The sequence below is a fragment of the Moschus berezovskii genome, chromosome 11, assembly GCF_049115385.1.
Source record: "Moschus berezovskii isolate FMDL1 chromosome 11, NW_MosBer_1.0, whole genome shotgun sequence".
Classification (NCBI taxonomy): Eukaryota; Metazoa; Chordata; class Mammalia; order Artiodactyla; family Moschidae; genus Moschus; species Moschus berezovskii.
In genome coordinates this window covers 71,975,023-72,119,201 of record NC_142470.1, presented here as the reverse complement: position 1 = coordinate 72,119,201, position 144,179 = coordinate 71,975,023, and positions in this window count along the sequence as shown.

Here is a 144,179-nt window from a genome sequence, read left to right as displayed (position 1 = left end):
TTTATGCACCTAACATAGGAGCACCGCAATATGTAAGACAGTTACTAACAAGTATGAAAGGGGAAATTAACAACAATGCAATAGTAGTGGGATATTTTAATACCCCACTTACATCTATGGATAGATCAACTAAACAGAAAATTAACAAGGAAACACAAACTTTAAATGATACAATAGACCAGTTAGACCTAATAGATACCTATAGGACATTTCACCCCAAAACAATGAATTTCACCTTTTTCTCAAGCACACACGGAACCTTTTCCAGGATAGATCACATCCTGGGCCATAAATCTAGCCTTGGTAAATTCAAAAAAATTGAAATCATTCCAAGCATCTTTTCTGACCACAATGCAGTAAGATAGATCTCAATTACAGGAGAAAAACCACTAAAAATGCCAACATATGGAGGTGGAGGCTGAACAACACTCTGCTGAATAATGAACAAATCATAGAAGAAATCAAAAGAGAAAACAAAATATGCATAGAAATGAAAGAAAATGAAAACACAACAACCCAAAACCTCTGGGACACTGTAAAAGCAGTGCTAAGGGGGAAGTTCATAGCAATACAGGCACACCTCAAGCAACAAAAAAAAAGTCAACTAAATAACCTAACTCTACATCTAAAGCAACTAGAAAAGGAAGAAATGAAGAACCCCAGGGTCAGTAGAAGGAAAGAAATCGTAAAAATTAGGGCAGAGATAAATGCAAAAGAAACAAAAGAGACCATAGCAAAAATCAACAAAGCCAAAAGCTGGTTCTTTGAGAAGGTAAATAAAATTGACAAACCACTAGCCAGAACATCAAGAAACAAAGGGAGAAGAATCAAATCAATAAAATTAGAAATGAAAATGGAGAGATCACAACCGACAACATGGAAATACAAAGGAGAATACTATAAGCAATTATATGGCAATAAAATGAATAACTTGGAAGAAATGGACAAATTTTTAGCAAAGTACAACGTTCCAAAACTGAACCAGGAGGAAATAGAAAATCTTAACAGACCCATCACAAGCACAGAATTAGAGGCTGTAATTAGATATCTTCCAGCAAACAAAAGCCCAGGTCCAGATGGCTTCACAGCTGAATTCTACCAAAAATTTACAGAAGAGCTAACACCTATTCTACTCAAACTCTTCCAGAAAATTGCTGAGGAAGGGAAACTTCCAAACTCATTCTATGAGGCCACCATCACTCTAATCCCAAAACCTGGTAAAGACCCCACAAAAAAAGAAAACTACAGGCCAATATCACTGATGAACATAGATGCAAAAATCCTTAACAAAACTCTAGCAATCAGCATCCAAGAACACATTAAGAAGATCATACATCATGACCAAGTGGGCTTTATCCCAGGAATGCAAGGATTCTTCAATATCCACAAATCAATCAACATATTACACCACATTAACAAACTGAAAAATAAAAATCATATGATTATCTCAATAGATGCAGAGAAAGCCTTCAACAAAATTCAACATCCATTTATGATAAAAACCCTCCAGAAAGTGGGAATAGAAGGGATATACCTCAACATAATAAAAGCTATATATGACAAAAACACAGCAAACATTATACTCAACGGTGAAAAACTGAAAGCATTTCCCCTAAAGTCAGGAACAAGACAAGGGTGTCCACTCTCACCACTATTATTCAACATAGTTCTGGAAGTTTTGGCCACAGCAATCAGAGCATAAAAAGACATAAAAAGAATACAAATTGGAAAAGAAGTAAAACTTTCACTGTTCGCTGATGACATGATCCTCTACACAGAAAACCCTAAAGACTCTACCAGAAAACTACTAGAGCTAATCAATGAATACAGTAAAGTTGCAGGATATAAAATTAACACACAGAAACCCCTTGCATTCCTATACACTAATAATGAGAAAATAGAAAGAAAAATTAAGGAAACTATTCCATTCACTGTTGCAACGAAAAGAATTAAATACTTAGGAATATATCTACCTAAGGAAACAAAAGATTTGTACACAGAAAACTATAAAACACTAGTGAAAGTAATCAAAGAGGACACTCATAGATGGAGAAATATACCGTGTTCGTGGATTGGAAGAATAAATATTGTGAAAATGAGTATACTACCCAAAGTAATTTATACATTCAATGCAATCCCTATCAAGCTACCAATGATATTTTTCACAGAACTAGAACAAATAATCTCACAATTTGTATGTTAATACAATAAACCTCGAATAGCCAAAGCAATCTTGAGGAAGAAAAATGAAACTGGGGGAATTAACCTGCCGGACTTCAGGCTCTACTACAAAGCCACAGTCATCAAGACAGTATGGTACTGGCATAAAGACAGAAATATAGATCAATGGAACAAAATAGAAAGCTCAGAGATAAACCCATGCACCTATGGACACCTCATCTTTGACAAAGGAGGCAAGAATATAAAATGGAGAAAAGACAGTCTCTTTAAAAAGTGGTGCTGGGAAAACTGGTCAGCCACTTGTAAAAGAATGAAACTAGAACACTTCCTAATACCATACACAAAAATTAACTCAAAATGGATTAGAGAACTAAATGTAAGACAAGAAACTATAAAACTCCTAGAGGAGAACGTAGGCAAAACACTCTCTGACATAAATCACAGCAGGATCCTCCAAGACCCACCTCCCAGAATATTGGAAATAAAAGCAAAAATAAACAAATGGGACCTAATTAAAATCAAAAGCTTCTGCACAGCAAAGGAAACTATAAGCAAGGTGAAAAGACAGCCTTCAGAATGGGAGAAAATAATAGCAAATGAAGCAACTGATAAAGGATTAATCTCCAAAATATACAAGCAGCTCCTGCAGCTCAATTCCAGAAAAATAAATGACCCAATCAAAAAATGGGCCAAAGAACTAAACAAACGTTTCTCCAAAGAAGACATAAAGATGGCTAACAAACACATGAAAAAATGCTCAACATCCCTCATAATCAGAGAAATGCAAATCAAAACCACAATGAGATACCATTTCACACCAGTCAGAATGGCTGCTATCCAAAAGTCTACATGCAATAAATGCTGGAGAGGGTGTGGAGAGAAGGGAACCCTCTTACACTGTTAGTGGGAATGCAAACTAGTACAGCCACTATGGAGAACAGTATGGAGATTCCTCAAAAAACTGGAAATAGAACTGCCATATGATCCAGCAATCACACTGCTGGGCATACACACCAAGGAAACCAGAATTGAAAGAGACACATGTACTCCAATGTTCACTGCAGCACTGTTTATAATAGCCAGGACATGGAAGCAACCTAGATGTCCATCTGCAGATGAGTGGATAAGAAAGCTTTGGTACATATACACAATGGAGTATTACTCAGCCATTAAAAAGAATGCATTTGAACCAGTTATAATGAGGTGGATGAAACTAGAGCCTAGTATACAGAGTGAATTAAGCCAGAAAGAAAAATACCAATACAATATACTAACGCATATATATGGAATTTAGAAAGATGGAAATGATAACCCTATATATGAGGCAGCAAAAGAGACACAGATGTATAGAACAGTCTTTGGGACTCTGTGGGAGAGGGTGAGGGTGGGATGACTTGGGAGAATGGCATTGAAACATGTATGTTGTCATATATGAAATGAATCACCAGTTCAGGGTCGATGCATATTACAGGATGCTCGGGGCTGGTGCACGGGGATGACCCAGAGGGAGGATAAGGGGAAGAGGGAGGTGGGAGGGGGGTTCGGGAGGGGGAACTCATGTACACCCAAGGCGGATTCATGTCAGTGTATGACAAAACCAACCAATATAATATTGTAAAATAATTAGCCTCCAATAAAAACAAAAATTTTTTTTTTAAAAAAGCTCTCTCTCTAGTGGTAGTGGAGAATTTGGATCCAAGAGGTACTAGGCTGCATGCAGGAAGATCAGCAATACAATACTGAATAATGCAGGTGAGAAAAGATACAGGACTTGAAATGAAGCACTAGGTGAAGGAATGTGAAGGGTAAACAGATAAGAGAAAGCTAAAGAAAGGACATCTAGGAAAAAACTGGGGTTCAGAGATTAGCAGTTTGAGTGGAGGCTTAGGACACTCACAGAAACTGAGAAAAATAAAACAGAACTATCAGTGTGAAAGATAATCTTCAGGTTTTGACTTCTTGAATTCAGGTGCCCCTAGAATATCCAGACAGACGTATTTGCCTATAGACAATTAGATACATAAAAGTAACACCAAATTTTCATGCATCTGAATATTTTAAATTACTTCTGTGATGATATATCTCTGGGAAGTAGAGATAGGTAACTGTTAGGAAGGTTCTTCAAGTTCATACTTAAACAGTACAAAGTCAAATATAAAAGGAACCTGCTGAGAGAGAGAGAAATTACAAAGTCTAGAAAGCAACTTATCTTGTCCACCAGAAAGAAAACAGAGGCCCTGGAAAGAGTGAGATTTTAGAGTCAGTTTGTAGTCCAGTTGAGTCAAATCTCAGCTCAACTTTTACCAGCTATATGAGCATGTGCGTGCTAAGTCAAAGAGTCATGTCTGACTCTTTGTTACCCCATGGATTGTAGCTCAGCAGGCTCCTCTGTCCATGTGACTGCTATATGAGCTTGGGCAATTTATACAGCCTCAATTTGTAGAGTAAGGGTGGTATAATATCAAACTTAGGTTTGTTGAAATAAATATTTCAAATCACTTGCATACAAGCACAGAGCCTTCCCCTTTCTAAAAATACTATCTAACTTTAATCATTGTTGACAAGTTCACTATTTCAGTTCAGTAGTTTGCGTCCTGATGATGGTTGCTTGTGAGACACACACAACTTTCAAACAGTCTCTGGAATGCTTACAACCCTGGAAGGCAAAGGTTAAGATGAGTGATAAGAACAGGAAGCTGACAGATGGCTTTGATCTCACTGTTTCTACTTCTGTGCTTTTTGTAGGACTCCAATTTTTTATTTAAAGTGGAAATGATTTGCTCCTTGACACCACCCAAAAACTTTATGAATTTGCACTGTCATCTTCATTTTTCTCCCTTACGCAAATGAAAGCATTATTTCAGAGGTTATGTGTTTTTCTTAAATTTATCTAATTAGGGATTTTATCATTCCTCCTCTGTTACATGCAAGGTGGGAACCATTTCAGTCAAGACTGTACACAGAGCTAGCCCAAACATCTCTTTCTTCCCCCAGAAAAAAAGTTTTAAAAGGGGATTATTTGTTGGGGAAAGAAAAATGAGACTCAGAAGCCCAACTTGAATAAGCCCATTATTTAAGTGCCACACTGTCCCTCTGAGACCACAAAAAGCACAGACTCTGTCTCTTAGAGCAATCCTGCTGCTCAGCCTTGGCATCCTCTCCTCTAGCTGAATGTGTCCTTCTTGGAAAACAAATATAGAAAACAGAAGGATCTTTATTTGCCTTTCATGCTTGCTCCTAAAGAGGTGCAGAAGTGTCTGACATAGTGTCATACACTCTCATACACATATGTTTTAATCATTTAAAATTTATTGCTGAGTAGTAATTCACTGATGGATGAATCACAATTTGTTTTATCAATTCACTCATTGAAGGACATTAAATCACTTCCAGCTTTTGGCTATTACAAATTAAGATGCTATGAACATTTGCATATATATGGACAGTGCTGAGTTTCTTTTTTTTTCTTTTGAGTAAATATCTAAGAATGGAATGGCTAGATTATACATTAAGTGCATATTTAAATATTTAAGAAATTGTCAAATAGTTTTCTAGAGTGTTTGTACAGTTTAATTCCCACCAGCAGTGCATGAGAGTTCTATTTTCTCCATACCCTTGCCAAAACTTACTTTGGTCTAATTTAATTTTTGCCAATTTCAGAGCATATTTGTACTCCATTGTGATTTTGTATAACCCTAATGAGTAAAGATGTTGAGTATTTCTTTGTGTTATTTACCACCAGTATATATTCTTTGGTGAAATGTATGTTTAAATCTTTTACCCTTTAAAAAATAAACATAGAATGCCAGATGGAGTTCAAAGATGCCACTTACATGGTTTTCTGTCAATCTTTAATGCCTTAGTTCCAGCAAATCTATGTTGTACATGATCACACCACTGCTTTACCTAGCCCCTTGAATTTCTTTATAACAAAATGATTTGCAATAACTGTCTAGGAGGAATTATGTGAATCAGACATTAATGTAAGACTGAAAAATGAGGATAATTTCTACTCTACAAATCCCCACTTAATATAATCATGATGCAAAAGTAAACAATAAACCCAGTTTTCTGTTTCTGTGGGACGATTTTATGGCTCTGGATTCTAGAACCCACTCCCTGGAGTTCTGAGAAACCAGTTCAGCCCTCATCACTCTCACTTGCAGGAACACTTGAGGAAAAACACTTCTGAAGCTTAGAGACCTTTTCTAAATGATGATCTGTCATCCACTTTTGAGGACACCAAAAGAAACATCACTTTTGAGGACACCAAAGAAGTTCCAGAGAAAGCATATGGACATCAGGAAATTATTTTGCCTTTTGATCATGAACAAGTCATCTGCAAGTGTCTTCTGAGACCCAAGATTGGCCCAGGACTTCATTTTCAAAGAGAATTGATGGGGCATTAAAGCCAAAAGCATCTGGAGCCAACCAGACAACCCAATCAGCTTATCTTTGCATGAACTATGACAGAGACCAAATGTAACTCCAAAAAGCATCAAAGCAATTGCCTGTGGATTCTGCCAATAGAAGAAAATTCTGCCAGTGAAAAAGAGCATTCCTGGCTTAGCAGCTGGAGTTTCAAACTGCTTTTTAAAAATGAGCAAAAATAGAAGTACAAAGAACTGGTGGTCAGCAACAATTTGGGAAGCTTAAAATGAAAATATTCAGTAAACTGTGTTTGTAAGTCACACCACAAATCTTCCATTGCCTGATTGGCTATTTCTCACCCAACAGGAATGCTTCTGTGTTAGACAGCACATCCTATTCAGCTGCTCAATTTTCTTCTGATATGTTTTCTTTAAGAGTCAAAGGAAGACAGTGATTAGGAAAAAGGGGTACATGCTAGATGCTTTAGAGACATTACCTCCTTTACTTCTGCTTTTACCTCAAGAAGAAAATTCAGTGATCTGAATTTTCAGATTCAGGGAAAATTTTGAAACAGGAAAATCTTGAAACTCGTGGTTGAAGGATTCAAAGCCTCTCAGAATCGCAGTCTCAGAAAAGACCTTTGAGATCCCCCAACAACATTTCCAATTCAAGGCAAAGTTCACCAGCCTCTTCTTGCACATGTGTAGAAATGGGTAACCCCCTGGTTATAAGGGTGTTCATACCATCACTGCATAGCCCTTATTATTAGAATGCTTTCCTCAAATATCTCCCACAAAACTCCAGGTACCCATTTAAACTCTGCCATCTGATAAGCTCAAGGCCAAGAGAACTATTCATTTCACATTACGCCCCTCATTTCAATTATTAGGTGACAAGAACTATGGCTTCCCAATTATTCTTCTTGACAAATTCCCAACTTACACAATTAAGCCTGGGGTAACTCTTAATCTTTAATATCTTCTTCAATTCCCTTTCTATATTTGAGGATTGTTTGAGCTTCTCTGGTAGCTCAGATGGTAAAGAAGCTGCCTACAATGCAGGAGACCAGGGTGGGAATGGCAACCCACTCCAGTATTCTTGAATAGAGAATTCCATCGACAGAGGAGCCTGGTGGGTTACAGTCCATGGGGTCGCAAAGAATCAGACATGACTGAGCAACTAACACACACACACACAAGCATACGAGTATAAGGGCTTTCCTGCTCAGATGGTAACAAATCTGCCTGCAATTCAGGAGACCTGGGTTTGATCCCTTGGTCAGGAAAATCCCCCTTGAGAAAGGAATGGCTACCCACTCCAGTATTCTTGCCTGGAGAATTCCATGGACAGAGGAGCTTGGTGGGCTACAGTCTACCTGTCCATGGGATGGCAAAGAGTCGAACATGACTGAGCAACTAACACTTGCACATACTTTCAGGCATAAGAACTGGTGGCTCAGCACTAATGAATCTACCTGCAATGCAGGAGACGTAGGTTCAATCCCTCGATTGGGAAGATCCCCTGGAGGAGAAGACGTCAACCCATTCCAGTATTCTTGCCTGGGAAATCCCATGGACAGAGGAGCTTTGCAGACTTCAGTCCATGGAGTTGCAAAGAGTCAGACACGATTTAGTGACTAAATAGCAGCAGCTGCAGCAGACATAAGAGATGCTCAGATGACTGAATATAATAAAGATGGTGAAAAAGTTCAGAAGCAGTCTGCTAAGTTTGATTTTATCCATTGTTAGGTTGACTCTGTCTAGAGGTATTGTGTTGGTAAGCCTGACATGTGCCGTAAATCCACTAGAATGTATCAATCTGCTATGCAAGCTTGAAAGTGTTCCTTGGTCCTCTTTAGACTCATGGGCTTCTTCCCATCCCCCCAACACTAAATTTGCCTAAAGCTCAACTTGTACCCAATATCACCCTAGGCACATGCTATGCTCACTCCCAGCCCATTTTTCACCTCATTCTAACCCTGATCCAATCTTAACTCAACTTCACTCTTACCCCACATCAGAAAGGCTGTTCCAGGAGCCATCAGTTCCTGCAATATCCTTAAATTTAAGCAAACAATATGCCTTTTTATATCAATACATGTATACATTTGATCTTTTATTTGTAACCCAACTGGAATGGTCCAATACACAATCATAAGGCATCTGGAACTGAATTCAGTATTCCAGATGTAGCAGGATCAGCACAGAGAACAAAGGGAATATTACTGCCCTTGATCAAGACACAATACATTATGAATGTAACCAAAGTTTTCATTAGTTTTCTGAGCAGTGATAACATATGCATGCTGAATCTTTAGTCAACTGAAATGAGGAAGTCTTTTTCAAAATAGCATATTAAAACACAACCTACCAGTGAGTCTGTGATAAATAATATTAGCTGGTGGTAATGTAAATACTTTAGAGTAATGTTATAGACCAAAGATAAATTTACATAAAAATAAACCATATTTTTTTTAAACCATGTTTATCATTTCAGGGTTAACCAATTCAGTCTACTGCTTCCTAAACACCCCTCACTTATCCAATAATCATTACTTCATTTCTGCACATAAGATTTTGATTCTTATTAAATTGTTTGAGAAGAATAGCACATTAAGTTGTCAGGCATAGCTAGGAGAGGAAGCTTTGATAGAGAATGAAAGAGAAACATAATGGAGAAAAATGAATATCTAGAGTAAAATGAGCAGAAGGGCTATGGAACAGGAGACTGAGAGCACTAAGAAAAGCTTCACTAGACCACCAGTGCTTATGAAGGTTAACACTTCTGATGACCAGGGTAATACCTCCATCTAACATTCCTGAGTTCCCAGGGAAGCGTATGTCAACTTCCACTTTCTTGAAAGAACAACCTACTTCTCCACTGGTGAAAGCTTCAGAAACATGCCTGTCTCTCTCTATTGTAGATTCTCGGGTTTTTTGGAACACAACAAATACGGACAATACAGATGCATCAACTTATTATTCATTAATTACTTCATTCATTAATTTTCAAGAATCTTGTTTCATTCAGATTAGTTTTCATTAGCTTCTAATGTGGAAAAGACTTAAGGATGGAGGATTAAAGGCAAAGAAGTTTTGAGGACTAATATTCAGTGCCTTAGTGTTCTTAATCAAGGCAAAATTTAAAATTGGAAGTATTCAGTGTTACTGTTTAATATATTCATACTACTGATTTATCAAGCAACAGAAGCCTAATGTATCAGGTTGGATTGATTTTATAGTGGAAACATTTTACAGAAATAATCTCTCAATGGCCTAGTCTAACGTTTTTTTGAATAGCCTTAGTTTGATTGTCACATTGCAAATCCCTAATAACTATCATGTAGCTCATTCTGTCAATAGAATCCTTTAGATTAATACCTGGTTCCAGGAATTAGATCTTACCATTGCAATAATAAACCCAGGAGGGGCACTGCCTCATCATTATGAGAAGAATTCAGAAAGAAAATGCCAACCTTGTACAGATAATTTTGTTTTATTAATGAGATGTGAATACATATATATATATATGCACAACTTCTAACAGGGTTCATTATAACTGCAGTGGTAAAAATGGAGAGGTCAATCTGCTCTATTTCCTGTTATCTGAAAGCACTGCTCAGACTGCTGTGAAGGCTCACTTCCTGATTACATGTGGATACTTAGAATTGAGCCGTGTGTCTACATCAAGCATGATGTGATGTGACATGATGAGAGAGGCTGACCCCGTGATTTGACATGATGCTGAGACCATCTCTCAGAGATGCACTCAGTGATACATACATGCTTTCTGCATTCCATGACCCAGTCAGCAACAGAGCAAAGTCCAATGTCACTGAGCTTTATAGGCTCTGTGATAAATAAACAAGGAAGGGGAGGAGAGTGGCGTAAGAATGAATTACTCAAAGCTTAACACATAGAAAACTACCCAATGAATAACCATGCAAATTAGCAGGAAAGAAAATGACGGGTGACATAAAGTCTGCAGAATGGATAGTATGAATGACAATAGTATGTGTCACTGCAACTCTATGCCTTCCTTCCTGCTATTCTTTAATGGCATAGTACTTGTAAAAAGCATGCTTTTGTACAAAGAGAATATTTATAGAAACTTGGAGTGCTATACCTGGGACTTTCCTAGTCCATGGATTCCTAGGAGATTTAAGGTGCCTTAAATAACAGATTTCAAGAGTTTTCATTTCAGATCTGCTTGCAGGTTGCTTCCGTTAAGGGCCAAATCTTGATTATTATAATTTACCCTCAGTGCTATACTTTGATGAAAGAAAGCCCTGATTTCATTGGGTGGTACATCTTACTGCCGTAGTGACACAGATGTCTTCTCCCAAGCCAAGAAATTTTCATGGGAATCAGAATTATAGCCCAGCTCAGCAAAGATGAGTAATGAAGAGTTCTATGTTTTGAGAGTGAATGAATTGATTCAATTTTCCCAGTGTGATCTACCTCCCGAGAACTTTAGAAAGCACCGGTCAAAACAATCACAGAGAGAAGAGATGAGTTTTTTTCTTTTTTTTGTGAAGTCCACTCAGAAATGTAGCAAGACCAATCCACAAATAACGGTTTAATAAGAACACTCCTTTGTTTCCCCCACAGAAATTTTTGTTCACATCACATTACTATATTGTTTATTCTTCTTGTCCTTTGAAGTTTCTAAAATGTCCCTTCTATACTTAATTTTTCATGCTTCTTACTTCCCAGGAGTTTGAAAGTGAATTTCCCTCCTTTGGGCCATGTTTTCATGGGATTCTGGCAAATGGGGACAGGTATGCCACTGCTAAGTCACTTCAGTTGTGTCCGACTCTGTGCGACCCCATAGACAGCAGCCCACCAGGCTCCGCCATCCCTGGGATTCTCCAGGCAAGAACACTGGAGTGGGTACAGGTATATCAGTCCCTTATTAAGCAGAATTTTTTTACCTTGAGGATTTCATATATAATCAATTGGCCTATTGATAGCAGTTTTCAGTCATTTAGAACAAGCTGATAAAAAAATTCATCTGCACTTTCATTTTATATAAATACTTACAATAGTCTATTTAGGGTGTCTTGAAGTGGCTCAGATGGTAAAGAGTCCGCCTGCAATGCAGGAGACCTGGGTTCGATCCCTGGATTGGGAAGATCCCCTGAAGAAGGGAACGGCTACCCACTCCAGTATTCTGGCCTGGAGAATTCCACGGGCTGTATAGTCCATGGGGTCACAAAGAGTCAGACACAACTGAGTGACTTTCACTTTCAAAACTTTATAAAGTTCAGAAATCAACCAAAGGATAATATTCCAGGACCATGCATCCGAGGATCATATCATCGTTCTCTGGTTGAAAAGTCCTACTCCGACTTCCTTGAAGGGTACCCAAGGGGCATGATAGTTACAGCAGCTACCAAAGACACAGCTAATCATACTTCAAACACAGCTGAGTGATTCTGCCATGTGAAGTAATAACACTGAAACTTCTTGTTCTTACTTCTAAGGTTAAATATATTCTTGTAATAAGGAGAGGAGAATAAATAGATCCAATTGATTTCTTTATATTAATTACGTGTGACTATTTCTTTTGGAAAAGTACTTTAAGCTTGCTTCACTGATCAAGTCTCTCAGAAAAAAATACACAAAGTAGCCTTTTCTGTGTGCTGCCTACAATAATGAAATACAAAAGTGCACAGCAGATAAACAATCAAATCTTTAAAATACTTTGAAATCAAAATACAAATGTCTCCTATCTTCCTCTTGGATCACAAATTTTAAGACAAGCCATTCTTCCATAGGAATCAGAAGCCGCCTGATAAGTGCAGTTGGTAAATGTTTCCAAAGTAGGAAAACAAATGAAAGATGACAACAAATGTAAAATTAGAGGCATCCTCTTGAATCATGAAAGCGTTTGTTTTAGCTTAAGAATTACTGACATCCCAAACTACTGCAGTGACAATCCGTTGCAGTCTACCTTGATCATCCTCTTCACATGAATAGTATTTTCATTTTAAAAGTTATGTGTGCACAGCAAGCCCATGGAAAACTCAGTAATGTGCATGGCCTTAAAGGGAAAATGACAAGTTTCCATTTTCTTTTCAGTGGTTCTATTGAAAATAAAGTGTGTTGAATGATTCATTGGACTTTTGATACCAGCTGGAGAGTGACTTGTGCCAAAACTGGTGAAATATGCTGGTGCTGCTGCTAAGTCACTTCAGTCGTGTCTGATTCTGTGTGACCCCATAAACGGCAGCCCACCAGGCTCCTTTGTCTCTGGGATTCTCCAGGCAAGAATACTGGAGTGGGTTGCCATTTCCTGCTCTAATGCATGAAAGTGAAAAGCGAAAGTGAAGTTGCTCAGTCATGTCCGACTCTTTGCGACCCTGTGGACTGTAGCCTACCAGGGCCCTCCATCCATGGGATTTTCCAGGCAAGAGTACTGGAGTGGGTTGCCATGTCCTTCTCCACTGGTGAAATATATATCTTCCATTAACTCCCACAGTGCTTTGTAAGACAGAAATTTGATTTAAAAATCATGCTTATATACCACCTAGTAGTAAGGGTAAGATGACTCTGTATTCCCTTGGATTTCCAGATGTCTGTGAAATGTTTTGCTTCTAGGAAGAAGGTAACTGTGATAATGTAATACCCATAAATGGGACCAAAGGGTTGAGTGAAAGTAGTTAATACTTTATTTATTAATAGCAATAGCATTTACATGTGCCAGGCATTGTGTTGAGCACGTAATACATGATCATTTACATCTCTCAACGATATGAAGTGGGTAGTATAATGCCTACTATGAAAAAAAGTGTGACAGTGTTAGTCGCTAAGTCATATCCAACTCTTTGTGACTCCATGGACTGTAGCCCACCAGGTTCCTCTGTCCATGGACTTCTCCAGGCAAGAATAGTGGAGTGGGTTGCCATTCCCTTGTCCAGGGGATCTTCCGAACCCAGGGACTGAACCCATGTCTCCTGCACTGTAGGTAAATTCTTTACCATATGAGGCACCAGTGAAGCCTGATACATATATAGATATAGATATAAACACACACACATATATATACACTTAAGTTAAAACTATGGTTCTTAGAATATAAGAAATATAATCAGGCAGTAATTAGGAGAGCTGATCAGGATTTTCAGCAAAACCATTTCTTCAGACTAGAACATTTGGTCCCCAGGGAAAAAAACATTAAATATTTCTTAAGTGGTAATTATGAGACTGCGGTTTGAATCCAGTTTTACTGATAGTTGGGAGACACTGGGCAACTGTGCCTGAAACTTCATTCCTCATCCATCAAGTATAAAGCATAATAATACTTACATCATAGAAGTACAGATCAAATAATACACTTAAAAATCCTGGATGAACAACCAAGACATGCAAGTATTTCCAGCTACTATTTTTACGGACCCTCATTTTGTCACTTACAAACTGAGACAATTAAGACTGTTTTGGCAATGATTCTATGACATTCTACCTTGTGACTTGGCAGTTTCTTTATTTCTGCCCTGCTCTGAGTGGCTTGCGGCCCCCATGCCTAACCCAGAGGTGATCCAAAGAAGACACTGACTCTTTCACAAATTACTAACACCAGGTCAGGTTCAACAAACAGAAATGGCATGAAGCAAATCAAAATCATTGTACCAGCACTGAACACCTGCCCCCAGAAATAGCTATAGCATTACTCCCTTTATTAATTTATTCAGTAAATCTTATTTTGTACCTATGTGTTCCAGCATTACTCATGGGGTGGGAAAAAAAACTCTCCAGTTTCATCTAGTTTACATTATGGCAGAAAAAAAAACACTAAGTAAAAAAATAAAGACTATGATCTCAGATAATAAAAAGTGCTACAAATAAATTTTAAAAGAAACAGAGTAAAGAGAACAATTAGGCCTATATTCAAATACTAAAATAAACAAGGCCTATCAAAGAAGGTAAAATTTGAATCAAAAATTAAATGAAGGGAGCGATAGAGCCTTTTAAAAATCAAAGGCAAACATTTGGAGCAGAGGAAATAGCAAGCCCAAAAGCCCAGATATGAGAATAAGATCAGCAAGCTCAAGAAACTGCAGGAAAACAGCGTTGCTGGAGTGGAAGAGGTGGAAAGGAGGTCAGAAGACAATTGCTTTGATAGACAAGGACCAGTTCTTAGAGCGCCTTATAGACCAAACTTCATGCTTAAACTGGGCATTTTATTTTTACTGTTATTTTGCCATGAAACAGAGGTTTGAGCACAGAAGTATCATCAAATGGTTTCTATTTTTAAAAGTTAAGTGGCTGTTGTGTGGGAGACTACTGCAAAAGTCCAGATGACAAATGGTGGTTTGAACCAGAGTGGTCGTATTCAATGGTTGGTTTGGGGATATGATTCAGGAAGTAGTGTTCACAGGACCTGATAAAGTGTTGGCCATAGAGTGAGAATAAATGAGAAGAATCAAAGAACGATTCCAGGATTACCACTTATTAAGATGGTACAGAGAAGGACAAGGAGCTGAAGAAGATACTGTTCACATACCTGTACCACTTCATTTGTGCTCCATTTCTCATGATGTTAGCTCAAATTTGCCTCAGGTCTTTTTTTCTTACATATTTATCTGATATGAAGTGAAGTTGTTCAGTCATATCCGACTCTGCAACTCCATGGACTGTAGCCTACCAGGCTCCTTCATACATGGAATTTTCCAGGCAAGAGTACTAGAATGGGTTGTCATTTCCTTCTCCAGGGCATCTTCCCAACCCAGGATGGGCTTTCTCAAATTTCCCACTTCTCAAGGCAGGTCTGATTTGACATTTTTCCCATATAAAGTTATGATCAAAGTTCAGGTTGAGAGGGAAAAGACAGCACAGAAAAAATTCAGCCTGTGGGTACAGAAACAGTCATTGTTTCTCAATATATAAAAAGCATTCTCAAACTTGACTAAAGAGGACAGTCCAAAAAAATGAACTGAGTACTACATGCTTTCCTCTGTTTTAGGTATGGTAGGACATTTAATAAAAGTAATAAACACTAATTGCTGTTAAGAAATTAAAATTCAGTTTTACTGTACAAACTGCATGTACAGTACAATTGCAAACAAAATAAAAACTTACAATCACATGATTATGACTTAAAAAGTACAAGAATTTAGTGTAGAAAAGTTTGCTGGTTCTTTTCTGATAGTATATAGTACAATGACTGGCATACAGTATTTCCAATAATTTTTAATTAGTTGATTCATTAATAGAACCGAACTAGTTGGGACTGACACTATTTAAGAGGAGGACTTTTAAAAATTAAATTTATACAGTGTCATTCTGTGCAAAATAACGTGAAAATGTATAAAATAGGCCAATTACTAGAATAATAAGGAGGTCCAAAGAAAAACATCATGCTATTTAATTCAAGAAACAATACATAAGAATCAGTCTTTTGCTCTCTCTATTCCTATACCACTTCATTTACATGTAAAGGTCTATATATCTTTTCTACTCTATTCATCTCCTCTTGTAAGATAGATTTTCCATGAAAGGAGAAAAGATCCCCCCACCCAGGCTTTCCATAAAAAGAAAACTCAAAGAACAATGTACACTGGTCTCTATCCACCCCACTGAACATTGCTGCCACCTAGGTGAGAGAAGTCTGTGTACTGCTGCCAAGAATCTCGGGCAGGTAGGGAGGTCAGTCCTCCCCGAGTCTCCCTGTGTATCTGTAGCTCAGCCTATCTGGTGGGCAATTTTGAATATTCAAGACCATCTGACAGCAGCAGAAAACTTATTTCCTAAGGAAATATTATTCACTGCTTTGATCCTTGGTTATCTCACCTATTGCCTAAAAGAGAAAAGCCACAGCTATTTACCAGATTGTCAACTTCCTCTCCAAGCTGATTTTATCATTGCCCTCAACTTTAAGTCAAATTACAGAGGAAACAGTCCACAAGTGAACTGATTTAACAACGAACCTGAGATACAAAAGGGTCCAGCTGACAGGAAGAATTCACTCTCATAATCTCTGCCGCACTGCACATTCTAAAATACAATACACTCGTCACTTATGCAAACAGCACTTTGGACACTCTCCACCAAAAAGGCAGGTATAAGCCACTTTTTTCCTTTGTACTCATCATACCATAGGCAGCCTGTTCATATTAATTTGATTAAGAAAAGGGCTGTCTTCCTTGTCTGTCTACTTTCATTCTTTGAAATGGAGCAACTTATCTCTAAGTTTTCTATAAAGGAAAGACCTAAAACATAGTGTCCTTCCCTAGAGGGCCCATCAGCCAGCTTCACATTCTACCCCATTTACAAGGTTAGAATCGATATTTAGTCCCCATAGTACAGTTGAACAGCTTAGGGAAATTCACTGGTTTATCACAGGGGAGGCAAAAAACTAAAGAAAATACGTTTCACACATCAAATGGACAATTTTTACTTTCTCTGAATGACCACCAGCAAATAACTTGTCCAAATGGTCAAATAAGAACTTGCTCTCACACTAATTTGCCAGGAAAGCCATTTAATTCAGGTAGTTCTCCTCCTCTCTGTGCCTCCACCAAATATTGTGAGAAAGCCTTTGACTAAGCCAGCTTTCTCTTTATCTACTATGACAGACAGGCCCAGGATGAAGATCTATGCCTCCTTGGGATGGTTAAGCGGCTATTAACAGGTGCTCTAGTTGGACACAGTTTGATTAAAAATAACTACTAAAAACTTAAGTGCCAGACTTCCAGAATTCATCATAGACTTAGAAATGATTAAATGTATCAAATTTGACAAGACTGCCAGGGAATAGACTCCTAGAAAAATATATTGTGGGGAAACCATTTCTCCTTAGGCTCTGTTTGATGGAAAAAGACTCTCAGTAAATCATTTAGTAGGATTGTTCTTCATCTCTTTAAAAGCCAACAGAAGGTGCAGGAAAAATATCACTTAATTGGGTATCAGTATGTTTTGAATTCAGTTCAATGTTTTTGAACATCTACCAGGAGAGAGGCATTGTAAACACAAAAGGGGAAAAAAACCACAAACCTTCGTGCATAAGCCGTAACACAGAGGATAAAAGCAGGATTCGAATAGCTACAGTTGAAGTCAGGAAAACCTATTAAAAGACATGAAAGTGACAATCAGGTGTCATGGGGCTCAGAAAATTATGAGATCTTGGGAGTAAGAAAAGCTTTCTGAAAAACATGGCATTTGAGTTATCCTCCAAAGAAAATTTCTGGGGTTGAGCCCACAGGTGTCATGCCTGGAATCTCCCCCAGGGTATTAGAAGTGTCCCTAAAGGCATGTCAAGACACCACCTGGAATATTTAGTCCAAACACAATTATCCTGGGCCTATGGAGACATCGCGCAGGTTAATTGGTGAGGCTTCCATGAATTAGCCAGCTGTCACAAGCTGTTAGGGTTAACAGGATTGCTGTGAAGCCAGCAATGACAGTAAGAGAACTTGATACTGAAGGAACACTCCTCTGGCTCCTTACTGATCATACTTCATCTTTGCAGCTCTTCTTAAATAATTTCCACAAGGAAAATTCACTCTTTAAAAATTGCATAGAGTACAGTAGGCAGAATGCACTGAAAGTTCTGTGCAATAACCATTAAGAGCTGAAGTTCAAGAGATCTCGATCAGTAGCCACACACCATGGTCTGCAGCATTTTGGTGTTTGTCCAGCAAACTAAAAATGATTTGAATGTTGTTAGGGTTGTTAAAACTAAAAGAAAAATATTAAGGAATATATGTCAATGAAGGCTGTGTGTGGCCAATGTCTTACCCTAACTTTTAAAAGAAAATATTTGCTGTCCCCTGTGTAGATGGCCAGCATCTGAGGTTTGATACCAGAAGAATCATCAACAATGTAATGTTTACGTATTAGTATTAAAATATTTTTTAAAAAATGTAAAACATCCTCAAATGCATTTTTATGTAGCCATAACTGAAAATATTCTAAATGGTATATATGGAAACACTGGGGCAGAGAGCTAGGATAACAATGCACAAGAAAAACTAGATTTCCAAATAGAAATTCTTTCATTGTAACTCCTAGATGAGGCATGCTGATGATAGTTTACTTGTTTAGCAAGCATGTAGTAAGTATCCTTTGTGTGTATGGGGAGATAGAAAGATAGATATTTGGCACTGCTTTAACAGGTATGATGTAGAAAAAAGTAGTACTTTGGAATTTATCTAAATAAGCGTATCATAGAAAGCTACAACACACATAAGCACATAAAAAGCAACAGATCACATAGGAAAGGTCTATGGACACGAAAGTCAGAGATGGTGACTGCAAAATGGAACAACCAGGGCAGAATCATTGAAGGACACCAGTCTTGAAATGCCTTAACAAAATCATTTAGTGCATTAGGAGAAGAAAAGAAGCTTTCCTTATAGAAGAAACAGGACAAGAGGTAGAAAGATAAGGAAGAAAAGAAGCCAAGGGCTAATTTTAGAAGTAGCAAGAAAGAGATAGAGATTATAAAATCAGGTGACCAATATAGAGGACCAATTGAAGGCTTCGGGTAACTTTTTAAACAGTCTATACAAATTTTTTTTAAATTAGATATTGCTTTCTCTTTCTAATACTACAATAGAAATCTCAATAATGTTAAGCAAGTCTGGTGCTGAGTATGTATATTAACTCATGTCATGCTCATCATAATCCTGTAAGATATGAAATTTGGAATATTAACACCCTTTTATTGCTGAGACCCTGATGTTTGGGAAGGGGAAGAAAAGGCAAGAGTCAGGGCAGGTCTCTTGGCCCCGAAGGTGAATGCTCTTAGCTGGAATAAAAAGCTCCTTGTTCAAAGGGAACTTGGCAGTTTACGACAAAAACAGCAGAAATGGCAAGCCCTATAAGGAAAAAAATTATTGCCAACAACAGTTCCTGGACCTTTTATTCAAACTCATCGTGCATGCCTGGAAAGAGGATTCATGACAGGCCTGTCTTTTGAGAATTTGGTCTAGAAACAAATGAAGAAATAAGATTGAAATCATAACCGAGTAATAAAGGGAAAAAATTAATAACACATCAGAAAATGAGATACTTGTAAGGACCTCAGAGTTTTCATTTACCCACATTTTTTAAGAGACAGGAAGCAAAGCATGTATAGAAATCATGTGTTCCATGTGTCAGTCAACTTTCTCTTTCCCTGACGCTGATGGCATGCATTCCTTTGCCTTTCTTTTCTGACACTTAAGGAATAGGTATCTCTGATAAAATGCAACTGATCAGCCAAGCCCTTAGGTAAATATTTCAGTCCCAGAATGTTTATAGCATGTGTTTGCTGTTTCTAAATTACCATATGTTTTTATTGTAAACAGGGACTGCTTCATTTGTTGAATAGCGATGATACATTATGTTGACTATTTCTTACATTATATTGAGTTTGAAACTAGAAGGAGAAAAAGAAACCTCTGAATATTCCTAACCTTGCTATTCCTGTTTCAGAGACAGAAACCATTTGCATTTTACCACCTACTGTCTCTATACTATCTTTTTCAAATTATTTCTATTGGGCAAAATGAAAGAAAATAATTTGTTCCAACCTGTAAGTGTTGATTAATAAACATTTTAAAAATTCTCCACTCCATGTTGTTAAGTGGCTAAGAATAGTATTGCTAGAACCATAAATTCATAGCGTTCTTAGTTTTTATCTCAGAGTACAAACCATCTTACTTTAAAAGCTTGAAAACAATCTTTCAAGTGACTAAATCCTGGGTGGAGTTGTGTGGGACGAGGCAGCAAAGGCTGTAATGAACGACTGCAACATCCCAGAATTCTGCCTGACAGAGCAATGTATACAAACCCGTTCCTGGCTTTTATTGGGCTGCACCAAGTATACAATTCTTCAGTGAGCCCAGGAGTCAGGAACTGTCAATTACAAAGAAATGGTTGGCAGCATGAATGAATATTTTTGTGTAATTATCACAGTATTCACCAGCAGCAAAGACTCCAGAATGGTGCACACAAATGTCGGTGTCTTTCCCTGCATAAAACACCCATGTTTACACTGTGTGATATCAATGTCTAACAGAGGTGATGAGGCAGGATGCAGGCAATTTATTTTGCCAGCCACATGTGGCCCAAGATGCTACTCACCACTGAACAGCAACTGCTTTTGCCAAAAGCATTATTTTCAAATATTTAAGAAAGTCTCAGCCTTTCTTTGGCCATCCAAGAGCCCCTCTTTCCCCTAGATTTATGTGTAGTCCTAAAGGACAAAGCTCAGGACATACTTTTAAACAGCTACAAGCTCCTCAAGGAAGCTCCTTTCTAGAGTCCCTCCTATATATAAAAATGAAGTTGATAGATACCCTAGCTCAGATGCTTTGTGATTGGAACACCCATAGTTCCTTTCAGTAAAAGTTTTGCAGGGGTAGTTCCAAACTTAATGGCTCAATTAATGCCTTGCAAGTGGTACCAGCAAATGTACTAGCGTCAGTTCTCTCCAGAGGAGGAAAATAAGAATGACCACCTCCCTTGCAGAGTGACAAAGTTCTGTTCTGAAACACAATCCTCCTAAAACAGTATCTTCTCTTCATTTTTTGAGGACAGACATTCACTTGAAAGTATGAAAACAAGTCTTCATCTTCTTGCTAGGAAATACTATTGGATGTTCATGAGTGCACACACACCCCTACACATGCTGACTTCATACACAGGTGACCTGTGCAGTCACAAAAGGTCCCTTGTTCAGAAGGTTCTCATGCTTGTTTTAATACTCTGATGTCACTTTCTTGAATTCTTAATGATTTTACCTTTGAACGTATGCTTTGTAAGAGAAGTTCAGTGGGATGATGGAACATAAGCAGAGGAGAGTGGAAAATACACACGTCCCCTGTCCTTGCCACTCTAACTGTATATAGAATTTGCAACACCCATGAGCACAGAATTCAGTGAACCCCCAATATGTGGGCGTTCACTAAGACTCGAAACAAGGACAAGGCAAACATGAGCATCTACTAACAAGTAAGCAAGGCACTAACTGCCCCAGGAGGCCACTCTTTCAAATCAAATCAAAACTTTTGCTTCAAATTTAGAAAGAAAACTAATGACCAAGGAGCCCTATTGTATCCTTTCTTGTTTCTGTCCCTTCCCTCCATAGCCAACCCCCTATGCTGAAAACGATGACACAGAAGGAAAAGACAAGGCAATCCATAGTTTGTTTAAGTCCTTCTTTACATATGGGAAAGCCATCAGTATTGAGTGTTGATAGACTGTATGTATACCAAGAAATGGTAAAAACAGTTGAGTTATCTGCAGTGTTTCTACTGTTCTGGTAAGAACAAAATATATATATACAAACTACAAAATAAAAACTGTACAAATTTGGTGATTCTGTGTACAAGTTAAATGCTTTTTAGTAAAATTATTTGCCTTTCAAACTTGCAGTACACAATAAATACAAATGGTAAAATGCAGACTAATACTTTTAAATATTTTCATTTTTCTTTATTGCGAAATTAAGAATGGCAAGTTGAAAGACACACCATGGAAGAAATAAAAAAACATTGTATTTTAGTACTTTAAAGGTACTATAGGTTATAAAAAAGAAAAGTACTTTCTTGCTGTTTTTGAACAAAGGGCCCATGTTTTCATTTTGCAAGAAAACCCAGAAAGTATGTAGCCAGCCCTGCTTCTAAAAATATTTTACATACAATTTCAAGAGATTACCAGGCTCTGACAAGGTGGGAAGATGTTAAGAGAATATATATCCATATGTATGTAATTGTATTAGCTTGCTTGGGCTGCTGTAACAAACACTACAGACTGGGGATATTTAAAGAGTGAGTATTGGTTCTGTCAAAATACAAAGATTGTGTTAGAGTTAACTCCTTTCTCTAATTCTCTTACTACATCTCATCTGAAGGGTCTTTTGACATATCTGTGACTTAAGGTAGCCCTTACTCTCCTTTAAAAGAAAAACTTTATAATATAGAATAATCAGTAACAAAGATAAAATTAATTTAAAGATTTGTATGCTAATAACCTGAGATTGCTCTTTAATTATCCAGAGCTTTCAAAACAATCATTGTCTATGCTTCAGTTTTCCACTTTGTTTTTTAATGAATACATATAAAGAAAGCATTATATGTATCTAGATGATTCCATGAAGTTAATTCCATTAATGTGTCAAATACTTTCTGGCCCTTATCTAAAATTAATCTCTAATAGAATTTAGAGCCTTTAAATTACTTCTGTTCTTGGAAAACTATAAATCATGTTCCCAGAAGTTGACCAATAAGAGGAATTATGGGCCGCAGTTTTGAGAAGCAGATACACAAGGCAGGAGTAGCATAATCTTTTCTTGCCTGCAATAATTTCTGAATACTGGAAGTACAATGAGGGAAGGTAGAAAAATTATTTGATGCCTGATGTTGACAAGATCCACATCCATTTAAATTCACTTTCATGCCATATAACAATAGCATTCTTTTCATATATGGATGGGATGTATTTTGCCCACCTGATTCAGTAAGAATTGAACTGTGCCCAGAAGCCTTGCATTTTAGCACAGTTTCTGACAACTAATTAAGTCCATGGCCCATGATATCTTAGCCATTCCATCTCTCTTTCTTCTTCTCTCAAAGGAGGGTAGGACTTATTCGGCACTTAGGCTTCTTTCAAGAATCACCTAGTTGATCAACAACAGCAAGAACATGGGGCCTGAACACCACCTTACCTGAGGGACTGACTGAGAAAGGAGGGGAGGTCAGAAGCAGCAACAGATCCTGCAGAGACAGGTGTGACGGGGGTCACTCAGGGCCTGGGGGCGGGGGCGGCTTCTCAGCACTGGGGGCCCTGGGCTTTCCTAGTGGCTCAGAAAGTAAAGCGTCTGCCTGCAACACAGGAGACCTGGGTTCGATCCCTGGGTTGGGAAGATCCCCTGGAGAAGGAAATAGCAACCCACTCCAGTATTCTTACCTGGAAAATCCTATGGATGGAGGAATCTGGTAGGCTACAGTCCAGGGAGTCGCAAAAAGTCAGACACGACTGAGTGACTTCACTTCACTCACTAAGAATCAAAGGACTTTCCTTGGGTCAGCTGGTTAAGAATCCACCTGCAATGAGGGAGACCTGGATTTGATCCCTGGGTTGAGAAGATGCCCTGGAGAAGGGAAAAGCTACCCACTTTAATATTCTGGCCTGGAGAATTCCATGGACTGTACAGACCATGGGGTCACAGAGTCAGACACAACTGAGCAACTTTCACTTCACTAAGAATCAAAGAATGTCTGAAAGCCTCTGAAGATACAATCATAAGTTATATAACAATGAGATTCGATTTCTTTCCCTGAGTTGGGAAGATCCCCTGGAGGAGGAAATGGAAACCCACTCCAGTATTCTTGCTTGGAGAATCCCATGGACAGAGGAGCCTGGCGGGCTACCCATTAGATCACAAAGAGTCAGACATGACTAAAGTGACTTAACATGCAAGCATTTGGGTAAGTGAAGTTTAAAGAAGTGTATCCCTAAGAAAGGCAGTGTGCCAAAGAATGCTCAAACTATTGCACAACTGCACTCATCTCACACACTAGTAAAGTAATGCTCAAAATTCTCCAAGTATTTACGTATTCTCTTCAGCAATATGTAAACCGTGAACTTCCAGATGTTCAAGCTGGATTTAGAAAAGGCAGAGACCCCAGATCAAATTGCCAACATCCACTGGATCAACAAAAAAACAAGACAGTTCCAGAAAAACATCTATTTCTGCTTTATTGACTATGCCAAAGCCTTTGACTATGTGGATCACAACAAACTGTGGAAAATTCTTCAGAGATGGGAATACCAGACCACCTGACCTGCCTCTTGAGAAATCTGTATGCATGTCAGGAAGCAACAGTTAGAACTGGACATGGAACAACAGACTGGTTCCAAATAGGAAAAGGAGTATGTCAAGGCTGCATATTGTCACCCTGCTTATTTAACTTCTATTTGCCAACAAAGGTCCGTCTAGTCAAGGCTATGGTTTTTCCCGTGGTCATGTATGGATGTGAGAGTTGGACTGTGAAGAAAGCTGATCGCCGAAGAATTGATGCTTTTGAACTGTGGTGTTGGAGAAGACTCTTGAGAGTCCCTTGGACTGCAAGGAGATCCAACCAGTCCATTCTAAAGGAGATCAATCCTGGGTGTTCATTGGAAGGATTGATGCTAAGGCTGAAACTGCAATATTTTGGCCACCTCATTGACGAGTTGACTCACTGGAAAAGACTCTGATGCTGGGAAAGGCTGGGGGTGGGAGGAGAAGGGGACGACAGAGAATGAGATGGCTGGACGGCGTCACCGACTCTGTGGACATGAGTTTGAGTGAACTCCGGGAGTTGGTGATGGACAGGGAGGCCTGGCATGCTGTGATTCATGGGGTCGCAGAGAGTAGGACACGACTGAGCGACTGAACTGAACTGAACTGAACTGAACTGATGCAGAGTACATCATGAGAAACGCTGGGCTGGAGGAAACACAAGCTGGAATCAAGATTGCTGGGAGAAATATCAATAACCTCAGATATGCAAATGACACCAGCCTTATGGCAGAAAGTGAAGAAAAATTAAAGAGCCTCTTTTTTTGTTTGTTTTTGTTTTGATTGGAAGCTAATTACTTTACAATACTGTGGTGGTTTTGCCATACATTCACATGAATCAGCCATGGGTGTACATATGTTCCCCATCCTGACCCTCCCTCCCACCTCCCTCCCCATCCTATCCCTCAGGGTCATCCCAGTGCACCAGCCCTGAGCACATTGCCTCATGCATCGAACCTGGACTGGCTCTCTATTTCACATATGATAATATACAAGTTTCAATGCTATTCTCTCAAATCATTCCATCCTCGCCTTCTCCCACAGAGTCCAACAGTCTGTTCTTTACATGTGTTTCTTTTGCTGTCTTGCATATAGGGTCATCGTTACTATCTTTCTAAATTCCATATATATGCGTTAATATACCATAGTGGTGTTTTTCTTTCTGACTTACTTCGCTCTGTATAAGAGGCTCCAGTTTAATCTACCTCATTAGGACTGATTCAAATGCCTTCTTTTTCATATCTGAGTAATATTCCATGGTTCATATGTACCACAACTTTCTTATCCATTCATCTGCTGATGGACATCTAGGTTGCTTCCATGTCCTGGCTGTTGTAAACAGCGCTGCGATGAACATTGGGGTACATGCGTCTTAAAGAGCCTCTTGATGAAAGTGAAACAGGAGAGTGAAAAACTTGGCTTAAAGCTCAACATTCAGAAAACTAAGATCATGGCATCTAGTCCCATCACTTCATAGCAAATAGATGGGGAAACTGTGGAAACAGTGACTGACTTAATTTTTGGGGGCTCCAAAATACTGCAGATGGTGATTGCAGCCATGAAATTAAAAGACGCTTACTCCTTGGAAGGAAAGTTATGACCAACCTAGATAGCATAGTAAAAAGCAGAGACATTACTTTGTCAACAAAAGTCCATCTAGTCAAGGCTATGGTTTTCCAGGAGTCATGTATGGATGTGAGAGTTGGACTGTGAAGAAAGCTGATCGCCGAAGAATTGATGCTTTTGAACTGTGGTGCTGGAGAAGACTCTTGAGAGTCCCTTGGACTGCAAGGAGATCCAACCAGTCCATCCTAAAGGAGATCAGTACTGGGTGTTCATTGGAAGGACTGATGTTGAAACTGAAGTTCCAATACTTTGGCCACCTGATGCAAAGAACTGACTCATTTGAAAAGACCTTGATGCTGGGCAAGATTGAGGGTAGGAGGAGAAGGGGACAACAGAGGATGAGATGGTTGGATGGCATCACTGACTCAATGGACATGAGTTTGGGTAAACTCTGGGAGTTGATTATGGACAGGGAGGCCTGGTGCGCTGGGGTTCATGGGGTCACAAAGAGTCAGACACGACTGAGCAACTAAACTAAACTGAAAGAAGTGTTTAAGACTCACTTCTCTCCAATTGAATAAATACTATTAAAAATATATTTTACAAAGTAGGGTTTGTGTTCAGATAAGTTTGTGATGGGTTTTGTGTTCAGATTCCATCTCAAACCTTGGGATCATAGAGAAGATGGTGATAAAAATCATAAGGCTTTGAAAATTAAAACTCATTCGGCTTCGAAAATTAAAACTCATTCAGTCAGAACAGCTAGGCTCTGTCAGAGTTTCCAGCTTTCAATTGCACATCTTAAACCAAAAAAAAAAGTGACTCTATTCCAAGTAGATACACAATCTAATACTGAACAAAAAGATGCAAAGCCTATAGTAAGTTTTGTCACCTTTTTTTAAAACTACATTTTGTGTATCAGGACTAATGAAAGTCATTATCACATAAGTCAACACTGATATTGGTACATATGAAGTTTGTTAAGTAAAGAAATTGTGAATTTTATTGGCTTTACAATCAGTTTATCATAATTCAATGGCCTGCCCCCAGTGTCTATAACCATCGCATGCTCATTTGAGAAACAGATTTCCTGATCCTGCCGTTGACTTACTGAATCAAATTCTCCTGAAATGGGGTCAGGAATTGATATAAAGTTTCCATGTGCTTCTAAAATCAATCAGGGTTCAGTTCAGTTCGGTTCAGTTCAGTCGCTCAGTCATGTCCGACTCTTTGCAACCCCATGAATCACAGCACGCCAGGCCTCCCTGTCCATCACCAACTCCCGGAGTTCACTCAAACTCATGTCCATCGAGTCGGTGATGCCATCCAGCCATCTCATTCTCTGTCGTCCCCGTCTTCTCCTGCCCCCAATCCTTCCCAGCATCAGAGTCTTTTCCAGTGAGTCAACTTGTAGCATGAGGTGGCCAAAGTATTGGAGTTTCAGCTTTAGCATCAGTCCTTCCAATGAACACCCAGGGAATCACTAAATTCACAGTTCTGAATCTGGAGCAAATACACAATAGAAGCTAAGTAAACCCATTCCCTTCCTGCTGTTTAAGGGCTGAAAGGCTGAAAGTTAGTCTCACAATCGTGTCCAACTCTTTGAGATCCCATGGACTATAGCCAGCCAAGCTCCTCTGTCCATGGAATTCTCCAGGCAAGAATACTGGAGTGGGTTGCCATTCCCTTCTCCAGAGGATCTTCCCTACATCACAAGCTTCTTTACTGAGCCACTAGGGAAGCCGCTGTTTGGGGGAAGTTACTCAATTTCACTATTTGCTTTTTATTGATTAAAAACTAGTATCTCCATGTGAACTTGAGGATGTTTTTATTTAATTCATTTCAACTAACAGAGTACATTGGCTTGAAAATTTTAATATGCATTAGAATCACCTGGGGTTTTGCTGAAATTCAAATTTCTGGGCCCTATCAGATACAATAACTCAGTAAATCCAATGTAGGAGAATGGAACTGACATTTTTAACAGCATCTCAGACTCTAAAAATCCAGTCAAAGTAATGCTGCTGTAGTATGTGCAATGTGTTCTTAGATCCTATCTTGCTTTGTATGGTGATTTGTAACTTATACAGAACTTTCATATTCATGCTTTCATTTTATCTTCACAGATGGAGAGATAGGATAGGTATCATTGATTCCATATTACAGATAAAGCCCAAAAAAGTGACAAATATTAGGTATCAGCAGATCTAGGAATCAAAACTAAAACCATGATCGGTGCTCCTTTGAACAGTAAAGACAAAAAGAAAAATATAATATGCTGACCAAATCTCTTATTTCCTTAACTAATGATTTTCAGAAATTAATTTTGAAGAAAGTTGGATATGTTTTGAGTATCCTAAAAAAAATCCAAATTCCTCTCTTGATTCAACAAATTGTAGAGCATCTATTTTGTGGGGTAGGCCATGGTAGGGACTAGTAACATTTCAAGATTCAAACTATCAGAAAAGAAATAGATATTTGCTGATTATGAAAAGTGTGAGGAGTATTGAAAAATATGGGGGTGGGTGTTATGGACTGAATGCATTCTCCCCAAATTCATGTGTTAAAGCTGTAAACCCCAATGTGACTGTATTTAGAGATGGGACCTCTAAGAAAGTAATTAAGGTTAAATGAGGTTATAAGGGTACTGCTGCTGCTGCTGCTAAGTCACTTCAGTCGTGTCCGACTCTGTGCGACCCCATAGATGGCAGCCCACCAGGTTCTACCATCCCTGGGATTCTCCAGCCCTGATCTTATCGGACCAGTGTCCTTAAAAGAAGAAACACAGTGGATACTCTCTTTTCCTGCCTCTCTCCCCCTCTCCCTTCCCCTCTCTCTCTGTCTCTCCTCCTATGTACACACACCAAGGAAAGGCCATTGAAGAAACAGAACATCAGTCATCTACAAGATAGGAAGAGTGTCCTCAGCAGACACTGAATTGGTTGCCACCTTGATCATGGACTTCTAGACTCCAGAACTGTGAAAAAATTAATTTCCATTTTTTTAAGTAACCCAGTATGTGTGTGTGTGTGTGTGTGTTTTTAATAGTATCCCAAACAGATTAACACAGAAGGAAGATCTAGACACTAAGAGCAATGGTTGAATTTAGCAGTGTCTGGTGTAAGGCCTAAAGTAAAGACCCAATATTATGGGCCTTGACATCTGGTCAAACCAACAAGACCTCAAATGCCCTAACTGCAAGTTCCAATCCCACTCCACTCCCACAGATCAGATTCACAGCCAAACAAAGTTCCTTATCAAAGCAACCAGGCACAGTTCTGGCTATCCCTGAGTAGCGAGTTTCAATTCCCTTCCAGCTCATAGAATTATCACAGCTATCACATTCTCCATGGATCCAAGGGCCATTCTATCCTTGTGAGTCTAAAAATATGGGCAATGAGTAATGGGATTAATAAACTGTTTTCAGTCTCATTTGTCTGGTGTTGAGTACTATATGTTTGGTCACCTCCTAACCATAGGGTGGGAATCTCTTTTTCACCAGTGGGGTGAAGAAAAGGAGATTAAAACACAGTGGAAGTGCTGGATCTGCCCACCACAGGTACTTGAAAGCTCTAATTTAATAGAATAAACTTTTACCACTGTCTTAACTAGAATATTTTTTTAAAATGTCACCTAAAATCAGATTATCTGGCCTGTTAGAGCAGTGGAGATAGACTTCCCTTCACACATTATGTGAAGTCCTCCAAATGAAATGAAAAATTACATTAAAATTGGGTGGGGCCTTGCTTCACTCTCACTTCTGTGTGATTTTGACTAACACATTGGCCATAAGTTTCTCTAGCAATTTTTAAGCCATGTGACTCTAAAAACAGTCCATAAACTGTAAACATGAATGAACAAATACCAGGAAATCTCTATAATAAAGAAAACTTGACTTCCCTAGTAGTCCAGTAGTTAAGAATCTGCCTGCCAGTGCAGGGGAAATGGGTTCGATCCCTTGTCCGGGAAGATAACACACAGCACAGGGCAACTAAGTCTGTGCACCACGACTGCTGAGCCTGCACTCTGGAGCCCGCTAACCACACTACTGAGCCTATGTGCTGCAACTACTGAAGCCCATGCACCTTAGAGTTCCAATTCCCTTTCAGCTCCTAGAATTATCAACACAGCTATCATATTTTCCTGCGGATCCAAGAGCCATTCTATCCTCATGATTCTAAAAACCTGGGCAATGAGCTCAGCATAAAAGAAGCACCACAATAAGTCCACACAATACAACTAGAGAAAGCCCTCCCACACTGCAAGGAAGACTCAGTATGGCCAAAAATAAATTAATTTTAAAAATATAATTATGTAACAAATAGTCTAAAGCTAAGACAACACTTATAATTCATAGACATGCCTCCCACCAAATGTTTTGGAGAGCTGTGTCTTTGTAATTTTAATTCCATCAAAGAGGAGCACATGTGTGCAGCATGTCTTCTGTTTTCCCAACTATTCACCAGAGCCCATGGCTGCTTAAAACTGACATACTCAAGTGCCGCCAGCAAGGCCTGAATGAGAGGATTTTGCATTTCAGCCTCTGTGGTCTCTCATATAAAAATTGCTTTGGGCTGGACATTGAAAAAGCCCAAGGTAGCACTATAATGCCAACCTGACAGACACTTTACAACCTCTGTCAACATAACATTATATCAGCATCTTGCTTAAGCATGAAAGAAGAATGTTCTGGAAATCATTCAAAGTGATAAAGTAGTCTCCAAAGAGATTTAGAGTAGATTTTCCAGCTATTAAGTATTTTTCCATCTTTTCCATTAACCTTACTGGGGATGAGAACACAGGGAAGAAACAATTCTACACAGAAGTTTTCTAATCCCTCTAGGATGGCATACTATTGTCTCGGGCTCTGGGTCCTTAAATCCTGCACACTGGATTAGGATTTCTGCTCTACATTTTACTAGCTGCAAAAAGAAGGATCTTCAAGTTTTGCCTGTGTCTCTATGCCTCTGCCTCCTCCTTTTTAAGTGGGAGGTCTTGAGACAGGCCTGAAACTGGAACATTTTGCTGCAAATGTTTGTACCTGGACAAATGTCTCCTCCAGCAACAAGATACAAAGGAACTGTAAGAGACTAAAAATAACTGCATGCAGGGCACAGTTGGGACAAATTATGAACAACAAGATACAAAGAGACCAAAAGAGCCCAACTGCCACTTCTGAAGAGCCAGGAGCAAAAGCAGGAGGTTGTGAGCAAAAGCTGGGTATAGCACATGCCCCCTGCATACACCACTACCAAAGGGGTGGGCAAACCACCTAAGGCACCCCTGATCACCCCCCTACCGTCACCCCATATAAGGAACCAGCTCAATTGCTTCTTGGTTTGCAAGCAAGCAAGGGACCCTGTGGTTTGTTCTTGCTCCTACTGCTACAGCAGGGACTCCAATAAAACCTTGCCTGAATTTCAAGTCTGGCTTCTGATCAATTCCTATTGATTAAGAGGACCAAGAACCCTGATCCTTAACAGTTTCAACAACCCAGTGTGTACAAGGAAAATAAGTGAATATATGCTAATCCCTTAGCACAGTAGTTGGCCCACAGTGAGTGCTTAATAAATATTAACCATTTTTTTATTACTGTCATTTTAGATTGGTTGGCTCTCCTTCAAAATGGGGTAAAGCTTATCTGTGCCATTTTCTGTTTAGAACAGGAAAAAATGATGCACTTGTTGTTGGAAAGGGTCTTGAAAATGATGTAATCCAATCATTCCTTTATTTCATTTTGTGGTTGAGGAAACAAATACAGATAGTGTAACTTTCCCAGAGTCGTGGTATAGACAAAAATAGAACTCAGAACTCTGGATTCCCAAAATTTTTAGAGCAAAAATGCCTTTGCACAAAGAACCATCAGGAGGTCTCATTGTCTAACCAAAAATAAGCTACAGGCAACCTTCATCTCAGAGGAAATCTCAGCTTCAAATCTGTTTCCTACTTCAGTGTTCCTTTATTATGATAGATTTTAATTTTTTAATGAGAAACATCTGAGTGATACATGCCATAAATAGCTTCAAATTTCCACACCGACTCCAGTGGCAAACAGATAAACAAAACTGAAGCATTTCTATGAAGCTTACAGATTGGCATTTACTGTACATTTGTGAAAAGCCCAAACTAAAGCTAATTTTCCCACAAAATCAAAGTTTACATTATTCAGACAGATTCAGAATTGTTAAAAATATGCCCAATAACCATATTCATGCAACACATTTTCTTTAAAATATTAGTAATGTTAAAGAGCAGACCTAAGTACTGAACACAACATTCTGGTTTATAACCTACAGCTAAAGATTGCTAGCTGACTGAAGTGTTTAACAACCCTAAACCTATTTTACAGTTTGGATTAAAAAGCAAAGTTACTTAAGAAATTAATCTTTGTCTGGAAAGACTGAAGTTTTGCTCCTGGATAGTCATGACAAGAAGTTTACAATCTAAAGCTTTATATGAAGAAAATCGCTGACAATATTGAACATAATTCAGATTGGTGTAAGTCCCTTAAGTCTTGTCTGACTCTATGGGACCGCATGGACCATAGTCCACCAGACTCCTCTGTCCATGGGATTCTCCAGACAAGAATACTGGAGTGGGTTGCCATTTACTTCTGCAGGGGATCTTCCCAACCAAGGGATCAAACCTGCATCTCTTAAGTCTCCTGCATTGTCAGGTGGGTTCTTTACACTAGAACCACCTGGGAAGCTTATAATTTAGATTAAGTGGAAATAATTTATAGATGACTTTTTCCCCTTCCTACATCTATAATAAAATATTGGAATTCTCCTATGCATTTGCATCTTTGAAAACTATTTCATATATGAATCAGAATCATAGCAATAGGTTTGTATTCAGGTGCTACTTTTTCAGGAAGAAACAGATTTACTGACATGCAAAGCAATGGAAATGAAAAGTATCTATGTTCTTTCATGTGCTTGTTTCAACCTTTCATGATAAAAGTTGGAGCCAAAGGCTTAAACTACAATACAATGGATGTAACACCAACATGATTCTCATTTCTTTAAACCCAATTGTAATTTTATGTTTAGAATTTTGGTTTTAAACACTGGACTGTGGAGTGGGCTGTGACATTTACTCATAAATATTTATTTACCCATTTTAAGTTCAGCTCACTTTGATTCTGTCAGTGACAGGAAGGTGGAAAAAACATGGTCTTTGTTCTCATGTATTAGTCGGCCGATGTAACGTACTGTAAGAAGTCCTAAGTACTATGAGTCTAAGAGAAGAAAGCTCTCCTGTAAAATGGAAAGGTCTGAAAAAGGGTGACCATATTTACCCTAACATTGGAAGTGAAATCCTTTTGCAACTTTATATTCAGTTCAGTTCAGTCGCTCAGTCGTGTCCGACTCTTTGCGACCCCATGAAAAACTTTATATTATAGCCAAGTAAATACTATACAGTCATGTCGGACTCTTTGAGACCCTATGGACTATACAGTCCATGGAATTTTCCAGGCCAGAAGACTAGAGTGGGTAGACTTTCCCTTCTCCAGGAGATCTTCCCAACCCAGGTATCCCACATTGCAGGCAGATTCTTTACCAGCTGAACCACAAGGGAAGCTCAAGAATACTGGAGTGGGTAGCTTATCCCTTCTCCAGCAGATCTTCCTGGCCCAGGAGTCAAACTGGGGTCTCCTGCATTGCAGGCAGATTCTTTACCAACTGAGCTATCAGGTAAGCCCCATATACTATACAGTTCAGTTCAGTTCAGTTCAGTCACTCAGTCGTGTCTGACTCTTTGCGACCCCATGAATCACAGCATGCCAGGCCTCCCTGTCCATCACCAACTCCCGGAGTTCACTCAAACTCATGTCCATCGAGTCGGTGATGCCATCCAGCCATCTCCTACCCCCAATCCCTCCCAGCATCAGACTCTTTTCCAGTGAGTCAACTCGTCACATGAGGTGGCCAAAGTATTGGAGTTTCAGCTTTAGCATCAGTCCTTCCAATGAACAACCAGGATTGATCTCCTTTAGAATGGACTGGTTGGATCTCCTTGCAGTCCAAGGGACTCTCAAGAGTCTTCTCCAACACCACAGTTCAAAAACATCAATTCTTCGGCGATCAGCTTTCTTCACAGTCCAACTCTCACATCCATACATGACCATGGGAAAAACCATAGCCTTGACTAGACAGACCTTTGTTGGCAAAGTAATGATACAAGTCAATACTAAAAGATATTAACCGTGTGCCTTAATTTAAATGACATCATAGAATCCTTATTACAAAGTTTCTAAAAGTTAACACTAATTTTCTTGAGTCATCTATGTCCACAACAAATAGATCTGAAATCTCCGAAGCTTTTATGTACTTAATGAATTTTGATAAAATGACAAATGTCAGGAATTCAAATAAGGTCATCTCTATGTTCATTAATTCCAAACTGAATGAAATATTATGCTATTTAATATTTTTTTCTCTTCTTTATGCCCTTTTCTTAGTTTTCAAACAATCCTCTCCTTTGTACCAACAGATTTTGATTAATACCTTATAGGAAAATCCAAAAGCTCACTGCATTATATATCTGAACAGTAAATATAAAGAATTGGATATAGATGATTTAGCATAAAATTTTTCACATAATGGGATGCCATCCTTTTCTTTCCCTGCTGATCTAAATTGTAGATTACTCTGTAGGTTATTTTCCAAGTAAGTAAATATATTAATTTCTGAGAATAAAATAATATGAAATCTTAAAGAAAACCCCTGGCAGCACACCTATTCTCATTTTATAAAATACTGGGGTCATCCTTAACCTCTGAAAAAAACAACAGCATTAAAATACAATTTTGAAAATATAGTTATTAGGGAGGAAACTGTTTTTAGAATTGAAAGGTATTCACTTATTCAATGCAATGTCATATATTCAACAGCTATGTAACCCTGCAAGAAGGAAATTATAACGGAAATATTAAGTAGACTCTTAATTAAAGCAGCATTGTCTGTGTCTCTTTCTCCTCCTGCTCAATAAGAGTATTACATCTTTATGTAAGAGATGTTGCCTTTAAGTTCTATATACCTGTCTTTCATAACGTATTTTGAGGTAACACCACACCAGTAATCAGTAGTAGTCCTAGGTTCTCAAACATTGACAAGATACAGAGAGAAGCCAAGTATTGTCTTTCATTGTCTCAGATGATAAAGAATCTTCCTGCAATGCGGGAAACCTGGGTTCAGTCCCTGGGTTGGGAAGATCCCCTGGAGAAGGGAATGGCTACCCGCTCCAGTGTTCTGGCCTGGAGAATTCCATGGACAGAGGAGCCTGGAGGGCTATAGCCTGTGGGGTCGCAAAGAGTCAGACATGACTGAGTGACTTTCACACACATTATCAAACATGCATCTTCACATTGATTCCCATTCAAGAAGATATTATAAAGAAAATATGGAAGATGGGATTGATAGGAAATCACAGCTGACAGAGAAAAGGAAGAAAGCCACACATGCTAGGGAAAATATTTATCATGGCTCCCTTAGTCTTCAGTCTCAGTAAAGAGAGGGAATGCGGGTAGGAAGTCTTACCAGCCTGATCCCTATTAATTCTAGTTATTAGGGACCCATGCTTCCCTAGTGGCTTAGAGACACCGTTCCCTCTTCAGCCTTGCCCATCTCTATATTTTTCTTTATATCTTCTCTTCCTATAGGACTTTCTTCCTCACTCTTTGCCAGCTAGTCACACACTTCTCAACCTTCAAGAAGATGAATGTCAAATCTCCTCAACAAATGTGCCCCATCACACCTCCTGGAAGTGATCTTTCCTTGCATGAACTTCCAGAGCCCTTATATCTAACCCCCAAATCTGTAACACGTTTACTTCCCAAGGAAAAGTTCTTTTTTCCAGCATTTACTGTCCTGTTCCTCACCTTCTTAATAACCCTATTGCCTGACCAATACTTCGTTAGGGGAGAGGGGAGGAAAATTTGAGATGGGTCCTGAGTGTTGACTGGATTCTATACATTTAATAAGGGAGATAGAAGGGAATTCCAAGTCAAGCATTAAAGCTCAACCAAGAACTTTGACCCAGAACTGGGCAGGGGTTACACAAGGTAAAATGAGTATCAAAGACTCATTGTGGGGGTGATTCATGAGAGACACAGTCCTTATTCTTGTTCAGGTGACAGATATCAAACTGACATATACCATCTCACATACATTATTTACTATGTCCTCAATGGAAGCAATTTTAAAAGAAAGTATAATGATATACAATTGTATACACCATGACAACCATAAACATATGCCTACAAAATATAAATTTGTCCAGCTAGACTCATTTTCCCCAACATTTCCTATTTGCAATTGCTCATTGATCTTGTCTGATTTCAAAAACAGAAAAGCAGATTTCAAAAGTTGTGGAGAAGGGATGGAGTATGGAAGGAAAAAAATATTTAAGGAAACTTTATCTATGAACTTAATTGTTTTCTGAGAATTTTAGGAAGATTCTTCTTTTTCCCTATTTCAGAAGCTTTATCGAGAATCACTGATTAGAGCAAGAGTGGAAAGTAATACTATATAGATGAGAAGAGGTCAGTTTAGTCTGGGTCCAGCCATTTACACTCAGGAAATTATTTGTGTGCCCCTGCCTTAAGTCTCCGCGGAATTTAATGTGCCTGAACAGTGAATTCAGATACACTGCTTTACAATATTTCCTCCATTTTTTTCCCTGAACCACTTTCTTCTTGCCTAGTCAACTGGTGTAACTATGTAAGCATTTGGCATTCTAGCTGAATGAGAACGAGATGAAATGGCAGCTCTCCCAGCCCTCTTATTTCACAACATAGAAGTAAAACTGAATGTCATAATTCAGACGTGTCAGTCCTGAGATGCTCAAAGTGGTTAGGAGCAGAAATACCACAACTCATTCTGAACCACAGCTAAGAACAGGGATGCTCCATCCTGCTGTCCAGAGTGACATCTACTGGTATCACCAAGTTCAAGGCTTCACTGTGAAACATGTCTCCTCTTTCACTTGAATATAGGCAGAGAGGTGAATGTGCAAAGACATGCAGGAAACTGAAGAGCCCGTCATTCATAGAAGAAGACTTGTGGGCCCAGAGCTCTTGTAAAATCCTTGCCCTCCAAAAAGAAAGTTTCAGAACAGGTGAAATGGAAAGAAATGGGGATAATATCACACTAGGTTTTCTTTTGTTTTTGGAGAGAGAACACGCTTTCCTGATCCAAATTATAGAGTTAGCAACTCTGTGATCTGACCAAAAGAGAGCCAATTTTACTATTTAGAGAGAGGTGACAATGTTCAAATCTGCCAAAACTAAATGGGCCAATTTGAGCATCCAACTACATACCAACCCACACAGCAAGAGGCCTGCAGCTGACCGCTGAGATATCCATGGCTCTGTTTCAACACTGAGTCTACTTTTAAAAACAAATAAGTAAGGAATTATCCAGAGAATTGCCTTCAAATATTTCCTCATACAGTGATATGGAATGGGTTTAACTCAAGCAGTAATAAAGACACCATGCGTTAATTGTCTGAGGAGGAATAGAAATATAGGGTGAGAATCCTCTCTCAGTGAATGATGGTCTTCTTGGAGGTAAATTGCACACACACACACAAGTAACCAATATTAGAGAATGAATGTTCAGTAGCAAGTGAGAGGCCATTCCTCTGCTTTCCATTCTATAGTCTGTCCTTTCTCACATCCCTTTATCCTTGACAAAAATATCAAATACAAATGCTTATTAGTCAATAAGATTCTTACCCTTTATCTTATAAATGCCACCTTTCTTTTCCTTTCACAATCCAACTTCTTCAAGACTAATATAGCTTCTGTCTCCTCTTTATCTAGCACACATCCCTCAAGTCACTGCAATATGGCTCTGGCCCCACCATCCCACTAAACCACCTACCTAATGTAGAATATGACCTGCTAACTGTCAAATCCAAAGGACACTTCTCATCTTATTTAATGTCTCCTTCTTGCTTAAATATATTTCTGTCCTTGCTTTTCAGGCCACTATTATTCCTGATATCATGTCTTCATTCCTAAAGTCTCTTTTTAGTACCATAGAATCCACCATTAAGTATTTCTGTGAAAGACTATGCTGGACACTGGGTACACACAGATGAACAAGATGCATTCCCTAACACTGACTCCTCTTCCTCCAATCATCCCTTAAACACTTGTGGTCCCTGGGATTTTCCAGTCTTCAGCCTTCTTATGCAAGTTCAGTTCAGTTGCTCAGTTGTGTCCTACTCTTTGCAACCCCATGAACCACAGCATGCCAGGCCTACCTGTCCATCACCAACTCCCAGAGTCCACCCAAACCCATGTCCATGAGTCGGTGATGCTATCCAACCATCTCATCCTCTGTCGTCCCCTTCTCCTCCTGCCCTCAATCTTTCCCAGCATCAGGGTCTTTTCAAGTGAGTCAGCTCTTTGCATCAGGTGGCCAAAGTACTGGAGTTTCAGCTTCAGCATCAGTCCTTCCAATGAACACCCAGGACTGATCTCCTTTAGGATGGACTGGTTGGATCTCCTTGCAGTCCAAAGGACTCTCAAGAGTCTTCTCCAGTTCAAAACCATCAGTTCTTTGGTGCTCAGCTTTCTTTATGGCCCAACTCTCACATCAATACATGACCAATGGAAAAACCATAGCCTTGACTAGATGGACCTTTGTTGGCAAAGTAATGTCTCTGCTTTTTAATAGACTGTCTAGGTTGGTCATAACTTTCCTTCCAAGGAGTAATCATCTTTTAATTTCATGGCTGCAGTCACCACCTGCAGTGATTTTGGAGCCCAGAAATATAAAATCAGCCACTGTTTCCCCATCTATTTCCCATGAAGTGATGGGACCGGATGCTATGATCTTAGTTTTCTGAATGTTGAGCTTTTAGCCAACTTTTTCACTCTCCTCTTTCACTTTCATTAAGAGGCTCTTTAGTTCTTCTTCACTTTCTGCCATAAGGGAGGTGTCATCTGCATGTCTGCATTCTTACGCAAAGAATCTCCCAAAAGGAGCATACCCAATTCACTGGCTACAGTCTGCACATGGATAACTCTTAGATCCATGTATCTGTATTTCCTCTCTGTTAATTTCCAACTACCAACTAAACATCTCTATCTGTATATTCCACAGGCATACAAACACCTAAATGGGATTCTTTACTTTCTCCTCTAAAACCTACTCTTATTCTCATAGTATAACACTGTCTTCAGCTCTGCTTTCAATCTGTCATATCTAACTGAATAGTACATATGATTAATTTTATCAAAAAATGTTTTGATATTAAAATTCCACTGCCAAAAATTTAAATGCAGTAGCCTCCAACTGGTTCTCTGTCCTTCCAGGCTCTCCTTGTAATCAGCTTCAAAACTTCCATCAAAGATTTGTTTTCTGAAACACAAGTCTGATCTTTGCACTTCTCTCCTAAAATGTTTTCCATCATTCCCTCCCTACAGGACAGAGCAAATTTAAAATTCCTTTCCAAATTGTTCTACACCCTTCATAATCTTTCCCACCATTACCCCTGTCTACCTATACAGCCTTATCCATATTACTCCCTCAGACACTCCCTTAACTGCAGACATGCTGAACTATTTCTCTTTCCCCTAACATAGATAATTATCCAAATGTGGATGGCTCTGAACAAGGCTTTCCTGCACAACTCCTTTCAGGACAGTAAATCACTAAGGTTATTTGGACAATTTCAAACTTCAGTCTAAGAGACCTGGCCTTAGATAAAGTACTAGAGAGGCAGTGCATAGAGAAAAGAAGGTAAAGCAATGACCTGAAGAGGGGAAAAAAAAAAAAAGCTAGTTTATTTCTCCAAGAAATTTTTCCAGAGGAACTAAACTCTTCAAAAGTCAGGATTACATACAGCTGTCCTATCTGACACATTAAATCAGAATAATAAGAAATGGAGAAAGTACCACAGAGCGGGGGAAAAAGAAAGTCAAACATTTCTACTTGCAATTGCTATGTTGAGCTGGTCTTTGAGGTCAAACAGATAATCTAATCTGGTACTTAAAAGGCCTCATGATAGACATCAAATCAAACTCAATAATCTACAAAAATGAAGCCGCTTTAGTTGCTGCTTTATTTTCAATCTGTATTTAAATGAATGTAATAAATAGGTTCCTAGTATATTAAAAAGCAGAGACATTACTTTGCCGACCAAGGTCCGTCTAGTCAAGGCAATGGTTTTTCCCGTGGTCATGTATGGATGTGAGAGTTGGACTGTGAAGAAAGCTGATCGCCGAAGAATCGATGCTTTTGAACTGTGGTGTTGGAGAAGACTCTTGAGAGTCCCTTATACTGCAAGGAGATCCAACCAGTCCATTCTAAAGGAGATCAATCCTGGATGTTCATTGGAGGGACTGATGCTAAAGCTGAAACTCCAATACTTTGGCCACCTCATACGACGAGTTGACTCACTGGAAAAGACTCTGATGCTGGGAAAGGTTGGGGGCGGAAGGAGAAGGGGACGACGGAGAATAAGATGGCTGGATGGCATCACTGACTCTGTGGACATGAGTTTGAGTGTACTCCAGGAGTTGGTGATGGACAGGGAGGCCTGGCGTGCTGTGATTCATGGGGTCGCGGAGAGTCGGACACGACTGAGCGACTGAACTGAACTGAACTGAAAGAGGTTAACAATGTGATAATGTGATATGGGGTACTTTTCTCTTTCATTAGCAGAAAAGAAATGAAAAACAATCAGAAATTCTAAGCAAAACAAAAAGTTGTACAAGAAAGTCATAGTCCAAATGTGAAGTAAACTAATACATCACAGGGTTTTGAATAATCGGTGAGATCCACAGAAGTAAACCATTTCACTTAGATTCCTAGAACATAATCCCTCGAGCAGCACAGATTTAGTGACACAGGGTCATTCATATAACATTGTGTTGTTGCTCAGTCACTCAGTCATGTCTGACTCTTTGCAACCCTGTGGATTGTAGCAAGCCAAGTTTCCCTGTCCTTCTCAATCTCCCAGAGCTTGCTCAAACTCATGTCCATTGAGCCAGTGATGCCATCCAACCATCTCATCCTTGGTCCTTCCCTTCTCCTCCTTCCTTCAATCTTTCCCAGCATCGGGGGTTTTTCTAATGAGTCAGCTCTTCACATCAGGTGGCCAAAGTATTGGAGCTTCAGCTTTAGCATCAGTCCTTCCAGTGAATATTCAGGATTGATTTCCTTTAGGATCAACTGGTTTCATCTCCTTGCAGTCCAAGGGACTTTCAAGAGTCTTCTCCAACACCACACTTTAAAAGCATCAATTCTTCCGCAGTCAAACTTCTTTATGGTCCAACTTCTTTATGGTCCAACTCTCACATCCATACATGACTACTGGAAAAACCATGCTGCTGCATAGCTTTGACTTATAAGGACCTTTGTTGGCAAAGTAATGTCTCTGCTTTTTAATTGCTGTCTAAGTTTGTCATAGCTTTTCTTCCAAGGAACATGGGACTGCTCCTAAAATGATATTACTAAACACTTACTATGTGCCAGGCATTATTCTGGGAACTTGATAAGTACTCTCTTACATAATGTTCACAACAACACTATCAGATAGGTACTATTTTATGATCATCTTACATAAAAGGAGATGAAGGCACAGAGAAGTTAAGAAATATATCCACAACTGAAAAGCCAAGATGGACAGTGGCAGAACTAGACTTTGAAGCCATGTGGTAGAGTTCCACGGCCTGTGCTTTTACCAGCTACATTAGTTCATTGGGTCCTCAATTTTTATAATTAACCTTGAAATGAAGCATAGGAAGCATAATTATAATTACAGGTCAAAGGATCAGTGTTACACACCTTGTTGATGTAAGACTGAAGGAAAACGAGGTATGTTCTTTCTTCATCTTACATAGAAAAGACCTATGGTATATTTTCCAGTCGATTCATTATAGAATGTACTTTTCAGAATATAAGTCATAGATATAAGTAAACCCGCCAAAAGACAAAACACAGTAATAATATAACTGTTAAAATGAGGAAGTATAGGGAAGAGAAAGAACGGTAGGAATTTAGTCCTGGTTTCTCAACTTCTATAGCAAGGAGTAATAGTTATTGGGATAAAATTAAGAAACAGATACTTACGTTTATTAATTAGAAAATCTGAAGCTGAAATAGCTGAAAGCAGTAATCTATGGAAAGTAAAACTTTGAAAAAGAAAGGAAAGATAAAGAAAATTTTAATTTTTTATTTTGCTCTGATTATTTTCTTTATTTTTCACACTTTTCTAAAATTTAAAATAATTTGAATGACTCTGAAATGATAATCTATTAAACAATAAAGGAAGTTATAAAATGGCATCCATGTTTGTATATATGTGTATGTATAAGCCTATATATATATGCGTATGTGTGAGTCCATACACATAAACAGATAGACACACATAATAGAAGATAGATACATACAGATACATTGAAAGATAAATGTTAATATTCACTATAGTTATTTCTAAGAATAATTTTAATTTTCTTCTTTAGGCTCTTTTTCATTTTCATTTTTCTTACAAGAAATATGTATGTTACCTTGTCATTAAAAATATTTTTAAAAACATGGTTGTGTTTATACAGTATTTGAGAGCTGGGTGGAAACGAAAAGAGATTATTTACCTGATTAAATGTTATTTCTTCTGTTAAGAAATTTAAAAAATCATTTTAAGAAATAGTCTTAACCTTCAGGAACCTCTAATTCTTCAGAAAGCTAGACATATCTTTGATGAGTTCAAAGTGCCAAGATCTATTCAAGTTAAAAGAAAGTTATGTTTTAACTGAGAGTTCTACTGCTATGTAATATTCAAATATCACTTCAACCCTACACATTTCAGATCTTAAGGAAAAATCTACTTTTAACATTTAATCCTCTTATTAAAATATAAAGTTCATCTCTCTTAAATGTAGATTTTTCAACACTACAAAGTCCTTTCCAAGATAGTCTGCTTAGGATCACATGACCCAGGTGTGCTGTGTGACAACTACCATTGTGAACATAATCAACTAATTTACTCAACAGACACTTAAGAATAGCCCTGTTAAGTGACACAGTGTAGGATTTCCAGGGAGATACAATGGATTTTATAATAGTTGAAGAGCTCAATCATTCCACGTAATAATTTCCTCTTACACAGATAAAATGCAGTTATTCAGTTCAGTTCAGTCGCTCAGTCATGTCCAACTTTGCGACCCCATGAAGCACAGCACTCCAGGCCTCCCTGTCCATCACCAACTCCCAGAGTTCACTCAAACTCATGTCCACCGAGTCGGTGATGCCATCCAGCCATCTCATTCTCTGTCGTCCCCATCTCCTCCCACCCCCAATCCCTCCCAGCATCAGAGTCTTTTCCAGTGAGTCAACTCGTCGCATAAGGTGGTCAAAGTATTGGAGTTTCAGCTTTAGCATCAATCTTTCCAATGAACACCCAGGATTGATCTCCTTACCGTATTACAAATAAATCAACTGAGAACCAGTGAGGGTTAGTGACTTCCTTCAGGTTATGCAGCTGATGTGTGAGAGGAAAGAAATGACAACTCATGCCACCTACCTGCTTTCCCCTGAAAAAGCTTCTCCTGCCATAACACACTGCCTAATTAGGTAATGGTGAAAGACACATGACAGAGGCATGAATTTGGAGATCCTCTCCTTGTTGACTTGTCTGGGAGGGTATTAACAACACAGTCCACACATAGTTCATCCCTCACCTGGATTTCTAACACACTTTCTCTCTGAGACTCCAGAATCCCCAGTTCTGGTTGCAACCTCTCCTAATGTTTTGTCCCCCAAATGGAGTTCACACTTGGGGTCATTCCTCCTTTCTGTTCAAGACCCATGGCAGTGTCTTCAACTCTGCTTCAAAGCTTTTCACCTGGAAAGCATGAACTCCCCATCCCCTCAGAATGTCTTCTTGTTCATGTTGGTTCATATTACCATTGTGAATATATTCTTTCATTTCCTCAGTTGCAAAGCCTTATCATTCCCTTTTTTTATGAATCTCAAGAGATTCTGACTTCTTGGAAAAATCCAAAGGAGACAGCTAGTCACCTTTCTTTACTCATTTTCAACACTTTTCTTTTTTCCTTTATCCTTGGATCCCACGTGAATACTTAAAAAATCAGTTCCCTTTAAAGCCATGTTCCTGTTGGGAACATAAACTTGCATCTAACAGGACAAGTACGGGGAGATCTATATGCAAAAGTACCATTTGCATTTCTGTCTCATTTAAGATTTAATAATAAATATCATTTATTATGTATCAGACCCTGAGCTAAAAGTTGGGGATTTGAGAATGTATAAGAGACCTTAACCTTAAACATCTCACAGTCTTGGGTGGGAGCAATGGGAGTGCTAAGCTGTTAGGTTCATGTACAATGAACCCTTTAACCCTGAAGAGAGTCAATACACAACAGATGTGAAAAATGCTATGGCAACAGAGCAGAAAGTGTGTTAATTCCTTACGACATGAGAGTCAGGTTTTGAAGGATTAGTCTAAAATCACCAGGATCGAGAGCAAGGACCCTCTAAAGAGAAAGAACGTTAAGTTTGGGGTAAGAGAAGCTGACTGAGAGGGATTATTATTATTATTAACATTATTACCTACTTTGTTTTGCAAAGGCAGGACGAGAACAGTACTCGAAGGCAGAAAAGAAATGCCACTGTCTGCTCTGAGCCTGAGCCTGCAATTAAACCTGAGTACACTTAGCTCCCTATGTGAACTGTCACCCTTGGATAAACCAACAGTGCCTGGCTTCCATGGCATCTTTCCTGGGCACAAAATTTCATTTTAAAAGACACTGGGAAGCCAATCATGGAGCGGCAAAAACAAAAGCTGTCTGCATTCCCCTGCTGCAAGAACTCTCCTTTAGAGGAAATGTTGAAGCAAAGAAAACAAATAAAAGTTGTTCTGAAAGGAGAGGCAATTAAATTTTTGCCAAACATGACAGGAAGCTGAGAACTAAAGCAGACAGAGTAATGTCTATCTTTGGCACACCAGACAGGGAGGAGAAGAGCGTGTCTTTGATGGCAGACTGTATTTTAAAAGTACTAACTGACATTTTGAAAGGACATAAAAACACAGAGAGGAGAGAGCACTTCAGCCTCTGCTGTCTGGGCAGCTGAAGCTCCAAAGTGCCCCCAGGGTTTTCATTTTCCTAGTCTAAGGTTAACGGCAAGATAAGGTATAGGAAAGAAAAGGAAAAAATAAAAAATAAAACAAATCCCTATCTTAAAGCAGCCATACGAATCCACATGATGCATTTAAGTTGAAAGTATAAAGAGAAAGACATTTCCTGGCTCCTGAAGGAGGCTGGCAGAAGATAACCAAAGTAACAGAAGGCAGAGTGCTGTCCATCATCTGAACAGTCAGTGAAGTGCATACATGCCTTCACAAGGAACCCTGTTCCAAGAGGACAGGCACAAAAGCTCATGTTTAAGGAACCAGTTACTCAAGACTTCAAGAAAGTCTTGGCTTTCTCATAGGCACACTTACAGCTGAACAGCTGCGTGTGGTCAGGAGCCCGGCACACCGAGGCCTCCAAATCTTCAGAGCATTTCTCTTGTCTTTTTCCTTCCCTGACCCCTATGCTCCTACTGTTCACAGAAAACACAACTTATATGTTTCTTGCCTCTTGATCCTCCTAAAACATTTTGCCCCATCAAAGAAGTTTAGATTTAAGTGTTTCTTTTTTTCACTTTCATTGAGCTGTGAACTTCTCGCAATCCAAACTTTTCCCTCTCTCCCAGAGTCATGTAAACATTGCACTTTATCTTTGAAATGAGGATGGTTATGATACCCTCCCTCCACTGTTACTCAGGTAAAGGGGATTCACACTATTCTGACAGGAGGCATGAAGGATAGAAACTGGAAAAACCAGGTAGCCAATGAGAATATGACTCAGGATGGTCTATTTCCAGTCCTGCACTGCTGCTGCTGCTAAGTCACTTCAGTCGTGTCCGACTCTGTGTGACCCCTTGGACAGAAGCCCACCAGGCTCCCCCATCCCTGGGATTCTCCAGGCAAGAACACTGGAGTGGGTTGCCATTTCCTTCTCCACTGATCAACACTTATTTCAGTTCAATGTGAATAAATACAGAAGAGGAAGAAGAGATGTGTACAAGTAAATAATTCAGTACCCACGCCATCCTTTTTGGCTTTCTCATATGAAGATACCACACAAATTCTCAGCAGCCCAGTATCGCCAACTTCTCTCTGACCAAGTCCCTGTGTGCTGCAATCAAGGCCCTCATTCAAGTCACTGTTATCAAGTTCCCACTCTGGGCAAGATGCTAAGTTAGAAGATACAGGAATGAAGAAAAGGGATGCCAGCCTGCAATGACATCAAAGCCTTAGCAAAAAGAACTTACCGGGAGCCTGAGGACAGGGTGAGCAGGAGTCTGGAGAGGGAGTTTCATTAGGGAAAACAAGACAGGGCACGTCAATCCAGGCAGATCCAAGGTCTCAGAGTTCAGTCCAGGAATCAGAAACAACAGTCCTGGCAAAAAGAGGACAGTGACACGAGCGCAAATCCCAGGACAAAGTTTATTTCCTCCCTAAGCCACTTGAGAATCCTTGTTGTCTATAAAGACCCAGAACCTGGGGAAATAAATGTATCCAGAAAGTGTTTCAAGGCCCCCAGGGAAAGCCTGATGCTGTGTGAGCACAAAAACAAATTATTAAATTGCTTCATAACCTCCATAAAATAAAATGCTTTGTTATTATAATGGCTAAAACAAAAGCAGAGTTGCCTGTACATTGAAATAACTCATTTTGCCACCCCACCCCCGACACACACAAGATTTCAAAAGGACAATTACAAAGGTAAGAATAAGAAAGATAAAGGAGAAAATTAAGTTCCTTGTTTCTTAAGTGACCAATATACACACAGATATTCAAAGAAAACAAAATTTCAGCATAAATTACAAAAGTCCTCTCAATTGTTTTCAGAAATGCAATTTAACCATGAAGAAAATCTCTCTAATTTCCTGAGATGATGAAAGGGAAGGCTAGTTTCTTAATTGTCTAGTTGCAAAACACGTTAGAGCATGGATGGAGTTTCAAGATTGAGATTCTGGCCAAATATTATCCTCTGTATTTCTACTTTGTTTCAAAAAAGGAAAATGACTCAGGAAAATATGGAGCTGTTTTTTATGAAGAAGAGTCAAAAAGAAATTACAGCTAGCAGACACAATCAGAAAAGATGACAGATAAGGAGTCATAGTTAGGAACTAAAATACCTCAAGATTTTTCTCAGAACTAAATGGAAATAAAATTAAACATACATCTTCAATTTTATTATTGGGAAATCACTGCAGGAGGCAGGTAGGAAATACTCTCTTTCCATTATTCTGCAAAGCATAGAGAGCAGTTTTCCAGACAATTTCAGCACTTTACAAAATGCCCAGAAGCAGCAGATCTCTGCAGAAGAGGTCACACACTCATAGGCTCGAGATATAAAGCAGACAGATTCAAGTCAATAGGAACATCAAATTAGTTTGCTGGTTATTGAGTGGAGAGGGCACTTGCATGCCCTGGTCCCTGAACTACTGCCTCAGTCACACAGCTGAAGTCTGATATCAATCTAGAGGAAATATCAATTTGGTCAAAAAAAGGAAAAAATCATAACGACCTAGATTGGCCATCTGTGTGTTTTAATTTTCTGAAGGTTAAAAAATTAATGAAAGACGTGCTTAGTATTTTAAAAATATATGCTAAACATTCATACGGTGCAATGATTTTTCACCTACTTAGAAGTTTGTCAATTTCTTTCTCTTTCCTCAGCTACTGATAGGATTCATAAAGTATCCATGTTATTAGTGTGGATAATTCGATTCCTGTTTAGAAAATGAGAATGGGTGTGGATTAGGGAGTGACCAAATGATTTCTTTTGGTCCGTCCAGTTCTGAAATTATATAGTTTAATGGCATTCATAACTCTTAGTTTTTATTTATTTTTATGTGTTGGGGTATAGTTGCTTTACAACATTGTGCTAATTTCTGCTGTACAGCAAATCAGAGGATCAGTTATATGTAAACACATATCCCTCTCTTCTGGATTTTCCTCACCTAGGACATCATAGAGCACCAAATAGAGTTCCCTATGCCATACAGCAGGCATTCTCTAGTTATCTATTCAATGCATAACAGTGTATACATGTCAATCTCAATCTCCCAGTTTATTCCATGCCCCTTTCCCCCCTTGGTGTCCATATATTTGTTCTCTATTCAGTTCAGTTCAGTTCAGTCGCTCAGTCGTGTCCGACTCTCCACAACCCCATGAATCACAGCACGCCAGGCCTCCCTGTCCATCACCAACTCCCGGAGTTCACTCAAACTCATGTCCACGGAGTTGGTGATGCCGTCCAGCCATCTCATTCTCTGTCGTCCCCTTCTCCTCCCACCCCCAACCTTTCCCAGCATCAGAGTCTTTTCCAGTGAGTCAACTCATCGCATGAGGTAGCCAAAGTATTGGAGTTTCAGCTTTAGCATCAGTCCTTCCAATGAACATCCAGGATTGATCTCCTTTAGAATGGACTGGTTGGATCTCCTTGCAGTACAAGGGACTCTCAAGAGTCTTCTCCAACACCACAGTTCAAAAGTATCAATTCTTCAGCAATTACTGCTTTGCAAATAAGTTCATCTGTACCATTTTCCTAGATTCCACATATAAGGATTAATACATGACATTTGTTATTCTCTTTCTGACTGATTTCACTCTGTATAACAGTCTCTAAGCTCCATCCTTATATCTACAATGACCCAATTTTGTTCCTTTCAATGGCTGAATAATATTCTATTTCATATATTTACCACAACACCTTACAAATAGCTAAGAAAAGAAGAGAAGCTCAAGGAAAAGGAGAAAAGGAAAGATATACCGATCTGAATACAGAGTTCCAAAGAATAGCAAGGAGAGATAAGAAAGACTTCAGTGATCAAGCAAAGAAATAGAGGAAAACAATAGAATGGCAAAGGCTAGAGATCTCTTCAAGAAAATTAGAGATACCAAGGGAATATTTCCTGCAAAGCTGGGCACAATAAAGGAAAGAAATGGTAAGGACATAGAGGAGCAGAAGATATTAAGAAGTGTCAAGAATACACAGAAGAACTATACAAAAAGATCTTCATGACCCAGATAACTACAATGATATGATCACTAACCTAGAGTCAGACATCATAAAATGCGAAGTCAAGAGGGCCTTAGGAAGCATCACTACAAACAAAGCTAGTGGAGGTGATGGAATTCCAGTTGAGCTACTCCAAATCCTAGAAGATGATGCTGTTAAAGTGCTACAGTCAATATGCCAGCAAATTTGGAAAACTCAACAGTGGCCACAGGACTGGAAAAGGTCAGTTTTCATTCCAATCCCAAAGAAAGGTAGTGCAAAACAATGTTCACTTTACTACACAATTGCACTCATCGCACACACTATCAAAGTAATGCTCAAAATTCTCCAAGCTAGGCTTCAACAGTACATGAACTGTGAACTTCCAGATGTTCAAACTGTATTTAGAAAAGGCAGATGAACCAGAGATCAAATTACGAACATCTGTTGGATCATCAAAAAAGAAAGAGAGTTCCAGAAAAACATATACTTCTGCTTTATTGACTAAACCAAAGGCTTTGACCGTGTGGATCACAACGAACTGGAAAATTCTTCAAGAGATGGGAATACCAGATCACCTGACCTGACTTCTGAGATATCTGTATGCAGGTCAACAGACAACAGTTAGAACTGGACATGGTACAACAGATTGGTTCCAAATCGGGAAAGAGGTATGTCAAAGCTGTATAGTATCACTCTGCTTATTTAACTTCTATGCAGACTGCATCATGTGAAATGCTGGGATAGACGAAGCACAAGCTGGAATCAACATTGCCAGGAGGAATATCAATAACTTCAGATAAGCAGATGATACCACCTTTATAGCAGAAATTGAAGAAATTAACTAACCAGCCTCTTGATGAAAGTGAAAGAGGAGAGTGAAAAAATTGGCTTAAAAGTCAACTTTCAGAAAACCAAGATCATGGCATCTGGTCCCATCACTTCATGGCAAACTGATGGGGAAACCGTGGAAGCAGTGACAGACTCTAATTTCTTGATCTCCAAAATCACTGCATATGGTGACTGCAGTCATGAAATTAAAAGACACTTACTTCTTGGAAGAACAGCTATGACCAACCTAGACAGCATATTAAAAAGCAGAGATATTACTTTGTTGACAAATGTTCATCTAGTTCATTACTACTATGGTTTTTCCAGTAGTAATATATGGATGTGAGAATTGGACTATAAACAAAGCTGAGTGCCAAGGAATTGATCCTTTTGAACCATGGTGTTGGAGAAGACTCTTGAGAGTCTTGGACTGCAAGATCAAACCAGTCAATCCTAAAGGAAATCAGTCCGAATATTCACTGGAAGGACTGATGCTGAAGCTGAAACTCTAATACTTTGGCCACCTGATGCAAAGAACTGACTCATTGGAAAGGAACCTGATGCTGGGAAAGATTGAAGGCAGGAGTAGAAGGGAACGACAGAGGATGAGATGATTGGATGGCATCACCAACTGAATGGACATGAGTCTGAGCAAGCTCTGGGAGTCGGTGATGGACAGGAAGGCCTGGCTTGCTGCAGTCCATAGGGTTGCAGGGGGTCGGGCACTACAGAATGAGTGAATTGTACTGACCACATCTCCTTTATCCATTCATCTGTCGATGGATATTTAGGTTAATTCCATGTCCTGACTATTGCAAATAATTCTGCAATGAACATTGGGGTATATGTGTCTTTTTGAATTATGGTTTTTTCAGCATATATGCCCAGGAGTAGTATTACTGGGTCTTAATGTAGTTCTATTTTTAGCTTTTCCAGAAATTTCCATACTGTTAAACATAGTGACTGTATCAATTTACATTCCCATGAACAGTGCTAAAGGGTTGCCTTTTCTCCACACCCTCTTCAAGAATTTATTGTTTGTAGATTTTTTTGATGGTGACCATTCTAGTTGGTGTGAAGTGATACCTCATTGCGATCTTGATTTGCACATGAAAAAATGATCAACATCAGTAATTTTTAGATAAATAAAAAATTATAATGCTTATTTTAAGTGACCTGACTGAAAACCTAATGCAAAAATATCAGTAGTCATCATTTTTCTTCCAGGGGCACATCAGTTCAGTTCAGTGGTTCAGTTGTGTCTGACATGACACCCTGTGGACTGCAGTAGGCCAGGCTTCCCTGTCCATCATGAGCTCCCGGAGCTTTCTCATGTCCATTGAGTCAGTGGTGCCATCCAACCATCTCACCCTCTGTCGTCAACTTCTCCTACCTTCAATCTTTCCCAGCATCAGGGTCTTTTCAAATGAGTCATTGCTTCACATCAGGTGGCCAAATATTGGAGTTTCAACTTCAGTATCAGTCCTTTCAATGAACACCCAGGACTGATCTCCTTTAGGATGGACTGGTTGGCTTTCCTTACAGTCCAAGGGACTTTCAAGAGTCTTCCCCAACACCACAGTTCAAAAGCATCAATTCTTCAGTACTCAGCTTTCTTTATGGTCCAACTCTCACATCCATACATGACTACTGGAAAAATTACAGCTTTGACTAGACAAAACTCGGTTGGCAAAGTATGTCTCTGCTTTTTAAAAACTGCTATCTAGGTTGGTCATAGCTTTTCTTCCAAGGAGCAAGCGTCTTTTAATTTCATGCCTGCAGTCACCATATGCAGTGATTTTGGAGCACAAAAAAATAAAGTCTCTCATTGTTACTATTGTGTCCTCATCTATTTGCCATGAAGTGATGGGACCAGAAGCCATAATCTTAGAGTTATCTGAATGTTGAGTTTTAAGCCAACTTTCTCACTATCCTCTTTCACTTTCATTAAGAGGCTCTTTAGCTCTTTTTCACTTTCTGCCATAAGGGTGGCGTCATCTGCATATCTGAGGTTATTGATATTTCTCCCGGCAATCTTGATTTCAGCTTGTGCTTCATCCAGCCTGGCATTTCACATGATGTACTCTGCATAGAAGTTAAATAAGCAGAGTGACAATATACAGCCTTGATGTACCCCTTTCTCAATTTGGAACCAGTCTGTTGTTCCATGTCCAGTTCTAACTGTTGTCTCTTGACCTGCATACAGATTTCCCAGGAGGCAGGTCAGGTGGTCTGGTATTCCCATCTCTTAAAGAATTTTCCACAGTTTGTTGTGATGCACACAAAGGCTTTGATGTAGTCAATAAAGCAGAAATAGATGTTTTTTCTGGAACTCTTGCTTTTTCAATGATCCAATGGATGTTGGCAATTTGACCTCTGATTCCTCTGCCTTTTCTTAATACAGCTTGAACATCTGGAAGTTCACGATTTATGTTCTGTTGAAGCCTGGCTTGGAGAATTTTGAACATTACTTTACTAGCATGTGAGATGAGTGCAGACTTTTCTTACTCAATGAAACTATGAGTTAGACAGGTCGGTAGGTACCCAATATGCTACTGGAGATCAGTGGAGAAAGGCATATACTAGGTCCTCAAATGACTGCTGAATGAATGAATGCTTTTCAACAAAAAAATATTAACAGGAAACATTTGTATGAAATAATAGGTTTTCCTGGATATATATGTGTGTGTACATATATATATATATATAACATACATAGAAATACATAGCACATATCAATATAATTTGTGCATTTTTAAATTTTTTCATTTGTTCTGTATTTATTAGGTAATATTCTTCAACAGAGAAAACATTTGCTCATGAATTAGAGTATTTAGCTTGCCACAACTATAGTTCCCACTGAAGAACTAAGATAAATGTATGATAATTAATTACCAATTTTCAGAAGGATTCAACTTAATGGTTGCCTCCAAGGGTGACAAATAATTCATTTTTTTTTAAACTGTTTCTTCTTTTATATCTTTATGGACCCATGGATACTTATGTGTTTCAATCAGCTATAGCCATATTCTTTCAGATGTACAAATTGTGCCAAATTTGGCCAAATAAGAACCTCTTAATGCTTGTCCCTCTGACCCTTTGACTCAACCCTTCAGTCTGTAAGGGTTTCCTTTCTTTCTAGCACAATGCTGCTGCTGCTGCTGCTAAGTCACTTCAATCATGTCCGACTCTGTGCGACCCCATAGACGGCAGCCCACCAGGCTCCCCCGTCCCTGGGATTCTCCAGGAAAGAACACTGGAGTGGGTTGCCATTTCCTTCTCCCACAATAAGGTGTCCTAAATTCACCATGAGTTTTCCTTCTTCCAAGTCCACAATCAGCCATTTCTCCAAAGAATTCTGATTCCTTTCTGTGAATGGTATTTAGAAAACAAAATTTGTGCATTACAATGCTGATTCCAGATAGAGTGCCATTGCTCTCATGTCCTTCCACTGAACAGAAACAGGATATATATCATATTATCATGAAATAAATTTAACATTATAGGATTTTAATTTAATTTCTTTGATTCAATACTAGTATCTGTTTTTCATACACTGGAAAAATCTCAGTTTAATTATTGGCTTATTCTGTAATATATAAGGAAACACAAAGTAACAATATCAACATCACTGTTAATAACAAAATCAATGAATGATATTTAAGATTTCCTTGGAGTTCTTTTCATTATTAGACTAAATGCCACTAATTTTGTGTCTGTATTCTTCTGGCATCAAAGAAGTTGAAATTTTATTATGTCAGTTGTCTTTTTATTAATATTTTTAGTAATAGCCCCTCTTTTCCTCTGGACTATATATATTGTTTCATGATTATATCACAATAAAATTCATTTGTAACATCTTTTCCACCCTTTCTTCTTCATCATGTACTTTTAGTCAATATTTTTATCTTTCTCAAGTGCCTAATCTTTGTACACTTAAATATATTAAAGCTTCTATTATCTGTCAGCTTTAGATAATATCCAAATAAATCATTTAATTTCCTCCCTCCAACCTTCCTCTGTGTCATTTTTACTTTGACATTACATTTACCACTAACAAACACTTCTTTAACCATTGTGTACAACTTTAAGATCTTCAGCCTAGAGTTAGATATATAAAGTATTCACCACTGATCTCTCTGTCAAAGTCCCCCATACCACTTTTAAAATTTTTTATTTGTAGTAGTTTCCTAGGGACAATATCTCCTGAATTCTTGAATGTTCCATATTTTTCCTATAACCTTCACAAATTTAAAGTACAACTTGAATGGAATAATATCCTTCATCTGTTTTCTTCAGTATCTTGAAGATATTACTCCTTTTCTTATTGTTTTGAACATTTATTAAGAAAGTCAATGTCAGCCTATTTACTTTCCTTTATAAATGACTCTGTCTTCTTTCTTTACTGTCTCAGAGATACTATCCTGGGTTCATTTTACATACACAAATGGCCCTCTTAATATGCAGATTCAGCTCTTCATTTATATCAATACATTTTCTTGAATATGGTTTTAAACATTCATTCTATCCCACTTTTGCTTTCCTTTTCCAGAGGTGGCAAATATGTGTACCCTGCATCTTAAATATTAAACCCAACCCACTCAATTCTTTAGTTGAATGCCATGAAAAATGAGAGCCACCTCTCTGAATCAAGTATTTATAGCTGCTAAGCTGTGTGTAGCCTTTGATTTCTGAACCTATTGTTCCTCTTTATTGGTCCCAGGGCCAAATACTGTAGTCTAAAACATGCTGTTACTCTTCCTCTTTGAATATACTATAATATTTCAATTGCATCACATTTTAATGTTTTTCAGTAGGTGAATTAACTACACAAGCTATTTTCATGGCCCTTCTATTCCCTTGACAGAAATTGTGACTGATATGGATGGGCTACCACATACTCTCTTATATAGTTTCATCATGAAACAATCACTTTCATTGTTCTCCACAGTAAAATTATTTATGTTGAGGATCTTTTTACTTCTGCATTTCCATAATTCTACATCTTTGGCTATAGATTAAAACAGACAAGCCTCATATCAAATTCTAAATTAGGAACACTTATTAGAATATAATAAGTGGAAGACAGTACACCAAGATATGGCACGATGAAGAAGATTATATCATTATTTTCTTTAGTAGGTTAGTCTAGCAAAGTAAGTAAGATATAGTTATAAACTCTGTGTGTATCTACACAGGTATACATATATGTAAACATAACATGGATTATGATAAGAAGTATTAGACAATCAAAATACACAAATAAAACTTACTGGGAGTTTAAGCCAGAGAAGGATGACTTATGGTAGTGGAGATCCTGGGAAACCTTGTTAAAGTAGTGGCCTTTCAGTCTCAAAATATAGAAAAGCTTTAGGTGTAAGGAGATCAGAGAAACCTATTTTAAGAAAACAGAGTATATTTAAGGAAAAGGCTTAGAAATAGAAAAGTTTGTATTGGATATGACAAATAGCAGTAGTTTCATTTGCTTGAAACACTAAGAAATAACATTTTAAAAAATGAACTGATTGTTTAGAATAAGAGGATAAAATATTTGAGCTTTGTTAAAGAAACAACATGAGGCCAAACAGAGCAGAAGAGTGATATAAGCATTTCTCAAAGATTAATTCAATAACAGAATACAAAACTGACTGAAATAGAGAGAAACCGTAGGCAGTGATATCAGTGAAAAGTCAGCTCCAGCAGTCAAAACAAGAAAGAACCAGATATATCTCTGTATATAAGCATAGACCAAAACAACAAGTCTTTTTATAAGATTATACCCCTTTTCCATAAAAGAAATATTTAGAGGCTTTATGGAGTATGTATTATTTAGGCATCTACAGGAAAGGAAATGTATTTCTGCTTTAGTCATAAAACCTGAGAGCACTCCTCTGCTCAGTCATCTACAGAATAAATGATGCAGTCTGCACCATGACAAAGCAGTCTGACATGCTGTATTCACATTTAGAAATCTGAATTTAGCATCTGCAATAAAGAATCTTAAAAAAATCTACTCAATCTACTCTAAAGCCCTCTCTCCTTTTCTCTCTCACTTTTTCTACCAAATTGTATCTCTTTCCCTTTTAAAACCAATTTCAAGAGGTTAACATTGTCTTGTAATTATATTTTATCTCATGCAAGGATGGCCACTGACAATCTCAGCTAATCCAGGATTTTGTTAAATAAAAAATCCAAATAGGGTCACTTAGGTTGAATAGAGTGATTTTATCCCTTCATCAAATCAAACATGTGGGATTCACTTCTGCTAAAATTACCTCTCTGGATCTTTGCCTACAGTGTGATGAAGGTCACTGAGTTGATTAAAGAGTTTGTGGCAATAATGGGGTCTTCGGCAGATGCAATCCGAAATGATCAAAAACTGAGAGCAAAAAGGGATTTAAATGGTTCAATGGAGATAATATACCTGAAAAATCCAGCCCGTGTGCTGAATTATTATTCTTCCAAGCAGAAAGGATTCTATGAGAATAGAGTGACTAGATATTTTCCCTTTGAAACTTTCAAGAGATTATGAGAAAGAAGTTTAAAAATCAAAGATCAAAGTAAAATAGGGAAGAATTCTAAATTCAGAAATTAAAGTCACTGGAGGCATCTGGGAACGCCCTCCACGGAGTATAGGAGAGTGACAGGCATGTGTCTGGAACACAGAGGAAAGGACCAAATGAACATCACTCATCTGTCACTGTACAAGGCCTTACACTGCTAGTTATTCGGTCATGTGCTTACATCTTGCTCTCTAATTAGTCCGTAAGTTCTCTGAGGGCAAGAGTACTTCATTAATCTTCTCTGTATTGTTGGTACCATGCATAGGGCAATGCGTTCAGGATGCTTGACATAACATATATAATTCCACAAAATGGCCTTAGAAGCTTCCTTATCATCCATTGTAAGGGATAAATGCCTTGAGGGACAAAACTCTCTCTAGTTCACTATTGTATACCCAGAATCTAAGGCATTATGGGGGTTTCCCTTATAGCTCAGTTGGGAAAGAATCTGCCTGCAATGCAGGAGACCCGGATTCAATTCCTGGGTCGGGAAGATCCCCTGGAGAAGGAAATGGCAACCCACTCCAGTAATCTTACCTGGAGAATCTCATGAACAGAGGAGCTTGGTGGGCTACAGTCCATGAGGTCACAAGAATCGGACATGACTTAGCGACTAAACCACTGCCACCAAAGCATTATGGACTCATAATAAGTATTTGCTGCACTCTGCAAGCATGCACACTTGGACAATTTTTTAAATGAATGAAAAGAATTGACAGTATCCATGGTCAACTAACCTATACCTGTTTATATAGCTTAGACTATGTGTGCAGCATCTTTTGAAGACTACCACTGCTAGAAATATTTACTTGATTTCAGTCCAGGTAAGTAACAATTTGCATTATCTGAAACAATTAAATATATTTAATGTATTAAATACATTAATGATCAAGAACATTCTTTCTCTAGGGTTGGTCATGTAAAAAATATCTTAAGTAGCTTAAGATGTCTAGCTAATAGAAGAAAATGTCTAGCTAGTAGATACCTTCTAGTTATACAACTATGATCTCACAAACATCCTTAATTTTCAGTGGGCCTAGCAAAAAAGCAGTATCTGAAGATGTCCTCTATGATTACACATTGTAGAAGTCATCTCTCTAATGCAATGGGCATATAAGAGAGAGGAAGCAGCTTTTGCATTAATGTAGGCTTACTTCATAAAAGACCTGCTCACCAACCCAAAATGCTACAAATCTCAACTTCAGTATCTAGGGAACCATAAAATTAGGTATACAAAAAACTAAAAATTCAAATTTATAATTACAAAATTTAGGGGATATTTTGCATTAAATAGAAGAGCTTCCAGAATGCATTGTGCTTTAAACGGGTCCCTGCTGAAGTACATGTGCACACCTTCATTCACCCACAAATGTCTTTTGTGGGGTGGGGCAGATTAGAGCTGAATGATGCACAGAGAACTAAACGATCACTGCAATCAAATCCTAATCAGTAGCTCAGAGAGAACCAACTGCTGTGCCCATTTAAAGAGAGAAGAGAAAGAAAAAATAAAACTTGAAAGAAAGTCTTGTGAACTGAAATGGGAAACCCAGAGTTTCCATTATAGACTTCTTGTGATGTTGTCAATGTCTCAGAAATCAGTGCCATGACAATGTTCATCACTTTTAAAGAAGAGAAATGATAGAGAAGGGAAATCATTGGGGATTATTTTCCCAAGTTTCCCAGTCACATCTTATATAAACTGAGTTTAAAATAGTTCATAATGACCATCATGGCAGTGGTGGTGCAGCAAGAAAGTAAAATATTATTACTGAATAGATCAACTGGACCAGTGCTAGCATCCATATCTGGGCCAACACCCTTTGTCTCAGTCAGGGAGGTGCTTTCTCTAGTCAGATTCATGCAGCCAGTAAGGAAATCAATGCTGAGGCTGGAACAGCGCAAGCTTTACTCAATGGCTAAAGAATGGGGAAGTGGGAACTTAATTTGCAAATCAACTTTTCAACCCAGTTCCAATGGAGGCACTATATGTATAGGAGAGTCAAGATAAAAATCAAGAGGATTGGAAAGAGTAGAAGGAATATATATGACTTATTTTAGAACACAGGTTTGGTTTGGACCCAGAACTGATGCAACTCTCCTTTTCAGTCTTGGTATGCTCTTTTCTGGTTGTTGTCATGGCAATCATCATTTGTCAAGATGCTTATGGATGTGTCATTTAGCAAGCTAAGGGATTAGAATGAGCATATAATGAGACTCAAGGTCTACTGGAAGTCAAATCTTCTACCATCTTGGGCCTAGCTGGTTCTAACCAGTTTTTAACTCTTTGCAGCTTCCTCCAATAGTTTATGTTGGATGGAGGCTCAGGGGAATGATTCTTGGGCAACAGCCTTGATAACAGTATCATGAATAAACACTCTACCAGGAAAGAGATATGTGGTTTAGTGCTGGGTCTTCAAAAATAGTATTTTGGTCAATTTAGTTTAACAAGCATTTAGGGGGCAATTCCATTTTCTCATCATACAGTGAAAGGGTTAAGCCAGATTGTTTCTGGAAGTTATTTCCAACTTTGATATTAATTTCTAGGTCCCCAGTTACCTAAGTCAAAAAACACATACAACACTCAAACTTGGACACACAGTTTGCTCCACTGGCTCAACATCTATAAAGATCTCACCCTGCTCTGATTGCCACCTCTAACTCAATAAAACACAGGGTAAAGAAAGCACCAGTCTGTGTTTACATAATCATAAAAAGTGTTGCTCCTACACTTGCCTTCACTTTAAAAGGCAAGTTATTTTCCTTCTTCATAAACCACGTTTTTACTTAAGAATCACCTCCTTAATGAGTACTTCCCTCACCAATCTACTACTTCAGTCTCCAAACCAACAACTGCACTTCCTTTCCTTCTTTATTTCTTTCTCCTAGCACTTATCACCCTGTATTTTATTTATTAATGAAGTTTATTGTAGAAGAGAATGAGTTCATTGAGGGCAAAAATTTTTATCTCATTTTTTTCACTGCTGTGTTCCCAGTGCCTGTATTATAATTCTTGGCACACAGCAGGTGGTCAATATATATTTGTGGAATTAATGAACAAATGAATCAGTACTTTGCTCCCAGGATAACTGTGAACTAAATTTCTAGTTAATACAACTAAGATTTCATCCCAGTTATACATCTTCAGTGGACCAGCTATACAGATTGTAAAAGAATCACATAAAATCCTCATTTTAAATCTTGGCATTAGGATACTTCTAATCTGCAACATCATACACATTCTTAAGTGCACTAGCAAATACAACACCTGTGTGTCCTTTATAGGCTATCTGAAAAAAGTGAATCAAAGTTAAAAAACTCAGAAATGTAAAAAGTATGTTAAAATGCTTCATAGGAAGCACTAGTTGGATATAAACAGAATCTAGATTAAATAAGTCTATTATACAGATTCTTCTTAGATTGATTCCTCAAAAGCACCAACTGCAGTTGAAGGGCCCTAATAACAGCTTGGACAAGAGTCAGTTAGAATACCTTGGCCATGTTACACCACTGTGGTTTACCTTGAAAGATAAACTGAGTTTAATGTAGGAAAAAACTGAGGCAGCCAAATGGTTTCAAAGATGCTTCAAAATCTCCCAACTTAAGTAAAGCAAGGTTACCTAAAGTATGATGGAAAGGTAAAAGCTGGATATGTATGAAAAAGGTATGGAACAACTGGAAAATTTACTAAGGAGTTAAGGAGATACGTGATAATAACTTTATGGCCATGTCCAGAGTTTTATAATGCACCAACTCAAAATGACTGTCCTCCCCAAAAACATTCAAACTTCAGAAGTCTATTTCTAATCAACTCATTTATCTCACAACCAGATAGCATAAATTAAGGAAAGTAAGTATATAATATGTTTATGTCAAGACTGAAAGTCAAAATTCTAAGGGTTCATTTATAACCTGTACAATATGGTATAATACTGAAGATATATGCCTGTTTTACCTTAATAGAAAATACAGATGAATGCATACTCTCACACCTTATTTTTGCATATAGAGAGGAAATCTACTAAATGATAAATAGGAATGTGCAAAATATCCTTACTCCCAGAAAAAGTCCCTAAAGTATTACCTCTGATTTGGGGCTTTAGGGTTCAGATATATTAGATTTTTAGAGTCCAACTGGAAAAGCTCCTTAGCTTTGAAAAATTAATGTTTGGATGATTAAAAATGTAAACTATTCTTAAGCCTTTTTGACAGGAAAGAAATGAAAGAAGAGACCCGTATCTTTGGCATTTGTGAAAATGAAGAGATTGCGATCTTAAATTTATAATGTAGACTCTGTAAAGGTTCTACCTATTCTAGAGTTTTGTGGATTGACTATATACAGCAATTATTTTCAAGAACAGCAGCAAGAAGTAAAAAGAGGAGATGGGAAGCAAGGTTCTGTATTTTGAACAGCTTTTTAAGTTAGGAGAAAATCTTACACAGGCTGTGAACATAAAAAGACTCAATAAGAGAAGCAGACCACATGATGGAAAAAGGAAAATTTTAAATGTCAGTACAAAAGACAGCAGCCACTAGGGTCCCAAGAGCATCAGTGAGGTAAACAGGACCTCACTACACCTCACCCTACCCTACTTATATTAATTACTGTTCATCCACCCTGAAGTCATCAGCAAATGCTGCCTTGCTGTTCCCAATGTCCTCCAGTGGTAATTTCAAATGAAAACCCTTAGTCCTTCCAGTAAAACTGATTTAACATTCTTAATTCAAGAAAAATGCTTTTCAATTTTCCTGCACCAATATGCCCAAATAAAAGAGGCTCATGAAATGATAAAAATATCAACTTTGACAAGCAATGGTCAGAATGGAGAGATGGGATTGTGGACTGGTTGGGATGGTCATAATTGTAAAAAAGTCATTATACATAAAAGATAATATTCTTTGGTACTTGAGTGTGATCTGTTCTGATCTTGGTCCTTCAGCTTAAGTAAAGCTGGACGAATTCTGTCACATTTGCCTTGCCATCTGAGCCAACAGGAGGCCCACATTCACTTTCAGTTCAGTTCAGTTCAGTCGCTCAGTCATGTCCGACTCTCTGCAACCCCATGAATCACAGCACGCCAGGTCTCCCTGTCCATCACCAACTCCCGGAGTTCACTCAAACTCATGTCTATGGAGTTGGTGATGCCATCCAGCCATCTCATTCTCTGCCGTCCCCGTCTCCTCCCACCCCCAATCCCTCCTAGCATCAGACTCTTTTCCAGTGAGTTTAGGGACCTATAAAAGGCCCACATATATCAACCATTTTCTGCATCACTGTTCTGTCCTTCCCATCTCTAAGTCACCTTCCAGTTATCTGACCCCGACACATTCCTATGCTCTCCTCTTCCTGGTCCTCATATATCTTACTTTTCCCAAGCACTACCTCATTTTGATGACCGAATTGTACCCATTTCTTCAGCTGATTGATTTGACTGATGACATTTAACTATCAATTTTGTATACCTTCTGGTTTTCAATGTCTCTGAAGTTCCAGATAAAGGATAGTCCCACTGGGCCAATGCAAACCAGAACTGCTCTCGTCTTCTGGTCAGGGAGGAGGGTTCAGACAGGAGCATCTCTCTCCAAATGGTAAATGTTTTATATTTATGTATTTAAATACTGTTACTGCCATCTAAAAATCCCTGGATCATGTCACTTATCCTGTGAAGAATTTAGACCTTGGTTCACTGTAACTCTCTTCAATACCACTCCTGTCATAATTTTTGTTGATTTCAATATCCACCAGATAGCTATCCAATAGTACCCTTGTTACTCATTCCTTGAATTTCTCCTTCCCAATGACCTTGTCCTTGACCTAAAACTTAGCACCTATTCCCACAGCCAGATCATGGCACTACTAATAACCGTACCTCTCCAATAATATCAGGGTTTTTTAAATTAATTATTTTAATTGAAGGCTAATTATTTTACAATATTGTAGTGATTTTTGCCATACATCAACATGAATCAGCCACAGGCACACATGTGTTCCCCATCCAGAACTCCCTTCCCACCTCCCTCCCCATCCCATCATCATACTTATCCAGGCTTCAATCTACATCTAAGGCACCACTCTTATACTGGACCCCATACTCCATCCTTAGTCAGTAACTCACCTCATGATATTTCCCTCTATCCCCTCCCTTTCAGATCATTCCTATGAATATCCACCTGCTGTAAAATCTCCCATTCAAAAAGGAACTCGTGTCCCAACTGCTACCAGCTTTATAAAACAGCAATAAAACCTCTCTCTACCTGTCACTCCTTATTCTATCTATCCTACTTCATTTTTTTCCACAGTGCTTATTATACTATGGAGAAAGAAATTATATATTTATTTGTTTGTCACTGTGTATCCTCACTAGAATGTAAATTTCCCAGTGAGAGACAATTTTGTTCTATTAAATATTTCTAGTTGCCTAGACATTGGCCGAGAACATAAGGCAGTCAATTAAAATCTGATTAAATAAGTAATCTTTCATGTAAGGGATCCAGGCATCTTCATGAGTTATCCTCATTTACAACCACTAGGGAGTAAGGCTGTTCCCTTCTGGGTCTCTACTTCTGCAGTATCTCTAGACGTCTTGACCAAGGTAATTTATTATATTTCTTCTGCCTCTGTAGCATGTTAGACTCAATAAACCTGTTCCCTGAACCACTAGTTCTCCTAAGCATCATCAATAACATACATACATCTTTTTCTCTACAGTTCATATAGTTGGTCTTTTCCTGTTTGGTTCACATCCAAAATCAACTTCATTATAACTGTATATGCTTTAATTATATTCACTTGATCACATATCCATAGACAATATTAGAAATCATCCCCAACCATACTACTCAATAATGAAAAATCTAACATCTCCACATATGAGAGGCAGTGATACAAAACTTCTTGAGTATTACAGTGCTTCCATTGATAAGCTTCAAGACCATTTGACTACCCATTAACTGCAACACCTAGATGCATCTTCTGATTACCATGTCTTGTATGACAAGCCAGTATATTCCAGATTTCCAGGCTGCTAGTTGGGTGGATGAGTGGAATAGAGAGCATTCACAATGTTAATGAGGACTTTAGAGAAGTCTAACTAGTATAGGTTAAAACTTCATGTAATCTACCTAATCTGTGTGGACTTTTCTCCTGCACCTAGTCTATTATTCAATTACAAATAAGAGTGGTTAATTAGTTAATATGAAACCTTAGGCATTGTTCTTTGGTAACTTGTCTCCATTGTTGAGTAAGCATACAAAGTTAGTTTGTTACTCCACAGTAATGTAACAAATTACTATGATAACTCATACTACTCTTCATTTATCTTACTTGTCCTGAGAAGTATAATGGAAATAATATTCTCTTTACTAGAGATGTTAATTCAAGCACTGCTGCTAGGATTCTAATTACATTTTCACTGATAAGATCCTTGCTTTGAAAAGGGAAAGTGACACTTAAATATTTACAGTGTGATTATTTACACACAATTCCAATTATCCTTAGAAATATTTCTGTGAAAGCAAACAAGAAAAGACATGCTGGTAGCTTCAGATGGAAATATTCAATACTCTGTTCTATTGAATTTAATACCAAATATGAATCATTTGGAAACTTGATTAAAACTATAAATAGAAAGCAACTATCTAGTATCTTATCAAAATAATCCCTTTAATACTATCTTATAGCCTTTGAAATAAAAAGGCAGCTAATAAGAAGACTGCAACCTTGTGAGGATGATGTATTAAAACCAAAACAAACTTGGCATCATTTCTGCACAAAAGCTGTTAACCCCCTAAAACAGTGCTGCTAAATTTGCTTAAATTAGAACTACGTCAATCTGAGAATACTGGAGTGTCACTCTCCATTTCCCACAGAATCTGAGAAAATTTACAAGTTTTTGTTCATTTGTCATGTTGGTGTGACACTGAATATTGTGTAACAGGTACACTGCTTCTAAATGTACATGCTCCAAAAATTCACGATATGGACCCACATTCACCATTATCACATGTTCTCACGGGACTAGACAAGGAGGGTGGTGATGTCTTAACAGACTACAGGTCTCTAGGATAGGAAATCAAAGATATAGCCCCATTTCCTTTAATGTTAAAATTATAGGAACATAGAATTTTTTGCTAAAGTTTGAAGAATGATATTGACAAAAAGCCACAATAAAAAACTTTAAAGATTCAAGTGAGCCACGGTTAAGAAAGGATAAATTGAAATCAACACCTTTCACTATGAGCCTAGATCCATTTATATGTCCCCTTCATCCACCATGTAGTACTGATTAGTTTCAATTCCAAATATCTGTCTTCTGACATTTCATTTATAATATTTAGGACAAACCACTACATATCCCTAAACAGGAAACTTACACTGTCTTGTCCCACACTTTGGCTCATGTGTTTCCATCTCCTGAAAAGTCCTGTGCCTTCATTCTCATAACAAAATCGTAAATTCCTCAAGTTTGATTTAATTCTTAATTTTAGGGAGATGCTGAAACCATTAAGGCTAGAACGGAATTCTGAAAATCATTTGTGACCAAACTCCTTTTTTTTTTTTAACTGAAAAGAACTCAGGTGTTCCAGCAAGTTTGTGTGACTTACTCCAGTATAAGAGGCAGTTATGTACTGACTCCATGCCCACATCCCTCTAATTCCTAATCCAAAGCATTCTATGATTTCTCCAGCTCAGCTGTGACTTTCTCTCTCCCTGGTCTCCCGTGGTCTTGAACGTCCATTGCATTTATTTGGCAATCACTGTGCTGTGTGCTCAGTTGCTTCAGTCATGTCCAGCTCTCTGTAACACTGTGGACTGTAGCCCAACAGGCTCCTCTGTCCATGGGATTCTCCAGGCAAGAATACTGAAGTGGGTTGCCATGCCCTTCTCTAGGGGATCCTCCTGATGCAGGGACCAAACCTGCATCTCTTATATCTTCTACATCGAAAGGCAGATTCTTTACTACTAGTACCACCAATGACCTCTACCCACTATGTGTGTCTAATAACTCCACCTGGATCATAAGATTCTCCTCACAGCATCTGACACAAAGCAACCATCGATAATATTTGTTCCACCTTACCACAATATTTGCAACAGCCAGTGTTCTCACTGTCTTATAGATATGTTGAATTCTTGAACTCAACTGGAATTATATGTCAGAAACCTGCAAGAGCAAACTTGATTAGTTTCCCTTAGTCCAAAAGCCAAAATCCTTATTCCATTTGTTCAATTCAATGGCAGCAGCCACAAAACACTCCCAAGACTTCCAAGATCCTCATTATACTGTTCTGTGCACAGAACCAAGATTCTGTGGATGTTCAGAAATGGGGGACCAAATTGAAAGGGACAAAAAATACAGAGCCAAATTGTTAAGCTGAATGAGGAAACAAGTGACGCTCTGACATGTGGCAGAGAGAAGTTGGGCTACAGATCATAATTTCTTGGGAAGCTCCCTGACTTCCATCCTGCTGACACTGAGCAATCTGCTGAGTCTGACCTTTGGTTTACCTCTTCTTTGACTCAGGTGGTGGGATAAAGATTTCTGAGGTATCTCATATCTGCTCTTCCAATTCTTACATGCCTGTGACTGTCATCACCAAATGGCCACCTCTGCAGGCCTCAATGATCTTGTCACTGCTGAAAGTAACAGATGCCACTCTTGCTGCCATGGCAACCACATCTGCCTAGGATAATTTCACACATACAAGGGCCTTGAGCAAGGAGAACAAATAAGACACTGCGTGGCAGATGGATACACACACCTGTTCTTGCCTCTGCTGCTCCCTGCCAGTGAAAGCCACCTCAGGGAGGTCTTAACCAGAAAATATCCAATTCCAATGCCAGACACCTGACTCTCACAAATACATTCCTTTCCATTCTGACCTCCCAGCCTCCCACACACCCAAGGATTCAGGAATCCCTATGTCCCAGGTGTCAACTAGATCCATCCCATCCTCCCTGTGCACTGAGTCACTTTTCCATGATTAACTTTTCCCTATCTTCTAAACATATCTGATGTGTATCTTTTTCTGATACCTTAGTTTTTTCCATCTTGTATTTTGATGTGCTAGGACAAAGTTTTCACTCTACTACTGTTCTCACAGAGGTTCTTGGTCTTGAGCTCTAGCATAAAATTCCTTTTAAAGAAGAGTCTTCATCAAAGTCCTGGCTAAGGAACTTAGGCTTTTTTTCAGGAAGCTCCACAAGGTGCTGCACATCTAGTGATGTCAGCTGGCGTGGCAGCCATGCTTCTTACCCTGAATCCTCAGACTGTGGTTCTTTTCGTGCATCCTTTCCCACTCTAAAACTCCGCCAGAGGTTTTTCCTGCTCCTCTTTAGTAAGAACGGTTTCCTGTTTGGCAGTCAAGCTAGAAACCAATTCTTTGATTTTATAGAACAATGCTAACACACATCCAGATTTACATGCAACCCAATTACATCCAGCACCAAATCAGGTCCATCATGTTAATGCTGAAGACATGTGTATATAGAGCCACCACCACAAGCACTACAATCTTTAAACGGCACCTGTTATGCAACTACTTGCTTATAATGTGGCACACAACATTTAACCACAATGGATGCTGTCCTTTTGAAAATTACAATCCAAGGCACACAAACCATAAGATGCAGTCAAGGAACATAAAGGAATATGTAAGCCAATATATAAACATACAGTTGAATAAATTCATACTAGGTAGGTGAACAGTTCAGTCTTAAGATTTGTTTGCTCTTGATTACTACAATTCTCCAAGGAGAAAGTCAAAGAACTATATATTTTTAAACAGATAAGCACTAAGTTTTGCTTCAGAAATTATAACTAGAAGCCAAAAATGTCTCCAAACTCATTACTATCTGATATGAAATATAGAGACAAACTGGGATCAATAAACATTTCTACATAGAATGTTACCTCATCAGTCTTGAAATCACCCAAAGGCCCTAGTGATACAAATGGGTAGAAGAACTCTGGAAATGCTCCACAGGGTACTGAATGGTCTTCCCCACATCAGCAAGTAGGCAATGGATCCAGATTCAAAGCTTTGCTGAAACTACTTATTAATTACTATTGGTTTATTGTTCCTCAATACAAGTAGCAACTGGACTATCCTACCTCCTAAATAGAGCTGGCTTTAACCTCCATTTGAGGTACAACAGTAATAATTTATTTTTAGATGTTTGATTCTAAGTTTATAGACAGACTCAGATGACAGCAAAGGCCACGCAGATAACTATAACAAATAAATGCCCTTTGGGAATGTGTTTTACTAAGAGAAGTTCTTATTGTTGTTTGAGATAAGTTTAACAGTGAAAAAATATTTCCAGAACTTGGCTGATTCTGAACCATAACATTAGAATGGCTACTATGTAAGCAGATTAGTGAAGAAAAAGAACAAAATCAGGGCAATATCTCCAACTCCCCTACTGGTAAAAACAATCTCACACTTTACATTTACATTCTCTTCAAGTACATTATTAATGCTGCCCATATATGATGATCAGTCAGCCACATCTGTCATAATTCAGGCTGCCCTGCCAACTATTGTCTGGATCAGACAGTCTAGACACAGTTAGTAAATCATACCTTCTGACATATTTGCCACAGTGGTATATTCTTTGCAATTAATTTTCCCTTAATTTCTGACTAGCATTCATGGTAGAATCTGGCGTATATTAATGGCCCTCTATTCACCACAACTTCATTAATAATAGGGACATGTTAGGAAATAGAATATTTTTCATTTCTAAAGAATAAATGCTGCATTCATTTTTAAAAGTATCTTACAGTTTTTAACTGGGGAGGTGGTAAATGTGGGAGAAAACAGAGATAACAGGCAGCCAACAAATATATAAGTTACCCAGAATGCCAAAAAATGGACTTCCCAGGTGGCTCAGCAATACAGAATCTGCCTGCAATGCAGGAGATTCGATCCCTGGGTTGGGAAGATACCCTGGAGAGGGAAATGGCAACCCATTCCAGTATTCTTGCCTGGAAAACCCCATGGACAGAGAAGCCTGGCAGGCTACTCTTTTGTCCAACTCGCAAAAGAGTGGGACAAGACTTAGCGACTAAACAACAACACAATGCTGAATGCTACACAACATATTTTTGGAAAAAGTATAACATTGAAATATTGGTGAAGAAAATTTAAAACTAGAAGTATCATTTTTATAAGTAGAGGGACTCAGTGTCATAAAAGTATCAATTTCCACTAATATTTCAGAATAATGGACTTGATGTCATTCAAACAAAATATCAACACATCTTAATTAAATTTGAAAAACTACTTTTGAAATTTATTTGAAAGGATAAAAGACCAGGAATAGAGAAAATATTATTGGAAATGATCCCAGGAATAGAGAAAATATTATTGGAAATGATCAAGGTAGATAGATGTTGTCACACATATCAAGATCTATTCTAAAACAATAGCAATTAGGGTAGTGTGCTCTTGACATGGTGACAAACAAATCAAAAAGCAAAATAAGGAGTCTATATGTTTTTAATCCGCATAATTAGTACAATGATCCAAGCAACATTTGACAATTTTTTATTAAACATTTATTGCTTATATTGATTAATGTTGATATGTTGATACATTCAGACTTAGTTTTTTTCATTTTAATCTATGCAGTATTTCATCATGTGAATAGACCTTAATTTTTTCAGTCTTCTATGTATTTTTAGCTTGGTCCTCAGTTTTCTACTCATATATGGTCTGATGAACACATTTGTTTTTGTGCACTTGCATGAAGGGATTTCTAAAATAAAATACTTTGTCCATAAGAGATGCTTATCTTCAAAGCTATAAGTTGTTTTACAAAGGAATTACGTATGTAATTTCCATCAGAGGTCATCTTAACCTACACCTTCACCAATTTAGTATTTTCAATTTTTTTTTTAAATTTTTGCCTATTTGGGTAGTGTGAACTTGTATTTTTGCTTTAGTTTCATTTACCTGGTTACAATCGCAATTAAGTATATATTTTGGTCATTCAGGTTTCTTCTTTAATTACTATTGACATCTTTTGCCCTTTTTTCCTATTTTATTCTGATTATATCACCTTTGCCTTCCTATATTAAAAAATATTTTTATTATAAACTACTCATGCATGTAAATGTTTTAAAAAATAAAGCCAAAATATGCATCATGTAACTATGATGTAACTTTTTAACAACATTATCATTTTACTAAATTTGCTTCACATTTTTTAAAAATATAAGCATTCAAATAAGCTTGATATCCATGCTCACCTTCTTCTTTCTTGTACAGTATTGGATTGCATATTTAAACCTTAAAGAAAAGTTATTGCTATATAGGTATTTAACTTCACAAACTACTTTTTCTTTTTTTTACTCAACATTATACCTCATGATGATACTTGGAGCACATAATAATTTTGATTTTTTGTAGATGCTATATGAATATGTTATAATTTGTTTATTAATTTTCCTCTAGTGAATATTTATACTGTTTTCAGTCTTTTACCATTGTAAGCAGTTTAGCATCGAATATGTTTATTACAGTATAAAAAGGCAAAAACATATGACACTGGAAGAGGACCCCTCCAGGTCAGAAGATGTCAAAAATGCCACTGGGGAAGAGCAGAGGGCAATTACTAACAGCTCCAGAAAGAATGTAGCATATGGGCCGAAGCAGAAAAAACACTAGTTGTGGATATGTCTGATGGTGGAAGTAAAGTCCAATGCTGTAAACAGTGTTTCATAGGAACCTAGAATGTTAGGTTCATGAGTCAAAGTAAATTAGATGTGGTTGAGCAGGAGATGGCAAGAGTGAACATCAACATCTTAGGAATGAGTGAACTAAAATGGACAGGAATGGGCAAATTTAAATCAGATGACCATTATTTCTACTACTGTGGGCAAGAATCACTTAGAAGAAATGAAGTAGCCCTCATAGTTAACAAAAGAGTCCAAAATTAGGTGCAATCTCAAAAACAAGAGAATGATCTTGGTTTGTTTCCAAGGCAAACCACTGCCCTAGTCTACGCCCCAACCATTGAAGTCAGTGAAGCTGAAGTCGAACAGTTCTCTGAAGACCTACAAGACCTTCTAGAACTAACACAGACAGACACACACACAAATGTCATTTTCATTATAGGAGACTGAAATACAAAAGTCAAGGAACACCTGGAATAACAGGCAAGTTTGGCCTTGGAGTACAAAACAAAGCAGGTCATAATCAGATGATCAATACCAAGATCAGATTGATTATATTCTTTGCAGATAGAGATGGAGAAGCTCTATTCAGTTCAGTTCAGTTCAGTCACTCAGTCGTGTCCGACTCTCTGCAACCCCATGAATCACAGCACGTCAGGTCTCCCTGTCCATCACCAACTCCCAGAGTTCACTCAAACTCATGTCCATCAAGTCGGTGATGCCATCCAGTCATCTCATTCCCTGTCGTCCCCTTCTCCTCCCGCCCCCAATCTTTCCCACCATCAGAGTCTTTTCCAGTGAGTCAACTCGTCGCATGAGGTGGTCAAAGTATTGCAGTTTCAGCTTTAGCATCAGTCATGGACTGGTTGGATCTCCCTGCAGTCCAAGGGACTCTCAAGAGTCTTCTCCAGCACCACAGTTCAAAACCATCAATTCTTCGGCAGTCAGCTTTCTTCACAGTCCAACTCTCACATCCATACATGACCATGGGAAAAACCATAGCCTTGACTAGACGGACCTTGGTTGGCAAAGTAATGTCTCTGCTTTTTAATATACTATCAAGGTTGGTCATAACTTTCCTTCCAAGGAGTAAGCGTCTTTTAATTTCATGGCTGCAATCAGCATCTGCAGTGATTTTGGAGCCCAAAAAAATAAAGTCTGACACTGTTTCCACTGTATTTCCATCTATTTCCCATGAAGTGATGGGACCAGATGCCATGATCTTTGTCCAGGGAGCAAAAATAAGACCAGGAGCTGACTGTGGCTCAGATCATGAGCTCCTTATTGTAAAACTCAGGCTTAAATTGAAGAAAGAAGAGAAAACCACTAGGCCATTCAAGTATGACCTAAATAAAATCCCTTATTATTATACAATGGAGGTGATGAATAGATTCAAGTAGTTAGATCTGGCAGACAGATTTCCTGAAGAATTACATACAGAGGTTTCCAACACTCCAGGAGGCAGTGATGAAAACCACCCCAAAGGAAAAGAAATGCAGAGGCAAACTGGCTATTGAGGAGGTGCTACAAATAGCTGAGGAAAGAAGAGAAGCAAGGAAGAAAGGGAAAGATATACCCAACTGAAGGTAGAGTTCCAGAGAACAGCAGGGAGAGATAAGAGGTCTTCAATGAACAATGCAAAGAAACAAAGGTAAACAACAGAATGGGAAAGACTAAAGGTCTCTTCAAGAAAATTGGAGATATCAAGCGAATATTTCATGCAAGGATGGGCAGAATAAAGGACAGAAACAATAAGGACCTAACAGAAGACTCTTCATGGCAAATAGATGGGGAAACAGTGGAAACAGTGCCAGACTTTATTTTCTTCGGCTCCAAGATCACTGCAGATGGTGACTGCAGACGTGAAATTAAAAGATGCTTGCCCCTAGAAGAAAAGTTATGACTAACCTAGACAACATATTAAAAGACAAAGAAATTACTTTGCCAACAAAGGTCTGTCTAGTCAAAGCTATTGTTTTTCCTATAGTCATGTATGGATGTGAGAGTTGGACTATGAAGAAAGCTGAGCAACAAAGAATAGATACTTTTAAACTGTGGTGTTGGAGAAGACTCCAAGGAGATCCTACCAGTCCATCCTAAAGGAAATCAGTCCTAAATATTCATTGGAAGGATTGACGCTGAAGCTGAAACTCCAATACTTTGACCACCTGACTCATTGGAAAAGACCCTGATGCTGGGAAAGATTGAAGGCAGGAGGAGAAGGGGACAACAGAGGATGAGATGGTTGAATGGCATCACCAAGTCAATGGACATGAGTTTAAGTAAACTCTGGGAGCTGGTGATGGACAGGGAGACCTGGCATGCTGCATTCCATGGGGTTGCAAAGAGTTGGACATGAATGAGTGACTGAACTGAACAGAATCAGAAGAGATTAAGAAGAGGTGGCATGAACATAGAAGAAATAAAAGTAGTCTTCAGGACCCAGATAACAATGATGGCGTGATCACTCACCAAGAGCCAGACATCCTGGAGTGTGAAGTCAAGTGGACCTTAGGAAGCATCATTACGAACAAAGCTGGTGGAGGTAATGGAATTCCAGCAAAGCTATTAAAAATCCTAAAAGATGATGCTGTTAAAGTTCTGCACTTGATATGCCAGCAAATTTGGAAAACTCAGCAGTGGCCACAGGACTGGGAAAGGTCAGTTTTCATTTCAATCCCAAAGAAGGGCAATGCCAAAGAATGGTCCAACTATCATAAAATTGTACTCATTTCACATGCTAACAAAGTTATTCTCAAAATCCTTCAATATGGACATAAGGGGGTTGGGGGAGGATGCAGAGGGTGGGACGTACGGAGAGAGTAATATGGAAATTTACATTACCATATGTAAAATAGATAGCCAATGGGAATTTGATGTATGACTTAGGAAACTCAAACTTGAGCTCTATGACAACCTAGAGGGGTGGGATGAGGAGGAATATAGGAGGGAGATTTAAAAGGCAGGGGACACATGTACACCTATGGCTGATTCATGTTGATGTTTGGCAGAAACCAACACAATTCTAGAAATCAATTATCCTTCAATTTAAAAAATAAATTTAAAATATTTTTTAAATTATTTTTTTTTAAATCCTTCAAGCTGGGTTTAAGGAACCAAAAACTTCCAAATGTACAAGCTGAATTTTGAAGAGGCAAAGGAATCAGAGATCAAATTGCCAGTATTTGTTGGATTATAGAGAAAGCAAGGAAGTTCCAGGAAAACATCTACTTTGCTTAACTGACTATGCTAAAGCCTTTGATGGTGTGGTCCCAGCAAACTGTGGAAAATTCTTAAAGAGATAGGAGTACCAGGCCACCATACTCGTCCCCTGAGAAATCTGTATGCAGGTCAAGAAGCAACAGAACCAGACATGGAACAACTGACTGGTTCAAAATTGGGAAAGGTGTATGACAAGGCTATACATTGTCACCCTGCTTATTTATCTTATATGCAGAATACATCATGTGAAATGCTGGGCTGTGTGAATCATAAGCTGGAATCAAGATTGCCAAGAGGAATATCAATAACCTCAGATACACAATGATACCACTCTAATGGCAGAAATCTTGCATTGTGAATAGGAACTAAAAGTCCTCTTGAGAGTGAAAGAGAAGAGTGAAAAAGTTGGCTTGAAATGCAACATTCAAAAATCAAAGATCATGGCATCTGGTCCCAGCACTTCATGGCAAATAGATGGGGCAAAAGTGGAAGCAGTGACAGGGTTTATTTTCTTGGTTCCAAAATGACTATAGATGGTGACTACAGTCATGAAATTAAAAGACACATGTTCCTTGGAAGAAAAGCTATTACAAACCTAGGCAGCATATTAAAAAGGAGACACATCACCTTGCTGACAAAGGTCTGCATAGTCAAAGCTAAGGTTTTTCCAGTAGTCATGTATGGATGTGAGAGTTGGACATAAAGAAGGCTGAGTGTCAAAGAACTGATGTCTTCAAATTGTGATACTGGTAAAGACTGGTAAAGAGTGTCCTTTGGACTGCAAGAAGATAAAACCAGTTAGTCTTAAAGGAAATCAACCCTGACTATTCATTGGAAGGATTGTTGCTGAAACTGAAGCTCCAATACTTTGACCATCTGATGTAAAGAGCCAACTCACTGGAAAAAGACCCTGATGGTGGGAAAGATCAAAGGCAAAGAAGAGGATGGCAGAGGAGGAGACGGTTAGATAGCATCATGACTCAAAGGACATGAATTTAAGCAAACTCCAGGAGACAGTGGAGGATAGAGAAGCTTGGCATGCTGCAGTCCTTGAGGTCGCAAAGTCAGACACAACTTAGTGACTGAAAACAACAAATATATTTCTGTAACCTGAAGTCAACATGATATTGTAACTTGGCAAGATTGCTTGTAACTTACAATAATTATGTTAGACAACAGTTTTTCTGAATATTTATGCATTTACAGTTATTCCTATCATCTTATTTTGTAGTTTCTACTTACCATTCATTTCTTGGCCTCATTTTTTCCTGTCTTTGATTAGACTGATTTAAAAAAAACTTCTTATATATTTGTTTGAAATCTAAAGATTAAAAATTTCCTTTTAATCTTTCTTAAAGTGAAGAAAACTCTTTCTTAAAGTGTTAGGTATCTCTTTGTGAATTTTCCTAAAAGTCAAATTTCTTCAACTTTATATACTCTTCTTAATAATATGATTTATTCACCCTTGAACTTTACAACATATCTTACTATTGTATTGAGCTTCTATCTTATTTGTGTTGGGGGAAAGTACCATCAACAGTTAAATTTCATTACCTTTTCTTGAAGTTTCTATTATATTTTTTGTAATTCATACCTTCCCTCTCACTTTTCTTTTTGCTGAATTACATTTATTTCCTTTATAAAGCTTCATGGATTAGTAAATTCTCCAAGTCTTTGTTGGACTTCTTTTTTTCTTTCATTTTGCCCTCACTCTTGAAAGAGTGTTTGGTTAGATACGAAACTCAGGTAACTGGTGTTTTCTCTCAGCTCAGTGAAGTTGTCTGAGAGTGTTTATCAGTGATGAAGACCTGATGGGACCAAGGGATAGAGGCTACCAGAGCTGCCTCCAAACAGGAAATAGGGAAAATTTACCCTTTTCTTTCCAGAATGCTTTCTTAATTTTGGCCAGGTGATACATGTTGGACTGTACATATGTCCATCTCTTCTACTGCCCACACCAACTTACATATAACCACTTATCTGGGTCAGGCTCTACGCTAACCATTTCACACACAGTCTGCAATCACCTGACAACCCTATAATGACCCCAGTACAATGATGACTACTAGGGGAATTTAATTCTTAAAACCTTATTGCAGACTTCAGGTTACATCAACATGGTAGACTGAGCTAATAGACACCTTGATCTTACTGAAACTACAAATAAATGATGGGGAAAATATAATGGACTTTTAAAAGCATAACCCAAACAAAGCATAACATATAGAGGGACTAAGTGCAAAGCACTAAGCAGTCTAAGTAAGATGGTTCATTAACAGGAATTCCTGCAAAAATCTCCAGAAAGCTGATTCTAAAGGCCGGGTGAGCCAGCCTTTCCTACGGTTCTCCATGCAAGGCTTGCATGCAGATCTCCATGTCACCACATATCTGGACATCCTCTCTGGTCATGCTGGCCCAATGCTAAGTTCAAGGCAGGCACATGGTTACAGCTTGCCCAGCTCTGTGCCTCAAAGCCTGCAGGGTCAAGGTCAGCCTTCAGGCCATTCTCTGCTGCCTCGGGCATTGGGCATAGCAGGTGTGGATGCTGCCACATTCCCTTTAGGACTATTGAAAAATTGAAACCTAGATTTGTCTTCATCTCAGAGGTACAATGTAGGAAAAGGTCATTTATCTCAGAAAACATAAAAGAACTTGGATTACTTTGTCAGGATTTTTATTTCAAAACTGCCAGATTGATTCTTTATACATGCCTACATATAGGCACAAGTTTTAGCAATCTTATTTGGAAAGAAATGATATTTAGAGAGAAAACAAATCCCTGCCTCTGAAACTGGCTACAGGAATGAAGCTATACTACATTTTAACCCCTACTACCCTTGCAACTCGTTGATTTCCAGCTCAAAATTTCTGTGTGTTTTGGTCAGGATTTTCAGGATTGTTTCTTGCAAGTAACAGAAAACCCAATTCAAACCAGTATAAATGAAAAGGGGAACTTCTTAGATGAAATAGCTAAAACACCTAGTTCTTTTTTCCAAGGGTCCAAAAGTCACTGACACTTGGCCTTTCCCTGCTATTTTATTCTACTTTCTTTCACATTAACTTTATTCTCAAGGTCCTTCATTCTCAAGGTGACAAAATAGCTCTGCTCATATATTCATCCTTGAGCCAACCACAGTGGCTGTGGGAATATGATGTTCTGATTGGGAGATCTGAGGCACATACCAGCCACACACACCCTTGCCGCATGCATGGAGAATAGATGAGGATTTCCCAAAAGAAAACTGAGGTGATTTATCCAGAAAATAGTGAATGGATGTTATTTGATGCAAACAATAGATGCCTACTGCAATCTTGATTAAGTTAAATAATGACAATTAACACACTTGCGACTCATATACAAATTTAAGGGTACCTAAAATTATTTTTAAGTCTAAAGATTTAACTTGCATAAAAAATAAAACAGACTGACAGCAAACTTTCTAAGCATTCTCCACTCATTTTAGTCAAACAATAGGACAAATAAATGAAATCTCACAGGCCTCATGAACAATTTGTTGCTGATGTTGTTTTAGAGACGATGAAGAGAGAAGGCACTCAAAATTAAATATACAAATTGATCCTGATCCCTGAATTCTGGTCTTGAAAAACAAACAAACAAACAAAAACGAGTGAGCCAGCATTAGGAATAACATTCCTTCTCTGGTGTTTGTTGTCTTTATTTTTTACATTAAAAATTTATGTGTGGTTCCTAAGAGAGCTAAGTAATTAGAGATGAAAAATCTTTAATTCTCAATGATTCATACTCCCTCCCATCTCTGCAGGATTTCATAGGAAACTGCTTCGACATATCATCAGCTGTAAATTACTTTAATGGCTTCTCTACTGCATTTAACTCCTACCTATGAAAGTGATTTAGTTCCTTAATTTGTGCAACACCTGAACACATAAACATCAATACCATTCAGAGATCTAGAAGAATGTCATTTGCTATAGCACTTAAGAGCAAATTAAATTTGTTGCCAAAAAATATTAGTCATTTTAACATTCATCTCAGTGTAATCAAATAGTTTCAATTAGATTAATAGCACTGAATTATTTGCAGACATTTTCATAGATAAGAATTTTATTAAACATGAGAATAGGTATTGCTAAAATAATAGTATTTCAAGTACCCTGATGTCTAATATATCTGAAAATTAAGGCTAACAGTCATTGAGTACCCTTGTGTGCAGAGAAGGTACTATATTCTCTAAAAGCATCTGCATGCGCTGACAATATGCATTGATTTTGAAAACATTAACTGATAAGGATTCTTTTTAAAATTCTAAGTCTGTTCAAAATGTATGTGTCCCTCAAAGTAACAAGTAAACCGTTATTTGGGCTCTCTTGGTGGCTCAGTGGTAAAGAATCCACTTGCCAACCTGGTTCTGGAAGCTCCCCTGAAGAAGGAAATTTCAACTCACTCTGGTTGTGACCATAGGGTCACAAAAGAGTCGGACACAACTTAACAACTAAACAACAAGTAAGTAAGTGTTAGTCGCTCAGTCATGCCCTACTCTTTGCAGCCCCATGGACTGCAGCCCACCAGGCTCCTCTGTCCATGAGATTTTCCAGGCAAGGATACTGGAGTGGGTTGCCATTTCCTTTTCCAGGGGATCTTCCCAACCCAGGGATCGAACCCAGATCTCCTGCACTGCAGGCAGATTCTTTACCGACTGAGCTACAAGGAAAGCCCAAAACAAACTGTTATTTGCCATACTTGATACACCATGTGTATGGATTCAAGTATCATAGGTTTAAGACCTTGAGTTCAGGCTAAATTTAAAATAAAGATGATCACAGATAAATACACTTTAATGAAACTGATAGAGCATTTTTGACAACTGAAGAAATAGAGCACTTTTCTCATCTTGTCAGTCAGTCACTGCCTTATTTCTATTTCTGTACTCTGCTTTTCTCAGTATCTCATAAAATATTCAGGGAGTTAGGAAAACGTGTGTTAATTACATTTACAAATTGGTAAGATACATATATGTACACACATGCACACATAATCATATGTAAATTCCAAAAGCTCTTGCTTAGGGTGGAGTGGCAGAATGAGATAGGCACTATTAAAACAGCAAATGAAAAAGAGAATTTAGTACTAAATCATGAATGAAACAACACATTGTATAAAACAAAGAATTCTCAGTAAAAGGTGGTTGATAAAGAATAGGAATATTTTAGAAATGCATATATGAAATAAAGAAAAAATTAAAAATCTTAGTCTTTAAATTATAGTTCTATTCAAAAATCTATATTTGTTAGTTAAATTATAGATTTAATAAATCCACATTGAGAAACTAGCTACCTGGGAATAAAGAGACCCTAAAGTGACAATTTCTCATTAGACCTAAGTTACTTTTTGATATCAAGAGAAAGTCTTTAAAAGGCAAGTTGTACTTTTATAAAAGAGATAAAAAACTAAATTGAGATATTTTGTGTGTGTGTGTTAGTTTCTCAGTCATGTCTGACATTATGCGAGCCCATGGACTGTAGCCCACCAGGCTCCTCTGTCCATGGAATTCCCCAGGCAAGAATACTAGAGTGGGTCGCCATTCCACACAGACATTAAAAAGAGTGAAATACTGCCATTTCAGCAACATGGATGAACCTAGAGAATACTATACTTCTGTAAGTCAGAAAAAGAAAGACTAATACATGATATTCCTTATATGGGGAATCTAAAAATAATACAAACAAATCTATATACAAACACATGTTCACAGACATAGAAAACAAACTTCTGGCTACCAAAGGGGAATGTGAGATGGGAAGGGGCAAATTAGGAGTATGAGAATAACAGATACAAACTACTATATATAAATAAATATATAAATATTTAAAATATATAAAATAGATAAACTTACTATATATATTATATATAAAATAGAGAACTTACTGTTTAACACAGGGAATTATGTTCGACATCTTATAATAATCTACAATGGAATATAATCAGAAAAAAATCATGGAATCACTAATGAAGTACACCTGAAACTAACACAATATTGTAAATCAACTATACTTCAATAAAAAAAACTAAGTTGATCATATGAAGGAAAAACAATACAAGCATCCTAGAAAGCCCCTTTCTTCATAGCTTTAACCCTCCTCCACCAAGCACCTCTGTATTTACATGCTATCTATTACTATGAAGATCTTACCCCAAACCCACTCAGCTCAGAGAATATATTCTCTGTATTATCTTTCCAGAACCTTTTTAGGTATTCTCCAAAGCTCCCACCTCTGTGTTCCCAAGTCTTTATTTTAAAAATTAATCACAACAATTAATAGTTATGTAGGATTTATTGTCATTCTACTCATGCTTTTACATATCCATGACAACTCAATGAGGTGGTGCTACTTAATTTAAAAATAAAAAATCTGAGGTCTTTAGTGGTACATTGACAGATCATGGTCACAAGGCTAACATGTAATAATAGCAGCAAGTTTTACCCCCAGGAGCTCTCACAGTAAAATACCTCCCTATGACCCACTTCCGCTGACAATTCTGATCCTGAACATATTGGGTTGTGTTGAGTCTGCCTGACTGAAAGGCTGACTTTCGAGGAGAGCATTTCTTGTTCATATTTTCACATCAGAGATTAACAAAAGCACTAGCACCTTGTAAACCTCAAATGTCTGCTGAATAAATAAATGAATAAACAAGTGACTAAAAGTTTGCTACTTATTGATTAAAATTTTCTTCAGTAAAACAAGACAATGTTTATTAAGTTCCATACAAACACTAGGTGGCCTGCCATTCTGTTCTCTTTTTCACTGTAGTGTGTGTGTGTGTGTGTGTGTGTGTGTGTGTGTGTGTGTGTGTACATACACTGCTGTTTAATTACCAAGTCTCATACATACATATACACAGATATATATGGGTTTCCCAGGTGACAGTAGTGGTAAAGAACCCACCGGCCAAGGCAGGAGATATAAGAGATACAAGTACTATCCCTTGGTCAGGAAGATCTCCCAGAGGAGAGCATGGCTACTCATGACAGTATTCTTGCCTGGAGAATCCCATGGACAGAGAAGCCTGGCACTATAGTCCAAAGGTCACACAGAGTTGGACACAGCTGAAGAGACTAAGCACACAGGCATATGTATGTGTGTGTGTATATATACATGTGTGTGTGTATGTATGTATCAGGACTAATTAAAAATAATTGGAAATATATCCATGATTGAATAAATTTTACAGGTTTCTCTTAGTCCTCCAAATTTTATCCATCTCTTTTTATAACTGCCTATTTAACTTTTTCAAAAGAAGGATTTGCCTTTTAATGGGAAGTCAGCATTTCATCATAAAGATAAAACACAATGTGCTCAACTTATTCTGCTTCTAGAAGGTCCCTTTTTATCTTGAATACTTAGCCAGTAGAAAAGATAGATTCCAAAATATATATATATTTCAGGCATGAGAGATCAGAGCTCTACTAGACTGAAGAGAATGAAAAATGAAGCTTCCGTTTCTGTTGTACTGAAAGATATAATTTGCAAATGCTCTATTATCACTCAACTTCTGTTCCAGAGTCTATGAGAGCTAAACAAGGAAAGAACTTGCATATCGAAAAAATCAGTCAGCTCTGAGTTTAAGTTTGAACAATGAAGCATTCCTCAGAGTCTTGATTATTTGGATAACATGGCTTTTTACTCAAAGAGCATTTTGTGTGTTTCCCAGCAAACTATTTCTGAAGAATCACTTTCATAATTGCATTTTTAAAACCCCAGCACTTAGGATACTGGTAGCATTAGCAATTACATTACAAAGTCTGTCTGTAATTACTGCTGATACCCTAAATGTCAATGATCCTTTGTGGTTTGGGAGTCCACACCCTTTGAGCATCTGATAAAAGCTATGGATTCTCTTTCCACACACACCCCCCCAAAACAACACATATACGAAAACAGACAAATACTTAAAATCTGCATGGCATCTCAGGGGACTCACAAATGCCCCAAAGTCCACTCATGGGCTCTGCCTGTTTAATAGTTATTCCTGGTCCCTTTAAATACCCAGGCTCTGAGAAGGTCTCAAGACTTTGTCTCTTCCCAGGTCTTTTCTAGTAAAGAGCCACTCTGAAAGACAAGGATACAATGGAGGGCTCAGGAAGACTCAGAAGAAGCCATGTCACTAAAGTGACAGAACTCTCACGAGAAAGCAGGACGTGTTTACTTAAAGAATTAGATGTGAGGAAATGTTCACTTCTTTTTCTCAAACTTTGTTCTGCAACATTCAGTCCTTCATTTGACAAAAGTTGACTGAGTTTCCTGATGCCCCTCAAAAGCCCAGGGAGAACCTACACATAAGGAGTGGCGTGAACCCCTAGGATCTGGCTACGTCTGGAGGAAAATGGTTCTTGAGACCTTCACAGAGGCCTGGGCGTCTTGCCGGGATCAGCAACCAGAAAGCCAATGTCCTTACCAGCAGTGCAGGGTTCATGTACCTAAATAGTCATGGTGCATAACTTTCAATGAATATATTAGAACACCAGACATCAAAATCCCTCTGTTAGAGCATAGACTAACCATATCAATGATGACAGTAATGACTTTGTCAAACTCTCAATTCAAACATCACACACAGTTCCAAGTTGTGTTTATTCATAAATGATGGAATTCCTCCAGTTATTTAACACCTATCTGGTCAGCTTTCTTTAAATCTATTCTATACTTCTGTGGGTATTTGGGGATAATGATATTTTTTTTAATATTTTTGAAAGATATTCAAGAGCAACAAAAATACAAGGTGGCTCATTAGATTTGCATAATGATTAAAACTGAAATTATCTAATTGGGATTTGTGAGATGTTATTTAGGAGTACTTCCTTATTTTAAGATAATAAATGGATGTTTAGTATTCACACAGCAGAATTGTATAACAGTCCTCTCATTGGGGAGAAATGAGATAGTCCACAGAGAAAGCCTTGGGAAGACTAATTGGGTTTCCCAGTTGCTCATTTGCCTTGGCTCATATAGAAATTAATGTTAGGAAAATCCAAAGGGTGCTGCACAACTGGAATCCGGCAGTTTAATTGCTTTGCACAAAAGACCAATGGTCCTGGGTCTTGGGTGTGCCCACGTGTGCACTAAGGCAAGGGACAAAGGCCTTGCAAAACTCCATGCTCTCGACTGCTATAGAGAGACAAACAGGAGCGTTGTGTCCGAGGGAGAGGGGTATGAATTCTGCTGAAGAGGAATCTATTTTTAGACCTATTCATTTTCCTCTCTTTAGACTCATTATAATTTTAACTCATATACCAGAACATTGTTTCCAAGGAAGCACTGATTTATGTCCTCCATGGACAAAAGAACAGAAATAAGGCTCATTCCAGATGAAGATTAACTCTACTTTTAACCATGCTTTGGAAGGGAAGTAGTCTCTGCTTATATCTGGCAGCCCTGTGAATAACTGTGTGCCCTTTAAGACACACTTCAGCCAAGGTACAGTAAAGATAGATGAGCAAATTTAGGCAGATTGAAGTAAAAGTGATTCTTCTGGGGTATGTTTTATTTAAAGAGCATGGTTGAATCTCAAACATATTCTGAATATTTTTGTCATATTATACAATTCTGTGTTACCCAAGAAAAACAAGTACTATTCAATTTTAACATTAGTATTATTTTAATCAAAATTAATTTGATTAAGTAGTAATAAAAAATTGTATGCTCTTGTCCAAACTGTTCCAAGATGTTTAAAACATATACACAAACCAAGACAAGAAAACAAAATTTAAAATATATAGAGAGAGAGGAGGAGAAAAAAATATCCTATACTCACTATCTCAGAGAGTTAATGAGTCCCATTTAAGAAACGTCCCAGGACCTCTCCATCTTGGACCATCCTTACCGTATAAAAGCTATTCTTTGAATACATAGGAAACTTCTTTGAATTCAACTAACTGCCTATTCTTGTGTTTTAAAGAAAGGCCTGCAATGAAGGTAGGAAATGGAGGTTCTAGTCATGAATGCTCCTGAATATCTGATGGGCTTTGGACAAATCACAGAACCCTTCAGTACTATCTCACTTTCCCAACCCAGGGATCCAACCCAAGTTTCCCAACATTGCAGGTGGATTCTTCACCAACTGAGCTTTGAGGGAAGCCCTTATTAAATTAGGGTAAATATAATCTGAATCTCTGAGATAATGGAGGTAAAACTATGTTTATTATACTTTACAAAGGAAGTTGTATTATAAATTAAAACATTAGTAAAATACTAAGCACTTTTAATTTAAATAAAACATTAAAATAGACACTTGATACCAGTTGTCTGAAGGAGTTTCCCCACTCAGCTCTTTTATGTCAAAGAAGGATCTGTTCCATGACGCTTTGCAGCATCTCATGGAAAAAGTTAAGCCATAGTACCTGGCTCCTTAAATGTGTTCTCTGTCCATTATCCTAAATACTAAAGGAGAAGAGAACATGTAAAGAGAAAAAGCTAACTTCTGACCAGAAACTGATTCTGTCTTAATCAATTATTTTATTTCCCAACACAGGAGATATTTCTCTGAATCTCCAAAAGAATGGAGAAAAGACAGGAAGCTGCCTAGATGATAATTAATAATGACCATTACTGCAAGACTTGTTGGAGGGAATTCTCTTTACACTAAGCTTTGAGAGCATTCTCATCTCTTCAATCACCACTCCAAGATACTGTCAAATGGGTTTCAACATTAGTAGAGAATCTAATTTCCTTTGCAGTGCCAAGTGATAAGTGTATTTATTAAGGAGGAAAGAATTTGAAGTAGAAAGAAAAGTCAGGTGTCTTTCAATTTTCAAGAAAACCCAATGATTTATTTTCTGGTATTTGGGAGGAAAGATTTATGTTCATTCTATCTTATCTGTCCCCATATAACAAATTACCCCACATTCCTCAGACCAAAACAAAGCACTTATTATCTCCAACAGTTCCTAATCATCAAGAACCTGGGAGGAGCTTAACTAGGTAGTTTGCCCCTGGCTTTCTCACTAGGTCACAGTGAAGCTGTCAGCTAGAATTATAGTCATCTCAATATTCAACTGAGTCCAGATAATCTGCTCCCAACCTCACCTATGTGGTTGTCGACAGGTCATCCTTTCTCACTGGCTGTTGGTCAGAGTCTTCAGTTCCTTACTCTATGGGCTTCTGAATCTGACTTCTCACAATATGGCAGCCTACTTCCTTCAGAGCAAAATATCCAGGAGAGAGACCACCCAAATTGCAATTGTGTATATGCTCATCTCAGAAGAGAAATACCATCATTTCTGTTATGCTATTGTGCACACAGACCAATCCTGGTACAGTGTGGGAGGGGGTTACACAAACTTATGACTATCAGGAGGTAGCCAACATCAGTAGTCATCAAGGAGGCTGGTCACCATATCATCTAACTTACAAGAAGCCTACAAGATAGTATACCAGCCAACCACAGAAACAGCTAAAGGCTCAGCTGGTAACATCGAGCATGGAACAAACTAATCATAAATATGTCACCTTTTTCCAGCTTGGTCTGTTGTATCTTTAAGGTAAATCTGTATCCTCTTTCTACTTGCGAAGTGTGCATAACAGCACTAGCTAAGCCAGTGAGTCTTCACCAATATCTAATTCAAATTATCAAACATACAGTGTGGTAAAAAAGACACACAATTCCTTTCAAAGTGCTAGCATTTCAATGTACATTTCCTCTCTGGCACTCTGCTCTTCACTGGAGAGTATGAATCTGTTTTCCTTTGGGATAAATGGCCAGAGCGAGGGAAATAAAACCTTTCTAAGTTAATGAGAAGTTAAGGAAAGGATAATTCTAACAAACCAAGATTTTCTCAGAAGAAAAGAGATCCTGTCCACAGTAGGCTTGCACCTCGCTTCTCTCTGGCCAGGAAGATATCTATCTACCTTAGCCCGAAAGCAGCTCTTGAGCTGAACTTGAATTGTGGTAAGGTCCCTTGGTCCTCTGATAAAGGACTTTCCCTTTTCCTAGACAGAGATTTACATATGAGATGAATATAAAGCATTTTATCAGAACTATGAAAGAAGGATAGAGCTGTACTACGGCAGTGAAGGAGAGCATTACTATTTAAATGTCTGTCTGTACCAGTGATACTGAGGTGTATATACAGGGGGATAAATCTCACCTTCCTCCCTCCCCACTTAACATTCTGATAAACTTTCCTACAGGGTCGATCCCTACCTCCTGAGTTGAGAATCACTACCCAATTGACCCATGGTTACTGGTGGGTGTGTCTTATTTCTCAAGAGGTTTAAGGAAGAGAATCTTTGTCAACCAATTAACTCAGTGATAACTATTCCCATGATATATACACTACATAAAGGAATTTCTTTACCTATACTTATTAACCATCTTGTTTACTCCAAAAAATATTTGCTATGATTTAAAAGATTTATAAAATACAACAAAAAACTAACATGAACTAGTTGTGAAAGAAACAATGTAAGAAAACCAAGACTATGGGGCATAAAACTGAGCAAGAAATGTATTTTATCCAGATGGGCCACAAATTTGGTTCTAAACATTTGAGCAGTCTGCCAATTGGAAAAGAGAAATACAATCTCAGTTCAGCTTTCATATGAAAAATATTAACAATTTTCTTAAAACAGATATAACTATTCTTAAACTAAGATCAGACCCAGTACTCCACTGGGGATTATCATAAAGATGACACTATTCAATAACAACAAGATGATGTGGCATTGAACTGTTTCTTATACTGACTTGATCAAAGCCTTGTAAAAAGTGACTCTGCAGGAGCATATGTAACAGAAACTGCCTCAACCTCACTTTTTCTTCCTATCCACACTGAAACTCTCCATTTCCCAGCCATGTGAGGTCAGGCTGGGGCCATGAGACTGTATTCTGGCCAGTGCACAATGATGTGCCCTCTGTCAAGGCCTGGGCATAACACCCCCTCACTTTCTTCTTCCACAGTGACCTTGAAGGACCATATTTAAGATGGCAGTTCCACACTATAGAAGGAGTCTATATCCTCAGCCCAGAGTAGTGTCTCCATGAAGAACCATACAGTCTGAATTAGGCCATGACATAAACAAAGAACAAAACTTTAGTGTGTAATTTCCCTGACTAAAACAGCAATTATCAGTACAGGTTCAGAATTCTACCTCTCTGTAGACATGATTTGACCATCTGGGCAAAGTCTGGAATATCTAGAAGAATAGATAGATTTTTAAATCTTTATTTCATACACAGGCCTCCTTCAATATTGTTTTGTTCAACTGTGTGCTCAAAAAATCCTAGAGATGATGATAGTGAAGATATTATAGTGATAGCTAATGCTTGGATATCACATGCTATGTGCCAGGAATTATTTATTCTAAACTTTTCCATATATTAATGTATTTATTTCTTACAATATATTCATTCATTTAATCCTTACCATTATCTCTAGTTTTCAAATGAGGAAACTGTGGAAAAGAAGTGACTTGTCAAGGTCCCACACTAAGGGGTGGCAACAGATTCAGATTCAGAAAATCTAACTTCAGGGTTGGTGCTACTAACTTCTACACTATACTTTATTTCATACAATGATGATGAGGTTGATATTGTGATCCCTTGAAAAACTATTAAATGCCTCCAGTTGTCTAAAAGTCCAAAGACTTCAAAATACATATCAGCTGAAGTATGACCGGCAACCTCTTGGAATAGCTAAGGAGCCTAACAAATAATTAATCTAATAGATACCCACCCCATTTCAAGAGAATAAATCCATATGGAGCCAAGATTAACTTTTGAAAGGATTTTATAATATAATCCCACTGTATGATACCTTCCTAAGTTGGTTAAACAATTCCTATAATTTTCTTTAAAATAACAATCTATACAGCATAATATTGGTGATGTACTAGTTAGCTGAAGTTTTAACTTTAGAGTAACTTTAGAGGTATTTAGGGACCCTAAGTTAACTTTACAAGAGAACAAAATGAAAAAATATTTTCTGAATGAAGATAAAAGATTGGTACTTCTTGGTCATCTAATGCCACCATATACATTCCTGTATGATCTACTGGCCATATGTGGCATGCCAGAAGAAAATCAATATAATACACAAGGTCCCCTGAGTTAGTTCTCCTTACCATAGTTAATCTTTTGGAAAACAAATTTAAGCTTCCTGTTAACTCAAAAGATTACTTTTGTTCACTTCATGTCATTTCTTGCTAAAATACATAATAATAAGTTTTCTGGTTTCATGTAAAATTCCCTTCATTTACCTCAAGTATACATAAATCACAACACTCTACATCAAAGAGTCAACTTTTAATATTACCTAATCCAATTACTTTTTCCATAGAGGAAAAGACTGAAATCCAAATAGACTAAATTACTTGTGCCAGGTCTCAAGCTAGTTAGTGGCAGAGTTACACACAAAAGCTAGTGCCCTGGCTTTCTCCTCCAAGTCTTTTCTTACCATCATACTGAGCCACAAATGGATCCCAGGCGCACATTTAAATACTGAGACTGCAAAACATGTTTGGCCAAGAGGCAGGGATAAAGCACAACCATAACTTTTTAAGTATTTATCATAGTGAAATAAGCTAAAGCAGTCTCAATTGAGGTGGAAAATGTCTGCTGCTGAAATAAATGCAACAGTTTAATTCTGAGGGTGGAAAGGCAGCTCAGAGGCAGGATAAAGATGATGAGTAGGAAAATCCTGACCTCACAAGATACAGAAATAACATGTCTCCATCAACAGATGAATGGATAAATAAGATGTAAAACATATATATATATACAATATACTATTGCTCAGCCATTAAAAAGAACAAAGTCTTGCCACTTTGTGTTAACATTGATGGACTTGGAGGGTATTATACTTAGTAAAGTAAGACAAAGAAAGACAAATAATGTATGTTTTCATATATACATGAAATCACAAAATAAATGAACAAATTAAACAGAAATATAATTGCAGATACAGAGAACAAACTTGGGGGGAAGGGGAGAGGCAAAATAGGTGATAAAGATTAAGAGGTACAAACTACTATTTATAAGATAAGTAATTCATAGGGATGTATTATACAGTATAGGGAATATAGTCAATACTTGATAAATTTGCATGGTGTGTAATCTATAAAAACCACTGTGTTATACACCTGAAAGTAACATAATAGTGTAGGTCTGTTTTACTTCAATACTTTTTTTAAAAAATATAGAAAAAACCTTAACAATAACAGGGCAATTTTATCTTAAAGGAGGCAAGAATATTCAATGGAGAAAATAAAATCTCTTTAATAAGTGGGTCTGGGAAAACTGGACAGCTACATATAAAAGAATGAGATTAGAACACTCCCTAACAAAAACTCAATATGGATTAGAAACCTATTGACATAAATCATAGCAAGATGCTTTTTGATTCAGCTCCTTAAGTAACGAAAATTTTTTAAAATAAACAAATGTGACCTAATTAAACTTAGAAGTTTTTGCACAGAAAAGGATACCATAAACAAGACGAGAACCCAAAAAATGGGAGAAAATATTTGCAAATGTTATCTACAAATCTCCAAAATATACAAATGGTTCATGCAACTTAATATCAAAAAACAAACAATCCAATCAAAAAATGGGCAGGTCTAAATAGATATTTCTCCAAAGAAGACATATAGATGGTTAGGAAACACAAGAAAAGATGCTCAACATCACTAATTATTAGAGAATTGCAAATCAAAATGACAAGGCAGTATCATCTCACACCAGTCAGAATGGCCATCATCAAAAAGCTACAAATAAATGCTGGAGAGAGTATGGAGAAAAAATAACTCTCCTACACTATTGGTAGAAATGTAATTGGTACAGTCACTATGGAAAACAGTATGGAGTTTCCTTTAAAAACTAAAAATAGAGCTGCCATATGATCTAGCAACCCCACTCCTGAGAAAACCATACATCCAGAGAAAACCATAATTTGAAAAGATACATGCAGCCCAATGTTCACTGCAGCACTATTTAGAAATGGCCAGGACATGGAAGCTACTTAAATGTCCATAAATGGATAAAGAAGATGTGGTACATACATGCAATGGAATATTACTCAGCCATAAAAAAGAATGAAACCATGCCATTTGCAGCAACATATATGGTCCTAGAGATTGTCATATTGAGTGAAGTAAGTCACACACAGAAAGACAAATATCATATGATATCAATTTATGCAGAATCTAAAAAAGTGTTATAAATGAACTTATTTACAAAACAGAGATAGAGTCACAGAAAACAAAATTATGGTCACAAGGGCAGAAAGGGAGGGCATTAATTGGGAGACTGGGATTGACATATACACCTACTATATAGGTTAACTAATAAGAACCTAGTGTATAACAGAGGGAACTGTACTCAATAATCTGTAATGACCTATATGGGGAAAAGAATCTAAAAAATAGTGTATACATGTATATTTATAATTGATTTACTTTGCTGTACACCTGAAACTCACACTACATTGCAAATCAACCAAACTCCAATAAAATTTTAAAGGAAAATACATTTTTAAAAAGAAGTATATGAGGCTAGAGGATGAAGAATAAAATAAAAATGTGAACTTACCAAAATCTTGAAATATACATACAAAAAAATAAAGGCAGCAGTGATAGATATAGCACAATACTAGAACACATTTAATACAATGGTTGGATCTCCTTGGCTAATGATTTAAAATAGCCTATGATACTTGAATCTCTCCTTCACAATCACTTTTTAAATTTTTTTTACAGAAGTAGCTGCTTTGCAATATTCTATACCTTATATGCTTATTCAGAATGTTGACTGTTAGTATAACCCTAAGGGGACCCATGATTAAGTAAAGACAGGAAGAAAGAAACTGAAACAGAGTCCTATGTGATGTTCTTTATTATTTACAACCCTCCTGTACCAAAGTAAACAACTGACAGCTCTTCAAATATGCTGTAGTTGCTCTTGACCCTCTGCTTTGGTATGTGCTCCTCTATCTGATATACCTTATATCCTACTTACATGCTTTTGGCAGAATCCTATTCTTACAAGTCTGTTCAAATCATACCTCTTCCTGGAAGCAATCTGATGGCTTCCTTCACTTTGAGTTAGATATTCATTCAATGTATAAGCTACATTTGGAGACGAAAATGGCAACCCACTCCAGTACTCTTGCCTGAAAAATCCCAGAGATGGAGGAGCCTGGAGTCTATGGTGGGCTGGAGTCTATGGGGTCACACAGAGTCAGACACGGCTGAGCGACTTTGCTTTCACTTTTCACTTTCATGCATTTGAGAAGGAAATGGCAACCCACTTCAGTGTTCTTGCCTGGAGAATCCCAGGGACAGGGGAGCCTGGTGGGCTACCGTCTATGGGGTCACACAGAGTCGGACACGACTGAAGTGACATAGCAGCAACAGCATAACCTACATTTCAGCAGAGTTCTCAAATTCCTTTTCAAGCCACCTCTCAAAAATCCACTTCTATAAAATACTAGTGATTAATGCTAGATTTACTGGGGATTTCGAAGAGATCGTATTTGCGACATAAACTATTCCAAAATAATTTGCATCCACTTACTGTATGATCTTGTCAAATCTAAAAAGGACATAACACGACCTACCTTCCAGCATTTTGAGGGACCTAAATGAGATATATTTGAAAAGTATACATCATACTGGAACAAGAAACAGCTCAATTAAAGAAATACAGAGCAGGGGATGGAGGAAGGAAAGGAGAAAGAAAGAGAGGAGAGGAGGGAAGGAGAGAGAAAAACACAATTCAAAATCCTCTCCCAACATGGCTTTTTCTCTATCAAATAGCACAATCAGACTTTTAGGTGCCATCATCTTGATGCCTTGTCATCTCAAGGCATGAGCACACTCATCACTGATCACTCAGATGTTATGCATTTGCCAGCAATAAGCTTGAAAAACATCCCTCATTCGGAGTTACCTTGTCTGTCATTAGGTAGCCTGAGGCACTTCTCTCCCAAACGCCAACCCAGCCTCTGTGGGGGACCTTTCTCAGCTCCCTTGTCATCCTCAAACATTTCAATAATTCATTTGTTTAGAATGCTGTTTTGATACCCGACAGCAGATTGGAAAACAGCTTTCTAAAGAAATAACAGGCAGGCAGTATCCACTAAAGACCCTGCTTTTGATTTCAGGAAATTCTGTTTGAACAAAACAAAAATCCCCATGAGGGCATAGCAAAAATCTCAACAACAACAATAAAAATCCTGCATAAAATTTGTAAAAGACAGATTCAGAAGTCTTAGAAGTTAAAAAGGCATATATTTATTATGTCATGTGTCATGTGTTCTGCTAAGCATGCACAAGTATGCATTCTATGATGCCTTTTGTAGGTCAGAGACAGGAGACTTGGTGATTTTAAAAGACAAATGAGTTTTCACATTGATTTAGCAAATATAGTGTGTATATATATATATATTTTTTAAGTATAACACCAACTGAATCCTTTTAAGTAAACAAAGATCAGCAAGATTCTGATTTAACTGATAATATAAAAGTAGAAGTAACAGGGATTATCTAAGGAAACAAGTCTTTCAGGACCACAGAGTATTATGGAGTGGATGGCTGTGTCCCCTCTAAATACCTATGTTGAAACCCCAACTCCAATGCAAAGATAAGTTGGAGATCGAGCTTTGGAAAGCTAATTAGGTTTCTTTGAGCTCATAAGGGTAAGGTCCTCATGATGAGATCACAAGATCAGCCAGAGAACTCACTTGATTTCTCTCTCTCCATCTCTTTCTTTCTTTCTCTCTCTCTTTCTCTGCCATGAGAGGACACAGCAAGAAGGCAACCATATGCAAGCCAAGTAAAAGGCTTTCCCAGAATCAAAACATACTAAGCACTCTGATCTTGGACTTCCCACCTCCAGAACTGTAAGATATAAATGTCTGTTCTTTAAGACGAAATATTCTGTGATATTTTGCTGTGGCAGTTGGAGCTGACTAAGATATTGGGTTTCCTGTGTCAGGCATCAGGTCAACATGGAAACGTCCAGGGCAGGCAGAGTGACAGACATCGAGGTCATTTACTTTTCCAGAGGGGATATATGGAATCTAATCTTTGAAAACTTCTGTTGACTTCATCAGCCAATGCAATTCCTCTTGAATATAACTAAGCTCATATTAAAGTGACTGTCCTCTAGCCACCAAGCAAAAATGCTAATACAGACTAAAAAGAAAAAGACAAATCTGGACATCCTTTCTAGATTGAAAGACATACTTTTAAGACTTGCTTGTTTAATCCTATTAAGTAACTTGAGAAAATGTTCATATTATCAATCCTTAAAAAGTTTAATTTGTGTATGCACAGTACTTGCCTCTCCCAAAGTGTTTTTATGTCTGTAAAAGAAATACTTATAGATATCAACTTTCTCCCTTTTCCCTGCAAACTTGCTGACTATGAATCTTCCTTAATTCTTTCATTCTTTTTGCAATAAAAGTGCCCTTTCATCTAATTAAAGTTAACTTTCTTCTTGCTTCCTTGACCTACGTTCACAATTTCAATCATCTTTCTATCTCTTTCCTCTTTACCCTAGATTCTATTTAGCCTCTAAACATGATCACATCCTTCCTGCCCCTCTACTAGGCATATACCCTGAGAAAACCATCACTCAAAAAGACACATGTACCCCGATGTTTATCATAGCACTATTTACAATAGCCAGGACATGGAAGAAACCTATATGTCCATCGACAGAGAAATGTGTAAAAAAGATGTGGTACATATATACAATGGAATACTACTCAGTCATTAAAAGAAATTAAACTGAGTCCATTGTAGTGATATAGATGAACCTAGAGCCTATCATATGGAGTGAATTAAGAAGGAGAAAAATAAATATTGTATACAAATGCATATATATGGAATCTAGAAAAATGGTGCTGATGAACCTATTTTCAGGGCAGGAATAAAAGTGCAGGTGTAAAGAATGGATTTGTGGACACAGAGGGGAAGTGGGGGGCAAATTGAGAGAGAAGCATTGACATATATACACTACCATGTGTAAAATACATAGCTAGTGGGAAGTTGCTGGATAGCACAGGGGGCTCAACCCAGTGCTCTGTGATGACCTAGAAGGGTGGAATGGAGAGGGGGAGGGAGGCCCAAGAGGAAGAGGAAATATATATCTGCATATAGCTGATTCAGATTGCTGTACCAGAGAAACTGTAAAGCAATTTACAGTAACAACACTGTAAATCAATTATATTCCAATTTAAAAAATCAAAACAAAACATACCCCGCCCCCCAAATAACAGGTCATCCCTGGCCGCGAATCTTCTCTCTAGTTTCTACTCAAATCACTATTTTCTTCCATTCTTGCCGTAGTCACTAACATTGCCTCAACCATCAAAAACAGCCATGTTACTTTCCTTGATGTTTCCACAACATTGAGAACCTTACACTACATAATTCTTCACTCATGGAGTTTTATTCAAAAATTTTTTCTCCCTTGTTTTTTCTCCCAGGTATACTTGTCATCCAAATTCCTTCCTAATGCCTGGGTCACACCTTCCTGGTTGTTTTCATCACTTTCTCCCAAAATGCAGTGATTAAGCCTGCTAACTCTCACATTAGATCACTTGATTTTGAGTCCAATTCTACCACTCACCAGCTCCATGACCTTGGGCAAGCTGTCTCTCTGAGGTTTTGTTTTCTCCTCTGTAAGGCAAGTGTAATAGCAATAACTGTCTTATAGGATGTGATTGAAATTAAATACAATAATCCATGTAAATCTCTCTGTACAGTGCTTGGTTCATGGCAGGTACTCAGTAAAAGGGAGTTGTCATATATGATTACGCTATAACCTCACACTTAGCCTTCTGCCCTTATCCCTCTCTCTAGCTAATCTCAACAAAACCCAAGCTTCATCATTTCCTAGATGATAATAACTTTTATATCCATGGTTTTTGCTCAGACCTTAAGTCTAGGAACAAGTTCTATAAAACCAATTTATGTATTTTTAACTTTTCTTCTCATACAACACACAAATAGCAAACTCTGCATTGAGAATATTGAACTACTAGCTTTCCCTCAAAAATCTTCTCTTTCTTATATTGCATTCTCATCTATCCCTACTTACGCCAGAGGTCTCAGAGTCAGTCATTACCCAAATCATAATAATTCCTAGACATTCTCTAAATATCTCTCAAATCTTTCCCCTTCTCTCCACCCAACTGCCACTGCAGTATTTTGTATTACCTCAATAAACCTACCCAGTACTTTCTGTCCTTCCAAACTTCCTTTGACTGTTGCCATAGTATTTCTAAAAAGGCAGCTTTTGTTCTATTTCCCTCTATATTTAAAAAAGTTTGATGAATTCAGGATTTGATTAAGAAAATGGTCCAATTTCTTGACTTAACACACAAGAGACTAATGATCTGTCTTTTTTCCTATTCCTCCAATCATACCCAGTAACACCACCCCAAAAATACTTGATTCCCAGCTTTGCACCTTCTCCCATTATTATTGATATGTTCTCTGCCTAGACACAAATCTCAGGCATTCAAATTTTAGTGCAGTCTATCTCCTCTAGGAATTCTTTGACAGCTTTATTTCTAACACTGAGAGAGCTGAACTTTCTTTGTGAGCTAAACCCACTGTGCTTAATGATTATACAGTATTCTAAATTTTCTGACTCTATAAGAAAAAATCAGGTCTGGATCCCTAAAGCCTAGCACAGGCTAAGCATGTGAAAGATGTCCAATAAATTGTGTGCCAAATCCATGGCTCTCAGAACTGTCTTGTGGTGTATACAGGACAAGTGTTATTTTTGTAAGTGTATTTAACAGATTTATTGAGATATATTAAACTGCACATTCTTAAAGTGTACATTTTGATATGTTTTGACATATATATAATTGATCCCATGGTGAAAATTATGAGAATGAACATATGGATCATCTCTAAAAGTTTCCTTAGGACCCATTTTAAATTGAAGTATAGTTGCTTTACAGTGTTATTCGGGGCACATATAATTAATCCCATTTTACAGAAAAACATAAGAAGTTAAAGTTGACATCATAGTCTTGGAATCCAAGAGCTCTGTGACTTAGAAAAAAATACAATATTCATTTCTTGGTCTTACTATGAGTGCAACAAAGGTTAGCTGAGGGCTCTGCTCACATTACTCTTTTATTTCTGAGCGACTTTGTCTAATAGCAAGATTTACTTGGTGCCATACCTTTAGTTGGACATTGAAGGAGATACTTTATCTGTTCTAGAGGATTTAATGATACATGTAATGACCATACATTTGAGTCTAATCAGCCTTTCTTAACCAAAATCTATCTCAATTTTATTTTTTTCCTCTTTGATATTGGAATGATGTAGCCTCTAACAACCCTACAATTATTTGAATTTGTGGACTCCATCAGTTTGTTCCTGCTTGTATATTTGGCCAGTTTTTATCTGGATTCACCTTTCTTCAGTTTCCTTGTCAAGTACACATCAATGCACAAACTGCTAACATTCTATTTTCTGCCTCTTTTTCTAGAGATAAAAATTTGGAAAGTACATTGTTCTCAGTCACTCATTTGTGTCCAACTCTTTGCAACCCTGTAGACTATAGCTCATGTGTCCATGGGATTATCATGGCAAGAATACTGAAGTGGGTTGCCATGTCCTATTCCAGGGGTTATGAACATTAACTCCCTTCCCAATTATCACAGGAGATGGCTCACCATTTGTCTCACCTTTAATAACAGTTTTCTGCCAGCCAGCACCCAACCAATAAGCCAATACCACATGTATCTGTCTGGAGAAGGAAATGGAAACTCATTCCAGTTTTCTTGCCTGGGAAATCCCCTGGACAGAGGAGCCTGGTGGGCTACCATAAGGTCTTAATGAATGAGACACAATTTAGTGACTGAGCACAAGCACGCATATCTGTCAGTGTGGGCTATGTTACACTGCAGTAACAAGCAGCCTTAGAACCTTTTGAATTACGTAAAGCCTTTTAAACTATTTTTCATTCATACTACATATTCAGTGTGTGTCTGAGGGATCAGATCACTTTGCTCATCATGGTCACTCAGGGACTCAAGCAATCTGAAGTTTCCTCTTAACACATGGTTCCAAGATCACTATGGCAGGAGTAAGGACACAGTCAATAAACTTTGACTTTTAAAGTTTCAAATCATAATTAATTACCCAAACGAAGTCACGAGCCTTTGAGACTGGGAAATACAATCCCACCATATTTCTGTGACAAGGAGAACCAGTACATTTATTGTTGTTGTTTAGTCACGCAGTCATGTCAGACTCTTTTGCAACCCCAAGCACTATAGCCTACAAGCTCGTCTCTCCATGGGATTTTCAGGGCAAGATTACTGGGGTGGAGTGGCATTTCCTTCTCCAGGGGATCTTCCTGACCCAGGGATGGAATTCATGTCTCTGTGTCCTCTGCATTGACGGTGTATTCTTTTATCATTGGGCCACCAGGGAAGCTCAGTGTATTTATGAACAGTCCTTATTTAAAGCCTGCTATAGTCACAGAGTTACACAGACACTGAGATACTATTAAAAATCATAGCCCTGACTCCTGTTTTTTCATAACTTCAGTTATCTTTTTAAAACTGTAATGCTCTTAGAGGAGATGTCTTCAGCTTTTCCCACTGAGTATGATGTTTGCTGTGAGTTTGTTGTATAGGGCCTTTAATATGTTGAGGTTGGTTCTCTCTACACTCACTTTCTGGAGAGGTTTTATTTTTTTTAATCATAAATGGATGCTGAATTTAGTCAAAAGGTTTTCAGCATCTATTGAGATGATCATATGGCTTTTTATTCAGTTTGTTAATGTTTATCACACTGATTAATTTGTAAATATTGTAAACTCCTTGTATCCCTGGGATAAATCCCGCTTGATCATGGTGTATAATACTTCTAATGTATTGTTGAATTTGATTTGTTAGTATATTGTTTAGGATTTCTGCATCTATGTTCATCAGTGATACTGGCCTATAATTTTCTTTTTTTTTTTTTTGTAGTATCTTTGTTTAGTTTTAGTATCAGGGTGATGGTGCCCTCATAAAATGAGTTTGGGAGTGTTTCTTCCTCTACAATTTTTTGTAATACTTTCAGAAGGATAGGGGTTTGCTCTTCTGTAAATGTTTAATGGAATTTGCCTGTGAAGCCATCTGGTCCTGGATATATGTTTGTTGGGAATTTTTAAATCACAGTTTCAATTCATTACTTGTGATTGGTCTGTTCATATTTTCTGTTTCTTCCTGGTTCAGTCTTGGAAGGTTGTACCTTTCTAAGAATTCATCCATTTTTTTCTAGGTTGCCCATTTTATTGATATAACATTGCTTCTAGCAGTCTCTTATGATCTTTTGTGTTTCCATGATCTCAGTTGTAATTTCTTCTTTTCCATTTCTAATTTTATTGATTTGAGCACTCTCCCTTTTATTCTTGATGAATCTGGCAAACAGTTTATCAATTTTATCTTTTCAAAGAACTAGAGTTTAGCTTCATTGATCTTTGCTATTATTTTCTTCTACTCTATTTCCTTTATCTCTGTTCAGTTCAGTTCAGTCGCTTAGTCGTGTCCGACTCTCCAAGACCCCATGAATCACAGCACGCCAGGCCTCCCTGTCCATCACCAACTCCCGGAGTTCACTCAAACTCATGTCCACAGAGTCGGTGATGCCATCCAGCCATCTCATTCTCTGTCGTCCCCTTCTCCTCCCGCCCCCAATCTTTCCCAGCATCAGAGTCTTTTCCAGTGAGTCAACTCGTCGCATGAGGTGGCCAAAGTATTGCAATTTCAGCTTCAGCATCAGTCCTTCCAATGAACACCCAGGATTGATCTCCTTTAGAATGGACGGGTTGGATCTCCTTGCAGTACGAGGGACTCTCAAGAGTCTTTTCCAGCACCACAGTTCAAAAGCATCAATTCTTAGGCGATCAGCTTTCTTCACAGTCCAACTCTCACATCCATACATGACCACGGGAAAAACCATAGCCTTGACTAGACGGACTTTGGTTGGCAAAGTAATGTCTCTGCTTTTTAATATATTATCTAGGTTGGTCATAACTTTCCTTCCAAGGAGTAAGTGTCTTTTAATTTCATGGCTGCAATCAGAATCTGCAGTGATTTTGGAGCCCCCAAAAAATAAAGTCGGACACTGTTTCCACTGTTTTCCCATCTATTTCCCATGAAGTGATGGGACCAGATGCCATGATCTTTGTTTTCTGAATGTTGAGCTTCAAGTCAACATTTTCACTCTCCTCTTTCACTTTCATCAAGAGGCTTTTGAGTTCCTCTTCACTTTCTGCCATAAGGGTAGTGTCATCTGCATATCTGAGGTTATTGATATTTCTCCCAGCAATCCTGAGCACAGCTTGTGCTTCTTCCAGCCCAGCGTTCCTCATGATGTACTCTGCATATAAGTTAAATAAGCAAGGTGACAATATACAGCCTTGACGTACTCCTTTTCCTATTTGGAACCAGTCTGTTGTTCCATGTACAGTTCTGACTGTTGCTTCCTGACCTGCATACAGATTTCTCAAGAGGCAGGTCAGGTGGTCTGGTATTCCAATCTCTTTCAGAATGTTCCACAGTTTATTGTGATCGACACAGTCAAAGGCTTTGGCATAGTCAATGAAGCAGAAATAGATGTTTTTCTGGAACTCTTTTGCTTTCTCCATGATCCAGCGGATGTTGGCAATTTGATCTCTGGTTCCTCTGCCTTTTCTAAAACCTCTGTTACTTATGATTTATTTCATTCTACTAACTTTAATTTTTATTTGTTCTTTATTCTCTAGTTGCTTTAGGTGTAAGTTTAGGTAGCTTATTTGAGATTTGTCTTTCCTAAAATCATATTGTTATGAACCTCCCTCTCAGAACTCATTTTGCTGTAGCCCATAGGTATTGGTTCATTGTGCATTTTTATACACTAACAACAAATGATCAGAAAGAGAAATTAAATAAACAACCCCACTTACCATCACAACAAAAGAATAAAATACCTAGGAATAAAACTACCTAAGGAGACAAAAGACATGTACTCTAAAAACTGTAAGACATTCAAGAAAGAAAATGAAGATGACACAAACAGATGGAGAAATATACCATATTCTTGGATTGAAATAATCAATATCGTCAAAATGATGATACTACCCAAGACAATTGACAGATTCAATGCAATCCTTATCATATTACCAATGGCATATTTCACAGAACTAGAACCAAAAAATATTAAAATTTGTATGAAGACACATAAGACCCAAAATAGCCAAAGCAATCTTGAGAAAGAAAAACAGAGCTGGAGCAATCAGGTTGCCTGACTTCAGACTATACTACAAACCTATGAAAACAGTATGGTACTCGCAAAAAAACAGATTTATAGATCAACGGAACAGGAAAGAAAGCTTGGAAATAAACACATGCACCTATGGTCAGTTAATTTATGACAAAGGAGGCAAGACTACATAATGAGGAAAGACAGTCTCTTCAATAAATGGTGCTAGAAAAACTGGACAGCTACTTGTTAAAAAGATGAAATAAGAACATTCTTCAACACAACATACAAAAAATAAACTCAAAATGGATTAGGCCTAAATGTGAGGGAGTATACTATAAAACTCTTGAAGGAAAACATAGGCAGAACACTGACATAAATCAGAGCAGTATATTTTCCCTTCTGTCTCTGAAGTAATGGAAATAAAAATAAACAATGAAATCAGTTAAACTTAATAGTTTTTATACAGCAAAAGAAAAAATAAACTCAATGAAAAGACAAACGAAAGAATGGGAGAAAACATTTGCAATTCATGTGAACAACAACAGATTAGTCTCCAAAATTTATTAACAGCTCAGGAAGCTTCAGTTCAGTTCAGTTCAGTCGCTCAATGTGCTGAACTCTTTAAGATCCCATGAACTGCAGCATGCCAGGCCTCCCTGTCCATGACCACTCCCGGAGTCCACCCAAACCAATATCCAATGAGGTTGTGATGCCATCCAATCATCTCATCGTCTGTTGTCCCCTACTCCTTCTACCCTCAATCTTTCCAGGATCAGGGTCTTTTCAAATGAGTTAGTCCTTGGCATCAGGTGGCCACATTATTGGAGTTTCAGCTTCAAAATCAGTCCCACCAATGAACACCCAGGACTGATCTCCCTTATGATGGATTGGTTTGATCTCCTTCCAGTCCAAGGGACTCTCAAGAGTCTTCTCCAACATCACAGTTCTAAAGCATCAATTCTTTGGCACTCAGCTTTCTTTATAGTCTAACTCTCACATCAATACATGACTACAGAAAAACCATAGCCTTGACTAGGCAGACCTTTGTTGACAAAGTAATGACTCTGCTTTTTAATATGCTGACTAGGTTGGTCATAACTGTCCTTCCAAGGAGTAAGCCTCTTTTAATTTTATGGCTGCAATCACCATCTGCAGTGATTTTGGAGCCCAGAATAATAAAGTCAGCCACTGTTTCCACTGTTTCCCCATCTATTTGCCATGAAGTGATGGGACAAGATGCTATGATCTTAGTTTTCTGAATGTTGAGCTTGAAGACAACATTTTCACTCTCCTCTTTCACTTTCATCAAGAGGCTCTTTAGTTCCTCTTCACTTTCTGCCATAAGGGTGGTGTCATCTGCATATCTGAGGTTATTGATATTTCTCCCAGCAATCCTGAGTCCAGCTTGTGCTCCTCCAGCCCAGCATTTCTCATGATGTACTCTGCATATAAGTTAAATAAGCCAGGTGACAATATACAACCTTGACATACTCCTTTTCCTATTTAGAACCAGTCTGTTGTTCCATGCCCAGTTCTAATTGTTGCTTCCTGACCTGCATACAGGTTTCTCAAGAGGCATCTCAGGTGGTCTGGTATTCCCATCTCTTTCAGAATTTCCACAGTATATTGTGATCCACACAGTTAAAGGCTTTGGCATAGTCAATAAAGCATAAATAGCTGTTTTACTGGAACTCTCTTGCTTTTTTGATGATCCAGTGGACGTTGGCAATTTGATCTCTGGTTCCTCAGCCTTTTCTAAAACCAGTTCGAACATCTGGAAGTTCACAGTTCATGTATTGCTGAAGCCTGGCTTAGAGAATTTTGAGCATTACTTTACTAGCATGTGAGATGAGGGCAATTGGGCTGTAGTATGAGCATTCTTTGGCATTGCCTTTTTTGGGATTGGAATGAAAACTGACCTTTTCCAGTCCTGTGGCCACTGGTGAGTTTTCCAAATTTGCTGGCATATTGAGTGCAGCACTTTCACAGCATCATCTTTTAGCATTTGAAATAGCTCAACTGGAATTTCATCACCTCCACTAGCTTTGTTCATATACCCATTTGAATGTAGAGATCCAAAAAATAGCAAGGAGAGATAAGAAAGCCTTTCTCAGGGCACAATAAAGGACAGAACTAGTAGGGACCTAACAGAAGCAGAAGATATTAAGAAGAGGTGGCAAGAATACACAGAAGAGTTGTACAAAAAAGATCTTCACGACCAAGATAATCACGATGGTGTGATCACTCACCTAGAGTCAGACATCCTGGAATGTGAAGTCAAGTGGGCCTTAGGAAGCATCACTATGAACAAAGCTACTGGAGGTGATGGAATTCCAGTTGAGCTATTTCAAATCCTAAAAGATGATTCTGTGAAAGTGTTGCACTCAATATGCCAGCAAATTTGGAAAACTCAGCAGTGGCCACAGGACTGGAAAAGGTCAGTTTTCATTCCAATAAAAAAAGGCAAAGAATGTTCAAACTACCGCACAATTGCACTCATCTCACACGCTAGTAAAGTCACGCTCAAAATTGTCTAAGCTAGGCTTCAGCAATACATGAACTGTGAACTTCCAGATGTTCAAGCTGGTTTTAGAAAAGGCTGAGAAACCAGAGCTCAAATTGCCAACATCCACTGGATCATCGTAAAAGCAAGAGAGTTCCAGAAAAACATCTATTTCTGCTTTATTGACTATGCCAAAGTCTTTGACTGTGTGGATTACAATAAACTGTGGAAATTCTGAAAGAGATGGGAATACCAGACCTCCTGAGCTGCCTCTTGAGAAACCTGCATGCAGGTCAGGAAGCAACAATTAGAACTGGGCATGGAACAACAGACTGGTTCTAAATAGGAAAAGGAGTACGTCAAGGCTGTATATTGTCACCTTGCTTATTTAACTTATATGCAGAATACATCAAGAGAAATGCTGGGCTGGAGGAAGCACAAGCTGGACTCAGGATTGCAGGGAGAAATATCAATAACCTCAGATATGCAGATGACACTACCTTTATGGCAGAAAGTGAAGAGGAACTAAAGAGCCTCTTGATGAAAGTGAAAGAGGAGAGTGAAAATGTTGTCTTCAAGCTCAACATTCAGAAAACTAAGATCATGGCATCTTGTCCCATCACTTCATGGCAAATAGATGGGGAAACAGTGGAAACAGTGGCTGACTTTATTTTTCCGGGCTTCAAAAATCACTGCAGATGGTGATTGCAGCCATAAAATTAAAAGAGGCTTACTCCTTGGAAGGAAAGTTATGACCAACCTAGTCAGCATCCTGAAAAGCAGAGATATTACTTTGTCAATAAAAGTCTATTTAGTTAGGCTATGTTTTTTTTTGTGGTCATGTGTATGTGAGAGTTAGACTATAAAGAAAGCTGAGTGCCAAAGAATTGATGTTTTTGAACTGTGGTGTTGGAGAAGACTCCTGAGATTCCCTTGGACTGCAAGGAGATCCAACCAGTCCATCAAAAGGGAGATCAGTCCTGAGTGTTCATTGGTGGGACTGATGTTGAAGCTGAAACTCCAATACTTTGGCCACCTGATGCAAAGAGCTGACTCATTTGAGAAGACCCTGATGCTGGGAAAGTTTTAAGGGCAGGAGGATAAGGGGACGACAGAGGATGAGATGGTTGGATGGTATCACCGACTCAATGGACATTGGTTTGGGAGGACTCCAGGAGTTAGTAATGGACAGGGAGGTCTGCATGCTCTGGTTCATGGGGTCTCAGAGAGTCGGACATGACTGAGCGACTGAACTGAATGTGGGCAGGAATCCCTTAGAAGAAATGGAGTAGCCATCATAGTGAACAAAAGAGTCGGAAATGCAGTACTTGGATGCAGTCTTAAAAACGACAGAATGATCTCTGTTCATTTCCAAGGTAAACCATTCAATATCACAGTAATCCAAGTCTATGCCCCAAACAGTAATGCTGAAGAAGTTGAAGTTGAATGGTTCTATGAAGACCTACAAGATGTTTTAGAACACCCAAAACGATGTCCTTTTCATGATAGGGGACTAGAATGCAAAAGTAGGAAGTCAAGAAACACCTGGAGTAACAGGCAAATTTGGCCTTGGCGTACAGAACAAAGCAGGACAAAGGCTAATAGAGTTTTTTCCAAGAGAACACACTGGTCATAGCAAACACCCTCTTCCAAGAACACAAGAGAAGACTCTACACATAGACATCACCAGATGACCAACACCGAAATCAGATTGATTATATTCTTTGCAGCCAAAGATGGAGAATCTCTTTACAGTCAGCAAAAACAATAACAGGAGCTGACTGTGGCTCAGATCATGAACTCCTTATTGCCAAAATCAGACTTGAATTGAAGAAAGTAGGGAAAACCACTAGACTATTCAGGTATGACCTAAATCAAATCCCTTATGATTATACAGTGGAAGTGAGAAATAGATTTAAGGGACTAGATGATGGACAGAGTGCCTAATGAACTATGGACAGAGATTCGTGACATTGTACAGGAGACAGGGAGCAAGACCATCCCAAGAAAAAGAAATGCAAAAAAGCAAACTGACTGTCTGAGGAGGCTTTACAAATAGATGTGAACAGAAGAAAAGTGAGAAACGGAAGAAAAGGAAAGATATACCCGTTTGAATGCACAGTTCCAAAGGATAGCAAGAAGAGATAAGAAGGCCTTCCTCAGGCAGCTTAATATCATCAAAACAAATAATTCAATCAAAAAATGAGCAGACCATCTAAATAGACATTTCTACCAAAAAGACATACAGATGGCCAAAAGGCACATGAAAAGATGTTCAACATCACTAATAACTAGAGAAATGCATATCAAAGATATAATGAGTATCACCTCATACTAGTAAGAATGGATATCATTAAAAAAAAAATCCACAAACAACAAATGCTAGAGAGGACGTGGAGAGAAGGGAATCCTCCTACACTGTTGGTGGGAGTGTAAATTGGTACAGCCACTGTAGTGAACAGTATGGAGGCTCCTTAAAGAACTAAAAATAGAGCTAACAATGACCCTGCAATTCCACTCCTGGGAATATACTGAGAAAAAAACCATGGTGTGAAAGGATACAAGCACCCCAATGTTGATCGCAGCACTATTTACAATAGCCAGGACATGGATGCAACCTAGAAATCCATCAACAGAGGAAAGGATAAAGAAGATGTGGTACACATATACAATGGAATATTCCTCAGCCATTAAAAAGAATGAAACAATGTCATTTGCATGACATTAATGGATATAGAGATTGTCATACTGAGTGAAGTAAGTCAGACAGAGAAAGATAAATATTGTATGATATCACTTATATGTAGAATCTTTTTTAAAAGAATGATACAAATGAATTTACATAACAGAAACAGACTTGGAGAACATAAGTTTACTGGCAGGGTGGAGGGGAGGAGGGTGGGGGGATGAGAGGAGAGGTGTGTTGAGGAATAATTAAGGAGTTTGGGATTGACATGTACTCACTGCTATGTTTAAAATGGGTAACCAACAGTGATCTATTGCACAGAACAGATAACTCTGCTCAATACTGTATAACAACCTAAATGGAAAAGAATTTGAAAAACAATAGATACGTGTATATGTATAATGGAATCACTTTGCTCTACACTTGAAACTAACACAGCATTGTTAATCAACTATACTCCAATGTAAAATAAAAGGTAAATTAAGTAATTAAGTGAATAAAATTGTAATGAACTAATCCAAACATGTAACTCAAAAAGTGACAGAAATCTTAAAATAAAATCCATGTAACATTATATGACTCTTTTGCTACTTTCACAACAGGGTCTTAAGCTGAGGAAAGAAGCTGAAAGATTCATCATTCCCAACCCTGAAGACTAAGGTAAATGAATAGTCTTCAAAGTCTTTTTGTGTGAAAGTGTTTTGAAAAAATCAGTGAAATCAAAAAAAGTGAACTCTTTTATTATCTATTTTTTTTGCTACTTCCTGTATCAGATCAGATCGTCACACTGTTGCTCTCGCTGTCTACGTACTGCAACATCTATGTCTGCTCACAAAGCCTTCCCAGATAGAGTCAACAGATGTCAATGAAAACCAGAAATCACCCAATTAAATATAAATTTAGATAAACAACAATTTTTTACTATAAGTATGTCCCCAATATTGCATGAAATAAATATGCCTCAAATATTACATAGAATGTACACTAAAAATTTTTTGTTGCTTATCTGACATTCAAATATAACTAGCAGCCTGTATTCTATTAGGCAACCCTGTTCCCAGAACCAAGTCATCAAAGGAGCTAACCAAAATTAACTTCACGTAAATCCTTTTGAAGCTATTTTAAAGGTATTTTTTCCCTTGTTCAAAACTAAGCCCTGTTTTTGAGCCCACATAGACCAAATTTCCAAATTTAAACAGAAACATTTGGCCAATGTAAATTGTCAAGAGCTATGGAAAACACCTGTTCTTTCAAGCATCTTTTGGCAGGATGCACTAACTATTCCAAAATATAATTTAGGAATTGAATTACTTTCATGATTTTAGTACACTGACAAAACTAACCTCTGGGTAAAGTACATTGGGAATGAGTCTGGGGGTAAGGGTGGGCACATTGACCATGAAGTCCTTGAGAAGCAGTTCTCATGACAATAAGGCTCAGAAGCATTTGCTGTCTTTCAATGGAAATCATGGAAAATCATTGAAAAGGAAGACCTAGTTAGCAACACTAGTTGAAGACCTAGCAACAAGAGGATTAGCTTAAAAATTAACTGAAGTACAAAAAGGAAAATGATCAGATACCAGAGCGGTGTAGAAAAATATAGTTTTCTTCTATATTACCTATAACCAGTGAGAAAGCATAACAGAAAAAAAATGCCACTTACCATAGCAACTACTAGGAAATACTTATATAAGAATAAGACTATACAAATACACGCAAGATTTTCATTTCTAAAAAACCTCTAAAATATATTTTCTAGATGTTAAAAAGGATGAATAAATACAGTGATATACCATTAGAATTAAAATTAAAATGTTAACTGTCTCCAAACAATATGGCAATTTCAATGTTATCCATATTGAGTCGACAAGTGGACTTTTCACCAAACCTGATCAACTGATTCTCAACTTCATGGCAAAAACTAAATACACGATAATATGCAAGACAATTTTGAAGAAGAAAAATAAAGGGCAAATACCTACCTGATATCCAAACATATCGCAAACTATAATAACTAAGAATGTAAACTAGAAAGGAACCAAGAACCCAAACAAAACAAAGAATATATGTGAATCTAGAGTATGACATTGTATCACTTAAATCAATGGTTAAAAGACTATTCAAAAAAGATGAACTATTGGAACAATTGGCCATTCATATTTTTTAAGTTAAATTTTTCACACAAAAAAGTCAAGAAAAATGAAAAAAATCTCAATATAAACAGCAGATTAAATAGCTATGCTTAAAAATCTAAGCATCAATGTATGAAATTGAGATAGGGACAATCTTTTTAAACAAGACATGAAAAGCCAAAAGACATTTTAAAAGTTTGATGAATTTTATAAGATCAAATTTTAAATTTTCCAGGAGACAAAAGACCTTATAAACCAAAAAATAGGGAGAAAACATTTACAATGGATATAACAAAGAATTGCTGTGTCAGCTCCTTCATAGTACTTAGCCTCTCAGTGCCATAATTTTTTAATATGTAAAATGAAGATAATAAAAGTAAACTACCTTGAAGTGTTGTTGCAATTAAATGAGGTTATATATAAATTTAGAATAGTGTCTGGCAAATACTAAGTGTAATACACACACACACACACACACAAACTGTATGTTCTGCATGCTAAGTTATTTCAGTCATGTCTGATTCCTTGGAACCCTATGGACTGGAGCCCACCAGGCTCCTCTCTCATGGGATTCTACAGGCAAGAATACTGGAGTGGGTTGCCGTGCACTCCTCCTCCAGGGAATTTTCCTGGCCCAGTGATCAAACCCACAACTCTTATATCTCCTGCATTGGCAGGCGGATTCTCTACTGCTAATGCCACCTGGGAAGCCCATATAGATAAATGCTGCTGCTGCTGCTAAGTTGCTTCAGTCGTATCCGACTCTGTGCAACACCATAGACAGCAGCCCACCCGACTCCCCTGTCCCTGAGATTCTCCAGGCAAGAATACTGGAGTGGGTTGCCATTTCCTTCTCCAATGCATGAAAGTGAGAAGTGAAAGAGAAGTCATTCAGTCATGTCCGACTCTCAGTGACCCCATTGACTGCAGCCCACCAGGCTCCTCTGTCCATGGGATTTTCCAGGCAAGAGTACTGGACTAGGTTGCCATTGCCTTCTCCGATATAGGTGACTACATAAGTCAAAAAGAAAAAGACAAAAAAACAAAGGTTGGAACAAAAAATATTCACCTAAAGGAAATAAAAATGATTAATTACATGACAAGATTAGCCATATAAAAAGGTTAATTATATGAAAAGATTAATATGAAACAATAGATTAAAAAGTAGTCAACTTCAGTAATAAGCAGGGTAATATAAAAAAAAGTGGGAGACCATCTGTCAATCACAAGAATGGCCAAATTGAAAAATAATAATGTTAAAAACTGAGGTGAGAGTATAGGGAAATTCTAGTAGTAATGCAAGGGTAGCCATTTTGGAGAGCCAGGTCAATGTACTCATTTAAATTTAAAGGCACACATACATGACAAATTCAGATCAGTTCAGTCGCTCAGTCATGTCTGACTCTTTGCGACCCCATGAATCACAGCACGCCAGGCCTCCCTGTCCCTCACCAACCCCCGAAGTTCACTCAAACTCATGTCCACAGAGTTGGTGATGCCATCCAGCCATCTCATTCTCTGTCGTCCCCTTCTCCTCCTGCCCCCAATCCCTCCCAGCATCAGAGTCTTTTCCAGTGAGTCAACTCGTCGCATGAGGGGTCAAAAGATTGGAGTTTCAGCCTCAGCATCAGTCCTTCCAATGAACACCCAGGAGTGATCTCCTTTAGAATGGACTGTTTGGATCTCCTTGCAGTCCAAGGGACTCTCAAGAGTCTTCTCCAGCACCACAGTTCAAAAGCACCAATTCTTCGGCAATCAGCTTTCTTCACAGTCCAACTCTCACAACCATACATAACCACTGGAAAAACCATAACCTTGACTAGACGGACCTTGGTTGGCAAAGTAATGTCTCTGCTTTTTAATGTACTATCTAGGTTGGTCATAACTTTTCTTCCAAGGAGTAAGCCTCTTTTAATTTCATGGCTGCAATCAGCATCTGCAGTGATTTTGGAGCCCAAAAAAATAAAGTCCGACACTGTTTCCACTGTTTCCCCATCTATTTCCCATGAAGTGATGGGACCAGATGCCATGATCTTCGTTTTCTGAATGTTGAACTTCAAGCCAACCTTTTCACTCTCCTCTTTCACTTTCATCAAGAGACTTTTGAGTTCCTCTTCACTTTCTGCCATAAGGGTGGTGTCATCTGCATATCTGAGGTTATTGATATTTCTCCTGGCAATCTTGATTCCAGCTTGTGCTTCTTCCGACCCAGCGTTCCTCATGATGTACTCTGCATATAAGTTAAATAAGCAAGGTGACAATATACAACCTTGACGTACTCCTTTTCCTATTTGAAATCAGTCCCAATTCTCATTATCTCATTATCTACACTCAGAGTAGACTGTGTAATTTAAGAGACCCAGTACAAATTGCAAACGCAAACCCGAGGGCAGGGAAGGGCCACAAAGGACAGATGACTCCGAAAATTGTAAGATGTGTTCAATTCCTAGACTTGGAAAGGTGAGGAGCCTCTACTGAGTGACCCCTGCGGAGCTGCCCCACAGGCGCTGTGGCCCTGTGGGACCAACAACCAAACTCAGCCCACCCCACATCTGTGACTAGGCCATCTGTGACCAGGCAGTGGTGGACAATAGTGAAACACAATCCCCTTTCTCCCCTACCAATCCCACTACACACACAGACACAAGCTCATAGAAACACACACACAGCCCAGTCACTGCCCCAAGTGGCACGCCCCAAGGATCACCAGATCATGGGCTAGGCAATGCTGGAGTAGCTAGGGATCCAGAGGGCATAGAGTGGAGACAGCAAACCTGTTATGCAGAGGAGATAGGACTCCTTGAGCTAAAAACCGCCACACATGCTGCACTGTCCTGTTGAATTTGACTTAGGAAACAGATTCAAAGATAAGATCACTATTAATTTCAAGATAGGAAACACAGAGCCTTAAGGCAAAAGTAGCGCCCTTCTGAGTGAGGGCTCCGGGGAAGCTGGTGCAGAACATTGCTGCACAGTCATTTCTCCCCTCATGGAACAACCACAAACAGAAGACATATATTCTGGCCTTTGAGTTCTTTGAGCAACTGTCCTGGAGCAGAGGCCTCCAGAGGACAAGGCCTACCCTCCACCCCTGCACACAGTTCCCCAAATGGCTTTTTACACCCTAATCCTAAAAAGATGAAAGAAGACCTTAACATTACAATCACCTAACATTTGAACAACAATTCCAAAGGAAAGACACAGATAAAGATCTAAAAAGAAAAAAAAAGTGATGCTGGAGGGAAAGAATAATTTGGGGGAATGAAACATTTGAAAACCTCTAACTCCTATCTTCAGAAATCCCAAGATGCTATTTTTCCATAGAAAAATAGACATCATTTAAAAAGGAAGAGTCAAAGAAATAAAAGAAATACTTACATGCTGAATGTATATTAAGTTTTAAAAAACCAAAGGACAATTTGGAAATAAAGTCAAATATACCAAGAAGGAGAATAAAAATAAGAAAATTTAAAAATATAAATGAAGAATTAATCTGCATGACCCAAGCATCAGACATTTCATTCTAAAAGGAATTCTAGAAAGAGATAGAGATAATGAAAGAGAAAAATTATGTAATAAACAGTAAAGTTTCCATGACTGAAAGACATGAGATTCCAAAGTAAAAGACTTACTTTAAAAGAAGACGACCCACAGTCAGAGAAATAGCTGGAAAGTTTTACAACGCGAAGAATAAAGATGTTGAAAGCTTTCAGATGGGGCAAAACCAAAAACAAGGTCACGGACACAGGAATAACCAGTTGATCACCTTCAGACTGCTCACAATAATATCAGATGCCTTCATTATCATAAGGAGAAATAACCTTGAAACTTTCATCCTTATTCAACCAAGCTATCAATTAAGTTTTAAGGGAGAAAAAATATGTTCATAATGCACAAAAACTTACCCCTCAGATACCTTTTCCTAGTAAGTTACTTGAGAAAACCCTAAATCAAAAAAGACATGGAAATAAGAAATGAGACGAACATTCTAGAGAAGCAGTGAGGATAAAAGCTGGGAACAGGCCTAGAGAATAGTCTGATGGCAACAACTGAATGATGGCCCTGAGAAGATCTCTGGAAAGGAAGAGTTCATAGTTTACTGAAAGGAATTTTTGAAAATAATATGACAAATGCAAATAATGTGAGAAAATAAAATGCCATCGAAACAAAAAATGAAAGCTATATACTGAAAAATCATAGAATGATATATTCTTTGTATATATCTTAACTACATAGTTACAAGAATGTAAATGCCATTTGTTGATTTTCAACTTTTAGATTCAACTTAACAAAGCACATAATCCCAGTTAACACTCTACAGGGTATTGGCTATAAAATAAATTGGAAGGGTGAAAAGGAAAGGAAATCAGAAAGAAAAGGTAGCATCAATTATATAAAATCAAAATCCATATATCTATATATGATTGATAAGAAATAAACACTTAAATATTTTAACTATAATTGCAAAGAGAGCCAATAGAGAAACTTCATGCAATGTTAGGACCATATTGGAGGAAAATGAGAAGGGAAGTAGCAACAATATAAGTAAGGGGAATCATAGTTCATCAAGGAGGAAGTCACTATACTGTCTGCAATTGAAACTCATTAATAATGATATGGGCAAAGATTATTTTGACACCTGGATATAATACCAACAGGCACATGCTCAGACTGGTTGCTCATGAGTAGTGGGGCTGGTGGCCATGAAGCAGAAATTGTTGCATCTTAACATTAGCCTTTCTTGTCCTTTTTGATTTTCCAATCAGGGAAATTTATTGCTTTGATACAAATATATAATGAGGAAAAATGAAATAAGGGGAAATACTGAAGTAGATTTGTTATCTCTAAGACCTATGATTGAATGATAAATGCATTTTAGAGAAAGGTACATAGAGAATGATCTCATTTATTTTGGAAACCAAAAAACAATTCAACAAAAAATCCACAGTACAACACTGTAAAACGTGTATGAATATATATAGACAAATGTATTTTAAATACATTAGAAATCATCTAGAAGAAGCTACACCAAACCGATGTCAAGAGTTACCTCTCAGAAAGGAATGGAAACCTGGGGATGGTCAGAAATATAACAATATTTTATAAAGAAAATAAATTTATGTGTTACCTTGTAATTTAAAGTAAATGTTAAAAGTATTAGCAGCAGATCATGACCTGTTAATTGATAAGTCCTGATTAGCATGTGAGGTTTGGATAGCTTTGGTCCAATTTCCTTTCTAATTTCTACAGTATTACAATTGGGCTTGTAAACAAATACAATTCATTAATACTGAAAACACTTTCTTATCAAAAAATCAATAGCTCCTTCAATAGCTCTTGCTATATCTTTGAATAATTAGAGCCACCCTCTCTGATAATGTGTGTGCTGCTTAGGGAAGCATGCACATTTTGCTCAGCTTTAATTTGTTTATCTATTAAACTTGCTTTAATTTTAATTATCCCGCAGCCATTAGCATGCACTTTTATGCAGAGAGGAAAGGCAAGCTTAAATCTGCACTCTCTGAGTATCACTGTTTATTACATTTACCAGTGGGTAAAATAAAATTAAAACTTTTGCAGGAATTGAGAGATGCAAATAAAAACATTCAACATCCCTTTGTGGTAGGGCTGTAGATAGAGGTGAGTACCATGAGCATTTCAGAAACTCAAATAAGAAGGGCGAAATATTCTAAAGTCATTCATGCAAGAAACTGAAACAGGTGGTTTCCTTTATGGCCACCTTTTCCTGGACGTCCCAACATGACATCTATTTCAAATATTCTACCTTGTTGTCTCTGTGAAGCATTAAAGAACTCATAAAAATTCCAGCAACTTGGGATGCAAAACAGATCACATTTAGTAACCATACTGTCTGAACCACTGGTGCAAGAGATAGTTTGCCATAGTCTAAGCACTAGATATGATGCACCTGGGTCTGAGATGGGTTATCTGCTAAGGTACCAAGAGTCTTAGCAGCTACATGAAGGCAGCGGGGCAAATTCACATCACACATTAGAGACACTAAGTTTTAGAGAAAAAGCCAAACACCCAGAATAATGGTTCCATGAATTTGATCACGGAAGGCAAAAAAAGAAACAGAAAGGCAGGAGTAGAGCCATCACATCCTACTAGCCTCCCCATTACCTGGCATCTGGAAGAATAGTTTGGGGACACTGAATGTGACAGCCTGAGATTTCTAGCTTCACTTGGTTGTGAATGTGAGTGATCACATCTCTCCCTCCCAGTCTCTCCCAAAACTCCTGTGAAACATAATGAAGTAAGGCTAACTTGCAACTAGTATTAATAGATAAATAAATCCTGAAGATCTAATGCACACTGCAGGGGTTAGAGTCAATACTGCATTATAATCATCACACTTACTAACAGATTAGATCTTAATGATTCCCACCACAATGAGAAATGATAAATATGCTACATGAGGGGCTAGTTAATACTGCAATGGTAATCACATTGCAATATATAGATGTATCGAATCAACACGTTGTACAACTTAAACTTACACAATGTTTTATGTTGAATATACTTCCATTTGAAAAATGTAAAGCCAAGCTAGATTTTTAAAAAAGAAAGCAAGCTATGAAATGGCCCTTTGTTGATTTTTCTGTCCCATTGGTTTCTTTTAAAAAATTTTATTGGAGTGTAGTTGCTTTACAATGTTGTGTTAGTTTCAGGTATAGAACAAAGTGAATCAGTTATATATATACTTATATCCACTCTTTTTTCTTTTAGATTCTTCTCCTTATAGGCCATTACAGATTACTGAGTAGAATTCCTTGTGCAATACAGCAGGTTCTTATTAGTTATCTATTTTATACATGTGTGTATGCTCAGCATACACCAGAGCATGTGTATGCTCTGTAATGTTCAACTCTTTGCAACCCTATAGACTATATAGTTTACCACGCTCCTCTGTCGATGGAATTTTCCAGGCAACAATATTAAAGCGGGTTGCCATTTCCTACTCTCTGTCCCCTGCATTGGCAGGTGGATTTTTTACTATTTGAACCACCTGGGAAACCCCATTTTATACATAGTAGTATATATATGTCAATCCCAATCTCTTAATTTATCCCTCCTCCACCCCCTATCCACTAGCCATAAAAAAGAATAAAATAATGCCATTTGGGGCAATGTAGATGGACCTAGAGATAGTCACACTGCATGAAGTATAAGTCAGACACAGAAACACAAAATACATGATATCATTTATATGTGGAAACTTAAAAAAGGGGTACAAATGAACATATGTCCCATTGGATTTTGATTTCAAGATTACACAGTCCCTTTAAACTCCTTATTCCACCTGTTCCCTCTGAGGTCTCAGGAAATGGCATAGCAGCTGCCTCCGCCTCTTCTCCCACCTCTAGGAAGCCTCTGTTACACAAACCTATTTGCATCTGCTTACGTCCCCCTGTGTTGTGAGCTTAGTTGCTTTAGACACATCTCACTCTTTGCAAACCTGTGGATTGTAGCCCGCCTGGCTCCTCTGCCCATGAATTCTCCAGTCAAGAATATTGGAGTGGGTTGCCATGCTGTCCTACAGAGGATCTTTCCAACCCTCCTGTTGCTGCTGCTGCTAAGTATGTCTCCATATTCATAGACGAGAAACCACTGCCTGAGCAAAGCCAACCTTTTACTTGTGCTCCGAATTTTCTTTCCTGCTGACCTCCTCAGGAATGTGAATGTCAAAGTCACTCAGTCATGTCTGACTCTTTGTGACCGCATGGACGATTATAGCCCACCAGGCCCCCCTGTTCACGGAATTCTCCTGGGAAGAATACGAGTGGGTTGCCATTCCCTTTTCCAGGGGATCTTCCCAACCCAGGGATGAACCACGGTCTCGTGCATTGCAGGCAGATTCTTTTCCGTCTGAGTGATCAACGTGTGATCAGGAATGTATATTAACAGATACCTAACTTCTCCATTGTCCTGAGGGAAGACTTGCCCCCACTTAACCAGTCCCATCAGTTTTAGCTCGCCTAGTTCTGAATCATGGTCTCTAAAGTTTTGCTAAATGCCCCTTCATGCCTTTGAGCCATGTGACTTCCTCTGACCCATGCTGTGTTCCCTGTTATACCTCCCATAGCCACTGCTTGTCTAACTCTTTCTTAATTGTTAAGATACTGAAATGCATTACTGATTCTAGAAAGCCAGCTTTGACACCCTCCCAGTTTAAGTTAAATATGTCTTCTCTCTACTCTCACAGTATCCAATGTTTATCATTCAATTATTGCTTAGTTTCCACTTGTCTGTGAGCTTCTTGGGAGTAGTGACCATGGGATAACACTTTTGTAGAATAGGAAGTCAATAAACATTTGCCAAATGAAGCATTTTTCACCTATTGTTGCATTTTTCCTGTTTTAAAGTAATCAAATTGAGAATTTCTTTCCCCAGTATACTTCCTAACACAGTACCTAGCAATAAAGAAGCTGAAGGGCAAAAAATAAAACCTACCTGCAGAGCACATCCTGTCCAAAGAAATCAAGAGCCTCCTATCTGCTCTTATATAAGAAATACACTGAGAAAAAAGAATTACATATATCCTGAATCATCCAAGATATTCTCTCACAATAGAAAACCTTTCATTGCTCAATAATAGTTTTCCTCTAGAGGAAGAGAATTTCTTCTCCTGTTTCACACTGTGAAACATTAATTTCTCCCACAAAACTCTAAGAAAAGACTTCCTTTCTTTTCTAAATTTTCTCTGAGATGGAAAAGAGAATTTTTTTTCAATCAACATAGGTATTCTTCTTTAAACAAAATATTCCTAAATCAGAAGGATATGGAACTAGAGGTTTCTTTGAAAACAGGACTTTATAAAATGTATGCTGAAATTTACATGCAATAAAAACTGATTTACAAACACAGGACCACTAATTAATTCAACGTCATAATCTGATAATCAGCAAGGCAAAAGGAGAAAGTTGCATATGTTCCCAAATTCAGCTGTAATAAATGTGGTATTGCTCTTTCAGACAACATAGTACCTTGGAGCACCATCACCTCATAACTCTTGGTGAAAGACAGGGGCATCTCCCACCACAAAACTAGGTATTTCTTTCTCAGCCTGTCTTGGTGCCAGATGCAGACTGTGACCAACTCTGCCCATCAGATGAAATGAGCTCCTCTTTGAATCAGCCCAGTAAAGCAAGCACCACATATATCCTTCCTAGTGAAAGCGGTGGCAGCTCCAAGCAGTTTCTGGACATGGCTAGGGGAGTGGTGTGGAGCTTCTGGTGGTAGTATTTAGCGCTCAGAGTTGGAAGCATCGTCTGGATAAGCCGCAGCATCATTGCCCAAACATGCAACAATGGTTTATCCTCTGGAACTGCTCTGAGGTAGATTTTAGGCATTTTTCCTGGTAGCTTATCTCTATGCTTAGTTCTCCAGCCTTTCCAGAGGTATTCGAACTGTCTCATTCCCATTAATAAATCCCTTTTCTGCTTCAAACAGCCAAGGTAATGTTTCCTGTTTGCAACTAAAAGCTCTGCCTGGAGGAGGCAATGACATCCCACTCTAGTACTCTTGCCTGGAAACTTCCATGGACAGAGGAGCCTGGTAGGCTACAGTCCATGGGGTCACACAGAGTCCGACGCCACTGCGCCCAGGAGCCCTGATACAGAAGTAAACATTTCAACGTAATAAGTTCTTCTCAGTTTTTTCCCCTCAGTAGAGCAGAACAGAGGAGAGAGGAGGGAGGGGAGAGACTAGGATGGACATGTACGATCTGTGATGTGAGCCAGTAGTTAGCCCAATGTCTGTAGGTCACCTGCACCATAGTCATGAGGAACGTGCTTGTCTAAATGCAGATCCCCCAGACCCACTAAACACAAATCAGTGCAGAAACCTGTGAAACTATGTTTCTAACAAGAAGTCCAGGGGATTTTTATAGAGGAGCCACTGCCATAAAATGAAATCCTTAAGGGTCGCAACTATCCCTTCCTTACGTCTGTGCCTGATAATCCCATTCATTAACTATTAGAAGAGTATTGTTACAAAGCAGAAAATAAACATTGGACAAGGCACTTGATACCTCTGGACTTTCATTTTCTGGAGGCTTAAAGGTTTCTTGAACTTGTGACAGAAGGCTGAACAGAAATTTTTACAAGATAAATGGCCCATGTTCATTATTTCATAATCTGAAGAATTAATGAAATTACAGTAGTAATGACAAGGGCCTGTGTAGATAAAGTTATATATTGATACTTAACATGGGGTGATTTAAATTTAAATAGATAAGATGAATGTGAGTAATGATAAGATCTTAAGACTCATTTCAATGGAAATCAAAATAAGTAAATTAAAATAAAGTATCTGTAGGCCCTCAACCTAAGAAAAACAGGAATTTATTTTATAAAATACGGAGCATCTTTGCCATAATGTTTCTATCAACTCCACTTCTAGGGATTTAAACCTGTAAGTGAAAGTGTTAGTCACTCAGTCATGCCCAGCTTTTTGCAACCCCACAGATTGTAGCCTGTCAGCCTTCACAGTCCATGGGATTTTTCCAGGCAAGAACACTGGAGTGGGTTGCCACTTCCTTCCCCATTGGATCTTCCCAACCCAGGGATTGAACCTGGGTCTTCCACATTGCAGGCAGACTCTACTACCTGAGTCAAAGTTCACAATTAATCCTCTAACAAAATTTCCAAATATTATAATAACATCTTATATTAGCAACACCTGTCTTAACACTAAACTTACAAAATACTAATGCTCCAGTTCCTACCTATCTCAAACCATCTACATTCTCTCATCCATGTCTTTAAATATATTATCCTGTTATTGAGGCTTGGAAATAGAATTTCACAGCAGACAAATATTCCATTGTCCCCTTTCTCCCCTATGTTTCCTGGTCTCCTTGCAATTAGATGAAGTCATGCAACTATTTCTTTCCAGTGAAGTGGCAGTGACATTGACATGTGCTGCTTCCAGTTCAAGGCAGTGAAAACTCACAGGAGATTCTACAACACTTTCCTTCCCTAGAATGGAGACTAAGAAACTAGGCAGGCTGAAGGTTCTAGACGGGCACCCAGAAGAGCTGAAGCCTAGGTCACCAAGCAATATAGTGGGATTCAGACCCCCTAACAGTCCTACAGGAACATGAAATGCAAAAGAGAAGTGAACTACTGCATCCAACCCCAGAGCATTAAAATTATTTCAGCATCATAACTAAATTAATATATGTATCTTCTAATATAAACATTTCCCCCATTCCACAACTTATGAGCACATAGTTGAGTTGTAAGGAGGAGAATGAAGAACAGGAAAGAGGCGAATTGCGGTCAGTTGTACTCCTCTCCTAATGGAGGCTGGCAGCCCCTTCCCATCTCCCACATTGCAAGGAAAGGCAAGAACCAGCGCATACACAAATGCACTTTTTATGAGTGAGAAACACTAGCCATGCATGATACATAAGAATATGCCCCAAAAAATTCTGGAGCATTCACAGAAGTAATTTTTTTTTTAATTGGAGGTTAATTACTTTACAATATTATATTGGTTGGTTTTGCCATACATTGACATGAATCAGCCCCCGGTGTACATGAGTTCCCCCTCCTGAACCCCCCTCCCACTTCCCTCCTCCCCTTATCCTCCCTCTGGGTCATCCCTGTGCACCAGCCCCAAGTATCCTGTATCATGCATCGAACCTGGACTGGTGATTCGTTTCACATATGATAATATGCATGTTTCAATGCCATTCTCCCAAATAATCCCACCCTTGTCCTCTCCCACAGAGTCCCAAAGACTGTTCTATACATCTGTGTCTCTTTTGCTCTTTTGCTGTCTCGTATACAGGGTTATCATTTTCATCTTTCTAAATTCCATATATATGCGTTAGTATACTGTATTGGCGGAGAAGGCAATGGCAAGCCACTCCAGTACTATTGCCTAGAAAATCCCATGGATGGAGGAGCCTGGTAGGCTGCAGTCCGTGGGGTCGCTAAGGGTCAGACACAACTGAGCGACTTCACTTTCACTTTTCACTTTCCACTTTCACACATTGGAGAAGGAAATGGCAACCCACTCCAGTGTTCTTGCCTGGAGAATCCCAGGGACGGGGGAGCCTGGTGGGCTTCCGTCTCTGGGGTCACACAGAGTCGGACACGACTGAAGTGACTTAGCAGCAGCAGCATACTGTATTGGTGTTTTTCTTTCTGGCTTACTTCACTCTGTATAATAGACTCCAGTTTCATCCACCTCATTAGAACTGGTTCAAATGCATTCTTTTTAATGGCTGAGTAATACTCCATTGTGTATATGTACCAAAGCTTTCTTATCCATTCCTCTGCAGATGGACATCTAGGTTGCTTCCATGTCCTCGCTATTATAAACAGTGCTGCAATGAACATTGGAGTACATGTGTTTCTTTCAATTCTGGTTCCCTCAGTGTGTATGCCCAGGAGTGCGATTGCTGGATCATATGGCACTTCTATTTCCAATTTTTTAAGGAATCTCCACACTGTTCTCCATAGTGGCTGTACTAGTTTGCATTCCCACCAACAGTGTAAGAGTGTTCCCTTTTCTCCACACCCTCTCCAGCATTTATTGCTTATAGACTTTTGGATAGCAGCCATTCTTACTGGTGTGAAATGGTATCTCAATGTGATTTTGATTTGCATTTCTCTGATTATGAGGGATGTTGAGCATTTTTTCATGTGTTTGTTAGCCATCTTTATGACTTCTTTGGAGAAATGTCTGTTTAGGTCTTTGGCCCATTTTTTGATGGGTCGTTTATTTTTCTGGAGTTGAGCTGAAGGAGCTGTTTGTATATTTTGGAGATTAATTCTTTGTCAGTTGTTTCATTTGCTATTAATTTCACCCATTCTTAAGGCTGTCTTTTCACCTTGCTTATAGTTTCCTTTGCTGTGCAGAAGCTTTTAATTTTAATTAAGTCCCATTTGTTTAGATTTGATTTTATTTCCAATATTCTGGGAGGTGGGTCATGGAGGATCCTGCTGCGATTTATGTCGGAGAGTGTTTTGCCTACGTTCTCCTCTAGGAGTTTTATAGTTTCTGGTCTTACATTAAGATCTTTAATCCATTTTGACTTTATTTTTGTGTATGGTGTTAGGAAGTGTTCTAGTTTCATTCTTTTACAAGTGGCTGACCAGTTTTCCCAGCACCACTTGTTAAAGAGACTGTCTTTTCTCCATTTTATATTCTTGACTCCTTTGTCGAAGATAAGGTGTCCATAGATGTGTGGATTTATCTCTGGGCTTTCTATTTTGTTCCATTGATCTATATTTCTGTCTTTATGCCAGTACCATACTGTCTTGATGACTGTGGCTTTGTAGTAGAGCCTGAAGTCTGGCAGGTTAATTCCTCCAGTTCCATTTTTCTTCTTCAAGATTGCTTTGGCTATTCGAGGTTTTTTGTATTTCCATACAAATTGTGAGATTATTTGTTCTAGTTCTGTGAAAAATATCGTTGGTAGCTTTATAGGGATTGCATTGAATGTATAAATTACTTTGGGTAGTATACTCATTTTCACAATATTTATTCTTCCAATCCACGAACACGGTATATTTCTCCATCTATTAGTGTCCTCTTTGATTACTTTCACTAGTGTTTTATAGTTTTCTATGTACAGGTCTTTTGTTTCTTTAGGTAGGTATATTCCTAAGTATTTTATTCTTTTCATTGCAACAGTGAATGGAATAGTTTCCTTAATTTCTCTTTCTATTTTCTCATTATTAGTGTATAGGAATGCAAGGGATTTTTGTGTGTTGATTTTAAATCCTGCAACATTACTGTGTTCAATGATTAGCTCTAGTAGTTTTCTAGTAGAGTCTTTATGGTTTTCTGTGTAGAGGATCATGTCATCAGCGAACAGTGAAAGTTTTACTTCTTCTGTTCCAATTTGGATTCCTTTTATGTCTTTTTCTGCTCTGATTGCTGTGGCCAAAACTTCCAGAACTATGTTGAATAGTAGTGGAAGAGTGGGCATCCTTGTCTTGTTCCTGACTTTAGGGGAAATGCTTTCAGTTTTTCACCATTGAGGATAATGTTTGCTGTGGGTTTGTCATATATAGCTTTTATTATGTTGAAGTATGTCCCTTGTATTCCCACTTTCTGGAGGGTTTTTATCATAAATGGATGTTGTATTTTGTCAAAGGCTTTCTCTGCATCTATTGAGATAATCATATGATTTTTATTTTTCAGTTTGTTAATGTGGTGTAATATGTTGATTGATTTGCGGATATTGAAGAATCCTTGCATTCCTGGGATTAAGCCCACTTGGTATGATGTATGATCTTCTTAATGTGTTGTTGGATTCTGATTGCTAGAGTTTGGTTCAGGATTTTTGCATCTATGTACATCAGTGATATTGGCCTGTAGTTTTCTTTTTTTGTGGGATCTTTACCAGGTTTTGGGATTAGAGTGATGGTGGCCTCATAGAATGAGTTTGGAAGTTTCCTTTCCTCAGCAATTTTTTGGAAGAGTTTGAGTAGAATAGGTGTTAGCTCTTCTCTAAATTTTTGGTATAATTCAGCTGTGAAGCCGTCTGGACCTGGGCTTTTCTCTGCTGGAAGATTTCTGATTACAGCTTCTATTTCCGTGCTTGTGATGGGTCTATTAAGATTTTCTATTTCTTCCTGGTTCAGTTTTGGAAAGTTGTACTTTTCTAAGAATTTGTCCATTTCTTCCAAGTTGTCCATTTTATTGCCATATAATTGCTGATAGTATTCTCTAATAATCCTTTGTATTTCTGTGTTGTCAGTTGTGATCACTCCATTTTCATTTCTAATTTTATTGATTTGGTTCTTCTCCCTTTGTTTCTTGATGAGTCTGGCTAGTGGTTTGTCAATTTTATTTACCTTCTCAAAGAACCAGCTTTTGGCTTTGTTGATTTTTGCTATGGTCTCTTTTGTTTCTTTTGTTTTCTGCCCTAATTTTTATGATTTCTTTCCTTCTAACCCTGGGGTTCTTCACTTCTTCCTTTTCTAGTTTCTTTAGGTGTTGTGTTAGGTTATTTAGTTGACTTTTTTCTTGTTTCTTGAGGTGTGCCTGTATTGCTATGAACCTTCCCCTTAGCACTGTTTTTACAGTGTCCCAGAGGATTTGGGTTGTTGTGTTTTCATTTTCATTCATTTCTATGCATATTTTTATTTCTCTTTTGATTTCTTCTATGATTTGTTCGTTATTCAGCAGCGTGTTGCTCATCCTCCATATGTTGTCATTTTTAATAGTTTTTCTCCTGTAATTGAGATCTAATCTTATTGCATTGTGGTCAGAAAAGATGCTTGGAATGAGTTCAAATTTTTTTTAAATTTACCAAGGCTAGATTTATGGCCCAAGATGTGATCTGTCCTGGAAAATGTTCCATGTGCACTTGAGGAAAAGGTGAAATTCATTGTTTTGGGGTGAAATGTCCTATAGAGATCTATTAGTTCTAACTGGTCTATTGTATCATTTAAAGTTTGTGTTTCCTTGTTAATTTTCTGTTTAGTTGATCTATCCATAGATGTAAGTGGGGTATTAAAGTCTCCCACTGTTATTGTGTTGTTGTTAATTTCCCCTTTCATACTTGTTAGTAACTGTCTTACATATTGTGGTGCTCCTATGTTGGGTGCATAAATATTCATAATTGTTATATCTTCTTCTTGGATTGATCCTTTGATCATTATGTAGTTTCCTTCTTTGTCTCTTTTCACAGCCTTTGTTTTGAAGTCTATTTTATCTGATATGAGTATTGCTACTCCTGCTTTCTTTTGGTCTCTATTTGCGTGGAATATCTTTTTCCAGTCCTTCACTTTCAGTCTGTATGTGTCCCTCGTTTTGAGGTGGGTCTCTTGCAGAAAACATATATGGGGTTCTTGTTTTTGTATCCATTCAGCCAGCCTTTGTCTTTTGGTTGGGGCATTCAGCCCATTTACGTTTAAGGTAATTATTGATAAGTATGATCCCGTTGCTATTTTCTTTATTGCTTTGGGTTCGAGTTTATACACCCTTTCTGTGTTCCCTGTCTAGAGAAGATCCTTTAGTATTTGTTGGAGAGCTGGTTTGGTGATGCTGAATTCTCTCAGCTTTTGCTTGTCTGTAAAGCTTTTGATTTCTCCTTCATATCTGAATGAGATCCTTGCTGGGTACAGTAATCTGGGCTGTAGGTTATTTTCTTTCATCACTTTAAGTATGTCTTGCCATTCCCTCCTGGCCTGAAGAGTTTCTGTTGAAAGATCAGCTGTTATCCTTATGGGAATCCCCTTGTGTGTGATTTGCTGCTTTTCCCTTGCTGCTTTTAATATTTGTTCTTTGTGTTTGATCTTTGTTAATTTGATTAATATGTGTCTTGGAGTATTTCGCCTTGGGTTTATCCTGTTAGGGACTCTCTGGGTTTCTTGGACTTGGGTGATTATTTCCTCCCCCATTTTAGGGAAGTTTTCAACTATTATCTCCTCAAGTATTCTCTCATGGTCTTTCTTTTTGTTTCCTTCTTCTGGGATTCCTATGATTCCAATGTTGGAGCGTTTAACATTGTCCCAGAGGTCTCTAATATTGTCCTCATTTCTTTTAATTCGTTTTTCTTTTTCCGTCTCTGTTTATTTCTATAATTCTATCTTCTAGCTCACTTATCCTGTCTTCTGCCTCCGTTATTCTACTGTTTGTTCCCTCCAGAGTGTTTCTGATCTCATCTATTGCATTATTCATTGTATATTGACTCTTTTTTATTTCCTCTAAGTCCTTATTAAACCTTTTTTCCATCTTCTCAATCCTCTTATCCAGGTTATTTATCTGTAACTCCATTTTGCTTTCAAGATTTTGAATCATTTTCACCATCAAAATTCGAAATTCTTTTTCATGTAGATTCCCTATATCTTCCTCTTTTGTTTGTGTTGGTGGGCATTTATCTTGTTCCTTTACTTGCTGGGTATTTCTCTGCCTCTTCATCTTGCTTATATTGCTGTGTTTGGGGTGGCCTTTCCGTGTTCTGGCAGTTTGTGGAGTTCTCTTTATTATGTAGTTTCCTCTCTGTGTGTGGGGGGTTGCACGGGTGACTTGTCAAGGTTCCCTGGTTAGGGAAGCTTGTGTCGGTATTCTGGTGGGTGGAGCTGGATTTCTTCTCTCTGGAGTGCAATGAAGTGTCCAGTAATGAGTTATGAAATGTCAGTGGGTTTGGAGTGACTTTGGGCAGCCTGTATATTGAAGCCTAGGGCTATTTTCCTATGTTGCTAGAGAATTTGCATGGTATGTCTTGCTCTGGAACTTGTTGACCCTTGGGTGGTATTTGGTTTCAGTGTAAGGATGGAGGCGTTTGATGAGCTCCTATCGATTGGAGTAAGGAGTTCTCTGGTGTTCTCAGGATTCGACCTTAAGGCACTTGCCTCTGGTTTTTGGTCTTATTCTTGGAGTAGCCTCTAGACTTCTCTATCTGTCATTTCCAAGGTGGTTCCTTCTGTTTTAGCTTCTGTTTGCTGGTTTCTTCAGTGTCCAATTTCTGCCCTGACACTAGGGGGCGGTGGTGGACACTTTTTAAGGCTCACTTGTTCAGTCCTGTTCTGGGAAGGGAGGAACACTGCAGACAAATATCTCTGGCATCTTTTGGGAGTGCTCGCTGTGTCTCGGCCACACTGGGTTTGCCCCCACTCACTGTACATGTGCTGTCCCAGTCTACACTGCACAGGCTCTAGGTTGCTCTGCTGGGAAATGTCTGAGGCTGGCGCTGGGTTTTATGCACTTCCCAGGTCTGAGCGGCTCAGGTTCAGGTACTCGGGTACTCCACAAAGGCGCAGACTTGGTTGGGCCTGCATTTTGTGCCTTCCCCAGTCTGAGCAGCTCAGGTGACCAGGTGTTTGGCGAGCGTGGTCGCTGCGACTATCGCCTCCCCAGTCCCTGCCACTCGGTTTTCTGGGTGTACAGCTGGTGCACCTTCTCAGGTGGATGTTGACCGGTCAGAAACCCATGAAGTCTTGGTTAGCAACGAAGCCTGCCTGCAGTCTGGTATTGGATGCCTCTCTGGGGCCATGACTGCCCCCTTCCAGCTCTGGTTGCCCTCCCCTGCCTGTCTTGGCGGAGAATGGGGGATGGGCTGCCCACAGTTGGCTGGCTCTGCTCAGTCCTTTGTTCTGTGAGCGGGGCTGGTGGAGTCTTAGGTTAGGGCTTTTCACCTTTTCGCGGGGTAGCTATCCCACAGTCTGCTTTGCTATCCCCAGTTAGTTCTGTCAGATTGCCCTCACAGCATTCAGGCCCAGTCCTTTCTCTAAGCAGTTCAGCCAGCTTCTCCCTGCCCAGCACATGCTTGCTAATGGCGGATGCAGGCGTCTGCGCTCTTTCTCCGCTGGGAGTTACCGTTTGGCAGGTAATCTGTGGGTTTTAATTATTTCTTTCTTTTTCCTCCCAGTTATGTGGCCTCAGAGGTTCCAAGGCTCGCCACAGACTCGCCAGTGAGAGTTTTCCTGGTGTTTGGAATCTTCTCTTTTTTAAGCCTCCTTTCCTGGGACGGAGCTCCGTCCCTACCTCTTTCGCCTCTCTTTTTATCTTTTATGTTTTTTCCTACCTCCTTTCGAAGACAATGGGCTGCTTTTCTGGGTGCCTGATGTCCTCTGCTGGCATTTAGAAGTTGTTTTGTGGGATTTACTCAGCGTTCAAATGTTCTTTTGATGAATTTGTGGGGGAGAAAGTGGTCTCGCCGTCCTATTCCTCCGCCATCTTGCTTCCTCCCCTTCTTTTGGTTTTAAAGTTTTGCTTTTTGGAATAAAACTAATACTGCAAGCATTTTTGGCAGGAGGGTTCTAAGTTAATCAATTCCTATGGAGAATCTGAGTGTGTCACTTAAAAATCACTCTTTAATAAAGAAGACACATAAAGTCTAAATTCTTGTGTGCTCAGTCACTCAGTCATGTCTGACTCTTTGTGACCCATGGACTATAGCCTGCCAAGTTCCTCTACCTGTGGAATTTTCCAGGCAAGAATACTGGAGTGGGATGCCATTTCCTACTACAGGGGATCTTCCCGACCTAGGGATTGAACCCACATCTCTTGCATCTCCTGCATTGTCAGGTGGATTCTTTACTGCCAATGCCACCTGGAAAGCCCTCTAAATTCTTATTCCAGTGAAAGTGAAAGTCACTCAGTTGTGTCCGACTCTTTGTGACCCCATGGACTATACAGTCCATGGAGTTCTCCAGGCCAGGATACTCTAGTGGATAGCCTTTCGCTTCTCCAGGGGATCTTCCCAACTCAGGGATTGAACCCAGGTCTCCTGCATTGCAGGTGGATTCTTTACCAGCTGTGCCACTAGGGAAGCCCTATATACATAAGAGAGAGCAGAGGTGATGCTCACCCACTTGTCTAGCTACACACTGAGTGATGGAATCTATTCCCCATGAAAGCAAGCGTGTAATGTATCTCTTCTGAACTAAGTGACTATCATCCTCTTGACCTTCTTCCTCTGTCTAGGGATGGAAATTTCTCCTACCAGATACTTCAGTGAGGTTACAAAAGTGCCCATACCATAATCCCTTTCCAATGGAGAATAAAATCAGGTTAAGACCTGCAGAGTGAAAAACAAATTGAATTGAACTGAATAGCTATCTGATCCATACTCAGGCTCATCTCCAAGCAAAAACTTGAGTTTCAAGGCAGAACTGGCATCAACAAGAACCGTGCTCTTGGTCCGCGTCACAGCTGACTGTTCAACTACCAAAATGAACCCGTGAGTCAACTTCTTTTTTGAAACTGTCTTGGTCTCTAAAATTTTTTAAAAATAGATTGACTATGTCTAAACATTTCTATCCATCTCTTTAGAGGATTTTCTAATGTGCAATTGCAAGATTAGAATAATAAACCTCTGGTGAAAAAAAGTCTAAAGAAAAGCTTTCACAGTGACATTTGCAAAGCATGGGTGTCTGTATTATCTGTCAAGTCGAAAATTAATTTACAGAAACAAGTTAGGAAATATTAGGCAAATTAGACAAACTAGGACACCTTTTTTAGAATGAAATGCAATCTAGGTGTCAGACTGTCAAATTATGGTATCTGTCTCTGCCTCAGAACGGAATGGGCATCAACTCATAAACCATAGCCTGGTTGGCAGATGTGTTGGTTTCTAAGGATCTTCTTTCCACAGAAATACAAACAGATGCTTTGATTTAACAGTATCTTTGGTGGTGCACACATATTCACAGGCAATCTAGCCTCCAAAGAGGAAGCCTATTTTATTGTGATAGCATACATCCTAGGCATTTCCTATTCCAATTTGCATACCTCCTTAATTCACAAGTACAGGTAGAGTGGAAATACACATGGATCTTGGCCTCAGTTCAATCTGGATTTGATCCCAATTCTGTTACATTCTAGCTGTAAAATCATAAAGAATGCATTTGATCACTCTGAGCATCTGCTCATCCATAAAATATTTACTTCAAGGTGTTATCTGTAGAACAAAACTGATCTATAAGATTTCCAGTAAACGACATATTTGATGGCTTACAGTGAACGATATCAGATTCATGATCTCTGAATAAGATTCAGCTTCAAGACCAGGGAACAGGCTTAATCACTCAACAGATTTTGAGTAGCAGAGTTTTACTGAAGTATAAAAAGGGATAGAGAAAGCTTCTGACATAGACATCAGAAGTGGGATGGAGAGTGCCCCACCCACTAGTCTTAGCAAGGGAGCTATATACTTTTTCAATTGATTATCACAGTTCAGTTCAGTCGCTCGGTCATGTCCGACTCTTTGCAATCCATGGACTGCAGCATGCCAGGCCTCCCTGTCCGTCACCAATTCCAGAGTTTACTCAAACTGGTGTCCACTGAGTTGGTGATGCCATCCAACCATCTCATCCTCTGCTGTCCCATTCTTCTCCTGATTTCAATATTTCCCAGCATCAGGGTCTTTTCCAATGAGTCAGTTCTTCGCATCAGGTGGCCAAAGTATTGCAGCTTCAGCTTCAGTATCAGTCCTTCAAATGAATATTCAGTATTAATTACCTTTAGGTTCAGTTCAGTTCAGTCGCTCAGTTGTGTCCGAAACTTTGGGACCCCATGGACTACAGCACTCCAGATCTCCCTGTCCAACACCAACTCCTGGAGTTCACCCAAACTCATGTGCATCGAGTCGGTGATGCCATCTCATCCTCTGTCATCCCCTTCTCCTCCTGCCCTCAGTCCCTCCCAGCATCAGAGTCTTTTGCAGGGAGATACCTCTTCCCATGAGGTGGCCAAAGTATTGGAGTTTCAGCTTCAGCATCAGTCCTTCCAACGAACACCCAGGACTGATCTCCTTAAGGATGGACTGGTTGGACCTCCTAGCAGTCCAAGGGACTCGCAAGAGTCTTCTCCAGCACCACAGTTCAAAAGCATCAATTCTTCGGCGATCAGCTTTGTTCACAGTACAACTCTCACATCCATACATGACCACGGGAAAAAACATAGCCTTGACTAGAAGGACCTTTGTTGACAAAGTAATGTCTCTGCTTTTTACTATGCCATCTAGGTTGGTCATAACTTTCCTTCCAAGAAGTAAGCGTCTTTTAATTTCCTGGCTGCAATCAGCATCTGCAGTGATTGTAAAGCCCCAAAAAATAAAGTCTGACACTGTTTCCACTGTTTCCCCATCTGTTTCCCATGAAGTGATGGGACAAGATGCCATGATCTTAGGTTTCTGAATGTTGAGCTTTAAGCCCACTTTTTCACTCTCCTCTTTCACTTTCATCAAGAGGCTTTTGAATTCCTCTTCACTTTCTGCCATAAGGGTGGTGTCATCTGCATATCTGAGGTTATTGATATTTATCCCAGCAATCTTGATTCCAGCTTGTGCTTCCTCCAGCCCAGCGTTTCTCATGATGTATTCTGCACATAAGTTAAATAAGCAGAGTGACAATATACAGCCTTGACGTACTCCTTTCCCTATTTGGAACCAGTCTGTTGTTCCATGTCCAGTTCTAACTGTTGCTTCCTGACCTGCATACAGGTTTCTCAAGAGGCAGGTCAGGTGGTCTGGTATTCCCATCTCTTTCAGAATTTTCCACAGTTTATTGTGATCCACACAGTTAAAGGCTTTGGCTTAGTCAATAAAGCAGAAATAGATGCTTTTCTGGAACTCTCTTGCTTTTTTGATGATCCAGCACATGTAGGCAATTTGATCTCTGGTTCCTCTGCCTTTGCTAAAATCAGCTGGAACATCTGGAAGTGCATGGTTCATGTATTGCTGAAGCCTGGCCTGGAGAATTTTGAGTATTACTTTACTAGCGTGTGAGATGAGTGCAAGTGTGCTGTAGTTTGAGCATTCTTTGGCATTGCCTTTCTTTGGGATTGGAACGAAAACTGACCTTTTCCAGTCCTGGGGCCACTGCTGAGTTTTCCAAATTTGCTGGCATATTGAGTGCAGTACTTTCACAACATCATCTTTCAGGATTTGAAATAGCTCAACTGGAATTCCATCACCTCCACTGGCCTTTTTCATAGTGATGCTTTCTAAAACCCATTTGACTTCACATTCCAAGATGTCTGGCTCTAGGTGAGTGATCACACCATCGTGATTATCTGGGTCATGAAAATCTTTTTTGTACAGTTCTTCTGTGTACTCCACTGGAGAAGGGAATGGCAAACCACTTCCGTATACTTGCCTTGAGAACCCCATGAACAGTATCAAAGGGCAAAATGATAGGATACTGAATGAGGAATTCCCAAGGTCGGTAGGTGCCCAGTATGCTACTGGAGATCAGTGGAGAAATAACTCTAGAAGGAATAAAGGGATGGAGCAAAAGCAAAACCAATACCCAGTTGTGGATGTGACTGGTGATAGAAGCAAGGTCCGGTGCTATAAAGAGCAATATTGCATAGGAACCTGGAATGTTAGGTCCATGAATCAAGGCAAATTGGAAGTGGTCAAACAGGAGATGGCAAGAGTGAACATAGACATTCTAGGAATCAGTGAATTAAAATGGACTGGAATGGGTGAATTTAACTCAGATGACCATTATATCTGCTACTGTGGGCAGCAATCCCTTAAAAGAAATGGAGTAGCCATCATGGTCAACAAAAGAGTCCGAAATGCAGTACTTGGATGCAATCTTAAAAATGACAGAATGATTTCTGTTAGTTTCCAAGGCAAACCATTCAATATTACAGTAATCCAGGCCTATGCCCCAACCAGTAACGCTGAAGAAGCCGAAGTTGAATGGTTCTATGAAGAACTACAAGACCTTTTAGAACTAACACCTAAAAAAAGATGTCCTTTTCATTATAGGGGACTGGAATGCAAATGTAGGAAGTCAAGAAACACCTGGAGTAACTGGCAAATTTTGCCTTGGAGCACAGAATGAAGCAGGGCAAAGGCTAATAGAGTTTTGTCAAGAGAATGCACTGGACAATGTAAACACCCTCTTCCAACAACACAAGAGAAGACTCTACACATAGACATCACCAGATGGTCAACACCAAAATCAGATTGATTATATTCTTTGCAGCCAAAGATGGAGAAGCTCTATACAGTTAGCAAAAACAAGACAGGAGCTGACTGTGGCTCAGATAATGAACTCCTTATTGCCAAATTCAGACTTAAATTGAAGAAAGTAGGGAAAACCACTAGACCATTCAGATATGACCTAAATCAAATCCCTTATGATTATACAGTGGAAGTGAGAAACAGATTAAAGGAGCTAGATCTGATAGACAGAGTGCCTGATGAACTATGGACGGAGGTTCGTGACATTGTACAGGAGACAGGAACCAAGACCATCCCCATGGAAAAGAAATGCAAAAAAACAAAATGGCTGTCTGAGGAGGCATTACAAACAGCTGTGAAAAGAAGAGAAGTGAAAAGCAAAGGAGAAAAAGAAAGATATAAGCATCTGAATGCAGAGTTCCAAAGAATAGCAAGGAGAGATAAGAAAGCCTTCCTCAGTGATCAATGCAAAGAAATAGAGGAAAACAACAGAATGGGAAAGACTGATTTCCTTTAGGATGGACTAATTAGATCTCCTTGTAGTCCAAAGGACTCTCCAGAGTCTTCTCTAACACCACAGTTCAAAAGCATCAATTCTTCAGTGCTCATTTTTCTTTATACTCCAACTCTCACATCCATACGTGACTACTGGAAAAATCACAGCTTTGATTAGGTGGACCTTTTTTGGCAAAGTAATGTCTCCTCTTTTTTGTCTCAAGGTTGTAAAGGTCTTGCCAGACCCACTCCCACAACATACATTTCAAGATGACAGGATTAGTCAGAAGGTTCCTGTTAAGAAGGAGAAACATGTCCTCAAGCAAGATACATTGTTATATTAACTAAGACAAAGCAATGTAGAAAAAAAGTTTGTCCTTTTCTCCTCCTTGAGAACTCCATTCCCATGTCTGCTCCTCAAGTGCCCCAGACCCCTTTCTCCTCCTCAGGGACCCCAGACTTCTTATCAATCCACCTAAGAATTCACTCTCTCATATTCTATGAATGATATATTCACAAATAGGTCTTATCTATCTTATCTACAAGCTTAAAAACTGTGAAAGTACAAGAAATTTCCCTGGCCCAAGACTTTCCTTAAGAAATCCTCTTCTTCCAACCATCTTTCAAGATCACAAGAGCCAATTGTCTAACCTGAGGACTCAGACCTACATTATTTAAGGCAAAGTTTAGGGATATAAAATCTGCACTGAGTTGACAACTACACAATACTTAGTAAGTACTCAAGACGGAAGTTCAGAAGTGACTGTACATTCCATAACCTTATAAAACAGACAAGAAAACAATGCCCATCTGAAGTCTTTACAGATCTCAGTAATTGATAACCTCTTGAAAACTGAAACTCCATTAATCTTAAAAATGGTACAAATATGTAAACGACAAAGTCCAGTTTTTCCTTCCATACATTAAAAGAAAGCAGGTAAACTATAATGACTTTCAAATATTAAAATGGAAAATGGTTAATTTCAGATTTTAGTAAATTTACTTTTTCTAGCAAGGAGAGATAAGAAAGGCTTCCTCAGCAATCAATGCAAAGAAATAGAGGGAAACAACAGAACAATAGAGATCTCTTCAAGAAAATTAGAGATACCAAGGGAATATTTCATGCAAAGATAGGCTCGATAAAGGCCAGAAATGGTATGGACCTAACAGAAGCAGAAGATATTAAGAAGAGGTGGCAAGACTACACAAGAGAACTGTACAAAAAAGATCTTCACGACCAAGATAATCACAATGGTGTGATCACTCACCTAGAGCCAGACATCTTGGAATGTGAAGTCAAGTGGGCCTTAGAAAGCATCACTATGAAAAAAGCCAGTGGAGTAAGAATTCCAGTTGAGCTATTTCAAATCCTGAAAGAAGATGCTGTGAAAGTACTGCACTCTATGCCAGCAAATTCGGAAAACTCAGCAGTGGCCACAGGACTGGAAAAGGTCAGTTTTCATTCCAATCCCAAAGAAAGGCAATGCCAAAGAATGCTCAAACTACCATACAATTGCACTCATCTCACATGCTAGTAAAGTCATGCTCAAAATTCTCCAAGCCAGGCTTCAGCAATACGTGAACCATGAACTTCCAGATGTTCAAGCTGGATTTAGATAAGGCAGAGGAACCAGAGATCAAATTGCCAACATCTGCTGGATCATCAAAAAAGCAAGAGAGTTCCAGAAAAGCATCTATTTCTGCTTTATTGACTATGCCAAACCCTTTGACTGTGTGGATCACAATAAACTGTGGAAAATTCTAAAAGAGATGGGAATACCAGAACACCTGACCTGCCTCTTGAGAAACCTGTATGCAGATCAGGAAGCAAAAGTTAGAACTGGACATGGAACAATAGACTGGTTCCAAATAGGAAAAGGAGTACGTCAAGGCTGTATATTGTCACCCTGCTTATTTAACTTATATGCAGAGTACATCATAAGGAATGCTGGGCTGGAGGAAGCACAAGCTGGAATCAAGATTGCTGGGAGAAATATCAATAACCTCAGATATGCAGATGACACCACCCTTATGGCAGAAAGTGAAGAGGAATTCAAAAGCCTCTTGATGAAAGTGAAAGAGGAGAGTGAAAAAGTGGGCTTAAAGCTCAACATTCAGAAACCTAAGATCATGGCATCTTGTCCCATCACTTCATGGGAAACAGATGGGGAAACAGTGGAAACAGTGTCAGACTTTATTTTTTGGGGCTTTACAATCACTGCAGATGCTGATTGCAGCCAGGAAATTAAAAGACGCTTACTTCTTGGAAGGAAAGTTATGACCAACCTAGATGGCATAGTAAAAAGCAGAGACATTACTTTGTCAACAAAGGTCCTTCTAGTCAAGGCTATGTTTTTTCCCGTGGTCATGTATGGATGTGAGAGTTGTACTGTGAACAAAGCTGATCGCCGAAGAATTGATGCTTTTGAACTGTGGTGCTGAAGAAGACTCTTGCGAGTCCCTTGGACTGCAAGGAGATCCAACCAGTCCATCCTAAAGGAGATCAGTCCTGGGTGTTCATTGGAAGGACTGACATTGAAGCTGAAACTTCAATACTTTGGCCACCTCATGCGAAGAGTTGACTCATTGGAAAAGACTCTGATTCTGAATGGGATTGGGAGCAGGAGGAGACGGGGACGACAGAGAATGAGATGGCTGGATGGCATCACCGACTCGATGCACATGAGTTTGAGTGAACTCCAGGAGTTGGTGATGGACAGGGAGGCCTGGCGTGCTGTGATTCATGGGGTCACAAAGAGTTGTACACGACTGAGCGACTGAACTGACTGCAGCAATTTTCTAATTTCACCATTAACTTGTTGCCTTTGTTATTTACTGATACTTTCTAATTTTATGTTGATTCTCTTACTATTTTCTCAGTTTCCAAAAATTTCAGAAGCATTTTAGCTAAGAAAAAATTTCAGTAGCTTATCTATATTGCATTCTGTACTGTTTTCCAAAAATTATTCTATATGCAAAGAACACTGCTGGTGAACTATTAAACAATTAGATGATAAATGCCAAGTGGAAATTAAGTTCATTCAGTCAGTCACCATCCTAGTGTTTTATCTGTAAAGTTGTCATGAGATATTTAATCACAACTGTGTAGAATCATATAAAATTGGAATTTTAAAAATGATTTTGTCTCATGTTAGCCCCATTCTTATCTAATAGGGGAGTTTTTCTCACGAAGCACTTAGTTAATAAATTATATTACCATGAATTCATTCTGATAATTGACTATAATAAGCATCATATTTAACAGTCATGAAAACAAAAACAAATTTGGCAATTTATGCTATTACATAAAAAGGATTTACAGGCATGAAACATGCTTAATCATGTTCATTTCCTCTTTTCTGTATAAAATATATCTTTAATGGGAAAAGATATAATCTTCATCTTTCATTAAGTTGTACAATTTCCTTAATTGGTAGAATCTAAGCAAATGATAAAAACTAATTTACTTTCATAAAAAATGTTGTGTGTGAACAAAGTGTTCTTCAGAACTCCTGTAGTAAGGAATTCCAATAGTAATAAGAGGAACATATAGGATTGTTTAAATTGAATAGAATTTAGTGAAGATACCCTCTAAATAAAATCAGACAGAATAAATATGTTAATGCATTGCCCCAGTACCTTCTTCAGTGATACTCTTACCAATAAACGCTTTCCTTCATGCCACCTTCAAAGTATTCAGCTCAAACCCGCAAAGCCAGACATATGGGCACAACGCCCATCTTCTCTATATATCCCATCTTTTCTAGATACACATTCTGTTTCACTACAGGTTACATTAAGACCAAAGACCCCCACTAAAAGGTGAATCTTTTTTTTTTTTTTTTGACACCTTGAAGCATAATAGAGTTGCTATAGATTCTAAACTCATTAACACCATATATTTAGTCTCTAATTAAATTTCTAATTGATTTTTTATGTCATTTTCATCTTAGAAATTTAGGGAACATTCTATGTTTCAAATTCCAACAGTGACAGACTTCAGAATTTAAAAAGACTGCTCTTTACAATAAGATTTAATATTTTAAAGAAAAATACATATGCCCATAAAATTTTGGATGATTACACTCCAATATTAATAATTATTTATTTGAAAAGGGAATGGAAAATAATACTCTTCCAATTAAAATAAATAAATACAAAACTTTTAAAAAGAAAAGGAAATAGTACTTTACATTTTCTTAGTTTTGTTTTTGTTTACTACTTTTACTATCATGAACCTGAATTAATAACTATATTTAAACCTTTCAGAAAAAAATGTTTGCTGTTCATATTACAAAATATGGAAAAAAGTAGATTTCTTCTCACCATCATCGTCACTACCAAAGGATAAAAATAAGATATTAATCCGCTGAATAAAGTATTTGGTGTTCTCTCTTTATTAATGAGAAAAAAAAAACAAAGTAAAGCAGTTTTTATGAAACTAATACAAGATTTCCCCTTATCTAGACTGTTGAAAATTCAGAGGGTCAGACGCAATTATAACTAGAAACAGACTGATGTGGTATCTAAGTTAGAGAGCTCAGGCAGCCAAAATTCATAATATAGCAGCTTTCAAATATTGATGAGTGTCTGTAGAAAGAGCAATAACATGAGAAATGATGGACTTTGGAGGAAGGCTTTTGAAGAGAAGTGAGATTTATCATAGAAAATTGAATGAAGCTTAATAGAATAGCCAAACTTTCAATAAGCAATTGAGAAAGGATAAGTGAATAGAAAAATTAGAATTATCTCCTATAAAATTGAAAATATAAAGAATATGCACTCTGACTTGTATAATGTGGTGAACACATAAATATTGAATTGTGCTACTTATTAATAATACATTGAAAACATCTTAAGATCCATAAAAGAAACTTGTACAGAAGAAAATGCAGGTTATCTAGAGACACTGGAATATTCTCTAAAGAAATCAAAAGGAGGTAGAATCATGACCAAAAGAAAAAAATAGCCCTTCATATATTGTGTATACTGTGCATAGCATGAAAATATGTGCATCACTTCTTCCCCTCAGTTTACATATTTTTTCATAAGTTGGTCCTAAGTTTACATGTTACACTCTTCCTGGGTAGTGATTTTTTTTTAACGTGATGAGAAAACAAACAAAACCACAAAAGCAAAATATGTAAGACAGTTCTAACTTAGATATAACTCATAAAATGAGTCCTTCCATCTTCATTTAATCTATCAATGACCACCAAAGAGTCTGTAATCTAAACTCTACGGGTTTCAATGAAGGTAGGAAGATGTTTAAAGCTTGTAGTAAATTTCAGTGAATAAGTAAAATGTGGAAGAATACCAGTGATCAGGAAACCTCAACTAACATTCTAGTGTAATGTTCCAAAAACACACAAACAAGAAAAAAAAATGTCAGAAACATAAAACGGTCAAGTAATACATGGATCTATTTCTTCAAGGAAAGTAGAAACAAAGATTATGAGTCAAGTCCAACTTGTGAAGAAATCTAAAAAACTAGTACATTCAAATTATCTGAGAACTACTTTCCCACACACATGACCATTTTCCCTACCCTAAATCTGCGCTCCTCATGAGGTCATAAATGGCAGCACCACCACAATGAATCATAGTATCTTCTCCACAAGGCAAGTTTTTTTGTATTTTCACTTTGACTAGGAATTGGATGAGAATTAACTTGTAGGAAGTTCCTGGCACTATGCTCAGTGCTTCATGTGTATTGTCTAAACTTCCACTAAATGGATATGCATTTGAGTTATCAAACATCTTCTTTTTAAAACACAAACACTTCTAAGAGAGTTGAGTCTCTATTATCCACTCAAACTGTCTTGCAAGGGTAAGGTAAGTTGTGTGAAAGGAGGAGGGAGGGGAATAGAACATGAGGAAGCTAACTTTGGACCACCATTTATTGCTGTTGGTAGGGCAAAGAAGCATCCCTCAAGAGAATACCTCAGTGGAAAACATGAACCAACACTGGGGTACTAAGTTCAGGGCACCTGGACTGAGCAATATTAGGGAATAGAAGAGAAGTACAGAAGGAAGGTGGGAGGATATTTGAAAGAACCTCCATTTCAGGATTTTTCGAGGGACCTGTGAGGGGATCAGGAGTTCATTTTTCTCTTTTTCCTCTTCTTGTTTATTCCAAATTTTCAAATGTATACTATCTACTCAGTAGATATTAAATGGGTAATTTAAGCTTGACTGGGATTTCATTTGCTATCTTAATTCAAACACACCTATGCTGGGAGAAATATCAATAACCTCAGATATGCAGATGACACCACCCTTATGGCAGAAAGTGAAGAGGAACTCAAAAGCCTCTTGATGAAAGTGAAAGAGGAGAGTGAAAAGGTTGGCTTGAAGCTCAACATTCAGAAAACAAAGATCATGGCATCTGGTCCCATCACTTCATGGGAAATAGATGGGGAAACAGTGGAAACAGTGTCAGACTTTATTTTGGGGGGCTCCAAAATCACTGCAGATGCTGATTGCAACCAGGAAATTAAAGGACACTTACTCCTTGGAAGGAAAGTTATGACCAACATAGATAGCATATGAAAAAGCAGAGACATTACTTTGCCAACCAAGTTCCGTCTAGTCAAGGCTATGGTTTTTCCCGTGGTCATGTATGGATGTGAGAGTTGGACTGTGAAGAAAGCTGATCGCCGAAGACTTGATGCTTTTGAACTGTGGTGCTGGAGAAGACTCTTGAGAGTACCTTGGACTGCAAGGAGATCCAACCAGTCCATTCTAAAGGAGATCACTCCTGGGTGTTCATTGGAAGGACTGATGCTAAAGCTGAAACTCCAATACTTTGGTCACCTCATGAGACGAGTTGACTCACTGGAAAAGAGTCTGATGCTAGGAGAGATTGGGGGTGGGAGGAGACGAGGACGACAGAGAATGAGATGGCTGGATGGCATCACCAACTTGATGGACATGAGTTTGAGTGAACTCCGGGAATTGGTGATGGATAGGAGGGCTGGCGTGCTGTGATTCATGGGGTCGCAGAGAGCTGGACACGACTGAGCGACTGAACTGAACTGAACTGATGCTTATTTCCAACTGTATATCTAACTATTACCTAAACGTTGAGAGTATGATTCACCTTTTTGTGACTTCAGCAATAAACTGTATAGATAATTTATTATTCCCAAACCTAAAAGTGTCCTGAGAATTTCTGTGGTAGAAAATTGGCAGCTAAAAATCCAAAAGAGAGGAGATATATGTCAGTGTATGGTTAATTCATTTTGTTGTACAGGAGAAACTAAAACTAACAAAACATTGTAAAGCAACTATACTCCAATAGAAGTTAATTTTTTTTTAATGAAAGAAATTTTGGGGGATACAGAAGTGAGGAGCAAGATAACAAAAGAAATTATGAAAACATTCATATGTGTTTTTCTGGTCTCTAAAACAAAACAATACCACTATGCAACTGAACAAGTTTGTACACCTTTTAAAACAGAAATGATGGGGAATTCACAATAAACTTCCATTTGTCATTCTTTGAATTTCCCAAAGTTATCAGGATTTGTTTTTGTCACATTATAGTTACATGTTTGCAATTAATTTACTTTTCATTCAGTTAATTCAGTTTTCATTCCAATCCCAAAGAAAGGCAATGCCAAAGAATGTCCATACTACTGCACAATTACACTCATTTCACATGCTAGCAAAGTAATACTCAAAATTCTCTAAGTTAGGCTTCAATAGTACATGAACCGAGAACTTCCAGATGTTCAAGCTGGATTTAGAAAAGGCAGAGGAACCAGAGATCAAATTGCCAATATCATTGGATCATAGAAAAAGCAAGAGAATTCCAGAAAAACATCTGCTTCGTTGTCTATGCTAAAGCCTTTGACTGTGTGGATCACAACAAACTGTGGAAAATTCTTCAAGAGATGGTAATACCAGACCACCTTACCTGCCTCCTGAGAAACCTGTATGCAGGTCAAGAAGCAACAGTTATAACTGGACATGGAACAACAGACTGGTTCAAAATTGGGAAAGGAGTACATCAAGGCCCTTGCTCCTGGGAAGAAAAACTATGACAAAATTAGACAGCATATTAAAAAGCAGAGACATTACTTTGCGAACAAAGATCCATATAGTCAAACTTATGGTTTTCCCAGTAGTCATATATGGACATGAGAGTTTGACCATAAAAAAAACTGCGCGCTGAAGAAGTGAAGCTTTTGAACTGTGGTGTTGAAGAAGACTCTTGAAAGAGTCTTACTCTCACTTGGACTGCAAGGAGATCAAAGCAGTCGATCCTAAAGGAAATCTGTCCTGAATATTCACTGGGAGGACTGATGCTGAAGCTGAAGCTGCAATACCACCTGATATGAAGAGCTGACTCATTAGAAAAGACCCTGATGCTGGGAAAGATCAAAGGCAGGAGAAGGGGATGACAGGACGAGATGATTGGATGGCATAACCAACGCAATGGACGTGAGTTTGAACAAACTCCAGGAGACGGTGAAGGACAGGGAGGTCTGGTGTGCTGCAGTCCATGGGATTGCAAAGAGTCACACAAGACTGAGTGATTGAATGACTGTTGACAACAACAACAAATATAATATCCCTTTCTTTCTCCCGTTTCTCAGTTCAAAGTTCAACTCTTTTTGGATTTGGTTTAAAAGAAACTGTGATAAAGTAGTTGACCCTGCCTGTCACTAGTTCTCAGTGGACATACTTCAAGAACACAGCTGGAGCCTCCCTTCTAGCAGCTTCAGGATCACAAGTTTAAGGTTTGGGTCTCTGTTCCTTTTTCCATCTTTATCTCTTCTAAGACTTCATTACAAAAACCTTACATCTGCTCTGTCAGACACTTACTACCTTATTCTCTTACAAACTTCAATATATCCTTTTATTTCTGTACACTGTTATATATAAAACTGAGCATCTTATCACTCTCAAAAAGATATTTAGAACTAAAGCCATACATATTAAAATGTCAATGATAGGAAACTGAGATTGGGAGAAGTGGGCATTTGGGGAGAAGGTGTGTATTTGGGGAGCTCTCTCTGTTGAGAGGCTGAAGATGGGTCTCAAGAGAAAAGTTCCCAAGGCATTCCCCTAGAGAGTGATCTGAGTGCCCCAGAGGCTCAGCACCCAGGGTAAGAGTCTAAAAAATAGCAGAAAGTGGACAACCAGGCAAAACTAACAAAAGTGTTATCTTCTCCATAAGATCATAATTTTTTTACATCTTCTATTTAAAGGGAAACAGGATTCTGGGTTTTTTGCTATTAGAAATGAAATATACTGATTAATACACATACTAGAGGAATCTGTAATAAAAATACTATACCCATGAGATTTAACTTTTATACACACACACACATGGAAATATATATATATATACACAAATGTATAGACACACAAAATGCATTTTACCTAACTATCATCTTATCTTACTTTATTCATTACAGTTACTTCCTAATATTGTGTGTGTGTGTGTGTGTGTGTGTGTGTGTGTGTGTGTGTGGTTTGTCAACATCATTATTGTTGTTTTAACTCTACCACTAAAGCATAATCTCCATGAGGATGGAAATTTTGTCTAATTCTCCACTATGTTTTCAGCACCCAGAAGAGCTTAGCCCATATAAGTTGCTCAGTAAATATTTAGTGAACCAGTAGCCCAAACCATTATAGCTTCTTACCTAGACTGTCACAACAGTCTCTTAGCTTGTTTTCTGTGTTGCAAAGACAAGGAAAGATATGGAAAGGAAGACACCACTTCCTAGTTTCCTTGAATGTAAATTTAAACCCTGTGACTGAATTTCTGCCAATAGTACATGGCCATTTGCAGTCCACTTCCAGGCCCCCTGCTGAACTCCCACGCACTCTCTTCCTCCTTCTGCAACAACCCCAGAGGTCATGTGTTAAATAAAGATGGTGGCATCACATAATAAAAGGAGACAGTCCCTAAAAGACAGTATGGAGTAAAGCCTTTTCTCACCAGCTGTACTGACCTGTGAAGTGAGGAAGCAATAACTTCATTGTGCTAAGCCACTGAGATATGAGAGCTACTTGTTACAATCATTATCCTGTCCTGACTAATACGCTTTATCTTGGTGTTCTACATGCCATTCCTACAGAAAAACTAAGAAGAACCTCTTTAAAAAGAAATCAAATCACACCATCTCCCAATACATTACCATCACAATTCAAATCCAAATTCCTTCCAGGTCCATAAGACCCTGCAAAATCTCATGCCTGTTTTCAGTTTTATCTCCTCCTCCATTTTACTCACTATAATCCAAACTTTAGATACTGTTCATGGGGTTCTCAAGGCAAGAATACTTAAGTGGTTTGCCATTCCCTTCTGCAGTGGACAACATTTTGAACAGTTCTGTGAAGACCTACAACCTTCTAGAATTAACACCCCAAAAAGATGTCCTTTTCATTATAGGGGACTGGAATGCAAAAGTAGGAAGTCAAGAAACACCTGGAGTAACACGCAAATTTGGCCTTAAGTACAGAACAAAGCAGGACAAAGGCTAATAGAGTTTTGCCAAGAGAACACATTGGTCATAGCAAACACCCTCTTCCAACAACACAAGAGAAGACTCTACACATGGACATCACCAGATGGTCAACACCAAAATCAGATTGATTATACTCTTTGCAGGGAAAGATGGAGAAGCTCTATACAGTTAGCAAAAACAAGACAGGAGCTGACTGTGGCTCAGATCATGAACTCCTTATTGCCAAACTCAGACTTAAATTGAAGAAAGTAGGGAAAACCACTAGACCATTCAAGTATGACCTAAATCAAATCCCTAACAATTATACAGTGGAAGTGAGAAATAGATTTAAGGGACTAGATTTGATAGATAGAGTGCCTGATGAACTATGGATGAAGGTTCATGACATTATATAGGAAACAGGGAGCAAGATTATCCCCAAGAAAAAGAAATGCAAAAAAGCAAAATGGCTGTCTGAGGAGGCCTTACAAATAGCTGTGAAAAGAAGGGAAGTGAAAAGCAAAGGAGAAAAGGAAAGATATAAGCATCTGAATGCAGAGTTCCAAAGAATAGTAAGGAGAGAAAAGAAAGCCTTCCTCAGCGATCAATGCAAAGAAATAGAAGAAAACAATAGAACAGGAAAGACTAGAGATCTCTTCAAGAAAATTAGAGATTCCAAGGGAACATTTTATGCAAAGATGGGCACAATAAAGGACAGAAATGTTATGGACCTAACAGAAGCAGGAGATATTAAGAAGAGATAGAAAGAATACACAGAAGACTGTACAAAAAAGATCTTCACTACCCAGATAATCACGGTGGTGTGATCACTCACACTCACCTAGAGCCAGACATCCTGGAACGTGAAGTCAAGTGGGCCTTAGAAAGCATCACTACGAACAAAGCTAGTGGACGTGATGGAATTCCAGTTGAGCTACTTCAAATCCTAAAAGATGATGCTGTGAAAGTGATGCATGCAATATTCCAGGAAATATGGAAAACTCAGCAGTGGCCACAGGACTGGAAAAGGTCAGTTTTCATTCCAATCCCAAAGAAAGGCAATGCCAAAGAATGCTCAATTGCACTCATCTCACATTCTAGTAAAGTAATGCTCAAAATTCTTTAAGCCAGACTTCAACAATATGTGAACTATGAACTTCCAGATGTTCAAGTTGTATTTAAAAAAGGCAGAGGAACCAGAGATCAAATTGCCGACATCCACTGGATCATCAAAAAAGCAAGGGAGTTCCAGAAAATCATCTATTTCTGCTTTATTGACTATGCCAAAACCTTTGACTGTGTGGATCACAATAAACTGTAGAACATTCTGAAGGAGATGGGAATACCAGACCACCTGACCTGCCTCTTGAGAAACTTGTATGTAGGTCAGGAAGCAACAGTTAGAACTGGACATGGAACAGCAGACTGGTTCAAAATAGGAAAAGGAGTACGTCAAGGCTGTATATTGTCACCCTGCTTATTTAACTTTTATACAGAGTACATCATGAGAAATGCTGGGCTGAATGAAGCACAAGTTGGAATCAAGATTGCCGGGTGAAATATCAATAACCTCAGATATGCAGACGACACCACCCTTATGACAGAAAATGGAGAAGAACTAAAAAGCCTCTTGATGAAAGTGAAAGAGGAGAGTGAAAAGGTTGACTTAAAGCTCAACATTCAGAAAACTTAGATCATGGCATCTGGTCCCATCACTTCATGGGAAATACATGGAAAACAGTGGAAACAGTGTCAGACTGTTTTTGGGCTCCAGAATCACTGCAGATAGTGATTGTAGCCATGAAATAAAAGACACTTACTCCTTGGGAGAACATTTATGACCAACCTAGACAGCATATTAAGAAGCAGAGACATTTTTTGCCAACAAAGGTCCATCTAGTCAAGGCTATGGTTTTTCCAGTAGTCATGTATGGATGTGAAAGTTGGACTATAAAGAAAGCTGCTGCTGCTGCTGCTAAGTCACTTCAGTCGTGTCCGACTCTGTGTGACCCCATAGACGGAAGCCCACCAGGCTCCCCCGTCCCTGGGATTCTCCAGGCAAGAATACCGGAGTGGGTTGCCACCTCCTTCTCCAATGTGTGAAAGTGAAAAGTGAAAGTGAAGTCGCTCAGTAGAATCCGACCCTTAGCGACCCCATGAACGGCAGCCCATCAGGCTCCTCCATCCATGGGATTTTCTAGGCAAGAGTACTGGAGTGGCTTGCCATTGCCTTCTCCAAAAGAAAGCTGAGTGCCGAAGAATTGATGCTTTTAAACTGTGGTGTTGGAGAAGACTCTTTTTTAAAAACATTTTTTAATTCATTTATTTTAATTGGAGGCTAATTACTTTACATTATTGTATTGGTTTTGCCATACATTGACATGAATCTGTTCCGGGTGTATTGAGAGTCCTTTGGACTGCAAAGAGATCAAACCAGTCAGTCCTAAAAGAAATCAGTCCTGAATATTCACTGGAAGGACTGATGTTGAAGCTGAAACTCCAATACTTTGGCCACCTGATGTGAAGAGCTGGCTCATTTGAACAGACCCTGATGCTGGGAAAGATTGAAGGAAGGAGGAGAAGGGGACGAGAGAGGATGAGATGGTTGGATGGCATCACTGACTCAATGGACAGTAGTTTGAGTAAACTCCAGGAGTTGGTGATGGAATGGGAGGCCTGGCGTGCTGCAGTCCATGGGGTCGCAAAGAGTCAGACTCGACTGAGCATCTGAACTGAACTGAATGCAACCTTTCTTCTAGTCTTTAAGCATGCCCAGCTGGCCTGTTCCCATTTGAGGATGACTCTGCTGTTTCCTTTACAGGCCTTAGATCAAACACCACCTCCTCAAAAAAGCCTGTTTACTTCCTTTAACCTATTCTTGCCCCCTACTTTCATCCTACTGCCCAAATCTGTCTATCTTATTACCCCATTTTATTTTGCTAACAAGGGTA